A 134,984-nucleotide genomic window follows, 5' to 3' on the forward strand; every position below is an offset into this window, starting at 1 on the left:
TCTCAGCCCACCCTTTCCGTCAGAATTACTCTAATCGTGAAATGAATGCCGGCCTTCTCTTTTCACTCTCTCACCGTGAAGCGTGAGAAGCAGTGAGGTCTGCCGGAAAGGGCCTGGACCTGGGCGTCAGAAGGACCAGAATTCTAATCTTAGATCTGCCGATAGTTTGCTGTGTGACCTTGGGCAGGTCACTTAACTTCTCTGTGCCTCAGTTTCCTCAACCGTAAAACAGGGCTTAAACCTGCTTTCCACCCTACTTAGACTGAGAGCCTCACGTGGGACAGGGACTGTGTCCGACCTAATTAACTTGTACCCACCTTGGTGCTTAGAATAGTGTTTGATACATAGGAAGTGCTTAACAAATACCATGAATAAAAAAGTGTGGCTAACTTTTTTCCCACACTCTATCCCAGTTGTTAAAAGAAACTCTTCGACATCCCAGACGTCAAGGCGGTGGGCTAAAGACCCGGCGGTGGGTCGGGGGTGGAGTTCAGAGGAAGGAGGAAATGTCAGTGAGAAGTTTACAAGAGAAACAGTGTGGCTCAGTGGATAGAGCAAGGGCCTGGGAGTCAGAAAGCACCCGGATCCTAATCCTGGCTCTGTCGCTTGTCTGTTGCGGGACCGCGGGCAAGTCGCTTCACTCCTCTGGGCGTCAGTTACCTCATCTGTAAAATGGAGGTTAAGACCGTGAGCCCCACGTGGGACTCGGACTGCGTCCAACCTGATCGACTCGTATCTATCCCAGCACTCAGTACGACGTCCGGTACGCTGTAAGTGCGTAACAGATGTCACTAAAAAAAAAAAAAATTCAAGGGAGAGAGAGAAGAGGGGAAGGCCGGGTCGGTGTCTTGCATGCCAGTTTTTCCCTCCGGAAAAGCGGCCCACGTAGGCCGATTCCCACGGGTTCCTCGGAGTTGGGGTGATGCCTGCAGATGCCGGGAATTTGATACCCTGGACCCTTCCTCTCCTTCCTCCTCGGTCCCCCGCCCCGTCTCGCGCCTAAGCCCTCGGCCCCGTACGGGTCCTAGTGCTGAGCGCATCAGTCCGGGGCCCGACCGGCACCTTCATCTCCTCAGATGCCTTTCGATCGCCTGCAGAGACCATTAGGCGTTCAGGGCCTGGCAGGCTGACGGCGGGGATGGTCTGGCAGGGCCAGGGCCAGGGGTCCGCTCAGACAGGCCGGGCCCACTGCCGGGAGTCGCCTCTCGGCCCTGGGAACGGGCCTCGTTATCCCTCCTACTCATCCTCGTCGGCTCGGGCTCCCGCCTGATGGAAGGGAAATTGGTTCCTCTGGACAGGGGGCCGGGCACACGGCCGGGGAGGTGGGCGGGGGGGAGGGCAGCAGCCGCAGAAGGATGAGGAGGAAGAAGAGCAGGAGGAAGAGGAAGAGCAGGAGGAAGGGGAAGCAGCATGGTTTAGCGGATAGAGCACGGGCCTGGGAGTCAGAAGGTCACGGGTTCTAATCCCGGCTTCGCCGCTTGTCCGCTGTGTGACCTCGAGCGAGTCACCCCCCTTCTCTGGGCCTCAGTTCTCTCATCCGTAAAATGAGGGTTGAGACGGTGAGCCCCATGTGGGACAGGGACTCTCTCCAACCCTCTCTGCTTGTCTCCACCCCAGCGCTTAGTACAGTGCCCGGTACATAGTAAGCACTTCACAGATACCACAGTTATTATTATGAGGGGGACGGAGGGGTGGGGAGGGAGGAGGAGGAGGAGGAGGAGGAGGAGGAGGACCAGGAGGTGGAGAACCAGGCGGAGGAGCAGCCGGGGGTGGAGGATCAGGAGGAGGAGGAGGAAGAGCAGCAGCCAGGGGAGGAGGAGCAGGAGGGAGAGGAGGAGCAGCTGCAGGAGAAGGGGGATCAGGAGGAGGAGGAGCAGCAGAGGGAAGAGGATCAGGAAGGGGAGGAGGAGCAGCTGCAGGGGGAGGAGGAGCGGCAGAGAGAAGAGGATCAGGAGAAGGAGGAGGGCGAGGAGGAGCAGCAGAGGGAAGAGGATCAGGAAGGGGAGGAGGATCGGGAGGAGGAGGGAGAGGAAGAGAAGCTGCAGGAGGGGGATGAGGGAAGGAGCAGCAGTAGGAGAAGGAGGAGGAGCTGCGGGAGAAGGGGGATCAGGAGGAGGAGGAGAAGGAGGAGCGGCAGGGGGAGGAGGAGCGGGAGGAGGAGGAGCAGCCGCAGGAGAAGTAGGAACAGCGGGAGGAGGAGGAGGAGCAGCGGAGGGAAGAGGATCAGGAAGGGGAGGAGGGTCGGGAGGAGGAGGATGAGGGAAGGACCAGCAGTAAGAGGAGGAGGAGGGAAGGAGCAGCAGTAGGAGGAGCAGGAGGAGGAGCACCAGGAGGAGGAGGAGGGAAGGACCAGCAGTAAGAGGAGGAGGAGCAGGTGCAGGGGGAGGAGGAGGAGGAGGAGGAGGAGGAGGAGGAGGAGGAGGAGGGTTTGGGGTCGGGTCCGTGTCTGTGGGGGAGGAGCGTTCGGATGCGGCGCGTTGGTGTCCGGCTGGGCCGGGGGGGAGGCCGGGGCGTCCTCCTGGGGGTTTTGTCCCTCTGCCTGGCAGCCGGCCGCTGTCTGCACAGTAAGTGCCCACCGCCAGGGTGCCCGGGGGAGGTGCCCGGGGGAGCTGCCCGGGGGATGCCCCCCGCCGCCGGTTGGACCCGCCTCCTGGATGCCCGGACGCCGGATCCCCGCACCCCCGGATCCCCGCACCCCCGATCCCCAGCCCCCCAGATCCCCAACCCCCCAGATCCCCCGACTCCCCAGATCCCCAGCCCCCCAGATCCCCAGCCCCCCAGCTCCCCAGATCCCCAACTCCCCAGATCCCCAGCCCCCCAGATCCCCCGACTCCCCAGATCCCCAGCCCCCCAGATGCCCCAGCCCCCCAGATCCCCAACTCCCCAGCCCCCGACCCCCAGATCCCCAGCCCCCCCCCCCCACTCTCCAGCCCCTCAGATTCCCAGATCCCCAGCCCTCAACTCCCCAACTCCCCAGCTCCCCAGCCCCCACAGCTCCCCGACTCCCCAGCCCCCCAGATCCCCAACCCTCAACTCCCCGGCCCCCCAATTCCCCAGCTCCCCCAACCCCCACCTTCCCAGCTCCCCAGCTCCCCAATCCCCAGATCCAATGCCCCCCCCCCCCCACGGTACACCTTCCCTCCCCAGCTCAGACATCCCCCTAGACTGCAAACTCCTTGTGGGCAGGGAAGGTGTCCGTTTAGGGTTATACTGGATTCTCCCAAGTGCTTAGTACAGTGCCCTGCACGCAGTAAGCGCTCCATAAATTCGACCGAATGAATATTCACCCACCCCTCCTAGGTGCCCCCCCCCCGCCCCGCAGTTCTTTCCTCTCCCTCTCTGTCTCTCAATGATAATGATGATAATAATGGTATTCGTTAAGCGCTTACTATGTGCCGAGCACTGCGGATTAGGCCGGGCGGGGCACAGCCCCCCTCCCCCTTTAGTAAGAGAGGCTGGTCTTTCCTCTTTATCCTTCCCTCGATAAAAACGTTCTTTTCTCATTAACTCATTCATCGTCGCTCCTCTACAAAACTTTATCCCCTATTTGCTTCCCCGACTTGTAATTTCTCTCCGTGGCTTTCTCCACCGTTAGCCCGTGAACTCCTCCAGGTCAGAAATCCCGCCTACTAGACCGTAAGGCCCGTCGTGGGCGGGGTACGTGTCTGTTTATTGTTCTGTTGCACTCTCCCGAGCGCTCAGCACAGTGTTTGGCACACGGTAAGCGCTCAATAATAATAATGTTGGTATCTGTTAAGCGCTTACTGTGTGCAGAGCGCTGTTCTGAGCGCTGGGGTGGATACGGGGTCATCGGGTCGTCCCGCGTGAGGCTCGCAGTTAATCCCCGTTTTACAGATGAGGTAACTGAGGCGCAGAGAAGTTAAGTGTAATTATATTTGTTAAGCGCTTACCGTGTGCCAAGCGCTGTTCTGAGTGCGGGGGTAGATACGAGGTAATCAGGTTGTCCTACACGGGGCTCACGATCTTAATCCCCATTTTACAGATGAGGCGACCGAGGCCCGGAGGAGCGAAGCGGCTTGGCCGAGGTCACGCAGCAGACAGGTGGCGGAGCGGGGATTAGAACCCGCGTCCTCCGGCTCCCAAGCCCGTGCGGAGTGAATGAATGCTATACGCTACATAGTACATACTATATACTATAGTAGTCTCCCCCGTCCTTGGTTCCGGGTGCACGGCGGGGGCTCAGTAAGTGCCCCGATGGATCGACCGATCGATTGATTTGATAGGAGGCGATTCGCACGGGCACATCTCTCCCTTCCAGTTCCATAACGGTCTTCTTGTCCGTCAGTTTCTCTAATGCTTCTCCTGCCCCTGCGAGGATTTCATCTCCCCATCGGCCTTTCCTACGGCATCGCCTATACACTTGGCCGTTTGCCCCTCCTGCACTTTGTCGGCTACTCGGCCCAGCTCCGCGGCACTTTCGTACATACTCTACTTCTCCTAGCTGTGACTTCTTTTAATGGTTTTTTGTCATTCATCCAATCGTATTTATGGAGCGCTTACTGTGTGCAGGGCACTGTACTAAGCGCTTGGGAAGTACAGTTCGGCAACAACTAGAGACACTCCTTGCCCACACTGGGCTCGCGGTCTAGAAGGGGGAAGTTGGAGTTTTGATTAAAGTCATGAGTGAAGCTTTCAAGGTAAAGACTTTTCAAGGTTTTTTTGTTGTTGTTTTTAGTGCTATTTGTTAAGCCAAGCACTGTCCTAAGCGCCGGCGGGGGTGGGGGGGGGGAATACAAGGTAATCAGGTCATCATCCTACGTGGGCTCACAGTCTTAATCCCCATTTTACAGATGAGGGAACTGAGGCCCAGAGAAGTGAAGTGACTTGCCCAGAGTCACACAGCTGACAAGTGGCGGAAGCAGGATTAGAACCCACAACCTCTGACTCCCAAGCCCAAGCTCTTTCCACTGAGCCACACTTGCTTCTCCGCTGTTCTGCGTCCCCTTCTAGACTCGAAGCTCCTTAGGGACAGGGATCGTGTCTGTCACCCCTATTGTGCTGTATTCTCCCGAGGGCTTCGTACAGGGCTCTGCACAAAGTAAGCGCTCGATAAGAATGACGGTATCTGTTAATAATAAATAATAATGATGTTGGTATTTGTTAAGCGCTTACTATGTGCAGACCACTGTTCTAAGCGCTGGGGTGGATACAGGGTAATAATAATAATAATGTTGGTATTTGTTAAGCGCTTACTATGTGCCAAGCACTGTTCTAAGCGCTGGGGTAGACACAGGGGAATCAGGTTGTCCCACGTGGGGCTCACAGTCTTAATCCCCATTTTACAGATGAGGGAACTGAGGCACCGAGAAGTTAAGTGACCTGCCCAAAGTCACACAGCTGACAAGTGGCCGAGCCGGGATTCGAACCCATGACCTCTGACTCCAAAGCCCGTGCTCTTTCCACTGAGCCACGCTGCTTCTAATCAGGTCGTCCCATGTGGGGCTCACAGTTAATCCCCATTTTACAGATGAGGGAACTGAGGCCCAGAGAAGTGAAGTGACTCGCCCACAGTCCCACAGCTGACAAGCGGCAGAGCCGGGATTCGAACCCATGACCTCTGACTCCCAAGCCCGGGCTCTTTCCACTGTGCCACGCACCGTTCTAAGCGCTGAATAAATCCCACGGATCGACTGACGGGCTCCAGGGACCCTCTGGAGAAGCTCTGAAACAGGGCAGTGACCAAGTCTCCCGCTCTTCCGATAGTTAACGAGTGGATCGGGGAGGTTCCCTTAGTTATGGTATTTATTAATTGCTCGTTATGTGACGCCCCAAGCCGTAAACAATCGCCCGTTTCGGGGCACGAAGAGTTGTGGTTTCTCTTGGCCCGACTCCTCTTAGGAGGAACCTGGCACTTGGGAGGTGCAGTGACTCAGGACTGGGCAGGTGCCGGGGCTTTTCTGGGCCCAGGGATAATAATAATAATGTTGGTATTTGTTAAGCGCTCACTATGTGCCGAGCACCGTTGTAAGCGCTGGGGTAGACACGGGGGAATCGGGTCGTCCCACGTGGGGCTCACGGTCTTAATCCCCATTTTACAGATGAGGGAACTGAGGCACTGAGAAGTTAAGTGACTCGCCCAAAGTCACACAGCTTCGGGGCTTGAGGTTTCTCGGGGCTCCAGCCGTCCCCCTCGGACCGGGCATCGCTTACTCGTGAGCAAGTAAGCTTAGGACAAATACCTGGGAGTGGTTTGGCGCTATAGTGTCCAGCAACGGGAGGGATTAGATTCTGATCCGGAGGCAGGGTCGGAGCTGACCTTTGACCACTCCTGTCTCCCTTTTTCCCACTCTCCTTCTCTCCTCCATTCTCATTTTCTCCTCTCCTCAATCTTTCACTCCCTCTCCCTTTCTTCTCCTCCCCCGCTTCGATAATAATTTTGGTATTTGAGCCCTTACTAGGCGTCAAACGGTGTGCTAAACGTGGCTCGGTGGGAAAGAGCCCGGGCTTGGGAGTCAGAGGTCATGGGTTCGAATCCCGGCTCCGCCGCTTGTCAGCTGTGGGACCGTGGGCGAGTCACTTCACTTCTCTGGGCCTCAGTTACCTCATCCGTAAAACGGGGGTTAACCGTGAGCCTCACGTAGGACAATCTGTTCACGTATCTACCCCGGCGCGTAGAACAGTGCTCTGCACATAGCAAGCGCTTAACAAATATCAACGTTACTATTAAACGCCGGGTTAGATACGAGATAATCAGGTGGATCGATTCTCTAGACTGTGAGCTCGTTGTCGGCGGGGACTGTATCTGTTGTATCGCTGTAGCGTAGTCTCCCCGGTGCTTAATACCGTGTTCCGCGCACAGTAAGCACTCGATAGAGTCGATCGATTGAACGAGTGCTGAATTCCCATTTTACAGGTGGGGAAACTGAGGCACGGAGAAGTTAAGTGACTTGCCCAAAAGTCGGGATTTAGAACCCGGTCCTTCTGACTCCCAGGACCATTGGCTAACCACTAGACCACGATGCTTCTCTATATATTCAGACCCACCCTCAACTCTACATGTACAGTAGAATATATCTATATTTAACTATTAATGCTGCTATTTGCATGCACATACTTGCTATTACCTGCAATTCCTTGGTCTTCCTCCTGCTTGCACTATTTATGAATAATTTACAGTAACAATTTATTATTATTCATGAATATTATTATGACAGAATAATATTTTACAAATACCCCATATAATATGGTTTATAAATTATGAAATATGACTGATTTATAAATTATGAAATAATATGAATAACTTATGTCTGACTGTCTCCGTTAAATTGTATGCTCGTTGAGGGCAGGGACCGTGTCTTTCACTTCTGTTTTCCTCTCCCAAGCAGAGGTGCTCAATAAATTTTGTTTTCCTCTCCCAAGCAAAGGTGCTCAATCGAGAAGCAGCGTGGCTCAGTGGAAAGAGCACGGGCTTCGGAGTCAGAGGTCATGGGTTGGAATCCCGGCTCGGCCACTTGTCAGCTGCGTGACTTTGGGCAAGTCACTTAACTTCTCGGTGCCTCAGTCACCTCATCTGTAAAATGGGGATTAAGACTGTGAGCCCCACGTGGGACAACCTGATTCCCGTGTCTACCCCAGCGCTTAGAACAGTGCTCGGCACCTAGTGGGCGCTTAACAGACGTCAACGTTATCATAAATACTACTGACTTACGAGCATCCTTTAGGAAGCACACCGGCAATTAGTAACCTGTGAAGGATAGGATATTTTTTAAAGTTTTTTTCAGAGATGGCGGACAGTCAATGGAGAGCTTACTGTATGCAGAGCACTGTACTAAGCACTTGGGAGAGTAAAACAGACACATTCCCTGCCCAAAGTGATCTTGCAGTCTAGAGGGGGAGACAGACATTAACATAAATAAAATTACAGATGTGTATGTAAGTGCTTCGGGGCCGGGACGGGTGATGGATAGAGGGAGCGAGTCCACGTGATGCAGAAGGGAGAGGGAGGAAAGGGAAGGAGGGCTGAGGCAGGGAAGGCCTCTTGGAGGAGACGTGCCGTCGATAAGGCTCTGAAGCGGGGGAGAGTAATCGCCAGTCACGTACGAGGAGGGAAGGCGTTCCAGGCCAGAGGCAGGATGTGGGCGAGAGGTCGGCGGCGAGACAGATGAGATCGAGGTACAGTGGGAAGGTTGACATTACAGGAGTGACATTTGTGGGTTTGGGTTAGTAGGAGAGTAGCGAGGGTAGGCAGGAGGGGGCAACGTGATTGACTGCTTTAAAGCCAGTGGTGAGGAGTTTCTGTTTGCTGCAGAGGTGGATGGGCAACCCCTGGAGGTTCTCGAGGAGTAGGGAAACGCGGCCTTGACCTTTCGGTAGAAAAATGATCCAGCCAGTGAAGTATTAACTGGAGTGAGGAGAGATAGGAGGCAGGGAGGTCAGCAAGGGGGCCGATGCAGAAATCGAGGCGGGAGAGGACGGATGCTTGGATTAACGTGGTAGGAGTTTGGATAGAGAGGAAAGGACTGATTTTAACGGTTGCGCAGTTCACACCAACAGGATTTAGTGACGAATTGAACACGCGGGTTGAATGAGAGAGAGGATCGATGGGTTTCCGGGCTTGTGAGACGGGAAGGACGGTGGTGTCGTCTACAGTGATGGGCGAGTCAGGGGGAGGACGGTTAGGGTGGGAAGATAAGGAGTTCTGTTAAGGAGATAAGGATAAGATAAGGAGTTCAGGTATCGCATCAATGTAGACAAGTGGGTGCTTCCCTTTTAATTTTGAGTGAGCGCGTTGTTGGGCAGGGATCGATCGTCTCTGTTGCCGAATTGTACATTCCAAGCGCTTGGTACAGGGCTGCGTACCCAGTGAGCGCTCAATAAATACGATTGAATTGCAGGGCAGGGCCAAGCTCCCAGCGGGGCAGTGGGGAAGGAAATGAGACACAAACCCTCGCTACCCCAGAAAACCGGGAAATGTCGGGAGGTTCGAGGGAGATCTGAATAAAATCGTGGATGAGTGGTCTCTTAGGGATGAATCAAGTGGAAAGAGCCCGGGCTTGGGAGTCAGAGGTCATGGGTTCGAATCCCGGCTCTGCCACTTGTCAGCTGTGAGACTGTGGGCGAGTCACTTCACTTCTCTGTGCCTCAGTTACCTCATCTGTAAAATGGGGATTAACTGTAAGCCTCACGTGGGACAACCTGATGACCCTGTACCTACCCCAGCGCTTAGAACAGTGCTCTGCACATAGTAAGTGCTTAACAAATACCAACATTATGATTACTATATATAGAGCACTGTACTAAGCACGTGGGAGAGTACGATAATAATAATCCCGGTTGCTCCGCCACTTGTCTGCTGTGTGACCTTGGGCAAGTCGCTTAACTTCTCTGTGCCTCGACTGTAAAATGGGGATTAAGACAGTGAGTCCTGTGCGGGACAGGGACTGTGTTCAACCTGATTAGCTTGCATCTACCCTAGCACTTAATACAGTGTCTGGCATATAGTAAGCAATTAACCAAAACCAAAAAAAAAAAAACCAAAAACAGTTGTAGACACGTTCCCTGCCTGGAGGAAGTAAAGTCTGGGATGTTAGCTGACCCATAAATACTTCGATCAGTGACAAGACGACAACCAAGTCCTCTTTTGGAAACAGAATACTGGGTTAGATGGACCCGTGGTCTGACGCAGTAATGGTCTTTACGTTCTTATGATGTTCTCATCATTTTCAATCGCAAAAAACAGTGGACTGTGGCTGCCTCATTACCGTGTATCTAGCCCGGTCCCTTAATTAGTGCTTGAGCACAGAGTAACTGCTTAAAAAATACCGTTATTTCTAGAAAGACAGGGAGAGGTAGAGGCTTTGGTCTTACAAGAGCCCCACGTGGCTTGGGGACTGTGTCGGACTTTATTCTACCTACCCCAGCCCTTGGTACGGTGCTTGGCACATTGCAAGTGCTTAAATGCCACAATTTTTATGTTTTCTGTGGGCTCAGTGGAGATTTTCAGGAAGGTTGAGGGTTCAGTACTGCTGTCTACCTCACTGCTTCAGGTAAGAAAATCTGGTGAGGATTTCTTGCTCTTTACTACATCGATCGATCACATTTATTGAGCACTTACTGTGTGAACAGCCCTTTACTGGGCGAGTGCTAGGGAGAATACAATATTCTATCTGTGGAACACTGTACGGAGCGCTTTAGGAGAGTACAACAGAGTTAGCGGAAATACAGCAAACTCTTAAATACCATTAAAAAAAAAAGCTGGCCCTCAGGCAATTTTTTGAATGGCATGTCCCTCTCCATGTCCCCTACTGAAGAATAATGCAGCCAGTCAGTATGCCCTCCTCAACGCTGAAATGCTTCTTTTTTTTTTCTTTGAAATAGTATTTGTTAAGCGCTTACTATGTACCAGGCACTGTACTAAGAGCCGGGGAAGCTGCCAGCTAAGCAGGTTGGACGGAGTCCACGCCCCACATGGGGTTTACAGTCTTAATCCCCACTTTACAGATGAGGTAACTGAGGCTCAGAGAAATGAAGTGACTTGCCTGAGGTCGCACGACAGACGAGCGTCAGAGCCGGGATTAGAACCCAGGCCCTTCTGAATCCTGGGCCCACGCTCTACTCGCTAGGCCACGCTGCTTCCCGGCACCCCAACCCCTGCCCTCGCGCCGCCCCCCTCCAGCATCTGCCTCCCTTCCCCCACATCTTGTTCCCCCGCCTCCAGGTCGGGAAGTGTCACTATACATTCCACACTCCACCGTCAACGCCACGGTGGATGAGAACATCTTACTGTCCGTCGACTACTCCTGCCAGCGATCCCCCACCATCGAGTGGACGTACACCTCCAGCTGGGGGATGCAGAAGATCGTGACGTGGAGGCCGGGCGCTCCCCCGAACATTTCCAGAAGCTACCAGGACAGGGTGTGCACCTACGACAACGGCTCGATCCTACTCCTCAGCGTGGGGGTGCGAGATACCGGCTACTACGTGGTCACCGTCACCGAGGACTTTGGCGACACCCGGTTGGGCACCATCGTACTGAACGTGAACGGTAAGGCGGAACCTCGACTCCCTCGGGCGGGGGATTTTCCCCTCGGGAAAGTGTTGGGGGGGCCGGGGACGTGCGTCTGCCTCACCGTGCTGAAAGGATCCTCCCCACCTCCATCGCGTAGAGATCCTCTACGAAGATCTCCACTTCGTGGCCGTCTTCCTGGCGTTGCTCACCGCCATGTCCGCCGTTTTAATCAGCCTGATGTGGGTCTGTAATAAATGTGCGTATAAATTCCGGACGACGAGAAAACGCAGGCTAAAAGGTAACGTTCTCCGTTTAGCTCTCATCGCGTCATTGCTCGCTCAGGACCGCGCTGTGACTTTTCAGTTGCGCCCAGCTGCCATTTCGGAAGCCGACTTCTCACGTTTCGCAGTCCGTTAATAGTTTCTTTCCATTTGCAGAAAGCACCACTGAGGAGATTGAACTGCAAACCATTGAGTGTTAGCCTGAAAAACGGGCCACATTCATCCCTACCTCATGAAAAAGACAGATTTCAAATCAAAACCCCCCCAACCCGACCACGATTCTGTTTCCCAGACCTGGCCCACATCAAAGCCGAGACGTGACGCGGAGAAAGATGATTCCGTGGGCGTAAGTCGGTTTCAGCCCTGGCTGAGAGTGCACGAAGTGTGAGGAGTTCAAGGCAGACCCACTCAGCTGTATCTCTTGGGTAATGAGGGTGCAGAGACAAAACATATGTGGTATGAAAGGGGGAGTGCGAGGTTCAGAAATGACATCAGAAACGGCAAATGGAAGCGGGACAGTTGGGGAAACCAAATGGCGGCCGATTTAGGTGATGAGTGTGGTGTCTTTCCCCCCAGGTGCTTTGGAAAATGCAGCCCAGCTCCTCCTCACAAACCAAACAACGGCTGAAATCCCTCTGCTGTTGCGGTCGGTGTTGGCTCTGGGCTGAGAGCGGGGAAGGGAGGGTTATGTCGCTGCCAATCTGGGCACGGCAGGGAACTGGAAATTTTAGGGCTTCATCAACCGCCCCCTCCTTAAAAACAGGGGTAACCAATCCTCGCTCCCTGCTTCCGACCCATTTGCGAAGGTGGAAGCTGATCCCAGTTAGGGGATTTGGGGGTCCTTGAGAGAAAGGGCAACGAGGTGCCAAGTGGAAAGGAGCAGGGATCACTTGAAGACTCCGTGAGAAGTCGCCAAAGCAGAAGGGAGGGAGCTGGAGCGGAAGGTGGAAGGGCTGCCTACCCGCAGGCTTCCCAGAAGCCTCAGAAGACTGCAGTTAGCATCCAATCCTCCGCCCAGAAAGCTCGACAGTTGAGCCAAATCCATTTCCTGAAAATCTTTGGCCAAATTATGAGCCCCACCCATCAGCCTCCCACTTGGGCCAGGAACCGGGAGGTGGGGCCCGGATTAAGCACCGATCAATCTCACAGCGAACAAACAAACGGAAAGAAACACCTGGCGGGCAGCAGCTACGCTTCCTGTAAAGGCTTGGAAGTTAATTTTGAAAGAACTCCTCCGAAAGAGCTCTGGAACTTCACTGGATCGGAAAGCGCTGGTTTACTTAGCACTGGTCGGACAGAGATGCCACACCAACATTTCCATAGAGGTTTTGCCCCACAGGGGAATCTCGGCGAGGTTAAAAAAACACATCCCGTTGTCCGTTGTGTTTTACACCGTAGAAATGCGCCTGTTCTAAACGGTTAAATAAAACTCGCAAACGAAACAGGTGTTGATGAATCATATTCCTTAAGGCAGAGGGGCTGAGTTTCAAGGAAAAGGTTTCCAGTGAGAGTGGGGATGACATAAACAATGGAGATTGGTCTCATTTCCATTCGGGTCAGTCAGCAGTCTGTACGGAGCGTACACTGTGTGCAAAAGGTTGGAGGGGGTTGCACTGGAAGCAAAAGTTTGGCCTCTGCTTATGAGGTGTTCACACCTAATGGGGAAAACCGGATGTACGCAAACACGCCGGCAGCACTTGAGACCCTAAGATGGGCTTATGTATGTGAACACACCTTCCTCAAACATATAGACGAATAAAAAAGATCTGAGACAAACGAAAAGAATCCGAGACAGATATGTAAACAAGTGCTATCCACGGAAATTCACGTTGCTGGGGAATTACGGGGGGTGGGGTTCTGGTTCCTGTGGTAAGACTTCATTTAATAATAATAATTATGGTACTTGTTAAGCACTTACTATGTGCGAGGCACTATACTAAGCGCTGGTAAAATAACCGTGGTGTTTGTTAAGTGCTTACTATGTGCCAGGCACTGGACTGAGCACTGGGGTGGATACAAGCAAATGGGGTTGGACCCATTCTATGTCTTACATGAGGTTCAGTTTCCACCCTCATTTTACAGATGAGGTAACTGAGACCCAGGGAAGTGAAGTGACTTGCCCAAGGTCACACAGCAGGCAAGTGGGGGATCCGGGATTAGAACCTACGACCTTCCGACTCCCAGGCCGGTGCTGGCCGTGGCATCTCGGGAATTTGCAGACTGTGGGGTCCCGGTCCCTCTGAGCCAAGCGAAGCACACCGTGGGCAGGGAATGTGACTATTTTTATCTTGAACTCTCCCCAAGCGCTTAGTACACTGCTTCGCACGTAGTAAGCACTCAATAAATGTGATCGGACGAATGAATTTCACTTAGGCAAATTAAAAACGAAATCTAGATTTCCGACTTGCCATCCTCGGAGGACAACGGCCTCGTACGGTGCTGTGTGAGTGGGCTACCCTCTGGCCTGAGGCATCTCGGAGCGGGGATGGGGAAAAGCGGTGAGAGTGCAAAACGGAACCTGGGGGGACAGAGAAGAGAATGGACCCCAACCTGGAGTTCCTCCCATACCCCGTTGGCGTTTTATATCTGCCTCGATGAGGAGGAGGGATGTGAGCGGCATTACTGGCTAAGTCTTGGGGAGAGGAGGCGGGGGTTCCCTCGCCCCCGGCCCTGGGAAGCGGCACTCTTCGGCTCCACCCTCCCTTCGGACTCGGGGAACGACACGTCTCGGACACAAAGGGCACGGTCTGTAGCGCGGCCGCCGAGGAGCGGTTCGCTCCCGGAACGCAGAGGGCCGCAAAATGATTTCTCGAACTTGCCCGTCCGAAGGAAGCCAGTCCGTCGGATGGCGACGGGGCTCTCCTTAGCTCGCCGCCGACGGAAACCCTCTCCGGACCCCGGGACGGGTCCCGCGACCCGTCGGTGGATGAACGGCGAGTCCCGAAGCCCAGGGGAGTTAAAAGAGAAGCAAAGCCAAAGTCACTTTAGTAGCCTTTTTCCAGTTTAACTGAGACCTTCAAGGTACAGCAACTTGTGATTTTTCCAGTGAAAAAAACAAAACAACACAAACCGCAAAAGATACCTACATCTGTACAGAACTGTAAACCCGAACGTTTTCTTGGCATTTCGACAGCACCGGGCATTTAAGGTGCCTTCGTCCACATTACCTGAATATTTTATTTGTACTGCGCTGCCTCGTCTGAGGGTCGCCCCGCCTGGAAGTCGAGGCGGGCAGACGGAGGGATTTCCTCTGGGCGGGATGGTTACGAACAGGGGGTGAGGGCCGACATGAGCAGCTCCATTTTGTACACAAAGTTGCGCCCCTCCATCTTGTTCCACTGAACCTCCTTGAACGGGCCCCGCAGATGATTCCACTTCCCGTCTTGTAACACGTCGCTTTTGGGGAGGTCTTTGCACTGACACCGAGGAAACTGCACCATCACCTTGCTGCCGCTCTCTGGCCCGTTCCGCACTGTGGGGCGGAGAAAAAAAAATCAATAGATCAATGAGTGGCATTTACTGAGCGCTTACCGTGTGCAGAGCGCGTGGGAGAGTAAAACGATATAAACGAGTTGGTAGACACATTCTCTGCACACAATGAGCTTAATAGTAATAATCGTAGATACGGTTTTTGTTAAGCGCTGGGGTGGGTACGAGCAAATCGGGTTGGACAGTCCCTGTCCCACGTGGGGCTCACGGTCTCAATCCCTATTTTATGGATGAGGTCACTGAGGCGCAGAGAAGTGAAGTGACTTGCTCAAGGTCACACAGCAGACAAGGCACCATCAGTTCCCATAAAAGAGAAATCAATACCCACTTGATTTGCTTCTTAACCTGGGAGGTACCTTGCTACTGGGTAATTACCCACAGTGATGAGAAAAGTATCAGTGTTTTGTCAGTAAAAAATCTTAGAAAATGCAGCCGCGTTTTCAATCAATCAGTGGTATTTATTGAACGCTTCCTGTGTGCAGAACACTGTACTAAGCGCTTGGGAGAGTCCGATTCAGTTGGTAAACACGTTCCCTGCCCACAACAAGCTGAGTCACTGATGTGCAGTGGGGTTGGTTCCTGCTTTTCGGGATGATTTCTGACCAGTGGTGGAGCTGCAGTCTGAATCACAATAGTGACAGGATTTAAGAATTTAGGGTTTTGTTCAGAGCCCCAGAGCACACTTCTTGTGCGTCACAGGGGAGGCAAGGTGGTGTAATGGAAAGGGAGAGGGGCTGGGAGTTGGAGGATCTAGGTCTTTGTTCCAGTTCTGCCCCTTGCCTTGTTGCGTGACCTTGGGGATGTCACTTCTCTTCTCCACCTCTCCATTTCCTCATCGGTAAAATGGGTATAATAATCCTGGTCTTTCCCTACTTCCCGGGGGTGTTGTGAGGACTAAAATGGGTTTTGTGAAAGCATTCTTGGAATGAAAGCCTTACGTAAGAATCAAGACACTGGCAAGAGGAAGGAAAGAGACGTGCTCTCTAAAATCCATTTTTCATGTCGCTTAGAGCTGGGCGAAAGCAACTAGACATCTTAAGTAAATTAATCCAGGTTTGTAGATGTCTAGTTATCTAAGAGTAGTAATTTGATCTAGGGGAGTAGTAGGCAAATTTGTTCACCCACCTATTGAAAGAGAAAGGAGAGGAGCCTTTTAACACAATCTCGGGGGCGAGAGACTCGACATCTGCTCTTTTTACAAGGAATGGGGCGGTAATTGGGAACACGTCTACCAAATCTATTACACGCTCTCCCGAGAGCTTAGTACGGTGCTCCGCACACTAAACTCTCAATAGCTACGACCGGTTGACTGACCGATCAACGACACGCTCCGAACAAACAGCTTACGACGATATTTCATCGCTAATATTTGATTTTTCCGAGGCAGAAGTCGGGAATGCCTCGCAATGGAAGAGTGGGGACGGACCCCTACCCGCGGTTGGGATACGGAGGGAGCAAGTGGCGCGTTCCGAAGAAGCAGTGAACCGTTACCTGAAATAGCATAGTCCCCGCTGGGGGAGGCCACGGTTATGGCGGAGGCGTTGCCGATGCTCTCCACGGGCCCCAGCCCCACGTGGTTACTGAAGCTCAGCACCTGCCAGCCCATCACCTTCGCCAGCTGCTGAACGGCATGCACCTGGTGCTGAGACATCTGGGAAAACAAGACGGCTCCGCTGACCTTGGGTCCTGAAATCTGACTCTGTTCCCCGGGATGAAGGCGCCTGGGCTTTGGCTTCGATCAGGTACCCCGAAAATGCCTCTGTTTCGTTGCCCTCCCAGCTACGAGCCCAAAACAGCCTTTCACCGTGACCCTCCCGAAAGGCAGTCAGCTGAAAACCAAGGGAATAATCCTCTCTAGTGACACCCAAAACAAACCACATTTAACCTCTATCAGTCAGCAAACTGCAGCGTGGTCTACCGGGAAGACCCCGGGCCTGGGAGTCGCAGAAGCGAGGTTCTAATCCCGGCTCGCTTTGTGACCGCGGGCAAAGTCACTTAACTTCTTTGTGCCTCAGTCTCTTCTTCTCTTAAATGGGGATTCGAGGCCTGTCCTCCCTCCTATTTAGACTGCGAACCCCAGGTGGGACGGGGCGGTGTCCAACCTGATTGACCTGAATCTACCCCGGTATTTACAACGGTGCTTGACGCAGAATAAGTGCTTAACAAATACAATGACAGTAATGACAGCGCTGTGCATTCCTGACTCTGGGGTCCACCGCTACAGCAGGCACATGAGCAAAGGCCCCAAAGCTCAGGCAAGTAGCTCCGCTAGGAAGTCCTTCCCGATCCGGATCTGAGAACACGATTCTCCTCCTCCAACAGCCTGTAATGACGCTTCATGATATGGAAACGTCAAGCTCTGGGAACCAGGCCCTCGGTAACGTACAATAAAAGCAAAAGATATTATCTCTGCCCTTGAGAAGCCTGTGACCTAGGGGAGGAAAATTTCAAGTAAACCTGGAAGAATTTACAAGTCTTTCATGACGCTAGCAGCTGATATAAGGTTGCCTTCAAGCCACCCTATTCAGTCCTCTGCGGATTGAAGTTCTGAAGATGGCTCTTCATCGGGTAACTACTTTCGAGCCCACGAAGGAACACCTCACCCCGTCTGCCACCCATACTGGCCGGCTGCCGGACCATACTTGCGATAGAAATCGATCTCCAGGTAGGCGTGATCTGAAATTCGGGCTCTACAGCATTCTCAGAAGTGTACTCTAGAAGGAGGGTAAAACTTTCCCAACAACATAGAACTGGGAGTGGCTTGAAGTTGTGCTGTGTTGTGGCCTTGTCTGAGAAAGTGAACGTCGACAACTTCTGCTTTTTCCATTACCTTTCCTTCTTTTTTTTTATTAAATGGTTTTGTTAAGCGCTTACTACGTGACAGGCACTCTACTATCTTTTGGTAGATACAGGATAATCGGGTTAGACACAGTTCATGTCCCACATGGGGTTCACGGTCTTAATCCTCATTTTACAGATGAGGTAACTGAGGTACAGAAAAGCTAAGTGACTTTCCCAAGGTCATAGAGCAGGCAAGTGGCAGAGCAAGGATTAGAACCCAGGTCTCTCTGACTACCAGCCCCATGCTCTATCCACTCATCTAGGCTCCTTCTTTTAGACCATGACCATGGAGTGTTAAAACTAGAAGTCTTCCCCGGTAGCTCTCTGAGGCCAGTTTAGGTGAATCAGGATGGGACGGGATGGGGGGAGGTGGTGGTTCCCGAGTTCAGCCGTGAATTCTGACCTAAATGATGTCACAGGTTGCCTTGCAACACTGCCCTACCCAGACACTACTCGAAGAACAAATCTGGGAGGTGGAAGTGGGTGGAGGAAAACGGCGGATTTGCTTAGCGCTGCCCATCGGGTCGGAGCTAAAGCCACCTCTCCCCCTCCTGGACATTACCTGGGACAGGAGAAAATCCTGTAACTCCTGCTCCTGATGAGACAACATAATCACTCGTCCATCTCGGTGGACCACCCGGATCTGGTCAATTCCGATATTCAACTGCAGCTGGATGGACCTAGACAAAGATGAACAATATGGTCACTAGGAAACAAGCCTCCCAACAGCTACAATTCAGGACATTCGAACAATAACCAGAAATGCTTTTGTTTTTTCTCTTTTCGTCTGTCTGTCTCTCCCGATTAGACTGTGAGCCCGTCACTGGGCAGGGACTGTCTCTATCTGTTGCCAATCTGTTCACTCCAAGCGCTTAGTACAGTGGTCTGCACATAGTAAGTTCTCAATAAATACTATTGAATGAATGAATGAAATGCTTTATGTCCAACTGTTCTAGAAAGCCCCCAAAGGGCGATGTTATGCACCCCCTAACACACGGCCTTGCTTCATCCCCTTCCTAACATCGACAGTAACGGTGTTTAAATTGGTGAAGCATTTTACTCTCCCAAGCGCTTAGTACTGTAAGCAGCGTGGCTCAGTGGAAAGAACCCGGGCTTGGGAGTCAGAAGTCAAGGGTTCTAATCCTGGCTCTGCCGCTTGTCAGCTGTGTGACTCTGGGCAAGTCACTTCACTTCTCTGTGCCTCAGTTACCTCATTTGTAAAATGGGGATTAAGACTGTGAGCCCCACGTGGGACAACCTGCTTACCTTGTATCTCCCCCAGTGCTTGGCAAATGGTAAGGTCTAACAAACACTGTGCTTTGCGCACAGTAAGCGCTCAATAAATACAACTGAATGAATTTTTACATTTTCCTAAGTGCTTTTATGTCAGTGTTTCCATTTCATCCTCCCTGGGAGGTAGGGAGAGACAGCTGTTATTTTTAACCCACTCTTTAAGGCACGGAGAAGTGAAGTGACTTACTCAAAGTCACCCAATAAACCCATGGCAAAGCTGACACCCGAAGTCAGGTCTCCCGATTTCCAGCTCAACACCCTCCTTACAAGGGCCCTCTGCCTTCCCTCGTAAATGAACCCGTTGGCCCTTCCACATCGATCGATCTTCCACAGGGGCTTTTCTTTTCTCGTTGTCGGGTTGCTTTTAGTCCACACAAAGTAACATCCATTTCCACAGGGGAAAAACCAGGATTATCACCCAACCGCCTTAAACACCTAAAAGCGGCTGACATGCGATGTATGAACCGAAGCGTGTTCCATTACAACTCACTTGCATATCTGTTCATAGCCTTGAGAGGTTATTAACACTTTCACGCTGGATTCATATACGTCGTTTATGTTGGACCAATGTGCCTGTATTTGAGGATCTTCGATGTGACTGGCTAAACTGTCGATGGTTCGGGCAGTTCTTTAAAAAGAAAAGTTAAGTTTTAATGAAACCCACCAGCAACATAAGTCCTTAGGTATTTACAGATCAGGTAATTATTAATGAATGACTTTCACAGCTATAGGGTGATGCTTTGAAGATTGGGAAAATAAGGCAGAAAACTAAGAAAGTCTATGCATTAGGAAAAAGTAAACAAAAGCCCACAAACCTCTATGGCCACCAATTCCACGTGCTCCCCAGTCCCCCACGTGTTTGTGATGGACCCACCCCCCTCAAGCATCTTTTGGGCGTCCCCCTCAACCTGGGGCTGAAGGACCCGGGAAATGGTTTCAGTGGGAAACGGCGGCACAGTTTGAGCCACACCTGCTCCTCAGAAAGATGTGCTTTGCCTGTTTGATGATCTTCTCCAGGAGTCCCTCACTGGACTGTAAAGAGTTGATTTCGTTCTTGTCAAAAGCCTGAGGACCCGAGAGTCGCAATCTTTTGTGTCCAAAAGGGGCGCTGGCAGGGTGGGGCATCATGTTGGAACTCAGCGTCTGCTTGTGAAACTGCAACGAACAGAACCAGACCAGAAATCAAAACAACCATAGGGTCGTCCCCCCCCCGTCCTCCGCACGCCCTACCCATTAACAATGAACAAAAGACTAGCTGCCTGGGAGGGTATGAAATCCTCTGATCGCGTAAGTGTCGACACTTTCTGATACGCCTTCTAGGTTTACAACGTGCACTCGACCTCTTCAAACCCCAAGGAAAGCACAGAAGCCCATTTTCAGGCAGACTTAGGAAACCAGAGCTACTCTGGATCCCAGAAGGCCGATTTAAGGCCTTACGGAGCCTGGTCACACTTTGGTCCATCCAGCACTGGCCTCCGAAACACGTGGGGACACAAAACTATTTCTAGAGGCAGGATGAAAGGTTGAAATGTTCTGCAAAACTCCCAATTTGAACGTATTACGGTTTTATCCTGAATGAAAACCCTTCTGGGGGTCACGCAAAGTCGGATCAGCGACCTACTGTGGCACTACAAACAGACAGAAACAAACAAAATACTCCACTCAAGATCCAGCACCTCTCTGATGAGCAGATGCAAATTGTGCTCCAAGACATAAAGATGGTCCTCTGGGGTTTGCTTATCAGATGCGGATTTTTGGGATTTCTTGTCATTGGAGGAGTGGCACAAGGAAATGGACAGCTGCAAACCTGTTTAAAAAGAAAGAGGGTTAAAGGAGCCATGTTAACGAAAAGTAATATTGTTCCTTTCATTCGTCGTTCCCCTCCCAACCCCACAGCACTTATGTATATATCTGTAATTTATTTGTTTATATTAATATTTGTCTCGGCCTCTACACTGTAAGCTCCTTGTGGTCAGGGAATGTGTCTGTTGTACTGTATTCTCCCAAGAACTTAGTAAGCAGCGTGGCTCAGTGGAAAGAGCACGGGCTTTGGAGTCAGAGGTCGTGAGTTCGAATCCCAGCTCTGCCACTTGTCAGCTGTGTGACTGTGGGCAAGTCACTTTACTTCTCTGTGCCTCAGTTACCTCATCTGTAAAATGGGGATTAAGACTGTGAGCCCCACGTGGGACATCCTGATTCCCCTGTGTCTACCCCGTGCTTAGAACAGTGCTCGGCACATAGTAAGCGCTTAACAAATACCAACATTACAGGGCTCTGCACATAGTAAGTGCTCAATAAATACAACTGACTGACTGGCAATGAAAACCCAGTAGAGCGAAAATGACTTCTCTTCATCAACGTCTGCCATTCTAATTCACTTCTGAAGATAGTCACACAGCACATATCGTACAGAATGGAAACTCATTTGGTGCCGGCAGCACCCTCAATACTTTGTATATCAGAATGACTGCGCTAACAGAATTTCAAGTACCGCACATTCATTAAATAGCAATTTCAATTCAGGTTGCTCTCACGGGAAGAACTTTCTTTAGCTCAGAACAGAGGTACAAGGGTAGCAGCCCGATGGTCTCACGATTCACTCTCAGAATCAGAAAGGAAAAAAACCCAACTAAACTCCAAATTCCAAATAAGAGTTTACAGTATGGAGTCATTTACCGACAGTTTGAACACCAGGAGTTAATCTCAGATCAGACAACATTTTTGCAAACGCCCAGAACTGCACCAAATCACATCCGTATGGGTCTCATCGGCCTGAAATTAGTTTTCTTCCCTTTGAAAGATGTAGAAATCCCTATTACAGAGGCTTCATCTTCATGAATACTCTCAATTTAAAATAAACATTTCCCGATGCTTGTCTTCCTCACTAGACCACAAACTCCTTGAGGGCAGGGATCATGTCTACTGACTGTATTGGATCCTTCCAAGGGCTCAAGTACAGTGCTCTGCACAGAGGAAGGGAAGTACTCAATAAATACCACTGACTGAGTGCACCTCCCTCTCCTCTTCAGCTCCAATTCCACAAAATAGATGTTAAAATTGGACGGTGAACGAGATTCGTATCTTCCCGAACAGAAAAAGTACAAAACCTTTAGCCTAGACCCATCCAAAACACTTATTCTGGAACTCTGAAAACCTTTTCTTCCCCGTGAAGATTTTTTCTACGTCGTTTTCCTGGGTGGTGGGCAGTGATGCACGGTGGTGAACTAAGAATGAATGATCTCGGTCAAGGTAATCTGCTTTCGGTCAAGAACTTTACATTACGTGCCCCAGAAGGACAATGGCCATTGGCTTTCTAGGTGTCCCCAGAGCATTCGGTAAGCTGACGTACTGCCCCTGGGTCAACCTGAGAAAAAAAGTGGCCACAAATGACGCCGACCTAAATAATCATATTCACTGAGCGCTTTCGGTGTGTAGGGCACTGTATGTATTAAGTGCTTGGGAGAGCAAAATATAAGAGATTTGGTAATCATGCTCCCTTCCTACAAGGAGCTCAAGATCTAACTCCTGCGAGAAGAGTAGAGAAGCAGTGTGGTCTAGTGGATAGAGCATGGCTTGGGAATCAGAAGGACCTGAGCTGTTATCCTGGCTCCGCCCCTTGTCCGCTGAATGACCCTGGGCAAGTCACTTCACTTCTCTGTGCCTCAGTTAACTCATCTGTAAAATGGGGATTAGGAGTGTGAGCCCCATGTGGGACATGGAATGGGTCCAACCTTACTATCTCGTATCTATCCCAGTGTTTAGAACTTTGCCTGGCACATAGTAAGCATTTAACAAATACCATAAGAAAACAAACAAAAAAAACCTGTCTTCCAGGCACAAAATGCTACAGGGAACTGAGCATTTTTGGGTTTTTATACTGTGCCACGCATTTACCTCTATCCCCAAATCTGACAAGAGGGCACTTCTTTCCCCGCTCCAAGAAGAGCACATCAGGCCAAGACACTGAGAGGTGGAATCTGTAGTCTGGCACCTCTTACCTGGGAAGGGCTGAGAAATAATCTGGTTCTTCACGACAATGTGAGGGATCGGTGACTTGATTTGAACAGCCTCACGGGAGAGCTGGGCGAAGATTTCTTTACACAAGAGGACATTCTGGGCGGCCTCCAGTTTGGTCTGCCAGTATGGGGACCCTGAAAATGAAAGCAGGACCTGGCGGTCAAATGGACGGCCTAACGGTTCCACTCTTACTAATTACGATTTGGCTATACTGACCCCTTGCTCTTAAAAAAAAGAAAATCACTCCCCTTTTCAAAACAATAAAATCAAATCTCCCTTCATTCTTACTTAAAAACATTTAAATTTTCTCGCCCGCAAAATGGCCCCTAAATGGCTCCTCACACAAACCCATTCAAAGACCGGTAATCTTGGGAACGGAACAAAGCAGTACCTGATCTGGGTTTAGGTAGTGGTTGCCTGAAGAGGTTGACTGTCCCAAGATCACCGATGTCCGGAGCTTTTTTTTGAATAGAAACCTGAAGTGAAAATGAAAAATGGAAGTGAAGTGACTCAATAGATTTTGGAGATACGGTAGTAAATACAAATGAAGGGGGGAAAACGCTTTCTGGACAGACCTTGATATACGCCGATCCTTCTAAATCACTGGGAATCTGGACATCGAGGGGGCAGTAATCCTCCGGTATGACTTTGTCCAGATCAATGTCCGTGTTCTTTATTACTTCAAAGGTGCCGTGATGGGGAAAGAGAGACCCTGAAGAGGAATAACCACAAGATAAAGGATTCGAGAATTCCAATTTCGACCAGGAGTTCCTAAGTGAGCACCAGGCCCAAAGGGCTTGGTATGGAAGGGTAAACCCATTCAGGGGGGCTTTCTTTGCCCTCTAATTTGCAAAATGAATAACTTTCATTTATGACAGAAAACGAAGCTCTACTCCACCACGCAGCCCACCGCCGAGGGAGGTGGTCGCGGTGCCGGAGTGTAGGCTCAGGTTTCGACATATACTCCCAACCCCTCGGCTGACGCTTCCTGGGGGTTTAAAGACATGTGGAATGTGGGATCGTTCACATCCTCACCCCCCCATCAACATCTTTGTGACCACGATGGTGTGGGAACTGGAAAACGGCTCGGAAATAGACACCCCAGAACCCCGGCCTGTTTGCTCCCACTTCTTTGGCAAACTCGCCGTTCACAGGTCAAGGTCAGAGGACAAGTCAGCGGACAAGCAGCCTGCGTCCCACGGGCAGGTCTGGGACCAACCAGGGCTGCCAGGGACCCGCTGACGAGGAGGGAAAGGGACACTGAGCCAAGGGCCGCCCTGTCTGCGCTGCTCCTCCTCAGCCCGGGGTATGGCTTCGCGTCGGTTCCCGAGAGGCCTGGTGGGGAGAAGGGAAAGCCATCTCAAAATGGAGGATTAGGGCGATGGACAGGGGTGAGAAGGTAGATCAGCAGCCTCCCTCCCTTCCGAGTCAATGAAACCGGGAGCGGGGACAGCCAAACCTCTGAAGTTTGCAGAGACCGGTCCTCCGCATCTCAAAGGTTGCCAGCTCTAACACTTGTCTGTGGAGCCCCACAGAAGGTCACGTCAGACAAACTTGGTTTTGCAGCCTCTCAGCCGCCCCCAAATCAAACCGTCTCACCCACACCAACACGGAATAAGCGAGTCAAAACACACGAGGCCTCGCCAACTCGGAATTTTCAGAACCGAGCCTTCCCTTCCCCGTGGCGGGCAGTTAGCCGTACCTGCACTTCTGTAGCTCAGGTCCCCCAGGATTTTATCTCCGACCTTCCTCAGTTTCCAGTGTTGCCGCAACCTCAGAAGCTCAGAGTTGAAGTCTCGCTGCCACTTGTTTTCCTGGTTTTCGGCGACTGATTTGGTCAGCCTGTCTGCTCCTTTCAGGAGGATCTGGGCAGCACCAGCTAGCGACTTCTTCTTGGAAATCAACTGTAAAGTCTGAGGATTCTACCCAGAAGGAAGGAGAGAAAGGGTGTCAATGGCCAGGAACCCATTAGGACTTTACCAGGCCAACTCCCGAGGACTCGGCCTGCTTTTCTTTAAAGTCCCAGCCTTCTTTTAGTTCCCAGTCACTTCTCGCCTAGGATTATGCAGCCTCCACACTTCCCCCGACCTGTCGCAATCCAACAGCGGCGGAACAAAACTACTCTGGCCCAATCAGTCCCACTACACCAAGACCTGTGCTTTTAAAAGTTACACCCCATTAGAGTGGGAGGTCCTTGCAGACAGGCGACGGATCTCGTGTTTCTGTCGTTCTTTCCCAAGCGCTCAATTCGGGGAATGGCATCCAGTGGGCACTCAGTAAATAGCACCACTCCCATCTCTTCCAACAGGCCTTCGCCTATGAAGCCCTCTTTTCCCAACCACTTCTGCGTCACCTACTCACTTGGATCTGAACCCGATTAGACCGTAAGCCCGTCAAAGGGCAGGGACTGTCTCTATCGGTTACCGATTTGTACATCCCAAGCGCTCAGGACAGTGCTCTGCACATAGTAAGCGCTCAATAAATACTATTGAATGAATGAACCCAGTGGGCACTTGATAGTCACCCTTCCCTCATCACTTATGTACATATCTGTAAATTATTTACTTATATTAATGTCCGTCTTCTCCTCTAGACCGCGAGCTCGCTGCGAGCCGGGAATGTGTCTACCGACTCTCTTGTACTGGACTCTCCCAAGCGCCGAGCACAGTAAGCGTTCAAGAAATACCACTGATTGATCGATTTAGCTGAAGCGGCACTGACTGATGGATCGATTTAGCGGAAGCGGCAGCCGACACTACCGAATACCTGTTTAGGAGGAAGTGACTCTTGCAGGACGGGATCCAGAGTCATAAATTTTTTATCGCGGATAATGCTGAGGACGTCGTAGAGCACACACATCTCCGTCAGGGAACCTCTCAGGTTGTTCCGCACCGAATCCCACGGCCAGAGGGAAGGCTGAAACTTAACTAACCCTAGAACGCGACAGGGAGCAAAAAAATGATTTTTTTAAGTTGTGAACAGAGATTCTGATATTCTTCTCTCGTCCCAAACTTGTCATCCCTTTGCGGAGGTATCCGTGATTGTTCAACTTCAGCATCTGACGAAAGGAAGACATAGGCCATTCAAGTCACCAAGTTCATTCAAACCTGTACGCTAATTAATAATAATGATGACATTTGTTAAGCGCTTACTATGTGCAAAGCACTGTTCTAAGCAATGGAGAGGATACAAGATAATCAAGTTGTCCCACATGGGGCTCACAGATGAGGGTTAGGGTTAGTGAAGCAGCGTGGCCCAATGGAAAGAGCCCGGGCTTTGGCGTCAGTGGTCATGAGTTCAAATCCCAGCTCTGCCACTTTTCAGCTGTGTGACTGTGGGCAAGTCACTTAACTTCTCTGTGCCTCAGTTAGCTCATCTGTAAAAGACTGTGAGCACCACGTGGGACAACCTGATTCCCCGGTGTCTACCCCAGCGCTTAGAACAGTGCTCTGCACATAGTAAGCACTTAACAAATACCAACATTATTATTATTATTGTTAGTGGCTCAGTGTTAGGGTTACTGGCTCAGTGGAAAGAGCCCGGGCTTGGGAGTTGGAGGTCATGGGTTCAAATCCCGGTTCCACCGCTGGTCAGCTATGTGACTGTGGGCAAGTCACTTCACTGGGCCTCAGGGACCTCATCTGTAAAATGGGGATTAAGACTCTGAGCCTCACGTGGGACAACGTCAATCACCCTGTATCTACCCCAGCGCTTAGAACACTGCTCGACACATAGTAAGCGCTTAACAAATACCAACATTATTATTATCTCAGCTCTGCCACTGGCCAGCTGTGTGACTTTGGGCAAGTCACTTCACTTCTCTGGGCCTCAGGGACCTCAACTGTAAAATGGGATGAAGACTGTGAGCCTCGTGCGCGACAACCTGATGACCCTGTATCTCCCCCAGTGCTTAGAACAGTGCTCTGCACAAAGTAAGCGCTTATCAAATACCAACATTATTTTTATTATCCCGGCTCCGCTACCGGCCAGCTGTGTGACTTTGGGCAAGTCACTTCTCTGGGGCTCAGGGACCTCATCTGGAAAATGGGGATGGAGAGCGTGAGCCCCACGTGGGACCACCTGATCACCTTGTACCCCCCCAGCACGGCTCAGTGGAAAGAGCCTGGGCTTCGGAGTCCCAGGTCATGGGTTCGACTCCCGGCTCTGCCACCTGTCAGCTGTGTGGCTGTGGGCAAGTCACTTAACTGCCTCAGTTACCTCATCTGTAAAATGGGGATTAACTGTGAGCCTCACGTGGGACAACCTGATGACCCTGCATCTCCCCCAGGGCTTAGAACAGTGCTCGGCACGTAGGAGGCGCTTAACAAGTACCAACATTATTATTATCGTTAACAGTGCTCTGCACTTAGTAAGAGCGTAACAAATACCACCACCATGAACGGATAGGCTGAAGGCGTGAAGGGCGGGTGAGGGGCAGGCGGGGGCGGGCGGCCCCACCTTCGTCGTCGTCCTGGTCCGCGGCGTCGGGCCAGTCGTGGGCGTCCCGGTCGGGGCCGGCGGGGCCGGGGGCGGCGGGGGCCTCGTCCTCCTCGGAGCCGGAGCCCTGGCTGAAGTCGATGCGCTGCGCCAGGCGGGCCAGGTTCTGCGACATGGACAGCGGCTGCAGGTAGGTCTCGGTGCCGTCCAGGCCCACCTCCTGCACCTGCTTCTCGCAGGCCGACTCGATGCTGATCCGCACCGCCGGGACCCCCGCCATGGCGCCCGACCGGGACCGGAGCGGGACGGGACGGGAAGGATGAGAGGAGGCCCCAGGGGACCCTTTGGACCAGAGATGCTCTTTCCCAGAATGCTCCGGGGTGGGGGCTGGTCAGCGGCGAGTTCCCAGGATGCTCCGGGGCGGAGACCGGTCCTTGGCCCCTTCAGACGCGAATTCCCAGAATGCCCCGGGGCGGAGGGCGGTCAAGGGCTCCCCCAGACGCCAGTTCCCAGGATGCTCCGGGGCAGAGAGCGGTCAGGGGCTCCCCCAGACGCGAGTTCCCAGGATGCTCCGGGGCGGAGACTGGTCAGGGGGCTCCCCCGGGCGCGAGTTCCCAGAATGCTCCGGGGCGGAGGCCGGTCCTTGGCCCCTTCAGCTGCGAATTCCCAGGATGCTCCGGGGCGGAGACCGGTCAGGGGGCTCCCCCAGGAGCGAGGTCCCAGAATGCTCCGGGGCGGAGGCCGGTCCTGGGCCCCTTCAGCTGCGAATTCCCAGAATGCTCCGGGGCGGAGACCGGTCCTGGGCCCCTTCAACCGCGAGTTCCCAGGATGCTCCGGGGCAGAGATAGCTCAGGGGCTCCCCCCAGACGCGAGGTCCCAGAATGCTCCGGGGCGGAGGCCGGTCAAGGGCTCCCCCAGACGCCAGTTCCCAGAATGCTCCGGGTTGGAAACCGGTCAGAGGCTCCCCCAGACGCGAGGTCCCTGAATGCTCCGGGGCGGAGGCCGGTCAGGGGCTCCCCCAGACGCGAGTTCCCAGGATGCTCCGGGGCGGAGACTGGTCAGGGGGCTCCCCCGGGCGCGACCTCCCAGAATGCTCCGGGGCGGAGGCCGGTCAGGGGCGAGTTCCCAGGATGCTCCGGGGCGGAGGCCCAGGGGCAGCCCCTCCCACGGGGGGAGGGGCTTTCCCAGGGTACCCCGCGGCGGGGGGGGAGGGGGAGGGGGAGGGGGAGGGGCGGACCCTACGGCAAACCTCATAGGCCAAAATCCATGGAAAGACGAACGGCCCCTGTAATTTCCTAGGCCGGCACCATCCTAATTAATAATAATAATAATGTCGGTATTTGTTAAGCGCTTCCTATGTGCCGAGCACTGTTCTAAGCGCCGGGGTAGATACGGGGTCATCAGATTGTCCCACGTGAGGCTCACAGTCTTCATCCCCATTTAACAGATGAGGTCACTGAGGCCCAGAGAAGTGAAGGGACTCGCCCCCAGTCCCACAGTCTGACAAGTGGCAGCGCTGGGATTCGAACCCACGACCTTTGACTCCCGAGCCCGGGCTCTTATCCCTGAGCCAGGCTGCTCCTCTAAGAGCCGTGATGGTATTTGTTAAGCGCTTACTCGGTGCCAGGCAATGGGGTAGAGAGAAGCAGCATGGCCTAGAGGATCGACTACGGGCCTGGGAGTCGGCAGGTCCTGGGTTCTCATTCCACCCTGCCAGCTTCAGGGGTCAGGGGTTCGAATCCCCCCCTCTGCCCCTTGTCAGCTGGGTGACTGGGGGCAAGTCACTTCCCTTCTCTGGGCCTCAGTGACCTCATCTGGAAAATGGGGATGAAAACTGAGCCCCACGTGGGACCACCGGATGACCCCGGATCTCCCCCAGCGCTTAGAACAGTGCTCTGCACATAGTAAGTGCTTAACAAATACCGACATTATTCTTCAATCGTGTTTGTGGAATACGTCAGAATAGTGTCTGCTGTGTGACCTTGGACAAGTCACTTCTCTGGGCCTCAGTGACCTCATCTGGAAAATGGGGATGAAGACTGGGAGCCCCGTGTGGAATAGGGACCGTGTCCAACCCGATGACCTTGCATCTCCCCCAGCGCTTAGAACAGTGCCTGGCACATAGTAAGCACTTAACAAATACCATCATAATTATCATTCTTATACGAGGTAAACAGGTGGGACACAGTCCCCGTCCCAAATGGGGCTCACAGTCTTCATCCCCATTTTACAGATGAGGTCACTGAGGCCCAAGCAAGGGAAGTGACTTGGCCAAGGCCACGCAGCAGACAAGTGGCAGAGGCAGGAGTAGAACCCATGACCTTCTGACTCCCAGGCGGGTGCCCTCTCCACCAGGCCAAGAATGTTTTGGCAGAATGGCTCGGTGGATAAAAAATTCACATTCATAGAAGCTATCGGTTTGTTTTTCTGGTGTTTTTCAACAGGCTGTTTGGGAGGGAGGAACGGCTGGGCTGTAGTACCTTGAGAATAATCAACTTTTAATGGTTTTTAAGAAAATACGGCATCGTGTCCGATCAAAGGGGTCCATCGTGATAATATACTGCTCAATAGGGAATCGGGCTATTCCTACAAAGAATGGGTCCTCGTATTCTTCACAATCATCGACATGGAGAAACATTTGACTAGGCAGTCAGCACCTCACAGTCTGTAGAGAAGTCACCCTACTTCTAATACAGAACTCTCCACATTCAATTCCGACCGCTGACTCTAACGGCACCAACGATTAGGAGCTAAAAGTTTTCCCTCTTCCGATTTAATGACGTAGGATGTGATTCAGATCTTTCATTACGCCCTTTCCTCCGATGATGCCCTAGGGTTCGGCTGCTGGGTGTCTTGTTTCAGGGGCGACTGGGTTTTTGAGGAAGTCTGGCCCCCCGACTACTCTCGCTCAATCAGTCTCGCCCGACCAGGTGGGTCTCCTTCGGTCTGTCGATCCGATAGAGCAACTCGGCAGGTAGGAAGTAGCCAAGGTACTGTGCCGTGTCCGGGGTGGTGTCGTAGTGGTAGTGCCCGCCTTCGCCGTGGTGACTGAAGCAATGGGTGTGCTCCACCCGCAGATCAAAGCCCTAGGAAGACAAGGCAATCCCCACTTAGAAATCAGGAGGCTAACCGCTCTAAAGCTGCTCTTCTCTCAATTTGGAAATGCTGTAAAATAACAGATTTCTTCACGAGATATACAAGTCTGGGATTAGATGAGAAAACTCAGTGACGCCTGCTAACCAAGAAAGCCCTAATAGGACCGTGAACTAAAACAACAGATAACCTACTTCACGCATTTTCCCTCCCCCCCGGCCTTCTACTCCCGGCTCGTCGCTGCCACTGAGTTCACTCCAGAAATGCCACCGGCGTCCCCTGCCCTGGCTCAGCGGGAGCGGAAAACTCCCGGAAACCCCGGAGCTGGGACAGTGAAGTACCCAATTCCAGGCATAAGAATCAATCAATCGTATTTATCGAGTGATAACTGTGGCAAGAGCACTATTACTCAACACTTGGGAGAGTATAACGGAGTCCGTAGACACGAATCCTTCCCTCGATGAATTTACAGTCTTTGATTCCTGTGTGGGGCTGGGAGGACGAAGGAGGTGAATCCCAGGGCGTGTGTGCAACTGGGATGAGGGGGCCTCAGTCGGGGACTTGGAAAATCTGGTGTCTGCAAGGGACTCGGGGGGTGGAATGACCCGGAGGCCCGTGTGTGGACGGAGGAAGAAAGGAAGTCTCCGGGTATGAGTTTGAGACAACAAAGAGCCTGAGCCCACGACATAGACACCCTGGTGGGGCCTAGAGGAAGGGGAAGACAAGCCCCGGGATGAATCACGCATGTGATTGAGGCCACTGAAGCCCCGCAAGCCTGGGGCCTGGAAGACCTGTACCCTGTCAGGACTCAAGAGCAAGTCACTTAACTTCTCTGTGCCTCAGTTGCCTCATCTGTCAGATGGCGATCAAAACCGTGAGCCCCACGTGGCACAACCTGATCACCTTGTATCACCCAGCGCTTAGAACAGTGCTTTGCACATAGCAAGCGCTTAACGAATACCACAATTTATTTTTATTCAAGAGAAGGAAGGCCACACAATCGAGGCCGAGGGGCAGTCGAGATGGGAAAACCCCAGAAAATGCCAGGGGCTGGGAAGTCCTTAGGGCACCGTGACTGTGTTGGGAAGATCGAGTCCTGGCACACCCAGAGAGTACACAATGTGGATAATGAAAAGTTTTAACTCTGGGCTCAAAATAGTATGGAGAGTGGCAGTGCACCCTTCTTCAAGCCTTTCATCACGCTCTTCTGACGGTCTTTTATAAAGCACTACCCATTTTGAAGTGGATATGTCTTCTGGGAATTAGATTCACTATCAGATCACTTACCTTGTCACTTAATAGTTGCCCAACAAGAGCCCAGGAGAATGTGTCTCTGGGACTTCAAGCTGCGAGGCCCAGAGCCCATGTTAAGTCTTGTGGGCACTGAGCCCCTCATCTTCCTTCTCAGTTATTTTAAAATGACCCCTACCGTTATCAAAAATCTACACCTAAGTTTAAAATAGGAGAATCGCTAGGTCTCAAAAACAGATAAACTCACCGGGTCACGAGAAACAAATACTGTTTGACAAATCAATGGAGCTTTCACTTCGAAAAACTTCAGCCAGTTATTCACGTCTTCATCACTGTTCAGGGGACAGGAAGAAAATTCTGGAGGCTACAATGAAAAGTTACAGAATAAACAAGCTAACATTCAAAAAAAATTCTCGAATTCACAGTTCTTTTGAGCTCGAGTTCGTCTTTCTAATAGGTAGAGCTTTAGGAAAAAAGGAAGCTATTTGGGGGCACAGTCAAGTGGTTTTCACTGTTAAAAAGATCTTTAAATTCAAAAATATTCTTAGATTGTGAGCCCCCAGAGGGACAGGAAACATCTAATTCCCAACTGGACATTCTTTCCTAGGGCTTAGTACAGTGCTCTGCACACAGTAACTGCTTAATAAACACTACTAGTATTAATATACTCGTCTGCATGTTCTCAAGGGTTTCAGACTAAACTAAAACCCAAAATGCTTGGGGGCATTTCCCTTACCCCATCTAGGAACGGTTACACCCCAAGAGGTTCAGGAATTCAAAAAAAAACCCCACTGGGTCTGTGATCTTACAGCTCCCTTCCCCTTGAGTCTCTTCCAACGACCACTGCCAAAAGATACTTCCCCTGTGTCTCAGTGGAAACATCTCTTGGGACATTGAGTTGCTTGTTTTTGCCGTTCGGATGCCTTTAGACATAAAAGTTCTAAAACCATAACTTATTCCAATAGAGCATTTGTTCATGAAGGTACGGAGACGAGTATTCCAAGCTAACAAGAATGGATGTGAGGACAACTGGCCTTTTCCTAACATGGCAAAAGCTTCCCGGCTGTTCCCACAATAACAGGACTCATCAGAGAGAAAAGGTTCTGGAAAGTGTCAGAGTAGTCCTTTAAATCCAGACTGTGACTAAGGAAACTACAGCGGAAGAGACTCCTCCAACAGAAAAGATTTCCAAAATAGGATCAAAATAGCAAACACGAGAGCCCGTACCAATTTTCTCCGCCCTCATCATCATCAGTGGTATTTACTGAGCACTTACGCTATGCAGAGCACTGTACTAAGCACTTGGGAGAGTACAACAGAGTTGGCCGGCATCTTCCCCGCCCACAAGGAGCCTATATGTTTATGCCCTTATTTATTTTGACCATTTTATTTCTAAAGATGTTGATGTGTGGGCAGGGAAGATGGGACATCTTTATTTCATTCTTAAGTGCTTGAGTGCAGGGCCCCACACCCTGTGGGCACTCAATAAATTCTACCACTTCTTCCACTTACCATGATGTGAACCTTTGCCTTCCCCTTCTGAATCACAAAAGTGCCTCCCATCCCGACAGGTTTATCGCCATAATGTTTTCCAAGAGTTTCTCTCATACAAGTCACAAAGTTATGCTTTCCGGTTCTTCCTCTGGCCTTCACTTCAATGACCTGTAGAAAGCAAACCCTCGCTGAAGAGTGACCGAAGAAAATGACCACTGTGCAGTTTAATTAATCGATCAATCGTATTCACTGAGTGCTTACTATGTGCATGGCACTGTACTGAGCGCTTGGGAGAGTACAATGCAGCGAGATAACAGAGTTGGTGGACACGTTCCCTGCCCACAACGAGCTTGCAAGTCTAGAGGACTGCGGTTTAAGGGAGGGCTGTTCGATACTATGTGACTGCTGTCCCAAAAGGCCTATTCCTTGGCAGTTGGAAAGAGGGATTTCTTCCTTCCACCCTCCCTCTCCATCTGTATCCTAAGGACACGGTAGAGGGCCCGAGAGCTAAAAACATGGGAGTTTTAAGAACGCTGTTTGGAGATCAAACTGAGATCCTCTGGGACACAGAAAATTAGAGTAGGAAAATGAACACTTCCTTTTTTGCAGCGTTAATTGGGAATTGTTTGTGTAAATACTTAGCCACATGATAAAAAAAGTTTGTAAAATATCCACCCTATACATCAGACCAAAGGCACCGGAAACCTCCATTTCTGAACAGAATTGCCACATGAAACATCTAAGTATTTTTAAAAGATGTGTGAATATACGGTTGCCTGCCCCCTGTACTGAAGTCCCAGAGCATCAACGTCAATACACATCATTTCTAATATATCATTTTAAGATGCGTACATAAGCGCCGTAGGGTTGAGGGTGGGCCAGATATCGAACGCCCAAAGGTTCACAGATCGGAGCACAGAGGCGACGCAGAAGGGAGAGCGCGCGCTGGGGAAAGGAAGGTACTTACCTTGCCAGGCTGACCTTGACTGGCATACAGATTCGCCAGCAACCCAAAGTCACAATCCTCATATTTCTCACTGTACTTCTCCAGGAGACACCCCCCGTCTGCTGGGTTAATCTGAGCGATGTAGCTCCCATTCACCGCCCGCCTTTCTTCACTCTCAGCTTGGATAATCGGCATAAACTGGGAAGCAACGTACACGACATCATTACTCATTTCAAAGACTTCATACACAGTCACGGACAATGCTTTAAGGAGCATGTTTGTCAGATTAACCGAAAAGACTGAAGAAATGTAACAGACTATTATTTTGGGGCACCAAAGAAGGATAATTTTGCCCGAAAACTTCCTAATTTTGAATACCGACAGCTTTTTCAAGTCCTTCAAATCCAAGGTCACAGCCTACCCACCAGTCAGGGAACGGCTGGGGGAAAACAAGGAAATCTTGAGCATCATCCCATGCCCATAATCCTAAAATCATGCCTCACTGGAAATTTTAAGATTTACGAAATTAAAATAGGAACATTTCTATTGGCACTTCCAGGGCTGAGGAAATGACACTCTTTAAAAGCGCCCGATTTAAAAGAATAAGTACTGATTTAAAAGTGCCTCAGTTTTAATCTAAATTCTGCAACAGCAACCTTTTACTTTCACACAGGATTCTTTTTAAAACAAAAAAAGTCGATCCACCCACGAATGGGCTTTCCAAGGAAACTTGGTGCACTGCTAATTAGAGGTTTTATCGGTCAACTAATCCTCTGAAAGATGAAAACAGACTAGTAGCTGTAAATCAAGCCAAGAAAAATCATTCCAAGGTAGAACGGGGCCAGCCAGGGCAGGCCGGATCACTTCATATGGTATCTCTGTGACCCAGTCTAGTCCTTACGGAGTCGGGCCTCTGACGCTCTTGACACCTGGAGTTCTTCAGACTAGCAGCCACCCCATCCTGCATAACAGGAAAGCATTTTAATGCTTTGGCACAGCCGTTTGAGGGCTGCTCCGGGCAGCGGGGCGAAAGGAAAGCGCCGACTGGAATGATATCATGAGCTCCCTCCCCACTATGGCATGCCCCTGTGCTTCAATGATCTCCTCTCCTCCCTGGTGCACTTTCAACCTTCCCTTGCCCAGCCAAGCATCGGCATTATTCAGGAGAGCCGGGAAGGGGAGATAAGGAGATAGGGGTCCTGGGCTCCCACCACTTAAAGTCCATGCCTCCTTATTTTTCACAGCCGTTGGACAGTTCCACACTGAGGAAAGTCACCCTCAACCTGCCCCAGAGTCCCAGGTCTGGATCCCATGGACGGCATACAACGGGATGGCAATGGACCATCGTCCGTAGTTCCAAGACAACTGTCAGGCTGCTGGGTGCTGCTGACCTCTGCATTTACTCCAAGCGTTCTAAACGGGGCGGCGCCGGCTCCGAGAATGAACGCTCCGGGCAGCTCCATCTCCCTGGCCACGACATTCATGTCGTAAATCTACGTGAAAGACAAGTGTCCGTTAGTTTTGTATTTCCACCTGTTCCGCTTTCCATTCCCCATTTCCCCAGTCGGTCAATAGTATTCGCCGAGTGCCTTTCTCTGGACAGAGAGCTGAACTAGGGGACTGAGTAAGTAGACCCGATCCCCTTTCTCGAGGAGCTTAGATATCCTAGGCATGTTGGTCTCCTTTCAATAATAAAAGTGGAACCACAATGCATCCATGCAGCGTGTTCACTCCATTATCAGCGTGATCGCTGATCATTAAGGACATTCTCTCTTTCAAACAAGAAAACAAACCATGGAGCGGGTTCACTCCATTATCAGCGTGATCGCTGATCATTAAGGACATTCTTCTCTCTTTCAAACAAAAAAACAAATCTCCGATTAGAAAGGCAAAACAAAAAACACTACCTTTTCTCGGTTCACAAGAGGTATGAGATAAGGCACACCCCCAACATCTGCAATTCTGGGCTTCCCGCAGATTCCTGCAAAGACAAAACCTGTTTTAGAAGCTAAATTATTTAAACCAGGTCTCTTGGGCAACATTAATAATAATAATGATGGTATGTGTTAAGCGCTTACTATGTGCCAAGTACCGTTAGAAGCCCTGAGGTACATACAAGGTAATCAGGTCGTCCCACGTGTGTCTCACAGTCTTAATCCACATTTTACAGTTGAGGTGACTGAGGCACAGAAAAGTGAAGTGACTTGTCCAGCTGACAAGTGGCGGAGCTGGGATTAGAACCCATGACCTCTGACTCCCAAGACTGTGCTCTTTCCACTGAGCCAGGCTGCTTCTCGTCAAACGATCAGTAGTTGATTTTACAAGGGGTGGGTTTGATAAAAGGGGTGAAGGCAAGGAAAGGAAGTTGGGCTTGGAAAGGAGCCCTCACCCTATTCCCAGACACTGCCAACTAGGCCAGAAAACAAGCACTCAAGAACTGCTTCATATGGACAGAGAAGCCACAACTTGAACATGGGTGAACGAGAGGCTCTCTCAGGATGGAGAAGTGGTGGGGAGGAGGGAAGGGGGGCGCTTCGGTTTGAAACAAGGTGCAAATCTGAAAGTGCATGAAACAAACCCAATGGTACATTGAAAATTTTTTCAGTGTGCTAACAAGGTGCTTTACAGTGCTAACGTGGACTAACAAACTGACTTGTGAGTCAGCTAGTGATAAGAAGGTATAAGAAAGGTACTTTTTTTTTGCAGTTAGACACAGAAAGCGAAAGAATTGATAGGTCGGGGCTGTGCCTATACATAGGAAGGTTTAGGCCACTAAAACTACTGTTTCAGGTACAGTGACAACCCTTTAAATGAGGATTAAGGAACAGCCCAGGTGATATCAATTTAGAACAGTGCTCTGCACATCGTAAGTGCTTAGCAAATACCAACATTATTATTATTATTATTATATCAAGGCACTCAGAATCTAGGTTTGACAAGTAAGGCAACAGAAGTCAGAGAATTTACCATGATTTAGTTTAACATTTGCACTTTTCCATACAGTGGTAAAGATCACTTCAACAGATATACCCTGGTGGCAGAATGAAAATACGGTCTAATATGAAGTGGCGGTAAGATTAAGAATCAAATACACAGAGCAAAGGCCGTGTGATCACTAATAGAAGTACTTCAGAAGTAATTTACAGTTGGAACAGTGAGCAGGCAGAGGACAAACACGTTATTTGGTTTGTCCTCGATATGGTTCTAAGGTTTCTGAAGCACTGAACGGACCCAATCCGTGGAAAAAAGTGTTGGGTTTAGGGAAGCTTTGGAGGGTGGGAGCCCTACCAAACCAGTGGATAATTCTGGATTAAGCCCCACGTGTTTGGTTTACCTAAGTGACCATACTCAAAAGTGGAGTTCACCGCTCCAACCGTACATTACAATCTGGAAGAGGATTGAGATTCACTTGAACACCTCCCCTAATTCTGTTGAATTGTACTCTCCTCGGCACTCAGCAGTGCTCTGCACATAGTAAGCGCTCAATAAATACCACTGATTGATTGCACCCGAGGAGACCCAGACATCAACTATCGTACTACCTTTAGCAGGAAAGGTGAACGGATCCTTCGTCAGATCAGGACAGTCAACCACTGAGACTTGGACATCAGCAAAATTAGCTTTTAATCCATTCTGCAGAACTAATTTTAAAAATGAGAGGCAAAACATTTCATTTTACGCAGTAGAAAAATCAGCAAGCTTGTCAAACCCTATATTAATAAGGCACAACACCCCGGATTAGACAGAAAAAATGTAGATGCCACTGATAATCTGCAAAGATGATTTAAAATAACAGTCACTCCTAGTTGGAAATGTGTTTGTTAAATTAGTTCTGCAGGACTAATTTAAAAAATGAGAGGCTAAACATTTCATTTTAAGCAGTAGAAAAATCGGCAAGCTTGTCAAACCCTATATTAATAAGGTACAACACCCCAAACTAAACAGAAAAGATGTAGATGCCACTGATAATCTGCAAAGATGATTTAAAAATAATAGTCATTCCTAGTTGGAAATGTGTTTATCACCTTTTGTTTTTATTTCTTAAGCACTTGCTGTGTGCCAGGCACTGTTCTAAGTGTCGCTATCAACGGGTTGGACACAGTCCACGTCCCACATGGAGCTCACAGTCTTAATCCTCATGTAACTGAGGTAACTGAGGCACAGAGAAGTGAAGTGATTTGCCCATGGTCACACAGCAAAGTGGAAGAGCTGGGATTAGAACTCAGGTCCTTCTGATGCCCAGGCTCGTGCTCTACCCAAAAAGGCCACACCATCATACTCTACAATAAAGCAGGAGAAAAACAAATGCCTATACTCAGTAGAAGTGGAAATCAGAGACACTACTAATCACCAGTAGCGTGGCTCAGTGGAACGAGCCCGGGCTTGGGAGTCCGAGGTCACGGGTTCGAATCCCGGCTCTGCCACTTGTCAGCTGTGTGACTATGGGCAAGTCACTTAACTTCTCTGTGCCTCAGTTACCTCATCTGTAAAATGGGGGGTGAAGACTGTGAGCCTCACGTGGGACAACCTGATTATCCTGTGTCTACCCCAGCGCTTAGAACAGTGCTCTGCACATAGTAAGCACTTAACAAATACCAACATTATTATTATTATTATTACCAGTCTAAATCCTGATTCCCAAGGAAGTTGGGAATCACAAACCTCATATGTCTTTAGCTGCTGAGGCACCCATTGGACACGCTTAATCAAGAAGGGCCCTCTGGGGAAAGATATTTCTTTAGGCTAGGTCCGTGTAATGAAGAATATCAGAGGGTTTTACAGATCAGTTGGGGGTGAACTGCAAACCATTCAGGATTTTTAACATTCTGTTCTACTTTGATGAGAAGATACTGAACTCTACAGAACTTGATCCTGTGAATGCTGACCAAGGTAATAATTTTTAAGGAGGATGTTTTTTATTTCTGAAAATTTTGGTAGTGTTATATCAGAGATGACGGACACACATATTACTAATTTTATTTTCATGTAGGCCGCATTGGGCAGGGATGACATTTAGAATAATTATAATTGGCTATGATACATACTTGTGGAAGGTAAAAAGATGACAATTTCTCTACCTGTCCTTCAAATAAATTCTAGATACACTATCCCATGCGAAGAGTGAGATTTTGTAGAACTAAAGATGAGGCACAGTTCTATAATTAATCAGCTAATTAACTGATCAGTGATCCCTAAACAGCTAATTAATTAACCAGTGCCTAATAGTTAATATTGATGAAGATTATTTAGTTATAAAATAAGGGGCTATTTCAGTCTGACAGTCAACCACTACGCTTGTCTATTGTAAGTAAAGTAAAAGTAAAATTTATGAGATTCCCAGTTCCATCCATTCTTCCCAATACCATCCTACCCTATTAGCACACTCCCCAAGAACCAAGTACAGGCAGTAACGGCTATCCGACCTTCAAATTTTAATTTTACACCAAGGTAAGTACCATTTGTAAGCCCTATAACTGAAAAGAAAAGTTTTCCTGAGAGCTGATTCCACTTATTAGCGGTGGAATGTAGGTAGCTTATTTTGAAGACCGAGAAATGATTCTTTCCACATATTTCAGACCACATGCTGGTCTTTAGCTTAAAGGTGACAATAATTACTTCATCTAAGTTTTTAAACTCTCATAAACAAAATGTTCCTAGGCTTCTCTGTAACACTCTGAGGCCGCGGCAGATGACTTTACTTACCTCCCACAAGTTCCTCGAGACTTGGGACGTGAAAAGCAAATCTTTCAACATTGGCCATTTTCTTTTTTTTTTTTGCGGAGGAGACGAAACCGAGGGAACGGTGCAGAGGGTTTCCAGAGATCACAGTGCACACCAGGGATGAGCAGCTGCTGGTCTGTCAATGAACATTTGAGTTTACTGATTAAAAGAGGGCAAAAGGGCTTACAGAACTCTGCAGCTCTCAGGCATGTGACCGCAGCTTTTCTGTCACTTCTAAACAACCTGTCCTCTGAGTACTGATCCATGCTTCAACGGCATTCAAGGAAAAAACAAATTTCTTTCGTTCATACCCTTGAGTGGAATACAACTCTTTCTAAAAGCTGTTTCAAGGAGTGGTTCCTGAAATTCATTTAGGTCCTGTCATGAAGCAAGAATTCCATAAGCGATGTTCGAAGTGGGTAGTTAACCAACATTATGGACAGAAAAGACTGTTTTTGGAGCATGGTCCAATATTTCTGTAAGGTACTATTATTTTAGTACTGAAAGAAGAATTGAAAGTTAAAGTTAAAACACAAAATTAAAGTCAATACTTTTACCAAAAAAAATCAGACTACTGAATCTAAGGTCTAAGAGAAATGGAGTACTCTACTAATGATTAACTTCTTGATATTCTGCTTTTGTTTTCAATCTCTAGATAGTAAATATAAAAACCCTTCTGGGAGCCTTTAATCTGTTTAAATTAAAATAAATTCTAATTATTAACTTCTTGAAATTCTACATTTGTTTTCAATCTATAGATAATAAGTATAAAGAAGCCCCTTCTGGGAGCCTTTAATCTGTACTAAGTTAAAATACATTCTAAGAGATAAAGCAAATCTCAATTCCTCCTTGAAAAAGCAAGGGTATGAAATAGCCATACCAGAAAATACAAATTATTTAATTCATTTAAGCTTGTCTTGAAATCTAGTATGCAACTGGCAAGCAGCAATCGGGAATGGGGGTTTGAGAAGCAGTGAGGCCTAGTGGAGAGAGCATGGGCCTGCGAATCTGAAGGTCTTGGGTTCTAATCCCAGCTCCACCACGTTGTCTGCTGTGTGACCTTGGACTGGGTGGGTATATTTCAGTATCTTGGTGATCCTGGGAAATAGAGTGTCAAGGATCTGATACTTTCCCCACTGGAATCGGATTGGATCTGGATTATAGAACAAAAATTATAGTGTCTGATTCACCCGTACAGTCTGTCCCCATCTGGGAGAAACAAAAAATGCTTGGGGAAACAACGTGATAATTGCCCTTTTTGAAGACTATCATCAACAGAATTGATCAAACGCCTAATTTGTGCTGAGCACAGTACTAGGCATTGGGGAAATTCAGATTTAAGACTTGACCCTAACTTTTCCTTCCTAACCCACAATCCATTAATATTTCCTCCTTCAGTTTCTGGATATTTTCTTCAGTAAATTTTATATTCTTAGGACCCAATGTGTAACCCTTTACATTAGATTTGAATCAGCAATATGCTCATCGTGAAAGCCACAGAAATACTCTCATTAGAAACATTTTATTTTTGCAGCTACCTGGCTGTTGAAACTTTCCTAGGCTGAAATATCCCTTGTCCAGAGGCCTGTTACACAAATGATACCTTGTCCTATAGACTGTTTGAATATTCGCTCACTGTATATAAGGATTAAATATTTCTGTAACTATTGACTGAGCCCACCACCTTTGATGGTAACTATCCATCATTTATCATCAATATATTCATTCATTCGTATTTATTGAGCACTTACTGGGTGCAGAGCACTGTACTAAGCACTTGGAATGGACAATTCGGCCACAGATAGAGACGATCCCGGCCCAACAACGAGTTCACAGTCTAAAAGGGGGAGACACAGCAAAACAAGTAGTCAGGCATCAATACCATCAAAATAAATGGAATCATAGATATATACACATAAATAATAAAAGAGTAATAAATAATATATACAAATAGACACAAGTGCTGTGGGGAGGGGAAGGGGGTAGAGCAGAGGGAGGGAGTAGGTGGCATGGGGAGGGGAGGATATATCTGTGTTTCTACATTATTTTCATTTACTTCCCACAACACCCCTGTAAAATAGGATTTAAGGATTAGAAGCAGCGTGGCTCAGTGGAAAGAGCCCGAGCTTTGGAGTCAGAGGTCATGGGTTCAAATCCTAACTCCGCCACTTGTCAGCTGTGGGGCTGTGGGCAAGTCACTTCACTTCTCTGGGCCTCAGTTCCCTCACCTGTAAAATGGGGATTAACTGTGAGCCTCACGTGGCCCAACCTGACCCTGTATCTCCCCCAGCGCTTAGAACAGTGCTCTGCACATAGTAAGCGCTTAACAAATACCAACATTATTATTATCCCCAATTTACAGCTGGGGAAACTGAGGCATGGGGAGGTAAAGTGGCTTGCTCAAGGCCACAAAGGGAATGGATGGGAGGGAACTAGAACTCAGGACCTTCGACATCCAGGACCCCAGCTCTGGCATCCAAGTGCTTAGTACAGTGCTCTGCACATAGTAGGCGCTCAATAAATACTATTGAATGAATGAACGATGCCACACTGCCTGTTCTAACGCTACTTTGACCTTTCACTTTTCTGATTTCTGAAAATCACTATCAAGGCCTGCCACCTAGTTATCTTTAGAAACTCCTAAATAATAATAATAACAATGATGGCACTTAAGCAGCAGACAGGTGGTGGGGTTTAGAACCCAGGACCTTGTGACTGCCAGGCCAGGGCTCTAACCACTGGGCCATGCTGCTTCCCCTGGGGGATGGGGGAAGGCTCTGCTACCCCTGAGCATGCTGCTAAGTCCCTCAGTCCTGTCCAGTGCACTTACTGAGGCGCAGGAGGGATCAATGGCGCCGGCTGGGCCACTGTCCGTCCCGCCCCTCAGCCTGCCCCGCCTCCATCGCCCCCCCCAATATGGCTTCCTGTCCCCCAAACGGCCCGTCCTTTCCTCCTCCTCCTTCCCCCAGGTTCGCCAGCTCTCGCGAGAGGACATCGCTTCTCTTGGCTCGAAACGGGGCCAGATCTCGCGAGAGGATAGCACCAGTTAGGCGGAACGGCCGGCCAATTCTCGCGAGAGGATATCCCCGCTATTAGGGCCGACGGCCGGTCCACTCCCCCTTTTCTGCCGGCGGCCGGTAAGCCATCCGTGGTCCCCGGGCAATCCGCCCACATCCGCGCCCCGCGAGCCGCCATCGGGCCGGGCGCCGTCCTGGCCGCCCCCGGGGGGCCCGCGGGCCATCAGTGGGTGAGCGATGGGGGGGGGCTCGGACTTCTGGGATCGGGGGGCGTCGTGGGAAAAGCATCTTCGGGAGATGCCCGAGGATGCAGGGGTCTAATAATAATAGTAATAATGTTGGTATTTGTTAAGCGCTTACTATGTGCAGAGCACTGATCTAAGCGCTGGGGTAGACGCAAGGGAATCAGATTGTCCCACGTGGGGCTCACAGTCTTAATCCCCATTTTACAGATGAGGTAACTGAGGCACAGAGAAGTTAAGTGACTTGCCCACAGTCACGCAGCTGACAAGTGGCGGAGCTGACAAGTGGCGGAGCCGGGATTTGAACCCCTGACCTCTGACTCCAAAGCCCGTGCTTTTTCCATTGAGCCACGTTGCTTCTCTAGAGGTCATGGGTTCGAATCCCCGCTCGCCCACTTGGTAGTTGGGTGACTGTGGGCGAGTCATTTCTCCGGGCCTCAGTGATCTCTGTAAAATGGGGATTAAAACCGTGAGCCCCACCTGATTCCCTTGTTTCTCTCCCAGCGCTTAGAACAGTGCACTCTGCACGTAGTAAGCGCTTAACAAATACCAACATTATTATTCTCTGGGCCTCAGTGACCTCATCTGTAAAATGGGGATTAAAACGGTGAGCCCCGCGTGGGACAACGCGATTGCCTTGTATCTCTCCCGGCGCTTAGAACAGTGCTCTGCACATAGTAAGCGCCTAACAAATACCAACGTTATTATTCTCTGGTCCTCAGTGACCTCATCTGTAAAATGGGGATTAAAACGGTGAGCCCCACGTGGGACAACCCGATGATCCGGTATCTAGGCCAGCGCTTAGAACAGTGCTTTGCACATAGTAAGCGCTTAACAAATATCTGGGACGAAGTATCCCGGAGCCCCATACGGGACAGCGACTAATACAGAGTCTGTTAGGTGTTAACCATGTGCTAGGCTCTGGGGAGATACCAGACCATCAGCTCAGACAGATCTGGGGGCCTCAAGTTAAAGAACAAGATTGCCAGACACTGTATTAAGCGCTAGGGTAGGTACGAGCCAATCGGGTTGGGCGTGGGCCCAGTCTAAATCCCCATTGTGCGGAGGAGGTAACTGAGGCCCAGAGAAGTGAAGTGACTTGCCCAAGATCTCATAGCCGACGAGTGGCAGATTCGGGATTAGAATTTAGGTCTGCTGACTCCCAGGCCTGTGATCTTTCCACTAGACCATGCTGCTTCTCATTTGATGCTTTTAATAATGAGTAGTATTTCTTAAGTGCTTACTAGAGAAGCAGCGTGGCTCACTGGAAAGAGCACGGGCTTTGGAGTCAGAGGTCATGGGTTCGAACCCCAGCTCTGCCACTTGCCAGCCGTGTGACTTTGGGCAAGTCACTTAACTTCTCGGTGCCTCAGTTCCCTCATCTGTAAAATGGGGATTAAGACTGTGAGCCCCACGTGGGACAACCTGATTCCCCTGTGTCTACCCCAGCGCTTAGAACAGTGCTCGGCCCATAGTAAGCGCTTAACAAATACCAACATTATTATTATTATTGTTACTATGTGCCAAGCACTGTTCTAAGCGCTGGGGCAGACACAGGACGTAGTTCCTGTCCCGCATGAGGGTCATGCTCTTAATCCTCATTTTACAGACGAGGTAACTGAGGCACAGAGAAGTGGAGTGACTTAGCTAAGGTCACACAACAGACAAGTGGCGGAGCGGGGATTAGAACCCATGACTTGTGCCTCCCGAGCCTTGCCGCCAGCCTATGCTGCTTCCCGTAAGCAGCATATCACCCTTGCGCTTAGCACAGTATCTGGCTCGTGAGAACTGACTAAGAATACTGTAGCCCTTTTGCAGAGAATAATGAAGGTTTTGTAAGAAGTGTGTGGGGGCCTTTACTGGCTCATGGTGTGCAAGGAATATGCCTTTAAATTGTACTTTCCCAAACGCTAAGCACAGTGCTCTGCACATAATAAACAATAAATACGATTGATTATAGGCCACCACTTATGTCTGGCAGTTCTCAGGCTGCAGAATATTGGTGAAGAACCCCAGTCGCGTTAGAAGGGTAGTCTTCCATTAGATGCGGACTGCAACATTTTGACTGTTTTTCAGGTTTTAAGCATCAAGAACAACTCATGGAGTGAGGAATATGGAGAACGAATCGACCCCAGGGAAAGCACCTAGGCGAAATGAAGATGGAGGATTTGTTCCCTCGCGTAATTCATTATCGCGAGGGATTTCCTCTAAGAGTGTCTCCGGCCAAGTCATGCCAGTTGTTTCAACCATCTCCTTGGAAGAGAGCAATGGAAGGTAAGCCTGCTTTCTCCGCTTCGAGAAAGTTTTTCACGTCTTAGAGAGAAAGCTTCAAGCGTTAACCTCAACGTGATTAGGTTGAAGGCTTGGAAGAAGACCGATGTAAAGGAGTTGATTTCCTGTAGACACTGTAGATGATGCTACCTCATGGTAACAACTCACCCCGAGGAAAGATCCATAATTCTGAAGATTAGGGGTCCCGTTTGCAGATGGTTTCTGATTGAAGGCGAATTATGTCTCTGTAGATTGATTTGCCAGTGTTTTGAATTTTCAGTTAATCGTTTAAGTTATCACAATGCCGGGTGGCATTTATGTACCCTGTTCCTTCCCCGATCTAAATTCATTTAGGTGTCCGTCTCCCCTTGTAGGCTATCTCGAAGCTCCTTGAGGGCGGAGATTGTGTCTTACTCTTGTACTCTCCCAAATACATAGATATGGTGATCTGCCGTCATTCAAATGGTGTATTCTGAAATACGTAAGCAAAAGCTCAGTTCGGTCCCGTTCCAAAACTCCTGAAGGATCGTAACAGTTGAGCCCAGAGACCCGGGAACCCTCTACTCCATTATTATAACTTACCCCAAGGGGACGAGCGAAGGACCTATTAGGCAAACCTCCGTTCCAAACTCATTTTGAAGGTACAGTGAGCTCTCCCTCTGAGTGATTACAGAAGGGAAATGGCAGATATCTTGGTATGACTGAAAGGTTTCAATTTCCCAGATGTCTTTTGATGCTGACCTTGAGTTCCAGAAGTCAGGTGTTACTAAAAGTTTGACTTCTTCTATGAGGTCTCTAATGGATTTCTGAACGAGTGTCTACCTCTAGGTATTTTCATCTTTTTGCACTTTGGAAGGGCCCCGATTCTAAGCAGATCTCAATCCCGCAGGTCGTGGAACTCCGGGTGCTTCCCGCAGTTTTGCCTTTAGAACGCTTTATATCTTGCCCCGCAAATGATTAGGTCTTCGAAAGGGGAAATGTAGGCGGCACAAAGCTTTGACATTTTAATAATAGTAATGAACGGGCTTGTCGGCAATCCTTCGTCTATTTCAGTAACTGCTCTGACTCGGGGAGCAGCTTGTTTAGAACGCAGAGTGCTGCTGCCTTACCCAAGCGACGGCTTCGAAGTCAAAGCTCGAGAAACTCGATTAAGTCCGTGGCAGAGAAACCCGTGGCAGACTCTTCAAGTGATTCCTCTTCCGAAATGAGGCTCCCGTATGTTTTGAGAGCCGACTTTAAATGCCGCCAAAAAAGGAAATACAGAAAGAAAAAATATAAGCCAACAGGAAACCCAAGAGGAAGACCAAAAGGAACCAGGGGGATCCTCAATATCCACACTACACAAGAACAGAAGAGGCTCTTTGGAGACAAAGGCTTTCAATTTCCATTAATACAGAGAGAGCTCCGAAAGAAACAGTTACCCTGGAAAATGATCTTAACTTACGAAGTGAGTGTTGCTTGGAGAAAGGTTTCAATTAGTTTTTTCTTTGATGCCTAAAAAGATCAAGAAAATGGTGCCTCATTAAGTCAAGTTTTCCTCTCTATAAATAGAATCCACCTTAAATGAGAGGTACATGGGCTACGTGATATGACTATCCATCAGTCAATCTTATTGAGTGCTTACTGCTTGTAGGGCACTGCATTATTATATTCATACTTTTTGGGCATTTACTGAGCACTAAAATGACGACTTGGGAGAGTACAGTACAAGAATAGACTCATTCGTGGCCCAAAGTGAGCCACAGGTATGCACATGAGTGCTGTGGGGCTGGGAGGAGTGGAGGAAAAAAAGGGAACAAGTCCAGGTGAGGCAGGAGGGAGTGGGAGAAGAGGAAAAGGGGCCTAGGGAAGGCCTCTTGGAGAGGTGTCTTCAATAAGACTTTGAAGGGGGGGCGGGTGGAATTGTCTGTCGGATTTGAGGAGGGACGAGGGGTCTGCAGCCAGATGGATACTATTGAGGCGACCCTAAGCACTTGGGAGAGTACAGCACAACAGTGTGTTTGGACTCGCTGGGCTTGTTCTGCATCATTTGTTTTTACTTTTACAGCAAGCTGTTGCACGGGGATTTTTCAACTACATTGAAAGGCTCAAGTTTGAGAAAAGTCTCAAAGAGGCCTTGAGCCAACTAGATACCGGGGAAGATGTGGATAATGAAGAACTTCATATGCGCGGCTATAGATATGTGGATGACGAAGGAGCGATTTCTCCTATAGAGGAGTTGAAGTAAGTTGAGATTTGGCAATATTGGATTTTGTTGCTTCCAGACAGCTTTAGAGGCAAATTTTGATCTAGAATCTTCGGGATCTAACACTTCTCCAGTCAAACCAGCACAAATCAGAACCTTTTACTGCTCTAAATTGGGGTCGCAAAGTGCCGGGAGCCAGCTTTTGTACCCTAGACCAAATATAGAAAGATCCCCGACATTACTTTCTTCAGATCAATAATGGGCCTTAGGGCGGACGACTGTCACGTTTCCCCAATGACCAGTTTTTTAAAGATGAATCAATATGGTATGTTAATTACCGACGTTCAAAAACTCAGATTATCGCAAGATCACTCCCGTGCTGTGCCGCCCTTACCTCAGTCAGCCTAGTGAAGAATTGTGCTCCGAGGGAATCCAGCTTGACAGGTGAATTCTGGAAGAATGACATGGGAAACGGCCAGCCCCTACTCTCGTGAAATTATGATCCTTTTAGCTGCTACATTGCTGCTGGCTGCAGTGCCATTAATGAGATGTCCGTATTGAGCGTGCTTGGTATACAGTGCTCTGCTCACAAGTGCTCAATAAATAGCTGATTGAAAAACTTGCAGGTGCAGGAGTACCTCACAGCTCATTCGTTGCCACTACAGGAAAGATTCCACCTTCAAAGAGGGCCGGTGGTTTATCTGAAGGACTAGAAGTAGCGTATGGCTAACATCAAATGCATATTGTTTTAGGGAGTTGTTTGCCCAGTCTGTTTTGGGGGGAGTGAGGTCCACCGCCCCAAATAGTTGATTTGGTTGCAGACTTCTTTTCTTACGACTGAAAGTAATGGTGAGGCACTGAATGATCGTTTCTGTCCAGATGTGTGATGCATTCTTGCTGTAGAGATATTGGACTGCTTTGCAGTTTGCAGTGGGTGCAGCAGCTGAGGGGTATTTTAAGTCTGAAATTGATGGTATTTGTTTGAGAAGTGGAATTACCGTGGCATCAGTGACTGATTGTTGACTTGTATTTCAGTGCGGAGGATGGCGGTGACTCTGATGATCCAGATCGATGGGATGCCAGGATAGTGGTGAGTAATAGTCATGATGGTATTTAAGCACTTACTTTGTGCCAAGCACTTTTCTGATTACTGGGGTAGATACAAGGTTATTAGGTTGTCCCACGTGAGGTTTGCAGTCAATCCCCATTTTACAGATGAGGCAACTAAGGCACAGAGAAGTTGAGTGAATTGCCCATAGTCACACCTGACAAGTGGTGGAGTCGGGATTAGAAACCACGACCTCTGACTCCCAAGTCGATGCTCTTTCCACTCGGCCACACGGCTTCCAAGTCCCCACTGCAGCTCTTGCCATCCAATCCAGGGGTGACGGCTTTTATAGAAAAGCCCCCCAACTCCTCCTACAGTCCATTAATCTCTCCCATAGCCCCCCACCCCCGAGCTAGAGCAGCAAATGACACAGGGAACCAAGCTACTGTTGATTTCCCACTGTTCTGCTTACCACAGTTTTGTGTTGCGCCCCAGGCAGGGGCTTTAAATCCTGGGAGCAGGTGAAAGTAGCAGAAGCAGGTGTTCTTTCAACTACTGGCTGATGTAGACCACTGTCAGTCAAGTAGTTATGTCCAGGATGACTGTAAAACTGGTTTCCAGAGAGTGAGATGAAAGGAGCCTTAGGGCCAGTTCTGGGTGGTTGGCCTCAAAGAGTAGCTTCTTGATTAAGCACCTCTTCAGATTAACACAATATGTTTATATGGATTTGCGTTTTCTGGGAAGCGGGTAGGACCGTGATACCGATCGGAAACAGCCAAATGATATATGAGCCTCAAAATTCTGAACGCTCAAGTTCAGTTGCTCAGTGTTGCTTTATGTCTCTGTTGGTTTAGGAGAATAGTTGTTTCATATTAAGTACTAAATTCCCAAAGAAGGAAAAGGGGAAGAAGGTGGAAGTGGAGTGGCACGGGCCAGCTGCCCCAGAGGAGGAGAAAACCGTGCCCGGAGACAGAAGGTCCAAGGGAGGCGAGACGAGGGCGAAACCCACCCAGGAGCCGAATGCACGGGAAACACCGCGTGTGCTGAGCGGCGAGGAAGTAGCCCCGAGCCAGAAGAAAAAGGAGGACCAGCCCGGAATCCCAAGAGTAGAACCACAAGAGTTCCTTGAAGAGCAAGGAACAGTGCTTCCCATGAAAGATCCTAAATCAGATATTCCTATCGACGAAGAGGAAGTGCTCACTGAAAAACTATCTGAGAAGGAAACACAGATTATGCCAAACGAGCGTAAGCCCACAGATCAACCCGGGGTTCAGGCAACTCCGCTGATGGAGGTGGAAATTGCCCCAAGGAAAAAGAAAAGGCGAAACAAGGAGGAGACCAGAAGTATTTGCGTAGGACAGGATGAGCCAATGGAAGGAGAAAACGCGATCATTCTAAGGAGGGCTGAAACTAAGACGGTACCTAATGAAGAGGCGGACGCTTTGACCAGAAGCTCAGCGTCTCAGAAGGGAGCAGTGATCTCAAGGAAGAAAAGGCTCAAAAGCAAACTTGTGGATCAGTCAAATGTAGATGTGGATGGAGAACAGGAGGTGCTAACAGGGGAAACAGACTCCAGGAGGAAGAAAAAGGATTGTGGTTCTGGAGCTGTGTCCCCAGAACAGATGGAAGAAGGTGAAACATTGATTGCCTTTTCTGGAGAGGAGGCATCTTTATTGAAAAGCCAACCTGAAACAATCCCTCTTTGTAGAAGGAAGAGGTCCCTTGGTGAACCTGGAGAACTGCACAGGAATGGAGCTGCAGAACAGAGTGTGCTAAGCGAGGAGCATGGAGAAGTAATACCCAAGAAGAAGAGAAAGAAGAAAAAAAATTGGGAAGTGGGAGGTGCATATCCAGAACAGATGGGAGATAGAGAAACACTGATGGCTCCCGAAAGGATGGAATCGAAGTTCATGCTTGCTGGAGAGGAGGGATTTTCGGTCATAAACCAAAATCCCGAGGAGATCCCGCTCATTAGACGGAAGAGGCCCCATTCTGAACACAGAGAATTCATGCACTATGAAGCGATTTCAGAGGTGAGTGGAACTGCAGAACAGTGTGTGCTGAATGAAGAGGACGTAGTACAAGTAGCACCCAAGAAGAAGAAAAAGAAGAAAAAAAATCAGGAAGTGGGAGATGAAGAAATAGTGATAGTTCCCCAAAGGATGGAATCGAAGTTCACGCTTACTGGAGAGGAGGAATTTTTGGTCATAAACCAACAGCCCGAGGAGACCCCTCTCATTAGAAGGAAGGGGCTCCATTCTGAACATGGAGAACCGAAGCAGTATGAGGCCATCTCAGAGGTGAATGGAGGTGCAGAACAGAGTGTGCTGAACGAGGGGGACGTAGCACCCAAGAAGAAAAAGAAGAAAAAAAATCGGGAAGTGGGAGATGTTTATCCAGAACAGATGGGAGATGGAGAAATAATGACAGTTCCCAAAAGGGCGGAATCCAAAATGGTGCCAAATGGAGAGGAGAGATTTGTGGGGTTAAACCAGCAGCCTGAGGAGACCCCTCTTTTCGGAAGGAAGAAGTCCCTTTGTGAACCCGGAGAAGTGCAGGTGAACGGAGCTGCGGAACAGAGTGGGCCAAGTGTGGAGGAAGCACCCAGGAAGAAGAGAAAAAAGAAAAAAAATCAGGAAGTAGGAGACGTGTATACAGAACAGATGGAAGAGGGGGAAACCCTGAGAGCTTCCCAAAAGATAGAATCCCAAATGGTGCCAAATGGAAAGGAGAGATTTGTGTTGTTAAACCAGCAGCCTGAGGAGAGCCCTCTTTTTGGAAGGAAGAAGTCCCTTTGTGAACCCGAAGAAGTGCAGGTGAACGGAGCTGCGGAACAGAGTGGGCCAAGTGTGGAGGAAGCACCCAGGAAGAAGAGAAAAAAGAAAAAAAATCAGGATGTGAGAGATGTGTATACAGAACAGACGGAAGAGGGGGAAACCCTGAGAGCTTCCCAAAAGATAGAATCCAAAATGGTGCCAAATGGAGACGAGAGATTGGTGGTGTTAAACCAACAGCCCGAGGAGACCCCACTTTTTGGAAGGAAGAAGTCCCTTTGTGAACCCAGAGAAGTGCAGGAGAATGGAGCTGCAGAACAGAGTGGGCCAAGTGAGGAGCAACCCAGGAAGAAGAGAAAGAAGAAGAATCGGGAAGTGGGAGGTGTGTATACAGAACAGATGGGAGAGGCAGAAACCCCCATAGTTCCCAAGAGGAGGAAATCCAAGACTGTGCCAACTGAAGAGGAGGGATCACTGTTCATAGACCAACAGTCTGAAGAGGCCCATCTCTTACCTGGGGAACTCATGCAGAATAAAGCACTGACCGAGGCGAATGGAGCTGCAGAACAGCGTGTGCCGAGACAGCAGGAAGCAGTAGCCAAGAAGAAGAAAAAGAGGCGGAAAACACAGGTAGACCAACCTGCAAATTGCTGAGGGAAAGTTTGATTACTCTCCAGGGACCTAAATCCAAGAACACATATGGCTAGAACAGCATGGGCAAACTGAGGAGGAAGGGGAATCAAAAGGATGTTGGAAGGCCACTGATGCAGAGCAGTTTCCACAGATTGAAGAAGCTGAACCTTACCAAGAGAGGGCCAGACTTAGAGATGAGATGTGACTAAAAATGGAGAGCCCTCCAGAAGGGCACGTGCAAAGAGAAGAGACAGGTCTAAAGAAATTGTAAATTCATAAGAAAGCATGCAGAAAACACAAGGGCGGAGAATCAGAAATTTAAAATCTGACAACCGAAAGGAAGAAACCCTCTAGAGAAAGGAAGCAGCAACATCTAGAAAAGCCAAAAGTACAGGAAACAACCTCTTCAAAGAAATGAAGACGAAGAAAATGCATTAATTCAGTAAGCACTCTAAGTATGATAACTTGAGGATGACAGGTTGATTTGTTCCTTAAAGTGAATGAACGTCTGTCTATCAAAGGCCCTGATGTGATGAAAGGGACAAATTGGTCCTGCACATGGTTGCATATGAGTTGATTATTCCTCCCACATCCCCTTGCTAAACTCCACACCCGGCCGCATTTTCGTAACCCCCAAATCCTATTCTCTAGCTGCCCAAGTGATATGGAGATACTCTTTATCTTTAATGCCATCCTTACGTAGCGTAGACAGGGAACAAGTCACATCTGCCTGAATGACTAGCACTTCTCTTGTTCTTGTTCAATCTGGGGACGAGGACTTAGAAAAAGTGCTCAGAACAAACCCTCTTTTGCAACCCACAGTTCATGGCACAGTATGAGCTGTGGTACATATAAGGAGGGACACCTTTAGCAGAGCTTATGACAGTGACATGAACTAAAAGGCTAAAAATGGAAAGCCTTGTTGGGGCGGGGAATGGGGTCTCACTATAAGGGATTCTGCTTAGGGTAGGCCATTAGATTTTCTTGCCGATTTCCTCAGTGTTATTTGAAATATTTGGGCTCTATTGTGAGCAGCGTACTAAACGCCTGAGAGACTACATTGGCATCTTTATCCGGACAGGCTAGCCTAATAAAAGGCAGGAGTAATAGTGGGATCCCATTGTATATCTAATTATGATAGCATGTCATGTTACAAATGCTATAAACTTAATAGTCAAGGCTCAGTGCTATAAAACTGTTAACCTGGGTTTTTCTTTCCCCGTAACAGGTATTTGCCTGTTAAGGAATCAGAAACCGGATGATGTGAGAACCGAGGTTTGCTAAGGTAAGAAGTTCTGTATTGTACTCAAGCGCTTAGAACAGTGCTTTGCACATAGTAAGCACTCCATTGATAGCCGTTCCCCTACCTTTGTGGGATGCAACTAGCATTTGATCACATTTAAAACTCGAACAAAGAAACTTGACCTCCGTATTGTAGAAGTTTGTTCTTGCCTAACTTACCTGCACGATGACAATGCATTGGATTTTGGTTTCTGCGTCTCAGTTCCGAATCACTTGTTTTCAGCATCTGAAATGGTTCTCGAAAAGGCTTTTGAGGTCTATCCCGATGGGACCTCTCATAGGTCCACGTCGTTGGAAACGCCTCAGAGAAAAAAGTTGTGGTCTCGCTTTACCTACCGAACTGTGTGTTGGATCGGTGGGGGAAAAGCCACAAGACAGTTCTGTAAGTGTAGGATGACCACCGTGGTAACGGATTCAGCGTTAACCGTAGACGAATGATTCTGTTGACAGAACTGCCGGCCGTTGAAGCTTGAAAGACCAGCACTGCAGGTAAGAGCGAGCGGTGGACTTTGGCTAGCTTGGCCGCATTGCCATTCAAGTGATGACATTATTGTTCAACTGCTAAGTGATGTAGATATGAACAAAAAGGAATTCTGAGGGGTTATGGGAATGCAGCCCATCACTTGGGGACATTCAGCGGTGTCATCCGGGGCTGATAAATGACCTAACAGTTTAATCTCCTTTTTTTGGTTTTAGCTGGCTTTAGATGGATTGAATGAGATTTGAGTTCATTGCTAGTCGCAGAGGGTAAGTTGCCAGTTTGGGAATCTACCGGAGGACTTTTGGAAAATAGGAATTGATTAGATTGCTGGGGGGGGGGGGGAGGACTCTGCACTGTTCATTACCAAACTTGCTTGTCTTGCCTATTATATTTGATTTTATTGCTCACACTGTGTATGAGGTGCCTTTAATCTAAATGAAATTTTTAAGCGCTTACTATATTGCCGGGCATTATTCTAAGCACGGGGATAGACGCATAGTCAGTGTCCTACACGGGGCTGACAGATAAGGTTGGACATAGTCTGTGACCCACATGAGGCTCAGTCTTAATTGGCTGTATCCATCCCAATGCTTAGAACAGTGCTCGGCACATAGTAAGCGCTTAACAAATACCAACATTATTATTATTATGAGGGCCCCTTGCTTCTGAATTAAGATGTTAATTAAGGTGTTTCTAAGCACATCTCGTTGAATTTTGTTAGTTGCTCTTTAACAAAATTTGTAGATGAGTGCTAAAAGTAAGCCCTCTCTTGCAACCCACAGCTGATTCATTACATAAGTTGTGTTACTAACTAAGAGGGACAACTAAGGAATATATCCGTAGCCATATTTACATAAGTAAAATACATGTGATTTGTGTGTGCATGTCTGATGTAAATGACCACATAAAGAGGATCAATAAGTCTGTCATTCTTGTGTTCTGAATGATGCCTCTACTGTGAAGGAATACACTTAAAACTAAAGGAGATAAAAACTCCAGATAAATTTGTCAGCTGGCTAGTCTGAAGGCTTCAAGGGTGCCAGGTATGGACATTTCGAACAAAGGCCTCCTGAGGTTGTGGAGAGAAGCAAGGTGGGTTCTCCCCACTAGGTAATGGGGCTTTACCCCCTCACTCAAGGGCCTCCCTCCTAACTGTCCTTAGTATCTACATCCTTGATGGACTGTTTACAAGTTAGATTGTAATTTGCAGGTGATAGTCACTGTAGAAATTCTTTTGAAAAGTGCTAACTAATCCACCTTTCCTCCACCTTCAGGTCATTTGATTCTAATCAAGCTCAAGTTTGAAGACCAAAACAATCTGTTACGTGGGACAGGTAAGCTGTCCCCACAAAACCTGTTCTATAATAACCTAGGTTTTGTTGGTTGCATCTAGTGGAGATCTATGACTGGAGAGAGTGATTTAATAGACTTTAGTAACGGCAAGGTTGACTCCCAGCTTTTGAGAGTCCTGCTGTTTCAGCTGGAGGAATGGAGGAATATCGTTGTCAAGGCAAGTAAGAATTTAAGACACTAGATAATTGCTTTTTGAAAGAGTCCAAGTCCAGTAACTTCTGGACTGTGTGAAGAAACAGTCTTCTTCCTTCTGTTTACTTGGGAAGAATAGATTGAAATTCCTGCCCATAAGGAACTTAGCATAAAAATACTTGCAATTACAGCCAGGGAAATTGAACAGGGGTCGTCTTGAAGGTTCCCAATTCTCAAGTGGCCACACTCCAATTAGCTGCACTGTATGGTATCTACACCCAGCAGTCTTTTTCCTGGTGGGGTGTTCAAAAGCCAGTGCTAAAGGAATGCAATATCTGGCATCGTTGGTTTCCTTGCCGTTCGTGCTTGTTAAACCTGGTATTTGTATTGCTACAGGCCCATGTAAATGCCTAAAACGTGATGAGTTATACTACGATCTGGAGAGCTGACGTTCCCTCTTTTTTTAACTAGGTATTTCAGTTCAGTGTTCGAGTACACCGGTAATCTACTACTTGTAAGTATATTCGAGTTTATAAAGGTTGCTAAGCTTTTCATCTGAAACTTTATCAGTTGGATGGTCTGAAGTGCCACCTTCAAGCAACTTGCTTAAGGGAAAACAAGCTATTGCCATATAATTAAGTGGTTACTGTGAGCACTCCACTAAGGGGGTACTGTAGTTTACTTGTCCAACGTGAGCCCATTTGTGGGTTTTACATAGCCACTGTAGAGCTCAGTGAACAGATGGCTCTGCCTGCCCCATTCCAAATATTCATGGACACAGTTCATGTTTGTGTCACATGGAACAATGTGGCTACAGTGAAAGCACAGGTTTTGCTTCCATCACAGTAAAAATAAGTTACTCTGGTGACAATGAGACCTGTAACAGGAATATTTGCCCAGTTATTTAGATTGGCAGTGTCAGAAACAGGGGTGACTTCTAACTTTGCTTGTAGGGTTATATACTGGAATCCCTTGGAGATGGCAGAGAGATCGGAAGAAAGTAAACAATGGTAAGGAACCTCAGTAGCTCATTTGGGGGGCGGGAGGGGGAAATTACTGCCTAAGCGGGAATTTAACCATCTGGCGTCAGTTCGGGGGTTACTTACATGGCATTTTGAAGTGATCCGGACAGCCGGATCCTGAAACTCCCCTTGCTCAACCTGGGACCGAGTGGCGAGTTCAAAGCCTAAAGTACAGGGAGGGTTGGCTGGGCTGTTGTAGCTGGCCATTAATGACATGGCGTGCTGTGGAATGAAGCTTAAAGTGGCAGGCGGTATGGCGGTCTGTACCCGCTCCAGTAATAAAGCTGCCTGAGGTTTGGGGCGTACCCCTAAGCTACTTGAAAAGTAGCCATAAGCTAAGTCTCCATAGTCTCTCCTCTCAGACTGGAGCTGTTCCACTGTTGCCAAGAAACATTAAGCCTTCGGGCTTATAGGGAAACATAAGGAAATGTTATGATGATTGGCCAAATGTTCAACTGCTCTGAAGAGAGTGAATGAAAACAGCCTTTCTGAACATCCAAGCTTGTGGAGCACCTAGGCCAAAGCAGAACTCTGCCAAGTTGCCCATTCACAATTCACCAAATGTTACTTGCAAATGTAAGAGCTTAGCGGTGGGAGAGGCAGGAGACCTGGGGCAAGTCACTTGATTAGTAGCTCTCAGTTGCCTCATCTCAAATCTTTTTTCCTTCACAGATATTTACATCAGCTCAAAGCATCTGAACCTGGCTGGAAATGGAGTACTGTGGCAGGTAAAACCCTTGAAAGTTTCTTATGCAACTGGGCTTGTGTCCAGTATTTGTCTGGTCATTACCAAGGCTATTAGAAGCACAGTTTCTGATTTGCTGTGGACATGACCGTAGAATAACTCTCTCGGTTTTAAATGGCTATATTATTAGCACAAACCTGGAGAGACATGCACCTTTTAAGCTTTCCTTTTGGAACTTCGGGCAAGCTTTCACTCATTAATTGAATCTATTCTGATTTAGGCTTGTGGACAAGTCATGCTCCCCTGTGTGACGAACATGGTGCTAGAGTTTCAAGGTTAGTTAAAATTCACTTAGGAAGAGGTCATTTCAAAGAGGGTTCGTATGGCTGTAAAACCAGCAGCCCTTAACGCGATGACCTAATAGGAACTCTCTACAGGTTACCACTCTCACTAAGTAGTGCACTGTGGTTTCCTCCTGAGACACAGTGTCCTGTCCCATGCTGCAGTTACTAATTTCTTTGTTCTTTTTCAGGTCACCAGGGCTGGTGCGTTTGTAGAGAGCATCCCAAACTCTTCGATTAATTAATAAAATTTATTGTGTTGGTTAAAATTTTAGTATGAGTTTTTGGCGCGTAGTTTCTCGAGAGTTCTCTGTAAACAGAAAGACAATCAGTCAGCATAGAAGATTCTCCCCTTGCCTTTCTCCTCCAAAGCTAAATGCTGCCCATTCTCATTCCTTACCCTGTGAAATTCTTTGGCTCGGTCCCTGGTTTTAGAAGTCACTTCCTTTCTTGCCTTCTCATCCCTCTGGTGCCTGTAAAAGGATGATTACAAACGCTACTGTAATCAAGACAGGCCGGGTCCTTCCTCCTTCCTCCTTCGGTCACCCAACCTACCTTAGAGGATGGTGGTGTAGGAGTGCTTCGGGGGCCGTCTTCTCTGGGGAACATACTTTAACTTCACTCACTTTCTGTAATGCTGGACCTGGAGGTAAAACGTCAAAATGGAAAATTATTTTGGTGGTGGGGTGAATGGCAAGTGGTCCCGCTAACCTCATACTGGCTTCATAAAAACACACCTGAGAGCCTCCTCTGGGAAGGAAGGGTTTCAGGTGTTCTCGCTGGGCTTCCTGGGGTCCAAATTGAAATTCAGAGAGAATCAGAAAGTGTTTTCACTTCAAAAACGGAAGATCTAAGATTCTAAGAGCTGAGAATGTCCCTTTCCGCCCTCCACCCCCCAAGAACCCTCCCAGTCTGTCACCCCCACAATAGGGAATCATGAATTACCCGCAGGCTGGTTATAGGCTGAGGTTCCCTCTTGAGGTGATGAGGATGAATCTACTTGTGGGTCCAGGGGTAAAAGTTTTCTTCCCTGGGACAAGAAAGAGTGGTTAAGAAAGAGGCCTGGACAATATAACAGGAAAACTTGCAACTGGCTTTTACCATCCGTATTCACCTGAGAACTGGTCTCCAGTTTGTCCTCCTGCTTTTCGGGCTCCAAGTCCACATCAGCAATACTGACATCAGTAGAGCTGATTACAGTCAGTTCGGGTTCTTCCATAATGCCAAGCCCGGATTCCGTCTCCTGAATAATAATAGTGTTGGTATTTGTTAAGCGCTTACTATGTGCAGAGCACTGTTCTAAGCGCTGAAGTCAACCTCAATGTCAAAATAACAAATACCGTTCTTTCCCCACAACTACTTTCACTGGCTACCCACCAGTTAGAGCACCACCCCACAATACATGCAGGACGGAGAAGGGTAGCCAGAAGTCTCAAAGCCAGTAGCTAATCCATCACCCCTCCCCGTTAACGGCCTTTTTGTTCTGACCTTACCGCCTGTTTTCTGCGAAAGAATCGCAATCTCACCCTTAAGACATTTCAAAACGGTCAGAGGCGAGCAGACTTCACTCACCCACACAGGTACTGGGCTCTTGAGAGACCACGAAGCTGGGCCCGGTGGAAGAGGTGGGAGCTGAGGCAGCGGAGTGGGTAGCAAACTCTCTTGGCGGACACTGAAGAGGATAGCCCTGGCCGGACTTTCCAAACTCGTTTCAACCTGTCGAGGCTCGGCTCGGAGGGTCTGATCCAGGTTTCCCGTCTCCGGGGTTTCCTCCGGAGTGCCCGGCCAATCTTGAACACCTCCACCCGCCGCCTCTGACTCGCTGCCAGCCGGGGCCTTCGGGCTGTTTTCCATTTCCCCAGTCTTCCTGCCCGGCAATTCCGTAAAACTCACAAAGCCCTTCATCAAATCGTCACTCAGAGCCAACTCACTCAGTGGGCTGTGGAGTGCAGTTAGCCGATCAAACCCACTTGGCTTTTCAGATGAACTGAGGTTCAGGTGCTGCAGTTTTTCCACGGAGACCTGGAGGTCAAAATTTCCTTCACTCCTGGATAACTCTTCGTACTGCTCTACGAGGCAGGATTCTTGGTTATGGGGCTCCACTTCTGAAGATACTTTCGAGGCTATGCTTTCTGCTTTGGACCCGATGCCACTCTGGTTCTCCTCGCTTGAAGTACATTCCGGCAAAAGTGGGTGAAAAGAGTCCTTGGCACCTATTGAATGTTTTTAAAAAACCCACATAATACACATAATCAACCAAAGACCTGCATTCAAACAAAACCATACCAGTTCACAGCAGGGCAACATAGATGTACTCAGAGTAACATAGTAATGCAAGAAATCTTACTCATTTCACAAATGTAAGGGGTGTGCAAATAAACCGTCATTCCGATTTAGGGTGGCTGGAGCCAGGACAGGCATCCCCACTAATAATGATAATGGTATTTGTTAAGCGCTTACGATGTGCCAGGCACTGTTCTAAACGCTGGGTTAGATATAATCAGGTTGGACACGGTACCTGTCCCACATGGGGCTCACAACATTAATCCCCATTTTACATGAGGAAACTGAAGCCCAGGGAAGATAAGTGACTTGCCCAGGGTCACCCAGCGGACAGGTGGCTGGGCTAGGATCACAAGCCAGGTCCTTCGGACTCCCAGGCCCGTGGTCCGTCCACCAGGGCCTGCTTTCCTACATTATATTACAGACACAGACTCGGCTCCTCTGCAGTTAATTCTGATCCACAGAAGGCAAAGCAAACACTTTGCGATGGACCTTTCTAAGCAGTTTCAAAGTGACGGGGGAAACGAGTCATACTAAAGTGAAAAATCAATCAATCAATGGTATTTATCGGGTGTTTCTATGTTCACAGCACTTGGGGAGTACGATTCGATGGAAGCAGCAGACATGTTCCCTGCCATAACATTCTTCCAAGAGCGCTGTATCGTGTACCCGGGTTAGATATAATAATACTGTACTGTATATAATACTGTATATAATAATACTGTACCACCCTGTACCTCAGGGTGGTATTTGGCTCCACCAGGACTAAGGTGTAGATTAGATTCCGAATGAATTATATCTGCGATTATACCTACCCGTGATATTTTCTGTGGACAATCTCTCGGGCAGGGAGGCGGCGGACGGAGTTGGAATGTCTCTCTGCTGCTTAGAGTGCTGAGATGGATGATGTATTTTTAGAAAAGCATTTAGTCTTGGTCCTCTTAACTCTGAACTGGACGGTGGAGTTTCACATACTCTAACTGTAGCTACGCTTCCAGGTGCACCATCTGAACTCTGGGGGAAGAAAAGGAAACCACTATTACTGATGAAAAAGCAGGGTATCCAAACCTGACGATCACTGCCCTCCTTTACATTACCCACCCACCGATCAATTCTTTTATCAGAAATGAATGGTACATTGTTCATTCTCTTTTATAAGCACAATCTTCTTTAATATAGCCCTGTTTGCAAGCCCTCCTGAACAAGCTTCTTATTCGATTTGAGTTCGGCTTAAAAATTCTTTACCCGGCAAGCCTACTTATACGCCTGAGTTGTTACTGCTCATTTGAAAAACCGGCAGCAGCAGGGTTGTTGTTCTATTTATAGTCAGTTGGCAAATGGATTCGCTACTTAAGAATTGCAATTCTACCCAAACCTTTTAAATACCTTGCTTAGTTCTTTGGTGTCTTGGGAGATGCCAGAATGAGACAGAGATGGGACACTGAAGTCAGATTTTGGTTCCAGAGGCTGAAAGAGCTGATGATGCAAGCTTGGGAAATTTTGCTCCAAGTCCAAAAGGTCAAGTCCACCAGCTATATCTTTAAAGACAACCCCAGCATACACTCAGTGAAAATGAATCAGTGGCATTTACTGAACGTTTATTGTGCAAAAAAGACAGGGAGTACAAGAGAGTTGGTAGGGATGTTCGCTGCTCACAACAAGCTTAGAGTCTAGACGGTGAGATGCAATCTATTAGAATCCTTTAGAGAAATCTCTCATTCAAGTACCAATTCCTAGTGAATACACTTAGGATGACTCTCAACTTCTTTTGCAACAGCTGAAAAGCAACCATCCCAAGCTGGCCATATTCTCAACAACCAGAACCTGTGCCAATATAATGATTTTATTCTGGGCATGGGCCCGGGAATCTAAAGTACCTGGGTTCTAATCCCCACTCAGCCACTTTTCTGCTCTGTGTCCATGGGCAAGTCACTTAACTTCTCTGGGCCTCAGTTACCTCAACTGTAAATGGGGATTAATGCTGTGAGGCCCATGTTGGAACAGGGACTGTGTCCAGTCTGATTAGCTCTGTGTTCCCTGCTAACAACAAGCCTACAGTCTAGAAGGTGAGACAGTCATTAATAATGTTGGCATTTGTTAAGCGCTTACTATGTGCACTGTTCTAAGTGCTGGGGTAGATACAGGGTAATCAGGTTGTCCCACGTGAGGCTCACAGTTAATCCCCATTTTCCAAATGAGGTAACTGAGAAGTTAAGTGACTTGCTCACAGTCACACAGCTGACAAGTGGCAGAGCCGGGAGTCGAACCCATGACATCTGACTTCGAAGCCCAGGCTCTTTCCACTGAGCCACACTGCTTCCCCAAAGTCATTAAGATAAGTTATGGGTATATACCTAATTGCTGTGGGGATGCCTCCTAGTTAATAAAGAGATCACTGGAGAATCCTCTCCTCTCCCTGGTGAGAGTGAAAAAAAACAATGAGAGAGAGAGAGAGTGTGAGTGTGTGTGTGTGTGTGTGTGTGTAAAGGGCGAGAGGGTGGGACAGGGAAATGGCAAAATGTGGCTTTATCAATTTACTGTTATGTCACCTCCGGTTCACAGAGCAATCCATCGTATTTGAGTGCTTACTGTGCGCAGAACACTGAATTAAGCACTTGGGAAAGTGATCACAGCCCTAATCTAATCCCCACAGTCACCGCTGTAGAAAAAATACTCATCATCAATACTCCGGATATTAACAGGAAAGAGACAATTACACTATAGGTTTCGGCTGGGAAACAGCAGCACATTTGAATGTAAAGGACAATTTTATCAATCAATGGTATTTACTGAACTCCGACCAAGTGCTTGTTAGAGTACAATGGAGTTGGTCGACATGATTTCTGCCTTCGAGGAGTTTACAATCTCATGAAGGAGACAGACATTAATATAAATTATAGATAGGGGAAGGAGGAAAGAATAAGTGTTGTGGGGGTGGGGTAACAAAGTACTCAAGGGAACAGAGTACGTAGGCAACGCAGAAGGGAATTTGAATAGGATGGGGAAATGAAAAGTTAATCGGGCAAGGCTTCTTCGAGGAGACAGGATTTTACTGCCTCTGAAGATGGGGAGAGTGGGTCTGTTGGTTATAGAGTCGGAGGGAGTTTCAGGCCAGAGGGGAGATGTGAGCAAGGGATGAGATCGAGGTACAGCGAATTGCTGTTAGAAGAGTGAAGCGTGCAGGCTGAGTTGTACTGGGAGTTGAGTGAGGCTGGGTAGCAGGGGCAGAGTTTACTGAGTGCTTTAAGGCAGAGCAATTTCTTTAAGGAAAATGATCCAGGCAGCAGAATGAAGGATTGGTTAGTTTGGGGAGAGGCCCGAGGCAGGGAGGTCAGTGTCTGGGGACTCTTTGAATGTCCTTACCAGCAGTCACAGGGCTGAAATCAACCTCTTCTTCATGAGACAAAAAGCTTCCGGTGGAAACCGACGTGGAAGATAACCGATCGGACGATCGTTCGCGAGCCTCGGCCTGGAGGGTGAATAGTCGATTTGCCCAGGCTCGGGAAAGGATTACCTGAGAAAAGGGGGACACTTGACGCAGGGCTCCACAGAATAGCAAACCCCAAGCAATGCTTTTTCATTATGATTCTGAGCTCAGATCAAGTGTAGAAACCTTCACGGTGAAAGGTCAGCTGAGAGCAAGTGTTCATCATTGCTCAGACCTACACACACACACACACACACACACAAAACAACACAAAACACACCCCCCACCACCCCTTCCAGACATTCTGAGACTCATTCCCTCATGCTCTCTCTCACACTCACTTCCTAGTGTATCTCATTGCTTCCCAGAACTATAGTGATCATGCACCATGTAGACCAGATGGCCTCTGATGCTCAGATTTGGCTATTTTTCATCACTGATCCACCTTAATGACAGGGGATCTCAGAGGACCAGTAGACCAACGTTCTAAAACCTCCGGCTACTGGGAGATCAAGTCAGGTAAATAACAAAAAAAAAATGAATGTTTTGCTTAAACACAGAAAGAAAAAGACTGGAGCTTCCAAACCAGAGGTTCATTTATCTGTGAGTTACAGCGGATTTACAAGCGGTACTCACGCTATCGTCCGCACTAAGTGCTCTCTTCCCAACATCAGTTGCACAGCTTGGCGGTTCCTGACTCTCGACAACGTAATCCTTGACCTGAACTGAACACAGGCATTAAAACTCAAGTTAAAACCCAAACAGAAAACAAGTATAAGATCATTCAAGCCCTTGGCACTAGATGGCAACCGTAAGCCATTTCCTATTTCTCAAAAAGCCCACTGGTTTTACATCTCTCTGCTTTATCTTGAGCAAAAGCTTATCGGCTTCATCCTCTTGTTTTTAAAGCGGCATTTTCACACAGAAATAGGAAGAAGTAGAATTTTCACAATTGCCAACCTGCCCCGTCCCGAGCGAACCCTCCGTCGAGGGTCCATCTGCCACAGTTGAGGTTGAACAAAGGAAATAAATAAATGACCTATAGAGACACACGATCCTAAAGGTGGGTAAGAGCTGGGATGCTACTATTAGTGCGGTGAACAGAAGCTGCCTCATGAAAGAAATTCCTACTTAATCCCTTGACCTGGGAGACTGGTCTGGGGATTAGCTGGCAAACACCCCCAGAGGGCAGAGAGAGGATCTTATGTGCCGATACCGTAACGGGCCTAACGGCACGGGCTGGTGAGCACTTGATATTCCCTGGCTTCACGCGAAAAGGCAACGCCAAGTGAATCAAGGCAAAGCAGACCCCTTATTCGGTGAACAAAAAGAGGATTCACTCCCCACTCCAACAGGCTGGGCCAAACCCAGCTCGCACCCTAAACGGCAACCCAACAGTCATTAACATTCACATCTCTGCCGAGTCCACCCGAGGCCGGCCCTGGCTGTAGGATTCAGTCTTGCCAGGGTTTGGTGGGGGGCGGGGAAACGGACACGAGCCAAGGTCTGGGTCTGGATTTGGATGGATGAACAGAGCCGCACCTCCCGTCGTTTGCTCTGCTCCTCTTAGGGCTGTTGGGGTGGTAGAGAATACCGCTTTTGTGGCTCCAAGGAGTCTCAGAGCCACCTGTGCCCGAGTGCCACAGGGTCAAACCGGGGAGTTTCTGAACCGCATTCTAGCACTGCTCGTATTCAGAAGGCTGGCTTCCCCTCCTCCCTATCTGTTCCTCTTCCCGGCGCGGTGGCCCCTCCACCACGACAAGTCAGGATTCCAGCCAGGCAATCCCGGCAGTGTGCTGGAAGCCCCAAGGAAAATGCCGTGAGGGAAAAGGTTGGCATTCTTGCCTCAAAATAAACCTTTCCGGGTTATCTGTAAATTCCTATTATCCATCTGGCCGACCGTATGCTGGATCAAGTCTAATGAGTCAACCTGTGTTTGCCTTCAGTGGGTTACCTTGAGAGACTCATTTCTCCTCCAGACAGTATCCCACGAATTACTCAGGTGGCTAAAACCCCTCTGCTCTGAGAACTGGTTTACATATTTACAGAGACCGCACTCTCAAGCAGGCTGGGGAAACGGCAAGCATCCCGACTGGCTGAGACCCACGTCCAAGCTGTGTTTAATCAGCACGGCTCCCAGCCGGGGACTTGTTAGCCACATCAGGTGCCACTGCAGCAAAAACCCTTACGGCGGAAAAAGTTATTTTTATCATTTTTGAAGCGTTACCACCTCTAGGGTGTTTCGGCACTTGAGAAGACTCGTAGCTCTTTCCCCCTGCTAACCCCGCCCTGGGGAGGAGGGAGAAGAGAAGGCCGAGAAAGGTCTGTGGACAGCACTATTTCTGACTTTTTAATCGGGTCAGAGTCGGGCTTTTCAGGCACATCTCTGCTCTCCCGTGAAGAATATATTAGGGATTCTAGCAGAGTCTGAAGGAAGTCTTTATGCTCCTCACTGTTAAAATTAGTAACATGCAGGGGCTGGTGTTACACAAAGACATTCATTACCGGCTAGCATTCTCAAAGCCTTAGTTTTTGCAAGCCTCTGCTATGCAGGTAGACTAGATGAGGCTCTGGCTTCATCGGGGATATTAAGCTTCAAAAGACCCCTACATCCTTGACCTGACCAGTTTCTGGATCGTGCCAGAAAACCCTCCAGGGCATTTATCCTCTTCCTGCCAACCTTACGATTGTGCGGAGCGAACATTTCCACAGGATATCAGATTTGGAGTCTTCGGCTTGAAAGGAGAAGTTTAAGGGCAGGGAAGCGAAGACTTCGTGCTACTAAAGAAACCCACACTGCCCGCACCTACACTCAGGTACTTCGCCTTACAAACAATGAAAATCATTATACGATCCAACCTTGGAAATTCTAGTTTCCCCATGAAATATTTTAATTTGGTTTCGACAGCAGAGTACACTGCTCTATGAGGGAAACGATATCGATGGATCTGAGAAGGTGGTCATTCAAGTGAACCCTTGATAGAGACAAGTCAGAGAAAAAAAAAGCATGCTGCCTTGCACTAATAATGGACTTTTGCTCCTGAATGAGTACAGCTCCCAAAAGACCCCCACGCCTTCACATTTAACAAGTGCACAGTCGATGGTGACAATTTAAAATGAAGGGAAATAATCGTGCCCCTTCTCTATAAAAACCCTAGTGCCTTCCCCCAAACAATTTATTCTCACCTGATTCAGCATAACCAGCACCGAGCATCTGCCTCAGACACTGCATGAATGGACTGGACTGGCTACTTCCTGGTGGGCTCCCCTGTCCACTCTGCTCTCGGCTCGGTGACCTCCTGGTGGCGTTTCTCTCATCGGGAGTAGTTTCTGTGGGTTTGCTAGACTCGGAGGCACCTAAAATCGATTCAAAAGATGCTTCTTCGACAGAATCTCTCTCTCCTGAAAGAAGAAAAGTGTTCATATTCCTTTAAACTTGCAGGTCAATCAATCGCATTTATTGAGCGCTTACCGTGTACTAAGCGATTGGGAGAGTGCGATATAACAGGGTTGGTAGACATGTTCCGTGCCCGCTTCCCACTTGTCCTAATAATCCTCATCTGTAAAATGGGGGATTAAATCCTAATCCCGCCTGTTTAGACTGTGAATTCCACGTGAATCCAACCTGATTAACTTGTATCTACATCAGTGCTTGGCTCGCATGTGTTTAACAGGTGTTATTATTATTACCAGTAATAATCCACAGTCACCTACATCTTGTGTTGTGTCACTGCCGGTGGAGAGCTTTAGACATTTGCAAGGTAGGAATCCAGCAAAACTATCTGGAGAACTCCCTGACCATTAATAATGGAACAGTCAACCCAATTCTGCGCATCCCTGCTGCAATCCCAAACACGATTCAATCACAGAAGTCAAGTACGAGACAAAAGAAAGACCAAACAAGGAATGGATTTCCAAAGTGCAGGGAGGATGCCTCTAACTTTATCTTACTTGGGATTGCCCAGCTGCTTCTTTAAGCAGACACGGTAAGCGTCACCACTGGAATTAGCTTTAGTTCAAGGAATAGTGGATGCCCTGTATTTTCATAAGTCACCATTGAGATTAGTGAGTCGAGAGACCGCAGTCAAAACGAAGGGAGGGAGGTTAGAGGAACCGGTGTTAGCCGCACGGCTGTGGATCCGGGACAGCGATCGTCGACGGCGGGGAAGCGTTAGTTGTGAGCACAATAATGTGCAAGCAACATGGTGAGAAAGCCCCAATCAACCAACGGTTTTTACTGAGTGCTTCTGTGTGCAGAGCACTTTACTAAGCGCTTGGGAGGATACAATAGTTGGTAGACACATTTCCTGCCCACAGAGAGTTTACAGTCTACATTCGGAACATAAATCCCGATGCCAAGCGGCGAGAGTCACTTGTGCAGATGCACCCAAGCTCACAAACCTATAGAGGAGGGGCAGAGAGGGGACTAAAAAGAACCTGGTTAACCATCTCCCATTCTCCCTCCGTGTTCTGCTGCTTGCTAAAATGTTGAGCGGACAGGACCAGGGGAAGAGATGCCCGTGGTCGAGACAGGGCTACACGCCAGCAGCCAAAACCTCCTTGGGCTAACAGCTGAACAGGTTTCTCTCAGGCTTAGTGAAAGCACAATATCTTTGCTAATGGAACCGCACCCTGAAGCCTTAAGGCACAAGAATACATTACAAAAATCAATATGCTTCCATAAAACAACAGACTATTTCAAGATGAGATGACTTAGAAAACTTTACCTATGTCCAGAGCATGTAAATGGTCATGAGCTACTCCTCTAGAAAGGCTAAAAACTGCCATTCACAGTTCGCAGAAAGGACGGCCCACGGCACTATGACCTGGTGCTACCACTTTGAAAAGGTATTTGGAGGGAGGAAAAAAAAGGGTGCAAAATATACAGAACTAGGGAAACTCTGAAAGGAAAGTTTAACTCATTTGCTTCCGACAAAGTCTAAAAAGGAAACAGAGGAGGGAGTGAGGAGAAAGGCTCCCAGAGGAATTTTAACTCGGGACTTCCTAGATTCCAATCTTGGTCCCTATCTAAATCTCCCCTGCCACTACTCTAGGTTGGGGTAGGGACGGTGCCATCGTGTAACGGAAACACCCCGGCCCAACCCCACCTTAGAATTTCAAAATAAGATCATCCTTCGATGCAGAAGAGCAGCTACGGAAATGAGGTGGGGAGAGGCGGAAATGAGAAAGAAGGTTACACACGCGGGTGGAAGAAGAGTACAATCTGGGAAAAAAACAAAACACCACTATTCAATTCCTAAATCGCATTTGAGTAGATGGTCTCTACCTGCTGCAGAAACCCTACCGCTCCTTGGTGATTCCACTTCTTGGATGGCACTCAGTTCGTGTTGCTGTAAATCCAGGCCGAGTTTAACTTTGGCCAAAGGTGGTTTTGAAAGGCCTTCCAGCCTCTGCCCAGGATCCTTGGAAGCTCACCTGCCAAGCCAAAGATAAATGTTATGGCCAACTACACTCTACAACAACTGCTATAAAGCTGCCAACAACTAATATGAATTAAGGAGGGCAGGAGGCAACTATAATTGAAAATAATCAGCGGTCTAATTATAATAAAATGTGACTAACGGCCTCACCGGTTTGCTCAGCTGGATTGACGTTTTCCGAAAGCAATTTATTCTCATTGTTCTTGCTTTTATCTGCACGATTAACCTCTTCTTGATAATTATGCTCTACATCTTTGAAGAAAGATGACAGGCTGTACAGCTGTGCCTTCTGTGTTTCTCCCCTATTCCCCTGTGCTGATCTCCTTGCCTCGAAAACAAAAATCATTTGAAGATTCACATACATTTTCCACAACAGTGGATTTCAATTTTTACCATCTCCCATAAACCTACACCTGTCAGCTACATTCCCAGAGCAGAAGAGGAAGGCTACCGTGGCTTCCAATTTGGGGACGGAGGAAACTTGTTTCCAAAGACAGCAGTAAAGGCTTTTAGAGCCTGTGTACCCGCTAGCCAACCCAGCCTCCTCTACCCCAAAGTGGCCAAGATTGAAGCCGGGGGTAAGGGGTGGACGGAAAAAATTGATTTCTGCAATTCATTCATTTATTCAATAGTATTTATTGAGCGCTATGTGCAGAGCACTGTACTAAGCGCTTGGAATTCCAATAAAGTTGGGAGTGTGATACAGTAACCACGAAGCACAATGCCACTTTGGTAGGAATGCCAGTGGATTTAAGAGAACCTGTTGGTCCAAGAGTTTATGTTTTGGGAAAGTGGATCGAGTCTCACGTTATAAATAAGTCGAGCCTCGAGCCAGGCATGGAGATCTGGGGCCCAAAGACTGCACAGAGAAATCGATCCCCAGAGTGCCGGTGGCTTGTACGTGCCACTGCCGGTGACCCGGATTGCAATCGGGGAGGGCGCTGAGTGGGATAGGCGGGCACCGCCAGCCATTGCAGAGGCATTTAGGAATGGGTCACTTCTGTGGCCAACGTAATTTCAGCACAGTGCCTGCGTGGTACCGTGGAGCCATGACCTGGCGGGCAGTTGGCAAGGTGGCCACAATGGTCGTCCCCGTAAGCCAGCCATTCCTGCTGGACAAATCCACGTCCCGGATGCCCTAAGTGGTTCTTGAACTTCCAAGACACTGGACGCTGGTGACCCAGCCCCAGCAGACTCTCCCCTACTCCTGGCTGCTTCACAGCCCCATCATTGTGGTTGGACTTTGAGGGAAATCAGGAAAATGCCGATAAGCTTACTTAATTCTCAGAGGGTTTTTTTTCCCCTTCTTATTTTTGGACAAATAAGCTCTGGACAGGGAGATTCCGGCTTCCGCCGGGCAGCCTAAGAAGTCGTGAACTGCGGCGACTAGCTCCGGTATGCGCTCGAGAAGGAACAGAAGCAGACAAAGGCTGCTGCCGCCGCATAAGCACACATCGGGCCTAAACTCTAAATACTGCGGCCGAGCCAATTACTGAAACCAATTTTCAGTCTCGACGCAGAAAATGGCTGGCTTAATTCTACAAAGGGTTTACCTATATTAAAGCACCCCTTCCAATCAAGCAGAACTCATCAGAGAGGGCCGACGTTGCTATTATATGGGGAGGTGAATGCTCTTTTAGCAAAATTTCGATCTATCGCCCGTCTAATACCCAGTCAATTTTGGAAATGGAGAAACATCATTAACTCCTACCAATTTGGTTTCACCTGATAGAAATGCCACTTACAGAGAGACCTAGTCCTGATCCATCTAGCCGCTGCAGAAAACTCCTGCTCCTAGCCGAGGGAAATTATGCCGGCTGATTTCACCACATAGCCTGGATGGCATTTTCCTATTTGCTAAGTGATCTCTTCTACCGTTCTTTGCCAACCCTTGTGGTGTAGATGAATGCTGGAACCCCACCCTACTGGAAGGAAAACTAAAGGCAAACACGGTCTTACGCTCGCTTGATTAGGTATCAACCAGGGGTCAGGAGGAGGGACGAAATCCCGTTAGATTTAGACCGTGACGAAGGCCTCCTAACCCAGATTATTACTATTAATAGTAACAATAAGAAGAATGGTATTTATTGAGTGCTTACTACAAGCCAGGCTCCGTATACACAGTACAGCTTACAGCCGGGGGTGGATACAAACAAATCAGGTTTGGACACAATCCCTCCCGTGTGGGGTCCCAAGCCTCCCTTCCCTTTTTAACAGATGAGGTCACGGAGGCCCAGAGAAGTAAAGTGACTCGCCCAAGGCCACAGAGCAGACAAGTGACGGAGCCGGGACGAGAACCCACGACCTTCTGACTACCAGGCCCGGGCTCTATCCACTAAGCCACGCCGCTTCTCTTGCCTTGCAGGCCCATCCGGGAGCGAGTCCACGCACCTGCTTGTCATTAAGCAAATCCTTTAACGCTTCCTGATGCTTCTGCATCTGTTCCTCCAATTCAACCTGCCTGCGCACAAGCATTTCTTCCTGGGCTCGCTGGCTACACTGAAGAGCTTCCCTCTGTACTCTCAGCTGTTCTTGGAGCGCCTTCAGATGCTCTCGCTGAACTAAGATGCGCTCCGAAGAAGCCACAAGTCGCTCTCGAAATCTTAGGATGCTGAATGACCAGATGGAGGGGGAGCTCCCGGGGGGATGCCACGGGACCTGGGATTTTTCCGATTCAGACCGGGATTCGGCACACGACGGTTGAACAGAGTGAACGCTGAGCTCCCGGGAGCAGGAAGGAATGGGGGCTGCTGGCCTGCTGGAACCCCGCCCTGTTCATCCTGCTCTACGAGCGTCTGCTGGGCGTTCAGAGGGTCCAGGGAAGCTGCCCTGGGGATCTGAGGTATTTTCCCCGCTGACGAATGATGAACGCCAAACAGATGCTGACTGAGTGCGATCGAGTCTCCTGGAAGGTGAGCCGCGTCCCCGGATAGTGCTCCTTTATCCGACGATCTGGCTTGTGAAAGCCCGAAGGGCCCTTCGGTTTCCAGGCTAAAACTCCCCTCTCGGGATCCGTGTTTCGGAGGGGACCGTAACGGGAATGTCTTGCAAACGTTTGCTTGGCCGGCACTGGAGGTGACCGAGAAGCTAAGACATCCGGAGTGCCCGACATGCCTTGGGCTGCCTCTTCCCTTGCCGGGAAGGAATTCCGTGGGGGCAACTGGAAACGGCCGTGCTCTAACTGGAAATGTCTACAGCTGTACCAGGTAGATGGGGCCCTTCCTGGATCTTTGCTCTGATCACTCTCTTGCGCTGAGCTTTCCGAAACAGGGGCCGCTTTGGAAGACGAGCTTAGCGGCTGAGCACATTCTTGAGAGCCAGCTTTCCCCAGTTTTGGGGGAGGAGCCGGTCCCTGAAGCCCTACTGTCTCTTGCCCAGAAGATTCAGATGGAAGTATTAAACCCCCTTGACCTCGATTCCAAGAGAACAGAATCCGCATCCAGTGCTGTGGTCGACATGGATGGGTAGCGTTGTTTTAAACAGGGCCTGATACTCCTCTAAGCGTTTCCTCGCTACTTCCCAAAGGACTGGTGTATGTAATCTGTCGGGGGAAAAAAATACGCTGTTAGGTAAGTGAAATTCACTCCAAAACCAACGTCACGTCCCCCCACCTCCCTGATAAAAAAGTAACAGGACTAAAGCGGTGTAGTTGGGGGAAGCTTCTGTAAGAGAAATGACTGGGACTTTCCCGTCTGGAAAAACAAGGGTGAGAGGAGACGTGATTAGTTTACAAAACTTCTGGTGAACGACACCTCTCTGTTCTCCCGGTCCCAAACCCCAAAACAATGGGGAAAACCCAATCTAATGAAGCTGGATGGTGTTCAAAACCCGAAAAACACTTTCATCAAATGGGCTGGAAATCTAAAAAAGCTCTGTGAGCCCCAAGAATTGTACTCGGCACCCAATGGCACTTCTGTGTCTTATAATCTATCAAAATTACCACAGCACTGAATTAGATGCTTGGGCGAGAACAATGAAATCAGTTACTCCAATCCCTGCCCCTCAAGAAATTTTCAATCTAATGGAGAAACAGATACTACAAAGCGATACTGTTAGGAGGAAGCAACGAAGTGTAATAATAATAATAATAATGATGATGATATTTGTTAAGCGCTTACAAATTGGCAAGCACTGTTCGTAAGTGCTTGGGAGGGAGAGCAGAGAGGTGAAGGTACCCCACGTGCTTACAAGGTGCTCAAGAGGCAGTAGAAGAAAAAGAGAGGGTGTGGAGATTACCATATTTACTTGCCAAACTGCCTCCAGTACATCTTTGTCTCTTACTTACTAATTTGAGGAGAATAAAATATTATTTTTTGGTACCACATACTCGTAAGCAATAATAGCGGTGTGTGCCAGAGGAGAAGGGCAAGAAAACAGCAATACAGCAGACAAAGGCTCATGCTGGGGGATGGAGAGTTTCTTCACTGAAAAGGGCAGGTGTGCTTGGGAGAGGAAGAGGAGAATGGAAGGGGGTAAAATCCAGTGAATTTCTATTGTAACCAGCAAAAGTGCAAAGAAAGAACAGACACAGTTTGTTCTTCCTTCTCCTCTTCCTCTTTTTTTTTTAACCTCTTCCCCCCCCCTTTTACTAAGGCATCATTCTTAGATGGTTCACATCATAGTCCGACCCGTGTGTGAATGTAACAAAAATCAAACCACAGAAAGGGAGAATTATACCAGGCTAAGATTCCTGGAGATCAGAAGCTTGAAACAAATTGTGAAGCCAAGTCTTACACTGAACGTAGAAAACAGACTTCAGGAACAGAGAAGTTTAGAAGGCAGACACGCACGGATTCAAATTTCCATTAATTAATACCTATTTTGCTGTATAAGATGCTGCTGATAGTTATAAATCATCTGTTTATGACGATCCTCTCTGGAGATTTTGATGTCTGCTGCTTACGACGACTTCAGGGCTAAAGAACACATTGTTGGAAAGGCAAATTAAAAAACAAGCTACACCATCGATGACTTTGAAACGGTGTGAAACTACAATTGCGGCTTCCAAACGGCTTCATTTTTTTTAAAAAAAAGGATAAACCTCTCCTGCGGCATTAACTATATTCAAATTAAAGTCTAGGGAGATTAAGGAATTGCCCCTTCCAGAAGAAATAAAACCCCATTTAAGATAAGCTCACCGCTTGGCCTAATCTCAATAAATGTAAATGCACTTCGCCTCTTGAAGCAAGCTCAAATGGCAAGAACTCCTTCCAGAATAGCTTATAGACTACTTTCTTAATCATTGCTATAAACTCACAAGGGAGATGTTCGGTGAGCTCCCCGGGATAGGTGACGGTGACGTTCTTTAATCCTCTCCCGAGCAAGCAGCAACTGCTAATCCCCGATAACCTTGACGGCACTGCCGCGCACGGGAGGCAGAAGTCCCGGGGCAACTTTTGGTGTCAAAGAGTCCCAGCAGCCCGTGGGGGGCAACCGCACCTAACTGGGGTCCCCAATTCTGGGGTTTAATAAGGTAGAGACCACACACACCTCCATCAGACACTTCAGAATCAAATTCAGAGTTCATTTCCCCGGATTCTAAAATAGCACATTAAATCAATTATTGTGTCATTTTTAAATGTTATTTGTTAAGTGCTTAATAATACCAGTAATAGTCATTGCGGTATTTATCACACACTTACTAGGTGCCAGGCACTGTATTAAGCACTGGGGTAGATACGAGATCATCAGATTGGACACAGTCCCTGTCCCACAGGGGATTTATGGTTTTAATCTCCATTTTACAGAAAATGAAGCGACTTCCCCAGGGTCACTCAGCAGACAAGTGGCAGAGCCGGGATTAGAACCCAGGTCCCCCTGATTCCCAGGCCTGTGCTCTACCCACTAGGCCATGCTGCTTGTCTATGTTTCCTTTGCTGTATGAAACAGTAATACCCTGAAAGCAATTTAACTTCATTCAATATCGTGTATTTAGACAGCTCATTAACTTTCCTGCGGTGGACCTTAATGGGGTCGACATTCACGTCTGTTACCTCCGACGTCTGAGTTGCCGCTTCTTGCCTTTTTTTCTTATCTTCCTCCAGCTGAGTCACCATTCGGGCCATCAGGAAGTCATTCTCCAAGCGTAACCTCTGTCTTTCAATTTGTTCAAGCAAATCCAGCTGCTTTTGTTTTTGCTGTTCTATTTCCTCTACCTATGAAGCAAACACACCAGAAATTGTGTCATCCAAGAGAAGCAGCGTGGTCTAGTAGATAGAGCATGGGGTTGGGAGTCAAGAGGACCTGGGTTCTAATTCCGACTGCCACCTGTCCAAATATGTGTCATTGATTACTTTTTTGCTCATCTTCCCGCAAAACACTTCCATAACACAATTAGTTGATGGGAGGCGTACGAAAGACTACTTCCTGCCCCAATATGATCTACAACAGATGAAGCCTCAATTCAGTAAATTTGACAGAGCACATACTTGTCATATGAACAGTCCTCTGCACATAGTAAGCGCTCATTAAATGCCACCGACTGACTGACAACGACAAGTTCGACATTCACTCGTACAGCTCGCAACCCAAGGATTTAGAAATCGATTAAATACTCCTAAGAAATTAGCCCTTTCAAGCAGATTCTAGAGCTAAAGCTCCACAATCACAATATTAACTGCTTATTATGTTCTAAACCCTTGGGGAAAGACAATAAGAAACCCACGTCCTTAAATTCATAACACACGGATTAAATGTTAGATCGGACACAGGCCCCGTCCCATTTGGGGCTCGTGCGTTAAGAGCAAGGGATTGCTGATATCTTCTTCCCATTTTATAGGTGAGGAAACTAAGGCTCAGGAAGTTAAGTGACTTGCCCAAAGTCAAAGAATTTATGGAGATACACCTAACCTCAGCACATTTACTCAATCATTTTGAATACTTGTATTTCTATATCCACCGCCCTTCAGAGGGTAAGTTTCTTGGGGACAGGGAATTTAACTGGCTTATTTTGAACTCCTGTAACCAGTGATGCTCAAATGTATTTAAGCAGTCCAATGCTACGCTATACATTCAAATATTTTTCAACTTTACTGGTCCCTGGTGAACACTCCTTACATCAATGAAATTTTAGATACAAATTCACAGAGATCCAAAATATTTCATCTACAAGAAATGTTAGAGAAGAAAATAACTTCAAAAACCTGTTTTTCCCTTCTGGCTATCTTGCAGATTCTGACAGCTTGTTCTTGAGGATGAAGCAGAATGGAACTCTCAACTCCAGGAATCTGATCGGCTGTTTCAGATGATTCTAAAAAAGGAGTTCCCCCAAAAAACAAAAATGTATTTTCTGACACTCAGAATTCTCATCCTTCCACCCCCTTCTATAATTACCCCCCCACCTTTTTTTAAAACCAAAAACTGGTTTGAGAATTAAAGTACCCTATAGAACCATTCATTACCCTATTTATTTTGTTAATGAGATGTACATCACCTTGATTCTATTTATTTCCTATTGTTTTAATGAGATGTTCACCCCCTTGATTTCTATTTACTGCTATTGTTTTGTCTGCCTGTCTCCCCCGATTAGACTGTAAACCCATCAAAGGGCAGGGCTGTCTCTATCTGTTACCGATTTGTACATTCCAAGCGCTTATTACAGTGCTCTGCACATAGTAAGCGCTCAATAAATACTATTGAATGAATGAAACAATGGTATTGGCAAAGGCTCGTTTAAATATGGGCATCTTAAAAAATACGACTCAAATCAAATCTCCTCCAGGAAGCCCTGACCAACCTCTCACCTCCCCACCTTACTTTCCCTCCTTCCTGTGTCACCTATGCGTTCGGGCTCATATTCACTAGACACTTATGTACTTACCGCCCTCACCCCCCCTCCTGTAGCATAGCCCCGCAAACACTTATGTAATAATAATAGTAATTGTGGTATTTGCTAAACGCTTACTATGTGCCAAGCCCTGCATCAAGCGCTGGGGTCAAGACAAGCAAATTGGGTTGCAGACAGTCCCTGTCTGTTCCACGTGGAGCTCCCAGACTCAATCCCCATTTACAGATGAGGAAACTGAGGCACAGAGAAGTGAAGTGACTTGCTTATTATGTACATATATATGTACGTGACCTATACTCGGTTGCCTCCCCTACCTGGAATTCATTTTAATGCCTGTCTCCCCCTCTAGATTATAAGATTCTTTGGGACAGGGATTGGGTTGATTTATTCCATTATACTCTCCCAAGCACTTAGGACAACGCTCTACACACAGTAAGGTATTGACACAAACTTTTGATTGATTGCTTGGAGAGTGTTTAGCATCTGACCCAAAAGCAGAGGAGAGAACATGAGAGTTGGAGCTCATTTCAATTAGTCCCATGGCACAGTGAATGCTTTAGAGGTGACTTTGGCAGACAGCCAGTGAAGAAGTGAACTGACAAAATGAACCACGGGGAAACAGGAAAGACTGGAGAAGCCCAACTGAAAGGGAATGACCAAGAGAAGCAACATGGCCTAGTGGAAAGAATACAGGCCTGGGAGTCAGAGGGCCTGGGTTCTAATTCCTGCTTTGCCAATAAGAATAATAATAATAATGTTGGTATTTGTTAAGCGCTTACTATGTGCCGAGCACTGTTCTAAGCGCTGGGGTAGCCACAGGGGAATCAGGTTGTCCCACGTGGGGCTCACAGTCTTAATCCCCATTTTACAGATGAGGTAACTGAGGCACCGAGAAGTTAAGTGACTTGCCCAAAGTCACACAGCTGACAAGTGGCCGAGCCGGGATTCGAACCCATGACCTCTGACTCCAAAGCCCGTGCTCTTTCTACTGAGCCACACTGCTTCTCAAGTGCCAACTGCTTGTCACGTGACCTTGGGCAAGTCGCTTTACTTCTCTGTGCCCCAGTTCTCCCGTTCTCTCTTCTGCTTAGACGCCGAGCCCCATGCAGAACAGGGACTGTGTCCAACCTAATTATCTACCCCAGGGCTTAGAACAGTGTGTGACACATATTAAGCGCTTAATACCATAAAAAAAAGGTAAGAAACACAAGCCCTCAGAACACGCCTTCATTACCTCAAAGTTTTCATCATCAAAAATTACAAAAGGGGAATTATTACTATTATATTTGTCAAGTGATTACTATGTGCCAAACACTTCTTGGAGCACTGGGGAAGATACAAGTTAATCAGGTTGGACACAGTCCCTGTCCCACATGGGACTCACAGCTTAAGCAGGAAATAAGGAACTTCCTAAGACTAAGGTAGTGGATCAATTAGAACTCTATGTATGGAGCTCCAATCTTGTTCTAACATTACATAGTAACTCTTCAAAGGCCCGATAATTACCCGATTCTACACATATATATTAAAAAAAAAGGTTTGAGTGACACACAGATTTAGGGAGGGGGCGAAAAAAACAACTTAACACAAAGTATTCTCATTTTCCCCAAAACTTAAATCAGAAATGCATGAGGGTGTCTTTAGCTTGCCTTTCAGGCAACAATAATATGCTAATTTCAAGCAACAGCGAGCCCCACTGTCCAATCTCTGGATAGGAAAATGGGCTGTAGTAAAGTACGCGGGTGGATGGGCACATAAGGATGGGGAAGGCAGAAGTGTACCGACCCCCTCCATTCGGTCTCCCTGCACTGAGTGTTGTCCCGCCTTCTGCATAAGCACAGACCCTAAAGCCAAGCTTGGGGAGACGCCACTCGTGGGGGGGGCGGATTGACCGGCAGTTCCACACTCTTATCGGTTCTGCCGGGTGCTCGGTGACCGCTGCTCGTTCTCCCCTCATGCGAGTTCGTTCACATCGCGTGACAGAGGAGACCCCGGGGTCCCTCAAACTAAGTCTCGAAAAGTTTTGAGGAGATTTTAGGAACTCTCTTCCGTAGTAGAAAGGATGTGCTGTGGCTCTCCGAGGACAAGAAATAGAGTGGATTGGGAAAGGCCAACATCATCGAATTAGGTTTACGGGCTCTGGGGAGGATGGGAATTATGATATTAAACGTAAACCACATCACCTTTCAGATCTCCAAAATAGGAATTCTAGTTGGCTAAAAGGGATTTCGAAGGTTTAGATAAAGGAGCGCTACCTGGTTCGTATCCAACTTCTGGTTTGCCGAGCTCACTCTCTTCTCTGCCCGCCGGTCTCATTTCACTGCTAAGAGTTCCTGACTCGATGGTTAAGGTGTCACTTTCTGAAACTGTCTTAGCTGTCCACTGGTCTTTTTGACTTCGGATCTTGTTCAGTAATTTTTTTAACACCACCTTAGAGCGGGCTGGCTGGGTCTCCTTTGCTGTCGGAAGAGAAATATAGGTACTTTTAATAAACATGATTCAATAGAGCCAACCTTCCTTCAAAACATTCACTGAAATAATTACATTCTACCTTGATTTCAGCAACCTTTCCTTTAAGCTCTCTGTTTAGAAGAACAACAAGAACATTTCCCACTAAGCACACTTAGTTCTTCCTCATACCTAGTTTCACTACACTTTTCGGGGGGAACATTGGGAGGGAAACAGGGAATGCTTTAGCATGGGAATCTGGATAGAAACTCAGGAACCTGTGAACATAAGAAAGGGCAGGAGCGTTGTGAAGCAACTTTTCCATATAGCGCGGTTCGTTGAGAACATAACCCCTAAGCTGCAGGACAACCGAGTGTGTGTCTTTCAACAAACCAAAGCATTTCTGCAGGGCAGTGATGCCAATTTTTATTCTCAAATCGGTTTTCAAATGTTCTTTACATTATAAAAGGCTTGTCTAGGCTATTCCACGAATTCACCGTAGTGATGAAAATGCTGAAACAACCCCGACGAGAGGGTCAAACGCTTGAACGTTCTGCTAATCCTCACACTTTTCCAGAGCCTCGTCAGGATACCGAGCAACTTCTCACTGGCAGTATTGCTAAATCAGTCTATTCTAATTTCATACTTGTCTCCTTCTGTTCTGGCCTCAACTGATCTTTGAAATTCTTTCAAGACCCACGATTGATAATGGAGCCAAGCTTAAGAGTTTCTTACTCTTCGCCTTCCCTGGAATGTGTTGTTTCCTCCTCGGACGTCGGTTCCTGGGTCCACGGGCTCACTCATCTGGTCCGGCTCCAATGACAGATCCAGTTCTTCATCTTGGTTTTGTTCCAAAAAGGCTGGCAAAGGCTCGGGCTCGAGGTGCAAAATCAGGTCTCCTTTCACCTCTCAATAGAGAAACACAGTCACATGTTTCCATTTCAAATGGAAGAAAACCCACTTTTTTTATTTTATTTTTTTTTACAAGTCACCAGAGACACAAAAACCTGGCAAATCTGAAAAGGAGAGCCTCTCTCAAACTGAAACTTCACCTCAAAGCCAAAGGAAGCTCTTTGATTCTTTCAACACAGGAGCCCACTTCTAACCAGGCAAAGGGCTCGAAACGCGTGCATTGATGACAGTTCAATTAAAATCTTTCAAATGAATCTTACTCCTGTCTGCGTTGTACATGTCTTCAAAGGCAAATTCCAGCTCTCTCTGCCAGTCCTCTTTCAATTCAACCCGCCTGTGGGGAGGTTCAAACAGTTGGGGGGGCATCTGGGCCACGATCTGTCTTCTGCGGGCCAGGTCCTGTTGCTGCAGCTGTTCCAGTTCTTTCATTAGCTTCTCCCTGTCCTGCAAGCACAAGGTGAAGCCGTAAGCGGCTCGGTCGCTTCGGGGCTGTGGAAATTCCCTCCTGCCAACGCAACTGGGGCCACCGCCTCCCTGGCTTGGCCAGCAGTGACCCCGGAGGGAGGGGTGGCTGTCGAGGCCAGTGGCCCAGAAGGAGGGGCAGGCTCCCTTTCGAGTCTGATGACCGGCAGGCGCAACCGCATTGGCCATCGGAACTTCTATTCTCGGACGCGGAGCAGCGGGAAACGGGGACGGAATCTACCGCTTGCCCCCGGCTTTGGCCACCCATCTTTAGGGAATCAGAGGTTTCTAGTCTTCCCTGCGGCTACTGCTTCTTTCCTCCCCAGTAGCCGATCTGACACATCCCAGACCGTCTAATCTCGGGCGCCGCACGGGGTATTCCTCTAGATGGCTAACTTGAATTTTATTTAGCTGCTGGCTTCGACTCTAACTCAAAGGATTCCTTTCACTAAAAATGCATTTATGAACTCTACTGTTTCGGAATCCAACCTCAGTGATTTTGATGGACGCCAAAACAGTAAGACCGTGTCAGCTGACACTATCCGATTTCATTTATTAGCAGGCTCACCTGTACATAAAGCCAACACTAAAATTCTCCAGATTAAAAAGAAAATAAACTTACTTTAAGCAGTTATGACTTTTTTTATTTTAAGAACCTACAGTTGCCATCCCTTTTGGGCAATAAAATGTTTTTTAGCTGAAGAGGAATTTTTTTTTCCCCAAGAAACTGAGGGTGAGTTGATGGAAAGAAGAAGGATAGAACTGAATAGCGTAGGCATTCTTCTAAGCAAAAGAGCATCACTGCCACAATCTCCTACTCTTGCACGGGGCTCCCACCTCTCAATCAGTGGTATTTATGGAGCACTCTGTGTGAAAGAGCACTGTACTAAGCAGTGTAATCCTGCACACTGTACTAGAGGCTTGGGAAAGTACAATAGAGTTGGTAGACATGAGCCACACTGCCTATTAACCAGCATTTACCAAGAACTTCCTGATGTCACGGTACTTTCAGAGGGGGTTGGGTACAGAGTTAATCCTGGCCCTCAAGGTGCTCTACACAGTGAATGCCACATTCAAAAGAGCACACCACCACAAACTGGAGTGACAGAAGACGATGCACACAGCATAGTGTACATTTACATCTTAAAAACAAGCTCTCCATGTTTTGCACATTTGTAGACATTACACAGATACCGTTAGAGCCCCTTTCCTGGCACCAACACCACCAGTACACGTCAGCCTTTGGATCCGAAACGCCCCCGATCTCTGCTTTAGGGTTCTGGGGATAAGCGATGAATTAGGAGTCCATGGAGCCACATACTGACAAGTCAAAAAAGGTTCCCTCTTCCTTTAAAACCATCACCCCAACTGAGCCTTCGGCAGATACTGCTGACGCCCTCTCATCCGTGCGCGCTTGCCGATTAACGGCCCCTTCGTATCGTCCCTCCAAATCCTGGGAATGTTCAGATTGCTAAGGAGGCAGTTAGGTCGGTCTCTCTCCCCCCCTCCCTCTCCTCTTCTCTCCTGCCGAGTCACGAAACAAGATTGGCAGCAGACTCCATTCCGAGGTTTCTCATTCAGCTACTTCCAGTTAAATGAATTTATTTTTGAGTTTTGGCCTCTGGTTTCCAAGGGGAAGACAAATCCCCTTGGCATTTCAATACTGCTTTTAACGAGATATGGAAAACCCAATTTATATACCCTTCCCGGATTGCTTTCATTTGCACCAGGTTACAATACAAGGGTTTTTCATCGTGAGAGAAAGCACTAAAAACGACGACATAGTAGTACAGGAAGCCCAAGAACCAGAAAGCAATCACCATTATCCTAATCCAAAGAGATTGCCGGTAGCAACATTGTCATTGGTGGGGTGATGAAATGACCATGCCTGGAAAAAAGGATCTGAGGGTGAACAAATGCTTCACTTCAATTAAGACTCTAGCTTTTTATCTGAGGCGACACATTAAACTCTAAAATTATCTATTTATTCATGCATGGGACCTCATTAGTTTATTTGGCTATTACCATTTTAAAATAATTGTGTATGTGGCGGGGGAGGGGGAATCACCTCAGTTCATTTTAGTTCAAATATCTACACACTATTTTAAGAAGTGGCTAAACAACGACAACAATAATAATTTAAAAACTTGGTACCACCTCCTGGGAGTAAAGCTGTGAGCATTGATAACGCTCTAAAATTCCTTCGCCCATGGGCTTATAAAACCTCGATTCTTTTCTGGGGAGGTAAGAGGCCTGTTCACACTAGTTTTCTTTTCACCTTGAGGACAACACTGAAATAACTTGGCCATTCAGCTTTTACAGCTGGAGTTCAGAATTTGTTTCATTAGGCTAGACATCCTGAAAAATACTTATTTGAGCTGGGGGAAAATACGATTTAGTCACCCCAGGAGTATGAAAGAGGCATTCACTGTGATCTAACACACATTCCACTTTTAATCATTTTTTCCCATGACTCCCAAGCGCCCTGGAGACAAAAAGCCATAGTATCTAACACAGAAATGTAGCAGAGACAATCCCAAGGCTAATGACTTATCTCGAGGTAAAAGACTCACTTGGGTGACTGAAAACGGAGAAGCCACATTATGACTACTAAGCAAGTCTTTCATTTATTCATTCATTCAATAGTATTTATTGAGCGCTTACTATGTGCAGAGCACTGTACTAAGCGCTTGGGATGAACAAGTCGGCAACAGATAGAGACAGTCCCTGCCGTTTGACGGGCTTACGGTCTAATCGGGGGAGACGGACAAGACAAGAACGATGGCACTAAACAGCGTCAAGGGGAAGGAAACATCTCGTAAAAACCGATGGCAACTAAATAGAATCAGGCGATGTACAATTCATTAACAAAATAAATAGGGTAATGAAAATATATTACAGTTGAGCGGACGAGTACAGTGCTGTGGGGATGGGAAGGGAGAGGTGGAGGAGCAGAGGGAAAAGGGGAAAATGAGGCTTTAAGCTGTGCAGAGGTAAAGGGGGGATGGCAGAGGGAGTAGAGGGGGAAGAGGAGCTCAGTCTGGAAGGCCTCTTTGGAGGAGGTGATTTTTAAGTAAGGTTTTGAAGAGGGAAAGAGAATCGGTTTTGGCGGAGGTGAGGAGGGAGGGGCGTTTCCGGACCGCGGGAGGATGTGACCCAGGGGTCGACGCGGGGATAGGCGAGACCGAGGGACGGCGAGGAGGTGGGCGGCGGAGGAGCGGAGCGTGCGGGGTGGGCGGTAGAAAAGAGAGAAGGGAGGAGAGGTAGGAAGGGGCAAGGTGATGGAGAGCCTCGAAGCCTAGAGTGAGGAGTTTTTGTTTGGAGCGGAGGTCGATAGGCAACCACTGGAGTTAAGAAGGGGAGTGACATGCCCAGATCGTTTCTGCAGGAAGATGAGCCGGGCAGCGGAGTGAAGGATAGACCGGAGCGGGGCGAGAGAGGAGGAAGGGAGGTCAGAGAGAAGGCTGACACAGTAGTCTAAGTCTTTGGCACGCCTTCGGTGCCTGACAAGTTTTATTTTCGATATCCTCATTGATGACTGATGTGATTTGGAGAATTATGCTTTTGCCTGCAAAATCATGTGGCTAATTAACCAGATATCTTATAACTGGCATTTTCTGACAGCCACAGTAGCATACGGTGGTGTCTTCCCCACAGGAGGACTCCACTCAAACCTTAAAGAATTGTACTTTTGATCGTTAAATCACAACCAAGTGAACGTGGACTTCGGTTTTCTACCCAACTCCCACACAGCCACAGTAAACACACAAGGACCTTATCCGCCCGCCAGCTTAAATTTCTCATTTCTAGCACATTCATCATTAATGAAACACACTGGCAGTGAGACATGTTTCTCAAAATATGAGGCTGTCCATAAAAAGGGAGAAAAACAATTAGCGGCTCCTAGAGTTAATGCAGTCAGAAGGGAAGGGGGAAATAGCTTTATTCTAGTACCATACTTCATTTTCCCTTTATTCAGCCCATTCACAATCCATTTTGTAATTCGAGAACTTCCATTAACTTTGTTCACGTTTACCATTAATTTTATCCAGTTCGTTTTCCATTTCACAGTTCACATTCATCATTATGAAGGAGAGTTCGGCTTTTGCTTACTTGAGCCAAATGGACCGCTTTCAATGCGTGAATTCCCCGGAGACGGGCCTTTTCAATTCTCTGCTTCTGCTCTTGTGCTCCTTCTTTTTGTAGTTCTTCCAATCGTATAGCTTCCTCCCCGGCAGCTAAGCGAGCATCTGGCTAGCAATCAAATTAAAAGTTTACCACTTCACAAAAACCCAAGCGAAAAGACTATTAGAGTAACTTCTAAATCTCATGTTAGTCTTTCGAAAACTGGAAGACGGGGGGATTGGCGGCCAGAGTAAAAGGTTCAGTTATTCTGAGAGCTTTCAAAATGCCTAGTGGCTGAGTCTTCCGCTGCAAAACTGTAAATGCAGCCATCCTCCAAAATACACGTGGAGGCCATAATCCTGTCTGGAAAGCGGTAAGATTGGTTTAGCACCAAGGGTAGTGAAAACCATAATCAATGCCAAATTGGTCAGACAAGCCCTATCTAACCTAGCATCCCAACGCTAACAGCAGTTCATTCATTCAATAGTATTTATTGAGTGCTTACAATGTGCAGAGCACTGTACTAAGTGCTTGGAATTCCAAGAAGTTGGGAGGAAGTGTGATACAGTAACCACGAAGCACAATGCCACTTCGGTAGGCATGCCAGTGGAGTTAAGAGAAAACCACGGTTACTAACTATATATCCAGTTCTCATTCATTTATTCAATTGTATTTACGGAGCACTTTGTGCAAAGCAACGTACTAAGCACCTGGGAGAGTACAATATAACAATAAAAAGACACATTCCGGGCCAACGGTGGGCTTGCGTAACTCGGGAGTTGCAATCTAGCAAAACCCTGCATTAGGAAAAACTTGTGTTTCAGAACTCACTGCGTCCCCCGCCAAATCCCACCGGCACAAATGAAACACTGTATCCAAACAGCCTTGTCTCGCTGGACACAGGGTTAATTACTTAACAGCATTAGGCTCAAAAGGCGTGCTGAAAATGGTCGTTAGAGTGCAAACCCCTTGTGGACTGTGAGACTTCCAAGGGCTGGTACAGTGCACACAATGAATGCTGCTGCTATTATTCCTGGAAAAACTAAGTACACCATAGTAGCCCAAAGGATACGGAGAAAAAATGAGCGTGAATATTCAAGCTGTAGTTGGCAAGCGACACCTGAATGACAGCACTGGATTTCAATACGTTCGGCTATTTGTCTCACATTTTATTGGGCTCCGATATCCCTTCCTGAGCAATAGTGTCACTTGGCCATATAAGGAAAGGTAGCTAAGTCCCTACACTTGTACAAGATAAGTACATTAAAGTAAAACAGATTGAACTTTTCACATGAAATATATCAAGAAACATGGTTATACTCTCTACCTAGGTACATACACACTAAATACACCTAGTCAATCACCTGTTCAACACCCATTTCTCTATCCACGCAAGGTTCGAGAAGATGATGATGAGTAACTGAAAAGCTATTTGTGTTGTAGGTCTTGGCTGTAGGCACTCTCTTCAATTCAATATTCTGAAAAACAAAATTTTTCATTAGTACCCAAATGGCTACCATGTATCCTAAGCAATTTAAAATTACTTCATGTCTATAAAAAGATTTAAAGGCGCTCACTTAAAAACTGCATTTTTATAATGTATCAAAAATCACTTACTCCCCAGAATAGAACATTTCCCAGGGCCTTAATTGGGACTAACAAACTAATGGTAGTTCCTCCCACTTGCTTTCATTAATTTCACAGATTGGCCTGTCATTCCTTAATTAAAAAGGGGATTCATTTTTTAAAATCAGCCATATGTAAAAACATCTCACATTATGAGTTGTCTCAGCAAACTACAGAAATCTCGCTATATTTATTGGAACAGTGAAGAGCACACTCTATCATCACCAGGCCGCTTTCATTGAGGTAATTATAACACTGCAAAACAACATCTAAAATGATCAGTTTACTCGTTCTCAGAGCTTAAGGATCTGTTCAAAAAGTTTGTGTTCTACAAGCTTCCAAATCAGTAAAAAGAATATCTGCTAACAGCATCCAACTACTGCGGAGGAAAAAAATCGTGCTCACTCCCCTCATCTTGACTCTTCTCATCATTTTTATTCAGATGGAAAAATGATATTCTGACTGGTTTATAAAAGGATTTTTACACCACTAAAGCCAAAAACATCAAAAGAGAGGGGTATGAAAACACGACACTCCTCAAGGCCAAATCACCAATGAATCATTTTGATCACGACGGGGTTTGCTGCACAAAGCCATGGACAAAAATGGAAAAACAGCTTCCAAAGCACATGATCTCTAAAACAGTAGATGGGATTTTGTTTAAGGATCACCACGTCGAACCACCGCACATTAAGGAAACGTCACCAAACTATCACCATGCGTAATATTTTAATGCTTTCCAACTGTGCTGTTTTGCTTCACCTCTCCTTATTTTTAGGCTATAATAATCACTACTACTAAAAATAGTGTTATTTGTTAAGTACCTACACTGTGTCCAGGAGTGGAGAAGATATGAGCCTCCAGGGAGCAGAAGTCATGTCTAATTCCCATTTGTACATTATTTCACAGTGCTACGTACAGTAAGTGCTTAATAAATACAATCACTACTTCCCTTCTGGTATCTCTTTGTATTTGCAGGCAAAAGCAGCATTTCCAACTCAACATGACACAACGGTGAGAAGGAAAAGACAGACCAACATCCAGTTTTCATGAACAAGGCAGGGAGAAGATGGAACAACTTAAATAGGGATGAAAATTCAGGCACAGGGTAAAAAACAGATCCGTAAATGGGCCCAATGCCAAAGGAGAAAGAGAATCAGTTGATTTAGTCTCTTCAACGTTTCCACAGAGTGCAAGCTTCCTGGCAATACTAGTTAAATCCCCGAAGAAACGAGTCAGCAGAAAAATGGTATATTTCTATTTCCAACATGAGGTCTCCTGTTTCCACAACAGCGATGCTGACAAATTCAGATTCTTTGAAGTTCAATTTAAACTTCATAAATGAGTTAAGATTTTACTTTCCTCCAAATGCTCCCCAAGGAAAGGAAAATTATTTTAGATGATCAACATTATAATGTTAGTTACAAGAATCTCTGACCATATATTAAACTAATTGTTAAAAACGAATTAAAATGAACATTTAAAAGACCAATTATAGGCTAGAAAACACTCAATTCCCACCGCTGAACTTAATCAGGAAGATTACCTGCTGCGAACCTTATTTTGCATCATTTTAGGAATATATAATTAGGATGGCATCATTTCTTTGAAATACTTGATATTTTACATTAAGATTCCCAAAATGAATACATTCCAATTAAATCAACCACCTCGCCCAAATGTTAGAAAGCAGTTGCAAAAACTTCCCAATTAGGAGCTGGTTAGGGCTGGCAGAGATGTGAAAACTAACTCACAAGAATGTAAGTTTCCTCTCAATAATAGGACCGTACTAAACAAATAGCGACCTCATTTTCATTTGGTACTATGACTTCCACAAAAGCCAAAGGTCAATGTTCTCATCATTAGGGATTTACAAACGAGCCTCAGAGTCCTCAAGGGTGACCCTCAATCTGCCTGACTCGAAGAAGGCTTCATTAACGTGCACAAATTCTATGCTGGCGCTATGGAAATAAGGAAATTAAGAGTCCTGGGCTCTTGTCAAAGGCTCCCCTGAATTGCTCTGTGACCGTTTAGGTCGTCAGCAGATCAGCCGCCCCACTGAGGCAATATTTTGACGATCGATACCACACATTACAAAAATTCACCATCAACTTCCTAGGCCTTATCATTACCTTCAAGAACAAGTTCACAGTCCCCTTCTAACTCAGGGAAATTGCAAGGAATGCTTAGGACATCTTATCCTAAGCCCTCAGTAGCCCTCAGCGTTGGCTGGGAAGAAAGCAGGTCCAAAAAGGACCCACCCCTTTGTCTCTCCGCACCGGTTGCCGGCCTGAGCCCGTTGTCTCTCTCTGACGATTCCTTCTTCGTTTCTAGAGAGTGGAAGAGGGGACCAGGTTCTTCCTGTATCCCTCTTCCTGCTCATTTTAGTTTCTGAAGGCTGAAAACTATCCAACTCACCTCAAAAGGATAAGGGGAAGGAGGTGGTAAACTTGCTATTTTTGCAGCTCTCTCTTTCTCCACACGCAACGCTTTCTGACGTGCTCTTACGTGCCTGGAGCGAGGACAGGAGAGACATTATAAAATGAACTGTGCGTCTGGTAATACAGTACCCTGCAAAAAAAGCAAAGGTAAAAAAGGTCCAAAAATATGAGCTGAAAAAGTGCTAAGAGATTCTCTTACTCTGTCAACATCACTGCACCTACATCACTCAAAAGAGATGGCAGACTCTCCTACGCTCAGCTTCCTCTATAACCTATCACTTACACTTTCAAACAAACTCCTCATCATCAGAACAAGCTTAAATATCCTCACAGGTCACTGAAAGTACCCTAAGAGGTATCCCAGACAAAAAAGATAGAGTGACACTGAGAATCAGCATGGCCTGGCGGATAGAGCACGGGCCTGGGAGTCGGAAGGACGTGGGTTCTAATTTTGCCTCTGCCCCTTGTCTGCTCTGTGATATTGGGCAAGTCACTCAACTTCTCTGCGCCTTAGCTAACACCTGTAAAATGAGGGTTAAAACTGTGAACCCATGTGGGACCTGGAGTGTCTCCAACCTGACTGGCTTGTATGTACCCCAGTGCTTAGTACAGTGCTCCGCGCACAGTAACCGTTCAATAAATACGAATGAATGAATGCCTGGCACATAGTAATCACTGACATACCATCATATCAAAGAAACAAAACCCCCCAAAACGGGTACAGTTTCATGCCCGTTGCAGCAGCTCAAATATGTAATATTTTTTACCTTATTCCCACTTTAGGTTTTTACACGAGCCCAGTCAGACAACAGTTTTTGAAACGTACCATAATTACTAGCAAAGCAGATTGGATTCCAACCATAACTAGAGGAGAAAAACTTCATGCATCACACCTACTCAGCAAGCTTTCTTGGAAGAAAAATAGGTGCACTTACCAACATTTATCCTAAGCAACTTGCTTAGGTTGTAATAATAAAAAATATCCATCCCTTTTGTAGTCATACATTCTTTAATTTCCCAGATAAACCAACGCCTTACCACGTTCGCTCTTTCAGGAGTTTATCTTTTCGCTTTTTCTGTTCTTTCAAAGCTTCTTTATGTCTCTCCTCTGCTCTCTGCTGCCTTTCTGCTGCTTGCTTTGCCACAGCACCAAAATCAGGCTCCTGAAGATTCAAAGTTACTTCGTGACTCTCTAATTATGACCAAATTTTTAACCAGACACAATCAATGCAACAGTGCCTTGCTTTTTATCCAAGACAAAATAACCTTAACTTTGGTCATCACTTCTCTGCCTAACAAGATTGGATCAAGACCCAAATATCAATTTATAAAATTCTAAATGGCAATATTAAAACGCTCTCCTTTTCTCTCCAATCGAACCATAAGAAGTAATTTTAATGGTGGTGGGGTGTTTGATGAATGTGCTTATTTCTTCTACCAATCGGTAGTATTTGTTGAGCACCTAACGTAGCGCTGTATGGAGCATCTGGGAGAGTACAAGGGAGGAAAGGCTTTCACTGGGGCCTTAAAACTCATTTAAGAGACACACTGGAGTTGCCTGAAAGGTGCAACTAAATTTGAAGATTTTCATTGCAAGAATAAATCCTTTTTGGGTCCCAATCTACCCAGAGGATGCTCGATGTTTAGTGCTAAAACTGAAACAGCATTTGTTGGCACACAGAGTCTGAAGTCGCATACCGCGAGACCCACCCCAGGAAACCAGATATCTGCTCAGTACAGAGCATTTTTGGGTTCTGGCCCCCAGGCACGCTTTAACCTCCTCCACCTTTCTTGCCACCCTAGACGTGCCTAGGGGCAGGTGGATGAACAGAACGCAGAGCCGCTGATACCTCTGAAAAATCCTACGGAACACACTTAGGGCACCTGCCATTTTTCGGCCCCGTGGTGCCGTTCAAAGCACTGGAGCGGTGTGGCCCGATGGAAACAGCATGGTTCTGTGTGGGAAGTCCTAGTCCTTCCTTCCCCCACTTTCCTGCTGTCTGCCCTGGGGCAAATCTTTCTAGGTCTCAGTTTCTCCATCTCTAAAATGGGAAGATGATGCCTGTTCTCCCTCCTTTCCTTAGATTACGAGCCCAGTGTGGAACGGGAATTTCACCCAATCTGATTATTTGATATCTGCCAAGGTTCAGCACATCGCAGGAACTTAATAAAGCCTATGGGTATTAAAAGAACATACTAGGGTAAACTCTTTATGTGCGAGGGCCTTGTCTAGTGCTTCTACTGTACTTTCCCAAGCGCTTGACACAGTGGGAGTTCAATAATTGCTATTACTACTGCACTGCAGGACAGTGATTTTCCAAGAGTCGTTGTTAGAATTATGCTTTACGCTCTAACGGAACCCAACGGATCCATGCCTAGAGCCTAGCTGTCCCCAACATAGCCGAGGTGCTTCTTCTTGACGACCCGCTTTCCCCGTGATCCAATCCAACAGACTCACTGGGCTCTATTCAGTCTCTACGAATAGGTTACAGCCTCTTCGACCGTCCGCACCAAAACGGCATCGAGGTCACATTGGAGAACTCCCGTTGAGCTCATTATGCAGCACCTGCAACTTCGATGTCATTCTATTATTTGATAAGAACAAAATCTCGGGGCTTGCTTACATTTTCCTTCGCATGGCGGTGTCCCTCTCCCACGGCTTTCAAACTTGCGAGATACAGTTTTTCCAAATCTTTAATCTTTTGATTTTTTGCTTCATGCCACTCTGCCTTCAGTTCCGCCGCCAACTGATTCAAGTGCTGATTTCTCCTCTGCTTTACTTCTTGTCTTATCTGAAAGGCGATGCACCTTTCCTGTTCTCTGACCTAAAGAGAAAAAGGATGCATCGGGCTGGGTGACTGGCTGACCTCAACATTTTTTGAGAAACCATTTTGAAACATCATCGCCTTCACCCAAATTGCATTTTCTCCATTCATGCCTATTCTTTTGGCTATTCACTGCAACCGTACACCTTGCTCAAAGCAGAACGCTTCCAGAAGTTAGAAAAAAATCCCTGGAAGCGATTGCTAGGGCTCTTCAAATGGCAAGTACCAATGATCTTTCATAAGTGGAGCATAAAAAAACGCTAGTGTCATTCTCCTTAATCAAGAGAGAGTACGCTGGCAGATCACGTTAAACAAATTCCCTGAGACCGTGAATGAAGAAGTGATTGCAGGGCGCCGCCGACATCGTCACACGGAGCCAGCGTGGCCTAGTGGAAAAAGCATGGGCCTGGGAGGCAGAGAACTTGAGTTCTAATTAAGAACTTTATAAAAACCACAGTTAATATGTCTTATTCTATAGGATGCCACGTTAAGGCCCCTAATTCTTCCTCAATAATCTGTTCCAGTATCAAACAGTAAATTGCTTTTAGGTGTATTTTACATCTATCTGCTGCAACTGAAGCCCATTTTTTGTTGTGTTTTCCACAGAACCAGACAACACTCCTCCAACTGGCAACTCCAGAAGCAGAGCACCACAGCTTCCAAGGCTCATGAGAAGAGGTGTGAACATGGCTCTTCCCCGACAACTCCTCTCGCCCCCGACTCAGAAGCCCCTTCCCCACCCCCTCCCTCGCCTCTATGGGATCCGAGTAAAAGCCAGGCTCCATGAGCGGTAAATAGGCTGATGATATTCGCTAATGGTGGAAGTCCTTGGCTAGAAATCATCAGTTGTCCATTTCTGACTGCTTAATTTATTCAGAACTTTCTGAGCACACTAGAACTGTGGGCCCTTAATCGGGCTGCTTTCAAAAGCCTAGTTTAATAATAATAATAATAATAATAATGTTGGTATTTGTTAAGCGCTTACTATGTGCCGAGCACTATTCTAAGCGCTGGGGTAGATATAAGGGAATCAGGTTGTCCCACGTGGGGCTCACAGTCTTCATCCCCATTTTACAGATGAGGTAACTGAGGCACCGAGAAGTTAAGTGACTTGCCCACGATCACACACTTTCTACAAATAGTGCTTTAAAGAAGGGCCCTTTTTCGATTTCTGGAAGATCGAATTCTTCCTAAGTGATTAAGAAGGGGCCTTACCTGCAACAATCTTAGTTTTTTCCGTCTTTCATAATCTTCCTTCAGGAGCGAGGCTTCTTCATTGGGGCTAAGCCTCAATCTCCCAACTTTGGCCACTTTTCTTTTCATTTCTGCATTTACTGACCAGACAAATTCTGCGCCAAAAGAGAGCGTTTTGTTCATAAAAGCCAATACCAAGCAACAAAAGATTTTATCGTGTAGCCGACGATCACAGGCGGCCATGAAATAATACCCTTCGTTTTGAGCTCTTTCATTCATTCAATCGTATTTACTGAGCGCTTACTGTGTGCAGAGCACTGTACTGAGCACTTGGAAAGTACAGTCTGGCAACAGATAGAGACAATCCTTACCCAACAACGGGGGCAGACGGACAACAAAACAAGTAGACAGGCATCACTATCATCAGAATAGATAAACAGAACCATAGATAAATGCACATCATTAATAAAATAGGGTAATAAATAATATCTGCAAATAGGCACAAGTGGTGTGGGGAGGGGAAGGGGGTAGAGCAGAGGGAGGGAGTAGGGGCAATAGGGAGGGCTCAGTCTGGGAAGGCCTCCTGGAGGAGGTGAGCTTTCAGTAGGGCTCTGAAGAGGGGAAGAGAGTTAGTTGGGCGAGAGTTATGCGTTTCAACAGTATTTCAAGCCAGTTAAAGAAAAGGAGGAGTCCAAACTGACTTTAAAAAATAAAAACTGTAGGAAAAGGGGCAAAATCTTGGGGAAACTGAGGCATAGCGGAAAGAACAAAAGGCTGGGAGTCGGGAGGCTAGGATTCTAATTCAATAGGATTCAATACGATTGAACACTCTCCCAAGCGCTCAGTCCAGTGCTCTGCACGCAGTAAATGCTCAGTCAATACGACTGAACGAGGGAACGCTCTGCACACAGTAAGCGCTCAAACAATACGATTGAACACTGTCCCAAACGCTCAGTCCAGTGCTCTGCACACAGTGGGCGCTCAATCAATACGACTGAACACTCTCCCAAGCGCTCAGTCCAGCGCTCTGCACACAGTAAGCGCTCAATCAATACGATTGAACAGACTCTCCCAAGCGCTCAGTCTAGCGCTCTGCACACAGTAAGCGCTCAATCAATACGACTGAACGAGTGAATGCTCTGCACACAGTAAGCACTCAATCAATACGATTGAACACTCTCCCAAGCGCTCAGTCCAGCGCTCTGCACACAGTAAGCACTCACTGATTGAACACTCTCCTAAGCGCTCAGTCCAGCTCTCTGCACCTAGTAAGCACTCACTGATCCAACACTGTCCCAAGCGCTCTGCACACAGTAAGCGCTCAAGGACTGCACACTCTCCTAAGCGCTCAGTCTAGCTCTCTGCACCTAGTAAGCGCTCACTGATCCAACACTGCCCCAAGCGCTCTGCACACAGTAAGCGCTCAAGGACTGCACACTTTCCTAAGCGCTCAGTCCAGCTCTCTGCACACAGTAAGCGCTCAAGGACTGCACACTCTCCTAAGCGCTCAGTCCAGCTCTCTGCACCTAGTAAGCGCTCACTGATCCAACACTGTCCCAAGCGGTCTGCACACAGTAAGCGCTCAAGGACTGCACACTCTCCTAAGCGCTCAGTCCAGCTCTCTGCACACAGTAAGCGCTCAAGGACTGCACACTCTCCTAAGCGCTCAGTCCAGCTCTCTGCACCTAGTAAGCGCTCACTGATCCAACACTGTCCCAAGCGCTCTGCACACAGTAAGCGCTCAAGGATTGCACACTCTCCTAAGCGCTCAGTCCAGCTCTTTGCACACAGTAAGCGCTCACTGAACACTGCCCCAAGCGCTCTGCACACAGTAAGCGCTCAAGGACTGCACACTCTCCTAAGCGCTCAGTCTAGCTCTCTGCACCTAGTAAGCGCTCACTGATCCAACACTGCCCCAAGCGCTCTGCACACAGTAAGCGCTCAAGGACTGCACACTCTCCTAAGCGCTCAGTCCAGCTCTCTGCACACAGTAAGCGCTCAAGGACTGCACACTCTCCTAAGCGCTCAGTCCAGCTCTCTGCACCTAGTAAGCGCTCACTGATCCAACACTGTCCCAAGCGCTCTGCACACAGTAAGCGCTCAAGGACTGCACACTCTCCTAAGCGCTCAGTCCAGCTCTCTGCACCTAGTAAGCGCTCACTGATCCAACACTGTCCCAAGCGCTCTGCACACAGTAAGCGCTCAAGGACTGCACACTCTCCTAGGCGCTCAGTCCAGCTCTCTGCACCTAGTAAGCGCTCACTGATCCAACACTGTCCCAAGCGCTCTGCACACAGTAAGCGCTCAAGGACTGCACACTCTCCTAGGCGCTCAGTCCAGCTCTCTGCACACAGTAAGCGCTCAAGGATTGCACACTCTCCTAAGCGCTCAGTCCAGCTCTTTGCACACAGTAAGCGCTCACTGAACACTGCCCCAAGCGCTCTGCACACAGTAAGCGCTCAAGGACTGCACACCCTCCTAGGCGCTCAGTCCAGCTCTCTGCACCTAATAAGCGCTCACTGATCCAACACTGTCCCAAGCGCTCTGCACACAGTAAGCGCTCAAGGACTGCACACTCTCCTAGGCGCTCAGTCCAGCTCTCTGCACATAATAAGCGCTCACTGATCCAACACTGACCCAAGCGCTCTGCACACAGTAAGCGCTCAAGGACTGCACACTCTCCTAGGCGCTCAGTCCAGCTCTCTGCACATAATAAGCGCTCACTGATCCAACACTGACCCAAGCGCTCTGCACACAGTAAGCGCTCAAGGACTGCACACTCTCCTAAGCGCTCAGTCTAGCTCTCTGCACCTAGTAAGCGCTCACTGATCCAACACTGCCCCAAGCGCTCTGCACACAGTAAGCGCTCAAGGACTGCACACTCTCCTAAGCGCTCAGTCCAGCTCTCTGCACACAGTAAGCGCTCAAGGACTGCACACTCTCCTAAGCGCTCAGTCCAGCTCTCTGCACCTAGTAAGCGCTCACTGATCCAACACTGTCCCAAGCGGTCTGCACACAGTAAGCGCTCAAGGACTGCACACTCTCCTAAGCGCTCAGTCCAGCTCTCTGCACACAGTAAGCGCTCAAGGACTGCACACTCTCCTAAGCGCTCAGTCCAGCTCTCTGCACCTAGTAAGCGCTCACTGATCCAACACTGTCCCAAGCGCTCTGCACACAGTAAGCGCTCAAGGATTGCACACTCTCCTAAGCGCTCAGTCCAGCTCTTTGCACACAGTAAGCGCTCACTGAACACTGCCCCAAGCGCTCTGCACACAGTAAGCGCTCAAGGACTGCACACTCTCCTAAGCGCTCAGTCTAGCTCTCTGCACCTAGTAAGCGCTCACTGATCCAACACTGCCCCAAGCGCTCTGCACACAGTAAGCGCTCAAGGACTGCACACTCTCCTAAGCGCTCAGTCCAGCTCTCTGCACACAGTAAGCGCTCAAGGACTGCACACTCTCCTAAGCGCTCAGTCCAGCTCTCTGCACCTAGTAAGCGCTCACTGATCCAACACTGTCCCAAGCGCTCTGCACACAGTAAGCGCTCAAGGACTGCACACTCTCCTAAGCGCTCAGTCCAGCTCTCTGCACCTAGTAAGCGCTCACTGATCCAACACTGTCCCAAGCGCTCTGCACACAGTAAGCGCTCAAGGACTGCACACTCTCCTAGGCGCTCAGTCCAGCTCTCTGCACCTAGTAAGCGCTCACTGATCCAACACTGTCCCAAGCGCTCTGCACACAGTAAGCGCTCAAGGACTGCACACTCTCCTAGGCGCTCAGTCCAGCTCTCTGCACACAGTAAGCGCTCAAGGATTGCACACTCTCCTAAGCGCTCAGTCCAGCTCTTTGCACACAGTAAGCGCTCACTGAACACTGCCCCAAGCGCTCTGCACACAGTAAGCGCTCAAGGACTGCACACCCTCCTAGGCGCTCAGTCCAGCTCTCTGCACCTAATAAGCGCTCACTGATCCAACACTGTCCCAAGCGCTCTGCACACAGTAAGCGCTCAAGGACTGCACACTCTCCTAGGCGCTCAGTCCAGCTCTCTGCACATAATAAGCGCTCACTGATCCAACACTGACCCAAGCGCTCTGCACACAGTAAGCGCTCAAGGACTGCACACTCTCCTAGGCGCTCAGTCCAGCTCTCTGCACATAATAAGCGCTCACTGATCCAACACTGACCCAAGCGCTCTGCACACAGTAAGCGCTCAAGGACTGCACACTCTCCTAAGCGCTCAGTCTAGCTCTCTGCACCTAGTAAGCGCTCACTGATCCAACACTGCCCCAAGCGCTCTGCACACAGTAAGCGCTCAAGGACTGCACACTCTCCTAAGCGCTCAGTCCAGCTCTCTGCACACAGTAAGCGCTCAAGGACTGCACACTCTCCTAAGCGCTCAGTCCAGCTCTCTGCACCTAGTAAGCGCTCACTGATCCAACACTGTCCCAAGCGGTCTGCACACAGTAAGCGCTCAAGGACTGCACACTCTCCTAAGCGCTCAGTCCAGCTCTCTGCACACAGTAAGCGCTCAAGGACTGCACACTCTCCTAAGCGCTCAGTCCAGCTCTCTGCACCTAGTAAGCGCTCACTGATCCAACACTGTCCCAAGCGCTCTGCACACAGTAAGCGCTCAAGGACTGCACACTCTCCTAGGCGCTCAGTCCAGCTCTCTGCACATAATAAGCGCTCACTGATCCAACACTGACCCAAGCGCTCTGCACACAGTAAGCGCTCAAGGACTGCACACTCTCCTAGGCGCTCAGTCCAGCTCTCTGCACATAATAAGCGCTCACTGATCCAACACTGACCCAAGCGCTCTGCACACAGTAAGCGCTCAAGGACTGCACACTCTCCTAGGCGCTCAGTCCAGCTCTCTGCACATAATAAGCGCTCACTGATCCAACACTGACCCAAGCGCTCTGCACACAGTAAGCGCTCAAGGACTGCACACTCTCCTAGGCGCTCAGTCCAGCTCTCTGCACATAATAAGCGCTCACTGATCCAACACTGACCCAAGCGCTCTGCACACAGTAAGCGCTCAAGGACTGCACACTCTCCTAAGCGCTCAGTCCAGCTCTCTGCACCTAGTAAGCGCTCACTGATCCAACACTGTCCCAAGCGCTCTGCACACAGTAAGCGCTCAAGGACTGCACACTCTCCTAGGCGCTCAGTCCAGCTCTCTGCACATAATAAGCGCTCACTGATCCAACACTGACCCAAGCGCTCTGCACACAGTAAGCGCTCAAGGACTGCACACTCTCCTAGGCGCTCAGTCCAGCTCTCTGCACATAATAAGCGCTCACTGATCCAACACTGACCCAAGCGCTCTGCACACAGTAAGCGCTCAAGGACTGCACACTCTCCTAGGCGCTCAGTCCAGCTCTCTGCACATAATAAGCGCTCACTGATCCAACACTGACCCAAGCGCTCTGCACACAGTAAGCGCTCAAGGACTGCACACTCTCCTAGGCGCTCAGTCCAGCTCTCTGCACCTAGTAAGCGCTCACTGATCCAACACTGTCCCAAGCGCTCTGCACACAGTAAGCGCTCAAGGACTGCACACTCTCCCAAGCGCTCAGCCCAGCTCTCTGCACACAGTAAGCACTCACTGATGGAGGACACCTGTCCCAAGCGCTCAGTCGAGCTCTGTGCACGTAGTGAGCGCTCAATCAATCCCGTAAATTGAGCGAAGGGCTGAAGCAGGACCTGCTGCGTGGAGGCCCGTTTCCCGACAAGCACCGCGGCGGGCAGGGGAGCCGCTTCCGGTCTCTCCCTCAGGCCGCTCCCCGCTCTCCCCCCCGCCCTATCGCGACAGAGCCGACACCGCCGACACCCCCCCGAGCCCGGGGAGGAAGGGGGGAAACTCGGGGGTCCGCTCCGGCCGGGGAGCCCCCCGTCCCGCGCCCTCACCGCCAAGGCGCCTCGGCGGAAACCAGGCCTCGTGTCGTCACTTCCGGCGTCCCAACCGCCCGCCCGCCCCGGACGCGCATGCGCCGGCCCCCCTCCTGGCGCGCCACGGGAGGGTCACGTGGGAGGCCTGGGCCTGCCCTGTCCCTTTCCTCCTCCTAATAAATAAAATTGGTGCTGTCTGTGTGTGTTCATACAGTCTCATTTACGGAGTGATCATTCATTCATCCATTCAGTAGTATTTATTGAGCGCTTACTATGTGCAGAGCACTGGACTAAGCGCTTGAAATGGACAAATTGGTAACAGAGAGGGGCAGGGACTGTCCCTGCCCTTTTACAGTCTAATCGAGGGAGACAAAAACAATGGCAATAAATAGAATCAAGGGGATGAACAGGATGTGCAGAGCGCTGTGCTGATAATAAGAAGAATAATGTTGGCAGTTGTTAAGCGCTGACTATGTGCAGAGCACTGTTCTAAGCGCTGGGGGAGATACGGGTTCATCAGGTTGTCCCACATGAGGCTCACAGTCTTCATCCCCATTTTAATAATAATAATGTTGGTATTTGTTAAGCGCTGACTATGTGCAGAGCACTGTTCTAAGCGCTGGGGGAGATCCGGGGTCATCAGGTTGTCCCCCGTGAGGCTCACAGTCTTCAACCCCATTTTACGGTTGAGGGAATTGAGGCCCAGAGAAGTGAAGTGACTTGCCCACAGTCACACAGTTGACAAGTGGCAGAGCCTGGATTTGAACTCATGACCTCTGACTCCCAAGCCTGGGCTCTTTCCACTGAGCCACACTGCTTCTCTACCAGGGTAGATCCAGGGTCATCAGGTTGTCCCACATGGGGCTCCAAGTCTAATTGTTAATAATAATAATAATAATAATGTTGGTATTTGTTAAGCACTTACTCTGTGCAGAGCACTGTTCTAAGCGCTGGGGGGAGATACAGGGTCATCAGGTTGTCCCACGAGAGGCTCACGGTCTTCATCCCCATTTTACAGATGATGTCACTGAGGCCCAGAGAACTGAAGTGACTTGCCCACAGTCACACAGTTGACCAGTTGCAGAGCCAGAATTCGAACTCATGACCTCTGACTCCCAAGCGCGTGCTCTTTCCACTGAGCCACACTGCTAATAATGTTGGTATTTGTTAAGCGCTTACTATGCGCCAAGCACTGTTCTAAGCGCTGGGGAGGACACAGGGTGATCAGGTTGTCCCACACGGGGCTCCCAGTCTTCATCGCCATTTTACAGAGGGGGTAACTGAGGCGCAGAGAAGTGAAGTGACTTGCCCACAGTCACACAGCTGACAAGTGGCAGAGCCGGGATACTGTGCTGAGCACTGTGCTAAGCGCTTGGAATGCACAATAATAATAATGTGGGTTTTTGTTAAGCGCTTACTCTGTGCACAGCACCATTCTAAGCACCAGGGTTGATACAGGGTCATCAGGTTGTCCCACATGGGGCTCCCAGTCTAATCCTTATTAATAATAATAATAATAATAATAACAATGTTGGTATTTGTTAAGTGCTTATTATGTGCAAAGCACTGTTCTAAGTGCTGGGTTAGATACAGGGTCATCAGGTGGTCCCATAGGAGGCTCACAGTTAATTCCCATTTTACAGATGAGGTAACTGAGGCCCAGAGAAGTGAAGTGACTTGCCCACAGTCACACAGCTGACAAGTGGCGGAGCTGGGAGTCGAACCCATGACCTCTGACTCCGAAGCCCAGGCTCTTTCCACTGAGCCACGCTGCTTCCCCTAATTAAGTTCAATTAAATACTGTTAATTGATCACTATAATAGTCCTTCCTACTTAGAGAAGAAAACATTGACAAATCCTCCTGTGGGCTTTCTGCTATTCTTGGGTCCCGCAAGGAATTCTCTGTTGACATTTGTTTTTCCTCCCTAAGGGTGACCTTATCCTGCATTCGCCTACACATTTTTGACCCGTTCTCGAGCTCCCCAAACCCAACAGGAATTATGGATAGGCACAAACACATATGATTTTTATTTATAATAATAATATTGGTATTTGTTAAGCGCTTACTACGTGCCGAGCACTGTTTTAAGCGCTGGGGTAGATACAGGGGAATGAGGTTGTCCCACGTGAGGCTCACAGTCTTCACCCCCATTTTACAGATGAGGGAACTGAGGCACAGAGAAGTGAAATGACTTATTCTACTACATGTCAAACACTGTTCTACTCAAGGGAGTAGAAACAACTGAATCAGGTTGGACAGAGTCCCCATCCCCCTGGGGCTCACGGTCTATTTGAGATGGCGAGCAGGCGTCGGATCCCCATTTTGACAGATGAGGAAGCAGACACAGAGAAGTTAAATTCATTCAATAGTATTTATTGAGCGCTTACTATGTGCAGAGCATTGTACTAAGCGCTTGGAATGTACAAATCGGTAACCTAAAGTCACACAGCGGGCAGCTGCCGCAGCCGGGATTAGAAGACAGGTCCTCCGACTCCCAAACCTGCTCTTTTCACTAGGCCACAGTGCTCCTCTTTCCACGGGCCACTATCATGGTATTTATCGAGGGTTTACTCTGTAAAAGAGCTTTGTAAGGTGTTGGGGATACTTAAAGAACACCCCTGATCCTGTGTGGGGTGGAATGGTGGAACGCCCGTTCAAGCCCGATAAAATTAAACATGGCAGCAGCCGGGATTCCTATGGCACACCAGGGAGTCAGGCTACATAAGTCACCCTAATTAATCATGACCACTTTGAAATCTATTCCCATCTTCCGGGGAGCCAGTAATTTCACCCAATTTAGTGTCCTCTACAGATTTAACGAGCACACTTTGTATTAGGGCCGATAATGACGTCCTATTCCGTATCTGGGCATTGGGAAGGTTCCGTCTTTGCTCCCTGAATACAAGGCAGATGCGAGTAAACGACCAATCTCTCTTCTTCCGTAATCAGGGAAGAAGTAAGAACCTGGAGTAAAATCAAACAGCGATATCTGGCATTCCATGGGCCAGATACGTAAACCTCCGGCTGCTCCGGGCAAAGAAGATTCCTCAGCTTCTTTCCTGCACCTTTATCATCAGCGTTAGTAAAAGCAAGACATGATCCTTGCTTTAGTAGAGCTTACAATTTCATAGTTAATATGAGTTAATATATAATAATAACACCTCACATAGCTGCATGTGAGGTGTATATGACCCGGGAATCAGATCACAATGACCCCAAGCACGTTTTCTCAAATTACATCCAATTCTACAAGGAGGTGATCAGATTTCCCCTCCTTGTTCCAGGATCCTTGTCTTCTCTCAGGTCCTTTAAACACGGATGCCTCTTTGGGGAGGCAGTGTGGTCTGGTGGAAAGAGCACTAAACTGGGAGGCGGGAGATTCGGGATTTAAATAATAATAACTCTAGCTGTGGTATTCGTTAAGCTCTTCCTACGTGCCAAGCGCTGTGCCAAGCACTGAGGTAGTTTCAAGATAATGGGGCTGGATACCGTCCGTGACGTTCACAGCTTAGTATGCGTTTGGCCACTTGCCGGCTGTGTGAGAACTTGAGCGAGTCACAACCTCTCTAAGTGTCCTCACTGGTGAAGCGGAGATAAAATAAATTGTGAGCCCTTTGTGGGACAAGGCACGGTACTGATCTGATAACTTTGTATCTAGTCCAGCACTTAACATCTAGCAAACCCCTAAGAAATGCCAGAATTAAACCTTTCAAGCTGCAGGTCTAGACGACAGGAGCCGAGGCCAAGGGAAACTACAGCTTTAAATGCAAGCACAAGACATACAGATTTCATATCAGCCAGAAGATATACCATTTAAAAAGCCAGATAAATTCTTTCCTTAATTCCAAGATTCAGCTTTGTCCAAAGTGCATCACACATTTTCTATAAAGAAAGTCCTCCCCCCCCCCCATTTTTGCTGATTTTTAAAATTTTTGTGGTGGCACCTCCCCACTGATTTACATTCTGAACCCAATGGTGAGGGATAATGATTAATTCCGTGTCTTTTTTCATTTATGGTATATCGTTAGAATTAATGGGGGGGAATAATAATTAGCAATAAAGAAAAGTTGTCAACTTGGACCATAACAATACCCCCTTTCCTAACCTGCTTTTAAGTGAAATAACCTCCTTATAAGCCAAAAGTACATTCTTATAATTGCACTGAGGAGAGCCACAATTTTTCTTCCATTTTCTGATAATAGTTTAGCTGTCTCCGGGTTCGCTATAACCTTTTATCTGCATGCAATAAAAGGTACTGAAGTTGAAAGTGGAAAAAGGTTTCCATAATTCTCACTTATAAAGAAAAAGGAGAAAAGGACTAAATGTGGGAACAGTATTAATAGACTTTAAGAGCCTCCATCTGTCCATCTGCTGCCAACTACCATCAGTCTAGCGCTTTCCGGGTGTGAATAAATACTATAAGAGAGTTTAACAAGAGCCGCTGCGTCTAGATGTGATAATTTATTGCCGTTAAAGAAATTGAGATCAAGAATGGTCAGCAGGAGAGGAAAGATGGGCCAGGAAAAGCTTTTAAAAACTATAAATACTGTTCGAAAAAAGAGGAGGCTTGGGTAAAATCAGAAAAGGGAGCCTGCAAAGTGAGAAATTAATTGGCTCTGTTCCATCTCTTAATTCTTTTCAGTATATTCCGGGTGTAAGAATTTTTATTATTACTGACATTTGTTCAGCCTCAGATGAGCCGAACATGATCTGGAAATAGATTACTATCTTCAAAAGCACTTTTCATCCAAATTGGACAAACATTAAAGGAAAAGATAGGAAGAAAGAGGAAGGAGAGAGAAGAAGGAGGAAGGGGAGGGGAAGGGAAAAACCGTATCCCAGGAGCACCACCTCCGGTTATACCCCCCACTCCTGACTGTATCTATCAATCAATCCATCAGTGTTATTTACTGAGGGCTTACTCTGTGCAGAGCACTGTACTAAAATGTACTAAGTGCTTGGAAAGATACTTTGCATCGGAGTTGGTCCTGTCGACAAGGAGCTTATAGCTAGGGGTTAGTAGAGTTGTACTATTAGCAATTGTTTGATTCTATTAGCATCTAATCAGATATTAGATTCTATCTACCATCAGTGGTTGTCCCTGACATCAATGGTTGGAAATGGATATCCTTGAGTTCCGCTGCTTCCCCTAGCTATAATTTATTTCAATATCTGTCTCCCCCACTAGACTGTCAGCTCCTTGACTGCAGGTAAGTGGTGGAGTCAGAATTAGAACTCAGGTTCTCTCCCCAGGCCTGTGCTTTTTCTGCTAGGCCACTCTGCTCCTCTGCTTCACTATTGTTCCTATCTCTGTTTCTGTGGCACTTCACCCCATCTTAGAAATGTTCTTTGTTCCAAATCTCCCACATATTCTTTCTCTCCCCTTTACAAGCCTACTAAATCCCCTCTCCTCCACAAGAATTTTCCCAATTAAGCAAAAATGAGGAGTCAACTATAATTCCTCTATCAATTTTCAGTGAGCAGCTCACCATTTTGGAACTTGAAATCTCTAATAGCCAAGCTGGTGCCTAGATTCCCAAATCTCTCATAATATTTCTTTTTGTCTCGCATCACATCCTTTTTCCAGGCAATCTGCATTCCTGGGAAGAAAGGAGGAGAGCTGGAACTCTTCCAATCTCCCACTGACCTTCCTGGTCTTGGTCAGCCCAAGCCCAGCTGAAATGATCCAGAAAGGCTCTGGACCAGACCAGGCCAGACCAGGTCAACACATGCCCAGACCCTGAGACAGTTTTTTTGCTTGTTTTTTATGGCGTTTGTTAAGCGCTTATTATGTGACAAACACTGTTCTGGTTTGTAGGGGTAGGATTACTTACTGAGCGCTTACTGTGTGCAGAACAGGGTATTAAGTGCTGAAAAAGAATACACAGGTGGGAATTACACAATCCCTAGTCCTTAAGGGGTTCACAATCCACCAGGATTTGGGATGCCCCCCAGGTTTGGAGATGATGGGAGGGGGGGCCGGGGGAGGGGGTGTTTGCCGGTATATTATGGAACATTCTCCTAGATTCTCCTAGGGTATCAGGCAATGGAAAATAAAATCTCTATGTCCTGTTATTTTCCAGTAAGCTATAAAATTGGAAGTGGACAAGAATGCTAGTTACCTTTTTAAACTTTTATTTTGATTTCATGTATAATTTAGGTCACTAGATGGCTGTAACTGCCGCTAATAAATTGCGTACTTTCGGTGTACAGTAAAAATCATCCAAGCGCAGCAGAATCTGAGTGTTCATTTCTGTACACCTTAGGGAAATGCAAAGTTAAAAGAATAATGACCAAGTGGCTTTAACTATTAGAGGTGCAATATTTCCCTTGGTGTTCGTTAGTTCAATCTTTATTTGGCTATTATGAAGCGCTTTATTAATATTTTTATTTCTTTAGCCTGCTATTCTCCAAAGAGAGACCTTCAAACCAGAAAGGCTTAAGCAAACAACACATAATAGCAGGAGGAGAAGGTGAAGGAGGGTTAGTGGAAGGATCTGGAGGCAAAGGAGGGATTTTAGAATCAGTCAATCAGTGGTATTTACTGAGCACTTACTGTGTTCAGAGCACCGTATTAAGCACTTGGGAAAAATGCAATGGTTGGTAAATACATTCAGCCCACAAGAGCTAAGGGAAAGGAGGGAGAAAAGAAGAGAAAAGTATTATATTTAAATATTCAAACAGAGTAGATTTATGATTCCCAGTCTACTGAGTTCCAAACTGGGCTGCTCAAAATTACTGTCTGTTACTCGAGGTAACCACAGAAACGTTTTTCAAACTTTACCTTGAAAACATTTAGCCAAAAACACAAGGGAGAATCTCTAGGAAAGAGTTGGCTGTGACCTAGGTTTCGACGGTTTGATATCCCGGGAAAATGGACTTCCAAGGGAGCGTCCAAACTCTATTTGGGAAGTCCTGGATTTACAACATTCAGTTATGATGACTGACACAGCAAACACACTGGTTTTGACTTTACAACAGTTGCCTGGTTTAAGGGAAGCAGCACGGCATAGTGGATAGAGCACCGGCCTGGGAGTCAGAAGGTCTCGGGTTCTAATCCTGACTCCACCCTTTGCTGTGTGGCCTTGGGCAAGTCATTCAGTTCTCTGTTCCTCAGTTACCTCATCTGTATAATGGGGAATAAGACCGTGAGCCCTATGCGGACAGGGACTGTGTCCAACCCGATTTGCATGTATCCACTCCACTGCCTATTATAGTGTCTGGCACATAGTAAGCACTTAAAAACCACTATCATTATTATTATTATTACGGCACTACCTCGGGAGCGGCAGTGGGGGGAGGGAGTAGGAGGACAGGGAACCATAAAGAAATGGAGAAGCGCTTTAAAAATCTGGTGGTGGGGGCGGAGGGAAGAGAGGGAGAAACGTATGGAGGCTAGGAAGGAGGCAGTGGGAAAGGCCAGAGGAGATTACCTGATCATCAGGTAAAGATAAATTCAACTTCCAGTGTCGGCTACTCTGTCGGGAAACCTTTCTGCCTTAATATACATGTATTAAGATAGCTCTATTGCTGATCTAGAATTGTTCGAGTACACGTCTGGATAATTCAGATAAGATATCCGACCTCGGTTGAGAACCCACTGCCCATTTATAACACCGTATCTAGGAAATCTTTCTGCTTACAATGTTCGATTTAAGTCACAGTTGCTCAGGACAAATTTGGTCGTAAATCTGAGGACTGCCGGTGGTCTGGTGGTTAGATGATCAGACCGAATCAAGCCCAAGGAATCTCTTTCTGCCTGTCACTGACTGAACTATATTGTCATTGTTCATTCATTCATTCAGGCTTATTTATTGAGCACTTACTGTGTGCAGAGCAATGTACTAAGCGCTTGGAAAGTAGAATTCGGCAATAAATAGAGAAAACAACAGGCTCACGGTCTAGAGGGGGAGACAGACATAAACTGTTGTATTGTTTATTGTTGTATTGTACTTTCCCCAGCGCTTAGTATAATGCTCTGCACACAGTAGGAGCTCAATAAATACGACTGAATGAATAAATGAATTATATGCCTTGATCACATATCCTTATGTACAGATGTACAGCACTTAAGAACATATCCTAACATTCTGCCATTTCCCCTATCTGTAGCTTATTTTATTGCCTGTCTCCCCCTCTAGACTGTAAGCTCCTTGTGGGCAGAGAACAAGTCTACCAACTCCACTGTACTGTATTCTCCCAAGTAAGCTCTCAATAAATACCATCGATTGATTGATTTCTTTATGCCTTGGTTTCCTGATCTTCCAAGAGGGGTTTCCAATACAATCTTCACCCAAGACCGCAAAAGTGATGTCTTTAAGTAATCCTGAAAATGCCTTAGCAACTGCTCCCGCTCCCGAGAAGGGTAATAATTCATGCTAGGCAAGCAGTCAAGGATGTTAATGTCATTCATTTTATTAACAGGCCTGTCCTACTGGGGAAAAGAAGAGACAGGAGCTCTTAAGTAAATTAAGGGAATAATAATAATCTTGTGTCTATCGACACGGGTTTTCTTTCCAAATGACTCCGTGTCCTTTTTGCCTTATACATCTTCATTTCGGTCCTATGAAGCTGCGTATCTAAGGGAAGGGACACCAACACTTTCTCTAATCTATGACAATTCAGAAATGAGTGTCTTTTTTCTACTGCCTTATCAATTCCCTCATTTCTGGAAGTCATTTATTTCCTTCCATCTGGGAGTTTAAATGGTTTGTCTAGGTGGGGGACCGCTGCTCTCTCAACCATCTCTTTCCTTGCTCAACTATTTTTTCTTTTTAAATGGTATTTGTGAAGCGCTTACCATGTGTCAAACACTGTCCTAAGCGCTGGGGTAGATAGGAGTTTGTCAGGTTGGACACAGTCCCTGTCCCACGTGGGACTCACAGACTAAGTTGGAGGGAGGAGGATGTAATCCCCAATTCACAGATGAGGTAACTAAGGCACAGAGAAATTAAGTGCTTGTCCAAGGTCCTACGGTAAGCAGTTGGCAGAGCTGGGATTAGAATCCACGTCCTCTGACTTCCAGGCCCGGGCTCTTTCCACAGGTAACACTGCTTCTCTCTTTCCCGCCTGCCTTGTGGCTTATTTATTTGCTGCCTTTGGCCTTGATGTAATTCCAGGGCCACCAGCAAGATGCTTCTGAAGTATTTCCGAGTTACTCTCCGGGCCCTCAGTTCGGAGGTTAAGAACCCTCTCCCTAATCCACTCTTTTTCAGGTTCGATCCCAGGGTTATTTCTCATCAAAAAAGACCTCGATCTTTAGGTCCTTGCATTTTACGGGGCACTGTACTCAGTAGGAGCTAATAAATAAATAAATAAATGGTGGTATTTGTTAAGCGCTTACTATGTGCAAAGCACTGTTCTAAGCGTTGGGGATACAGGGTGATCAGGTTGTCGCACGTGGGGCTCACAGTTTTAATCCCCATTTTACAGATGAGGTAACTGAGGCACAGAGAAGTGAAGTGACTTGCCCAAAGTCACACAGCTGGCAAGCGGCGGATCCGGGATTAGAACCCACGACCTCTGAATCAATACCACTAGTGTACTGGTGGTGGGCATAGAAATAGTAACCTGACCCTGCCTTCTGGCTTTTCTGAGCCATGCCCCGGGCCAGACTCGCTTCCACCTTCTGTAGCTCTATTAGTAGATTAATAATAAATCACTATGGTATCTGTTAAGTGCTTACTATCTGCCAAGCACTGTTCTAAGCACTGGGATAGTAAAATGGGGATTAAGATTGTGAGCCCCACGTGGGACAACCTGATTCCCCTATGTCTACCCCAGCACTTAGAACAGTGCTCGGCACACAGTAAGCGCTTAACAAATACCAAATATATATATACAAGGTCATCAGGTTGGCCACAGTCCCTGCCCACACGGGGCTCACGGTCTTAATCCCCATTTTACAGATGCAGGAACTGAGGCCCAGAGGAGTGAAGCGTCTTGCCCGAGGTCACCCAGCAGACAAGTGGCAGAGCCGGGATTAGAAGCCATGTCCTCTGACTCCCAAGCCTGGGCTCTTGCCACTAGGCCATGCTGCTTCTGAGGTAATAATGTTGGTATTTGTTAAGCGCTTACTATGTGCAGAGCACTGTTCTAAGCGCTGGGGTAGACACAGGGGAATCAGGTTGCCCCACATGGGGCTCACAGTCTTCATCCCCATTTTACAGATGAGGTAACTGAGGCACAGAGAAGTGAAGTGACATGCCCACAGTCACACAGCTGACAAGTGTGGCTCACTGGAAAGAGCACGGGCTTTGGAGTCGGAGGTCATGGGTTCGAACCCCGGCTCTGCCACTTGCCAGCTGTGTGACTTTGGGCAAGTCACTTAACTTCTCGGTGCCTCAGTTCCCTCATCTGTAAAATGGGGATTAAGACTGTGAGCCCCACATGGGACAACCTGATTCCTCTGTGTCTACCCCAGCGCTTAGAACAGTGCTCGGCACATAGTAAGCGCTTAACAAATACAAATACCAAATACCAAGTGGCAGAGCCGGGATTCGAACCCATGACCTCTGACTCCAAAGCCCGTGCTCTCTCCACTGAGCCTTGAGGTGTTCTTCAGGGGAGGCTGAGTGGGTGATAAACATCGTCCGCCCCTTCTAGTTCCATCCTGTGGCTTGGCCTTGGGAACCTTTGCCTGTTGGCTCCTGGGATGAAGCATGGCTTCCTCCAGGGAAGCAGTGTGGCCTAGTGGATAGAGCCTGGGCCTGGGAGTCAGAAGGACCCAGGTTCTAAGCCAGGTTCCACCACATCAACTAATCCATCATATTTATTGAGCACTTAGTATATGCAGAACACTGTACTAAGCGCTCGGTACAGCAAGAATCCAACAGAATTGGCCACTTTTCTGCTGTGCGACTCTGGGCAAGTCACTTCACTTCTCTGGGCCTCAGCTACCTCATTGGTAAAATGGGGATTAAGACCGTGAACCCCATGTAGGACGTGGACTGTGTCCAACTGATTGACTTGTATCTATCTCAGCGCTTAGAACAATGTCTGGCACATAGTAAGGACTTAACGAATATTCATTCAATGGTATTTGTTGAGCGTTTACTGTGTGCAAAGCAAATACCGTAGAAAAATAAAATTAAATTAAACCTACTCAACAAAGACTGAGAAAATTGAGGGCAGAGAGAAGGAAAAAGACATTAGACTGATGAAATATAGAATTGGCTTCTGACCACTTGGGGTCACAAAAGGTTCATTATAATGGTCAGAGTTGCGGGATCCCTTGGCATTCTTGGTAAACTGCCCGGGAAGCGTTGCCAGTCTGCTTAGCGCAGTGTGACCAGTTGATTTAGGAGGAGACTATTCCCCACTTCGCTTAGCCAACAGAGAATGTCTGAAGCCTCGTAAAAAGGATAGAACTTTTAATAATGGCGGTGCTTATTAAGCATTCACTCTATACCAACCTGGGGTAGATACAACATAATCAGATCGGGCACTGTCCCTGTCTCAAACAAGGGAACAGTCAGAGAGGGAGACCAAGTATTTAATCTCAATTCTATGGGTGAGGCCTCTAATATACAACATAATCAGATCAGGCACTGTCCCTGTCTCAAATAAGGGAACAATCAGAGAGGGAGACCAAATATGCCACTTGTCAGCTGTGTGACTGTGGGCGAGTCACTTAACTTCTCTGTGCCTCAGTTCCCTCATCTGTAAAATGGGGATTAAGACTGTGAGCCTCACGTGGAACAACCCGATGACCCTGTATCTACCCCAGTGCTTAGAACAGTGCTCTGCACATAGTAAGCGTTTAACAAATACCAACATTATTATTATTATTATTGTTATTTAATCTCCATTCTATGGATGAGACCTCTAATATTTCATAAAACTATATGCCAGTTGGTCCCCAGCTATCTTGATTATTCTTGATCCCAATTAAGTGTTTTAAAAACAACCCTGGGTTTGGCCTCCTGTGACACACCCATTAATATGCCTGCCACATTCACAGGAAGCATCCTATAGTTTCTAGAGTGTATGTCTGAAATCCACTCCAGTGAGAAATGTTAAGTCAACTGTGTTCAGTCGGATGCACCGAACTCCTTTTGAACTTGTGATCTCAGCCCTCAAATGGAATGGTGTCATCTGATGTTGGCATTTACACTTCATGGTGTGTTGGGCCAAGTTTTTTTTTAATCACCCATCTAGGAGTTAGGAAACATACCCGACCTCGGAGAGCTGTTCCTCCCCCACATCTATTATTTAATAAAAAGGTTTTCTTCGCCTCTTGGTATTACAGCATGAAAAAGAATGATTTAGGTTATGAGTCCCTGTGCTGAGACCCTGCTTATGTTCTTTCTAGCTACCATCATCAAATACTGTTTATTAAGATTTCTCATGTGAATGGCACTATGCCGTTCGGTGTTTAGCTCACAGTTGGTACTCAAACATTTTTTATCTTTCATCTCCCTAATTAGCCATCATCAGCACACACAAAAAAAGGACAAATTATTCCCAACCCATGAACGTGAGTTGCTCTCCAACTTCTCTTTCCCAGTACTTTTCCTTGTTCATTATTCTGCTTTCCTCTTTTTGGTTGACGTTCCTCCAATTAGACACGTACACTTATTTTTTTATTTCAGAAATAATGCCATTCACTCAACAGTACCTTACAATGTTTTTCAACTGCCCACCGTGTGCAGCGTTCCGTTCAGATAATTACTCAACAGTGAAAGAGCAAGTCATGACCCCTGCCCTTTCTGAGCTTGCATTCTAATGGGAGAGGTCAGGACCACTTGAAACACCGGGAAAAATGGGACATTTAGTAATTAATAATAATCACGGTATTTGTTTAATCACTTCACTTCTCTGGGCCTCAGTTGTCTCACTTGTAAAATGAGGATTAAGACTTTGAGCCCCATGTGGGACAGGGACTGTGTCCAACCGAATTTGCTTGTAATCACCCCAGTGCTTAGTACACTGCCTAGCACATAGTAATCTGTCTAAAAATTCCATTATTATTACAATTATTGTTGTTATTGTTACAGCCGGGGGGGGGGGGGGCGCTTGGATTATCCTGGCCTTAGCTGGTCCTAGGGGAGGCAGGATGACTAAAATATATGTCTATAAATTCATCAGTTGGACTTTCCTCAGTGCTTAGTACAGTGTTCTGCACAGAGAAACAGCGTGGCCTAGCAGAAAAAGCACAGGATGGGGAAGCAGGGAGATCTCAGTTTTACCCTGGCTCCACCTTTTGACCGCCACTGTTACCTAGATGGTTATTTAGCTTCTCTGTGCCTCAGTTTCCTCCTCTGTAAAATGGGGCTTAAATGCTTCTTCTTCTTCCCAATTAGACTTTGAGCTTCATATGGGACGGGAGCTGTGTCGGATCTTACCGTTAATCAGGTTGGCCAGAGTCCCATTCTACCTCTGCGCCTGCAAGTAATAAATGCCCAACAAATACCCACACTTAGTATTATTAGATATAGGTGCTCAATAAATACCCCTGATTGATTGAGAGCTTTCCAGGCAGGGTTCTGGAATGTGCAGTGATCCAGAAACAGGAGAGTGGAAAAGCACGGTAATCTGTATGGAGAAGAGACAAAAATGGGGGAGAAGTGAGAGAAAGATGGCAGCAACAGGTCAGTGATCTGAATGCAAGGATGGTGGGGAAGGAAAGAAGATAATGAAGACTGTCATAATAGTTTGAAACTAACTGATAGGGGAAGCATTCAAAGTTGCGTTTTCAAGTCAGTCCCCTGGCAGGCCATGAAATGGCATCTTTTCTGCCCGTGAGCAATTGAAAAGACACAGTCTGGGTACTTTTCCGTAATTAAAAAATATACATATTTTTCCTTAGAGGTGTTCATAACCACCACTCTGGAGCTAGCGAACCATAATCAAGTTTTGTAGTAAACATTTTTTGGATTCTCCAGAAACACCAACTGAAGAGTTTTTTTCATACAGAATGGTTTATCAGCCGGACTGAGTCAATGGTCTTTGTTTATTTCTTTGTTTATCTTCAGCGAAGGCCTCAGACCAGTTGGGAAAAACTCTTTACAATTCAAACAGATTTCAGGGTCCAGAAAGGCAGACTGGGTCGAAAGTTACCCTGCCTCAGTAGTTGCTTGTTGATACTGAACACGAATTTAGGAAAGCCTGATGTGAGCTCAAAGCAGTTTAAGCAATGTTGTTCCAGGGAAGAGCTTGCTTCAAGATGAGTGGTCACACCACTGCAGTAATCCCATCCCGAAGCTATTTTTCTGCCATTTCTCATCTCCTTTTCATTCCCCCGCTCAAGCCTACCCATCCCTCCACCTGGGATTTCCCTTTACCGTGATGCTTTCCCAGCAGCCGTTTCTGAGCTTGGCAGCATTTCTTTTTGCTCCCCAAGCAGACATTCTTCAAACAACTCTTTAAAAAGTCCTCCTTTTCCATAAAAGGAGGAACTTTGTCACGATGAATCCTCTACTGGACTCTCCTAAGTGCTCAGTACCGTGCCCTACACATAATAAGTGCTTAACAAATACCATTTAAAAAAACCCATTTTTTTAAATCCCCATTTTACAGATGAAGTAACTGAGGCTCAGAGAAATAAAGCATCTTACCCAAGGTAACACAGTGGATAAGTGGCGGAGCTGGGATTAGAACCCAGGTCCTTCTGACTCGCAGGCCCGTGCTCTATCGACTAGGCCATGCCGCTTTGCCCCCCTACTTAAACTGGGAGCCCCATGTTGGACAGAGACTATTTCTGACTTGATTATCTTGTATCTTGTACTTAGGAAATAATCTTGTACTTAACAAATACCACGATGATGATTATTATTATTATGTTTGGTTTGTTTCTACAGGAACTCAAATATTCATTCTGTTGAAATATGTGATAATTTTGATAGTCTCCCTATGCTTTTTAGGATGCTGAAGACTCCCGGCAAATAATGAATGCCGTTCATTATTGTGTGTTTGTGTGGGTGGGTCTGTGTGCACGCGGGCTACAGCCCCGGTGGGGAATGTTCAGCACATACATTTGTAACCGGTTTCCAGAAGCGACTGGTCCCGAGCCAGAAACCCAGCTTAGGTTGGGTAAAATAGGCCAGAGCCCATCAGAGGTTCTCCTCCTAAAGACCTAACATCAAATACAGAGGAAGAAGGGAAAGGCAAATTTTCCCCTTTGGACTGCTCCTCTTCCTCCCTTCTGGATTAAATGTGCACTTTCCAAGATCCCTTTCATGTCAGCCAGTGGGATTTGCAGGGAGGTGAACTCCCCATTGGCTTTAAAGCACTCAATTACCTTGCCTCCTCGTACCTCACCTCGCACTCTCCTACTCCAACCAGGTCTGAACACTTCACTCTTCTAATGCGAACTTCTTCACTGTACCTCGATCTCGTCTATCTCGCTGCTGACCCCCCGTCCGCGTCCTGCTTCTGGCCTGGAAGGCCCTCCCTCCTCGAATCCGACAGTGACTCTCCCTCGCTTCCAAGCGTGGCTCAGTGGAACGAGCCCGGGCTTGGGAGTCAGAGGTCACGGGCTTGAATGCCGGCTCTGCCCCTTGTCAGCTGTGTGACCGTGGGCAAGTCACTTCACCTCTCTGTGCCTCAGTTCCCTCATCTGTAAAATGGGGATCAAGACTGTGAGGCTCATGTGGGATAGCCTGTTTACCCTGTATCTACCCCAGCGCTTAGAACAGTGCTCTGCACATAGTAAGCGCTTAACAAATACCAACATTATTATTATAATTATTGAAGGCACATCTCCTCCAAGAGGCCTTCCCTGACTAAACCCTCCTTCCTCTTTTCCCACTCCCTTCTGCATCACCCTGACTTGCTCCCTTTATTCAACCCTTCTCCCAGCTCCACAGCACTTAAGTACTTATCTGAAATTTTATTGATTTACATTAATGTCCGTCTCCCCCTCTAGACTGTAAGCTCGTGTGGGCAGGGAATGTGTCTGCTTATTGTTATGGTGTACTCTCCCAAGTGCTTAGTACAGTGTTCCACACACAGTAAGTGCTCAATAAATATGATTGAATGAATAAATGAACATCAGACAGGATCATTTCCCCACCTGCTGGGCCCAAGGGAGATGCTAACTCCAGCCCAGAGAATTCAGGGAAGGTAAGCAGGTCATAAACAGCAGTCAACTAGCCTGCATGAGTTCTACTCCCCACAGAGAGCTCAGAGAGGGCTTCCAGCATAGGAAAATTGGCCTTCTCAGAGGTCCAGCCCCCTGGAGGGAGTCTACAGCTGGTGTGGACACCCTCTGAGGCCGGCTCTGAAAGGCAGAGAAATAGCAGCAACGCGAAAGCCGGACGGTGCTGTGTACGCACCAGAAACGGGGAGTCACAGACTGGAAGCTAGACTGGAAGCTCGCTGTGGGCAGGGAATGTGTCTGTTTATTGTTTTACTCTATTCTGCCAACCACTTAGTACAGTGCTCTGCACACAGTGAGTGCTCAATAAATATCACTGAATAAATGAATGAAGTGGGGGACGGCGGAAGGAAGGAAAACAGGAGAAAAATGGGAGGAAAAAGGGAGGCAGAAAGGAACAAAAATCAGTGAGATGACAAAAAGGAAAGGGGAGAGAGAAGAGCCATTTTTATCGCTGACACTACCTAGAAAAGGTATGCAAATGCCTTCTTCTAGTCTTCCAAAACTCATTCATTCTACATTTATGTCAAAGGCAAGTCCTATCTCTAACTGGTATCTTGCTGACCACTGTCCCTGTCTAATAATGCTTTGTGGCTCATTGATTTTTGGTTGCAAAGCTCTGAAAGGAGTGACCGACACCCTGTTTATCCTGCATGAAGTGAATTAGGTAATTTCATAAAGCTATTTCACACCAGTCAAGCTGGAGACTCAGAACAAATAGATAAATTGTCCTCGTTGCTTTATCTACTAAGCCATCCATTTAAACCTGAGATAATAAAAATGTTAATAAACATCAATATTTGCCCCACAGTTTCTGATTGCCCTTAACAAGCAATTCTACAGTGATCTCTGAATGATTTCCCTTAATAGATGACTTCCCTGTTGTCAGCTCTGATCTCTTCTCGAAGTGATTATCCTAACTCACCAAGTCGAATGCTTCAGTTAAATGCCTTTTGGCTGGGTTCCACAACTGAGCTCAAGAACACTCCATAAAGGATTTTTCCATGGGGGCCTTTATGCTCTACATGTATTTTTGCCTTTTATTTTTTCCTGGTTTGGTCTGTAGACTTGTTTGCTCTATCCATTTTCCACTGACTCTGATGGAGATCAATCAATCAGTCAATCGATGGTATTTATTGAGCACTTACTCCCACTTCCTTCTGCAACGCCCTGATTTGCTCCCTTTGCTCTCACGCCCCGCCCTCCCCCCCCCCCCCAGCACTCATGTCCATTTCTGTCATTTTATTCATTTGCACTGATGTCTGTCTGCCCCCATCTAGACTGTAAGCTCGTGGGCAGGGAATGTCACTGTTTACTGTTGTACTGTACTCTCCCAAGTGCTTAGTACAGTGCTCTGCACACAGTAAGTGCTCGATAAATACGACTGACTGAATGAATTCAAATAAATTACAGATAGGGGAAATAGTAGAGTATAAGGATATGAGCCTAAGCGGTGTGGGGTTGGGGTGAGTGGCAAAGTGCTTAAGAGGTATACAGCCAAGTGCATACGTGAAGAGAGGAACGAAGAGATGGGAAAAAAAGACTTAGTCGGGAAGGCTTCTTGGAGAAAATGTGATTTTAGGAGGGTTTTGAAAGTGGGGAGAATGGTGAACTGTTGGATAGGAAGGGGAGGAAGTTCCGGGACAGAGGGAAAACGTGGGTAAGGGATGAACAATGGGCTAGAGACGAGATTGAGATGTAGAGTACACTATGCAAAGTATATGATTTTAGTATATGCAAAGTATATGATTTTTAGTAAAGGGTCAGAGAGCTAAGGTTCAAAGGACAGAGTTAATTGAGTCCCATAAAGTTCACGGTAAGGTGTTTCTCTTTGATGTGGAGCTTTTTAGAGAAACAGTTTGACAATTGCCTTCCTTAATATTCATTCTCATAGTTAAGGATGAATGCTAATATCCCTAATTTTCCCCTCAAATAACACCTCTTTGACCTATTGTCCATGAATCATTAAATTTTTTTCAATAATAATAATTGTGGAACTTGATAAGTGCTTACTATGTGTCAAGCACTTTGCTAAGCACTGGGGCAGATCCAATACAATCAGAGCAGACATGTTCCCTGTCCCAGTTGGGCCTCGCAGTTTTAGGAAGAGGAGGCACAGGAATTTAATTCTTATTTTACAGATGTGGAAACCGAGGCCCAAAAAGGTTCAGTAACTTGCCCCAAGTCACATAGCAGACAAGAGACAGATCTGGGTTTAGAATCTTCTCATATTCCTTATTTTTCCCCTCCTTTATTTCTAACTTTCCCTCTCATGACCTTTTATGGACACCTCATTCAGAAACTTATCCAAGCCCTTCTAAAACCAATATTTTCTTAATTTCCTCTGGCAGTGGATTTCTTCTTATAGTTTGTTTTCTAGATTCAGGCTTCAAAGGACAGTAAGATTTGATGACACAATGTCAGCACTTGGTCTGTCCATTCCCTCCAGGATTTTACTCATTTCCATCTTGTCTGATTTCAGCCTGTGCTTCCCTGAAGAACCTTCTATTAATAATAATCAATCAGTCAATCAGTGGTATTTATTGAGCACTTCTATGTGCACAGCACTGTACTCAGCACTTGGGAGTGTACATTTCAACAGAATTAGCAGAAACGTTTCCTGCCCATAATAAGTTTACAGTCTAATTCTAATTCTTCTAAGAGCGCTATATCATCGTAATTTTGGTATTTGTTAAGCACTTTTTGTGCCAAGCAGACTGGATCTGGGTTCTAATCCTTGGGCATGTCACTTAATTTCTCTGTGCCTCAGTTTCTCCAACTGTAAAATAGGGATTAAATCTTACTCTCTTTTATTTAGATTGTGAGCCCAATGTGGGACAGGGACTATGTCCAACCTGATTAACTTGTATCTACCCCAGCACTTAGAACAATGCTAGATACACAGTAAGCTCTTAACGGGCACCATAAAAAAACACCGTATTAAACATCAGGGTAGGTATAAGATAAGCAGGTCAAACACAGACACAGTCACAATGCTCGCACTCTAAGGGGGAGGGAGAATAGGTATTTAATCCCCAATATACAGATCAGGAAACTGAGGCCTAAAGAAGTTAAGTGACTTGTCCAAAGTCTCACAAGAGGCAAATGGTAGAAGCAGGGTTAGAACCCAGGAGCCCTGACTCCCGGGCCCAGACTCTTCACCCCAGGCCCCATTGCTTTCCACACATCTTTTCAGCCCTTCCTCTTCCTGAAACTTGTCCACCCTGACCCAGTTTATTCAACAAGAGGCAGGTAATGATCTCCCTAGGACAGTCCTCAAAAACAGATCCAGATGAAGGAATTACAGTAATTAGAACTGGCACAAATGCTTTTGAATAAAAAATTGGCATATGTTTGGCATAGAATTTACGTGAACTGGGCCTGTGCAAATCACCGTCAGGCAATTTTCAAGTTAAAATTTGCCCCTAAGGATATTATTTCTTAATTTTTCTTTTCTGTTATTTCTCACCACCCATTAGTGTAGAGGACATTGTCATGAAGTGCTTACACGTAAGCATTTCTGGGGCTCACTTTCCCCTGAGTTGGTTTTGTTTTCAAGGAACTGCTTAGCCACCTGCAACCAAACTCGCTACAACAGAAGCACGGAACACTACCTAATGTCAGACAGAAAGGATGGAGGGCTGATTTCATTCATTCATTCATTCAATAGTATTTATTGAGCGTTTATTATGTGCAGAGCCCTGTACTAAGCGTTTGGAATGACAATTCGACAACAGATAGAGACAACCCCGCCCAGTGACGGGTTCACAGTCTAAACGGGGGAGACAGACAGCAAAGATGTGGAATGGTCGAAGAGAAGCGGTGTGGCCTGAAAGTTAGAAGGACCTGGGTTCTAACCCCACCTCCTCCTCGTGTCTGCTGTGTGACCTCGGGCGAGCCACTTTACTTCTCTGGGCCTCATTTACCTCATCTGGAAAATGGGGATTAAGATTGTGGGACAGGGACTGTATCCAACCGAATTTGCTTGTATCTCCCCCAGCGCTTAATACGGTGCCAGGACACATAGTAAGCTCTTAACAAAATACCACAGTTATTATTATTATTATTAGCAGAATTAGCAGACACGTTCCCTGCTCATAGCAAGTTTACAGACTAGAGGGATTAATAATATGTGTCTAATATCAGATACGGACTGTATCCAACTTGATTAACTTGTAACTACCCCAGGGTTTAGAACAGTCCCTGGCACACATTAAGCACTTAATAAATACCCTTAAAAAGATGGCTAATAGGTCCCCACCATGGGTTGCCAATTGCCCCAAGCCAGACCTACTTAAAACTGGAGGCTTCCACCCGGCATCTCCTCTCCCATGCAGCCCCAGTATTCGGTGTTAAAATAAACCCAAATTCCAAAAGCCATCACCTCGAGCTTCCCAGCTTTCAGATGCTAGCTCTGCCATAAAATTGAAAGGTCTGAGAGTGTTGGTGCGTGCACTGAACTCTTCTCTGCATAGTAATTTATATCGTAATTAGAATCTGTAATTAAAAATCACTAATGTTTCATGACAGCCCTGGAATTGGATCTCTAGGAACAAAAGGACTGGGCCGATGTGCTTGCAGAGAACCCAAAGGACAGTGTAGGTATCAGTGCTTGGTATCAGTATGACCCTTTCTTGTGGCCAATAACTACTAAATCCTTCTTATTGTTATACAAACTAATGAGGAAGGGAATGGGTTTTTTTTTTTAAAAAAAGATAAGCTGAAAAATGTGGCTCGCTTCTAGTGGCAATAATTTACCTGCTGCTTTTTTTTCAAGTAAGATTTTATCCCTCTCTCTCCAGGCCCAGTCATAAAGTACTGAGGAAAGCCAGAATTTGGGCTGTTTTTTCTTGCTGCTTTTTTTGTCCTCTGCGCACACAAGAAAATGGGAAGCAGCGTGGCTCAGTAGAAAGAGCCTGGGCTTCGGAGTCAGAGGTCATGGGTTCGACTCCCAGCTCTGCCACTTGTCAGGTGTGTGACTGTGGGCAAGTCACTTCACTTCTCTGTGCCTCAGTTACCTCATCTGTAAAATGGGGATTAACTGTGAGCCTCACGTGAGACAACCTGATTACCCTATATCTACCCCAGCGCTTAGAACAGTGCTCTGCACACAGTAAGCGCTTAATAAATACCAACATTATTATTGGGTCTTGACTCAGTTATCAACGTTATCAACAGATCAGTGGTATTTATTCATTCAGTAGTATTTATTGAGCGCTTACCATGTGCAGAGCACTGGACTAAGAGCTTAGGACAGTACACTAAAAAGAATTAGCACTCATATTCCTAGCACATCCTGAGCTTATTCACTAACAATCCATTTGACCCAGGAAATCTGCACACGGAAACTCTGATATCAGGTTAAGCCAAGTTTGAGGGCCCGCATTTTGCCCTAACTGCCTTAAATAATAATAATAATAATAATGGTATTTGTTAAGCTCTTACTATGTGGGAAGCACTGTTCTAAGTGCTGGGGGATGGGGGGAATGCAAGGTGATCAGGTTGTCCCACGGGGCTCACAGTCTTAACCCCCATTTGACAGATGAGGTAACTGAGGCACAGAGAAGTGAAGTGACTTGCCCAAAGTCACACAGATGACAAGTGGCAGAACCGGAATCGGAACCCATGACCTCTGACTCCCAAGGTGGGCTCTTTCCACTGAGCCAGCTGGCTAGCTGATCCTAGAGGGGCTGGGAACAAGTCTTTTTTCTCAAATGTACACAATGACAGTGTTGCCTAGTGGAAAGAGCCCTAGGACTGGGTGTCAAGAGATTTGGGTTCTAGCCCCAGCCCTTCCACTGGCCGGCTGGATGACCTGGGGTGAATTGCTTACCTCTTCTGGGCCTCAGTTTCCTCATCTGTAAAATGGGGATAAAATGGATTCTACACCCCGAGGGGGATGGAGACCGTGTCCAATTCGATATCCCTGTACCTACCCCAATGCTTAGCACATACACACAAAAAAAGACTTCAAAGGTTAGGTTGAAGTAGAAGGTATGTATTCATACTAATGTCTGTCTCCCCTTCTAGATTGGAAGCTTGTTACGGGCAGGAATGTGTCAGCTAATTCTGTTATACTTTCACAAGTAGCAGGGTGTAGTGGATAGAGCACAGGCCTGGGAGTCAGAAGATCATGAGTTCGAATCCTGCTCTGTCACTTGTCTGCTGTGTGACCCTGGGCAAATCACTTCACTTCTCTGTCCCTCGGTTATCTCATCCGTAAAATGGGGATTGAGACTGTGAGCCCCACGTGGAACAGGGACGGTGTCCGACCTATTTGCCTGTATCCACCCCCCTGCTTCGTACAGTGCCTGGCAGACAGTAAGTGTTTAACAAACACCGCAGTTATTATTAGTCGTATTATTAAGTGCTTAGTACAGTGCTCCGCAAATAAACACTCAATAAATATGACGGATTGATTGATTTACTCATGGTGTCCCTGATTTACATCTCTTTTCTAACTCTTAATTCCATCAGTGTGAGTCTCCTGCTCCTCATTTGCTCCCTAAGTGCCGGGTACAGTGTCCACAGTAGAAGCTCATTTCCTCTCTTCTGCTCGCACTTCCCTCCGTGTACAGCGCTTGCTCTTCAATCACATGCAGCATACCACTGCTCTCCTCATCTTCAAAGCCCTACTAAAACCACACCTCCTCCAGGAAGCCTTCCCTGACTAATCTCTCATCTCCCCACCCTATTTCGGCCACCAACGACACTTCGGCACTTTCCCATCACCTCTCCCCTTAGTATTCACATACAGTTCTTTAAACTCGGTTGCTTCCTTTCCCTGTAATTTATTTTACTGTCTGTCTCCCCCACTGGACTGTAAGCTCCCTGAGGGCAGGCCTCATGTTTAGTAACTCTACTGTATCCTCCCAAGGAGTTGGTGCAGCGCTCCGCGCAGAGTCAGTACTCAATAAAAAAGACACTGATCGACTGATGCGATTGAAATTGATATAGATATTGGGAGGAGGAAGAGGAAAAAGGAGGAGGAGGAGGAAAAAGAGTGACTCGGCTCCAGAATCATCAGGCTTACCAGCCCAGGGGCAACCCCACCAGCGTTCTCTTGGCAACTAACATTAATAATGTTGATATTTGTTAAGCGCTTACTATGTGCAGAACACTGTTCTAAGCGCTGGGGTAGACACAGGGGAATCAAGTTGTCCCACGTGGGGCTCACAGTCTTAATCCCCATTTTACAGATGAAGTAACTGAGGTAACTGAGGCACAGAGAAGTTAAGTGACTTGCCCACAGTCACACAGCTGACAAGTGGCAGAGCTGGGATTCGAACCCATGACCTCTGACTCCAAAGCCCATGCTCTTTCCACTGAGCCATGCTGCTTCTCTTATTACATTAGGCCCAGGCCAGGTGATTTCAAGACTATAAAAGCAATTTTCCATTGGAAAATTCCCTTTTAAAAAAAGAGGCGAGCCTCTTCAAGACACTCGCGGTCTAATAGGCTACTCTCCTTATAGAAGGAAGCAATTATGGAGCAGCCTACAACAAATACTTTCCCAGCATCTCCGACCCATCAATAAAGATCTTTTATGTGCTCTCTGTCCTTCTGGCCATCCCCCTCGGGTTCACGAGTGCCTGTTCTTACCAGATTCGGTACCTGTGGAGTCGCTAGAAAGGAAACCCTAGAAGGAATTTAAGGTTCATTCTCACCTCTGTCTGAAAAGATTTCTTTTCTGCATCTCAGGTCCTGTGAAAATAAATTAAGTAGAAAATTACTTTTTGACGAACTGGAGTGCAGCTGTGCCTATCGTTCTACGTTGGAAAAGCAACTCAGACCTTCGGCTCCACAAAGACTGTCAGTGGGAAAAGAACAGGAGCTAAGGGCCCCTTTCGTGGGTCGGTGAGTAGCTTTGTTCTGCGGCTGAAATCCTGCAGCCTGATCACCTCTGTAGGGGAATTAACAGACTGCCCTACTAGCTTCAAGCTGCTTTATTTGGACAGAAGGGGACTGAAATCTCAAAGAACCGAAAGGTCAGGATGACATTAATGAGTCCAGTGGCTATCTGGGCTTCAGGCAAAGCCCAGTCCCTCCCTCTGTGATCCTGACCCCTGCAATAAGGCCTCTTCCGCTGCTAAGATTCAACAGTGAAGCTGGATTGAACAGGAAGGAGAGCGCTGGTTAGTTTGTAGACTGACTTCAGGCAAGATTCCTCATTTCTATCCTTCTGTACCTCAGGTTTTTCTCCTCTGAAGCGTCTGTGTTCATGACACGATTTGGATGAAATATGATATGGGGGCCTCAGTGACTATCATTCACATTATTACCACCAGAACAATTAATATTCTTGTCATTACAATGATTTTTCTCCTAAAATTTCACACTACATAGAACAGGACATTCTGGAAAATTTCTGCTGTTGACAGTTGAATCTCCTCTTAAGGACAAAGGCTCATTTCCTGGTCGCCAAGAACGCACTCCCTGTGAACCAGTCGATCGTATTTATTGAGCGCTCACTGTGTGCAGAGCACTGTACTAAGCACTTGGGAGAGTACAATACAACAGAATTAGCAGACATGTTCCCGGCCCATATCGAGCTGAAACCCTAGAGAAGACATATTTCCTCAGGAAAACAAGTTATATCAAATTGATGACAAGTCCTTGTCACACTAACAAATGTATCAGAATCATAGTTTAAGGCCCAGGAACGGCACTTTGCCTTGGAACCCTTCATTCTATTCAAACTGAAAAGCGGAGATTTAGAAAACTCTAGATTCAAAGTTCATCATTTCTTCCAGGAGAATCGTGCAGCTTTGTTCTAAGGTTGCTAAACTAATCTTTTCTAGAGAAAAAAGCCAGATGGGAATTATTTTTCAAAAACCTTTTTAGAAAGACTCGGCCCCTGTTTCAGGATGGGATGGGGGGAAGAAGATGGAGATCTAGCTAGGGAGAGGTGATTTTTTGGAAGAGTTTAAGGAGAGGGATGAGGTTGGTGCTCCTGACAGGGAAGGTCATTCCAGATAAGGGGAAGGACTTGAGGGATCTATCTGACAGGTGTGTATGGCCCTTCCCCCAGAATTTAGCACAGTGTCTGGTACAGAGCAAGGGCTTAACAAATACCTCTATTGATATTATTAATGGGAAGAAAAGGGAGTGTGGCAAACTTTATAAACTCCTCCTCTAGCATATAAGCTCCGAATCTACCAAGTCCATTGCACTGTACCCTCCCAAACACTTAGTACAGTGCTCTGCACACAGTAAACAGGCTGGATTGATTAACACCGTTAAGAGGTTGACATGAAGTTGAGGTCTAACGGGAACAGAGAACATAAGCGAGAGGAAGCCAGCTGAGGAAGAGTGTCGGAGTTGAATACGTAAGCATGAGGTTGCATCTTTCATTCATTTGTGCCTGAAGATTACGACTACTTTCTTGATTGCTAGAAAGAGCTCACACACTGGATATGGCTCTCACCACCTGAAGCTCAGCCTTTTCCACATCCCCAGAGGATGCCTCATCAGTAAGATTTTTCCCCCCTTTCCACGAATATTCAAGTCTATTCTTCATTCCTCCCATCCGCAATGTGTTTTCTGCCATTACTAGGCCTTTGGCGCAAACAATGTGGTCTGATTGCTCTTGCCTCCTGTACAGCTTCCGAGTGTAAGTACAAAATGGGAAACGCGGGAAGTTTTACAGCTCATCATTTCAGATGAGCAAGTAGTTTTGGGGTGGCATCAGAAACAATGCGACGGTAATTAGAAACCCACGTCTTTACTGGGAATGAAGCAGAGCTCGCTGTGACCAGGGTTTGATCGGCACAACTCGAAGGCAAGTTGCTTTAAGTGCTTACTAAACATAACCTAGTTCCACAAAGGTGATGGAAAGGACCAGTTTGGATAGGAAAGATTCACGAAAAAATGATGCCCTTTTGTAATATTTCATTTCCTTAATCGCTCCAGGAAAGTATTTCTTTTTCAAATCAAAGGGTGAAAAAAATGAGAATGTTTTGTTAGGATTTCTGGATATGTGACAGATAACCAAATAAACAGTAAAGTGTGACTGAAATGTGTAGTACTGTTCATAGCCAGTATTATATGGTTCAAAGGCTATAAATGTCTAAAAAAGGACTCTATTGCTGGACGCTTCTCTCTTTAAAGACAAAATAAGGAGTTGTCAGAAATAGCATCTTCAAGCACCATTGGTTGGGATAATAGTTTTTAGATGCTGGATCTTTATCAATAGTCAATCATAACTAACCCTTTTTCTAACCATGTGTAAAGAAATTCTGTGGCATACCGATCCATATAATTTATATTCTGTCACTTTTCCAGCTAGAATATATTTGTATTTACAGACCTTTCAATCTCAAAATCTTCCCAAATGTTATCTGAAAGTCTCCCCTACTATAGAGCTTTGCACACAATAAACACTCAATAAATGCAACTGAATAAAAGAATGAATACCCGAAAGGGGAAAAAACAAGCAGATTTTACTGTTTTCCCTTGGAGTCTGCGGTAAAGTGCAGCGTAGGACTTAGTGACTTTTTTATGGTATTTGGTAGTTGCTCACTATGTGGCAGGCACTGTATTAAGGCTGGGGTAGATACAAGCTAATCAGGTGGGACACAGGAGTATACATAGAGTGAGTAGACACATTCCTGTCTTCCAAGAGTTGATCATTTACATTGCTTTTTTACAATTGAACACCAAAAATCACCACTATCAAGGACACCTACAAGCATCTGACTCCCAGGCCCATGGTCTATACACTAGGCCATGCTGCTTCTCACGAAGAGATTGCCAGGATTAAAGAATTGGTTGCACAAGTCTTCTTATTGGGAGTCGGGTGGAGTTAGCACATTCTCCCTTTTGGCCAAGGTAATTTTGGTACAGAGGAGCGGGCATCCTTCAAAGCAGGTGACAACATTCCAATGAGGAATTTTGCAGAATGCCGAGCACAGTCATTAATAACACAACATTCTCAATATTCGGGCATATTTCTTTTTTATAACAAACATCTTGTTTGATAATGACAGGGCTGCAGAATGAATCTCCTGCAACACTGCATTTCATGAAACCCAATCTATAACATAAAATGCACAGAGACCGGCTTTTGCTCTGCTCCCCCCTAAATTGCTCCCTCCATCCTTCCGACTCAGGTATTTGAACATCACTCTCTTGGTAATAAGAACGAGAAATGCAAGCCCCTTACAATACATTCATCACGCCGTTTGAACTACAAGAGAAGTTGGTAAAGTACAGCTTGCCGGAGAGAATAATTAACTGTGGAAATGGTAAGATGCTTTTATGTGCCGACAGAGAGCATAAGTACTGTACTAATTTTTTTCATTTTGAATGCTGGAACAAAAAGGGGTTGGGAAGGGAACAAGTGGGCGGGCTTGGGATTGGCCGGTAGGCTTCAAAGAACTAACGGCTTAGAAAGATATGGTCTGGTGTCCTACGTCCAACTCTTTGAACTTTTTTTAACGGTATTTGTTAAGCGCTTACTATGTGCCAGTCACTGTACCAAGCACTAGGGTAGATAGAAGCCGAAAAGGTTGGACAGAGACCATGTCCCACATGGGGATCGCTGTCTTAATTCCCAGTTTACAGATGAGGTAACTGAGGCCCAGAGAAGTGAAGTGACTTGCCAAAGGTCACACAGCAGGCAAGTGGAGAAGTCAGGATTAGGACCCATGTCCTCCTGACGCCCAGGCCCGGGCTCTTTTCACTAGGCCTCACTGCACGCTGCTTATATTCTGTTGCTTCCACCTACTTATAATTCATTTTAGAGTCTAGCTTCCCCACTAGATTGCAAGCTCCTTGAAGGCAGGAATCACGTCCACTATTTCTATTGTACTTTCCCAAGTGCTTAGGGGAGGTGCTCGAGAAATTTGACTGATTAAACCAGTGAGAAAGGGTTGGTTCATTTCAGTCCAGCTCAAATATTGACAGAATTAAGATAAGAGAGACTGGGAGTCCAGGCCTGGTTTTAGAGGCTCCTCACTCTAGGCTTCGAGGCTCTCCATCACCTTGCCCCTTCCTACCTCTCCTCCCTTCTCTCTTTCTACCGCCCACCCCGCACGCTCCGCTCCTCTGCCGCCCACCTCCTCGCCGTCCCTCGGTCTCGCCTATCCCGCCGTCGACCCCTGGGTCACGTCCTCCCGCGGTCCTGGAACGCCCTCCCTCCTCACCTCCGCCAAACTGATTCTCTTTCCCTCTTCAAAACCTTACTTAAAAATCACCTTCTCCAAGAGGCCTTCCCAGACTGAGCTCCTCTTCCCCCTCTACTCCCTCTGCCATCCCCCCTTTACCTCTCCGCAGCTAAAGCCTCATTTTCCCCTTTTCCCTCTGCTCCTCCACCTCTCCCTTCCCATCCCCACAGCACTGTACTCGTCCGCTCAACTGTATATATTTTTGTTACCCTATTTATTTTGTTAATGAATTGTACATCGCCTTGATTCTATTTAGTTGCCATCGGTTTTTACGAGATGTTCTTCCCCTTGACGCTGTTTAGTGCCATTGTTCTTGTCTGTCCGTCTCCCCCGATTAGACTGTAAGCCCGTCAAACGGCAGGGACTGTCTCTATCTGTTGCCGACTTGTTCATCCCAAGCGCTTAGTACAGTGCTCTGCACATAGTAAGCGCTCAATAAATACTATTGAATGAATGAATGAATGGTTGGTGTGGCTAGGAGAACTCTGAGACCAATCCATTCATCAGTCAATGGTATTTATTCAGCATTTACTCTGTGCAGAGCACTTTAATAAGAGTACAGTACCACAGAATCAGGAGACATGTTCCCTCCCCAAAGTGAGTCCAGAGGAATTTCAGGAATCTGGGCTCGCTTTTCCAACTTGCCCCACCAATGAGGAAAGTACTCTGTGGATCATTACTCATTCAATCGTTCAATCAGTCATATTTTTTGAATGCTTACTGTGTGCAGAGCACCGTACTAAGCGGTAGGGAGAGTACAATATAACATTATTACAGATTGATTCCCTGCCCACAACGAGTTGAAAGTCTGGTTGGGGAAGGGAGGTAACTGGACTTTTCCACATCACACTATCATCTGGGCCTTCACACCACCAAGGTCATTACGATCATTATCGATATTCAGTGAAGGCCCGCTGCCTGTAGACCAAAACACATTCCCAAGCCTTGCCCTATTGGTTCAATTCTCCACCCAGGCATCGCCAACAGGGAGAGATGTCTAAAAGATAGAATCACCCTTGTCAAAATGATATAATTCCAGAGATCAATTCACACAAAGCTGCAGAGATGTAAGATTAGCCTCTGGAAATCGATGGCAGGCTAGTAATTTTTAATAACCGTAGGGGAGTCATGGCAGTGTTTGATGGCCAGAGCAACGAGGCTGTCCTAAGCTACTTGTGTAGATAAAACAAGCCTCAGGATCTGAGTACCGCAGTGCATATTATCAGTGCTCGGAAGAGAGAGACTCTGTGGGGAGGCTCCATGTTGCTTTCCCATGATGATGGCGACGATGGTATTTTTTAAGCGCTTGCTGTGTGTGTAGCACTGTTCTAAGCCCTGGGGTACATAGAAGTTAATCAGGTAGGACAGGCTTGTCCCAATATGGGCTCACAGCCAAAGAAGGAGAGAGAATAGGTATTGAATCCCCATTTTATAGTTGAGGAGACTGAGGGACAGAGAAGCCCAAGGTCATACAGTAGACACCTGTTGAAAGTGGGATTAGAACTCTGGTACCCTGATGCCCAGGCCCGTGCTCTTTCCACTAGGCCACACTGCTCCTCTAAACCTGTTTACTCCTGTTTACTCCTGTTTGAGTCTTTGGAAACCAGATGCAACCATTAGCCTCCAGCAACTGCAGCAGCGCAAGTCATCACGAAAACAGAAAACAAAGGTCAGGAAAGGAGAGGCAGAGTCTATTCAATTTCCACTCATTGATTTCCTCCAAGGCCAGACTGATGATTGCTTTAAGACCCCAGGCATCTACGGCTGATAAGCTCAGAGCGCTTTCCAAACTCTGAAGTCTCCAATCAATCAATCAATCAATCAGCATTATTTATTGTCAGTGGGGTGCGGAACACCATACTAAGTGCTTGGGAGAGTTCAATTGGTCTTGGTGATAAAGAAAGCCTCAGCTTGCAAACACTTACCCGACCCTCATTTTTTCTCACCAGACAATTGTCACGGCAAAGATGAATTTAAGGGCAATGAAGGTTCTAAAGCCAGGAGAAAGACAACGTGGCCTGATCCAAACAGCATAAGGAAGCAGAGAGAAGCAGCGTGGCTCAGTGGCAAGAGCGCCAGCTTGGGAGTCGAAGGATGTGGGTTCTAATCTGGACTCCACCTCTTGCCTGTTGTGTGACCTTGGGCGAGACACTTACCTTCTCTGGGTCTTGGTTACCTTACTCAGAAAATAGGGATTAAGACCGTGAGCCCCACGTGGGACGACCTGATTACCTCATATCTATCCCAGTGCTTAGAACAGTGCTTGGCACATAGCAAGGGCTTAACAAATACCATAATTATTATAAGGAGAAGTAAATGGTCATGTCTTCTCAGGGAAAACTAATGACTAGTTGAAAGAATTTCGTGGAATCCAGCTAAGGTCTCAACAGCACAAACAATATTTCTACTCTGGTGAATCCACTAAGGATAGGAAGATTTATTTTCTAGTACAGTGCTCTATGTCTCAGTTCTGCAGGGAAGCATTCCTTTTGTTCCTTGGAGAAGGGATTTTTTGTTGTTGTTGTGAGGTGATATTCTTGGGGGCACCCCCAGATTGGCCAGAGTCCACTTCTCTATCTCCTTCCTTCTCCCTCTCCCCCTCCTGACTTGGCCTGAGGACACTAGACTGTAAGCTTGTTGTGGGCAGGGAACATATCTGTTATATTGTACTCTCCCAAGAGCTTTTGTACGTAGTAAGTGCTCAGTAAATATGATTGACCGACTGACATATTCCTTTGGCTTTGCTGACTTGTGAGTAGTACTCGCTCAGGATCTTGAGTATCTAAGGAAGTTGCCTATGTATTTTTAAAAATCCATGCGAACACAGAGGCCGGCATCTGGTTTAACTTTCTCCTTTTCCTCTTCTGCTGGTTTAAAATGAATATATGTGTCAGAGTTTTGAGTGTTTGGGAAGTCTGTAGCCACCGTGAACTCTTCTCTGGCCTCCTCCCCCTATAATCCTGATAGGAGTAATAATATTTATTAAGTGCCTACTCTTTGCAGGGAACTGCACTAAACGCTGGGAGAGAACACATAGGTGGAAATACACAGCACTACAGTCCTTTGGCTGGGTATCGTGGCCTGAAGTAACTTAAAGAATTCAAGATGCGACCATCATATAGGGCAAAAGCATCTATAGGAAGCTTAGCCATTCTTTCTCCTAAATTTTCTTATATGGGAATGTATATCTTCCGTCACCAGAAAACTCCCCATTTCACTTCCTGTACTTTATAGATTTGGTCTGTCATTGATGAAGATCAAATGGTGAATTTTGATTAAAATTATTTTTTGCTCCCACACTTATTACTTGTCAACTTTTGCTTATTTACCGACCCATTAATACATTTTCGTAAACCACGCTTCCATTTTTATTTACTGGTATGGTGTAAGATTTATATCCGAGAAAATGAGGTAACTCAAATCTCCCATGACAATAACTTCTCATTCTAGCAAAGACATTTTTAGCCAGGAATAATCAACAAGAGGAAGGCCAAAGTCAAAACGAGAAACTCTGAGCAACAGGAGATTGTGAAGAATTCAAGAGGACTAAATTAAGCAGTGGAGGACAGGATCTATATAAGCTGTTAATTATGTGGAGGGCTGACAGAATATCACCTAAGAAAGTGTCGTGTCTGATCAATTTTCTGTGAGTAAATCCACTGAGCGTTTTCAGTCTTATGATTTTTATTCTTGCTATTCTTATTTTATTCTTCTTATTGATTTTTATCAGAGAAAATCACGGCTTAGGAGGAAGAAAGAAATAAATACAAGCATCTAAGGGAGTACTGCACCCTGGGTCGATGTAGAGAAGAAGCATAGGAGATCAACAAACGTTTTTTAAAGGGTTGGAAAATGGGCTTTTGCATGAGAGATACAAGGAATTCTGATTCAGTCTGAAGAAGAAAAAACTGTGGGGCCTAATCAATTCTTGCCCCAATATCTGAAGGTCTAACTATCGAGAGTGATGGTAGCAACGAGTGTCACTGGTAGCCAGTGAAAAACCAGACGGATTGGATTGGAATGACAGAAGTGCCGAACAGCTTCTCGGGGGAGATGATTCTGCCTAACGTATTGAAGAATTAAGGACGGGACAGTGAAACTACCTGGAAGGAGGTGAATGAGGGCCAAAGCGGGACTGGATATTTTTGTGAGTGAATAGAGTGGCCTCCCAGTCTCCCTCCACCCCTTGAGACCTTTTTTTAGGGTTACTCTACTCTTTTTTTTTTGGTGGGTGAGGGGGGAATGCTCGCTAAAGGCAAGAAAGTCCTGATTGGAACAGAATTCTTTGGATCAGAACTTAAGGGGCCAATCCATTGGAGGTAAAGCACCGACCTGCCCTCTTGATTAATGCAAATGGCAAGGATCCAGGACTTTGTCACAGCAATTAGACTCAAATTATGATGGTTAATTATCAGCCATGATCCCCCTTATTTTAAAGGGCATAGGATTTCCCGAAGCAAAAGGGTTCTAATGACAAAGGAAACGCTCCTGCATTCTAGTTTGTCATTTTTGCCGCACACAACCCCACGCCCTTGAACTTAATACACTCCTTGAGATTTGGGAGATTGTATAATACAGCACTGTGGTCTACTGATTAGAGCATGGGCTCGGGAATCAGAAGGACGTGAGTTCTAATTCCGTCTCCGCAACCTGTCTGCCGTGTGACCTTAGGCCGGTCACTTCTCTGTGTCTCAGTTCTCATCTGTAAAAGGGGGATGAAGGCTGTGAGCCCCATGTGGGACACAGACAGTGACCAACCTGATTACCCTGTATCTACCTTAGGGCTTAGAACAGTGCCTGGCACATGATAAGCGCTTAACAAATACCATAAGAAAAAACCTACAGTTTCAAAGCATTTAACAACACATAGTAACTAACTCTTTTTAGCTTTCAAAGTGTCCCTTTTAGTATAGAACTGTAATTCTTATTCAGGTAGCTTAATTTACTTATTTTTGGCTACAGAGGCAGTCAAGTTGGGGAGATGATGAGATTACTAATTAATAATTCTTTCTACTTCTAGCAGTAGTGTTATCTAGGTTAAACAATATTCTGAAGGCTACTTGTAATTCAGAATATATAATTCCCTGCCTAGGAAGGTTACATTACAAATGGATTAGGACTCGGGTAAATCCTGACACCGAATGCTAGGTTCAAACCCGCAGCCCATACTTCACAGGTCGCTGATATATATTCATCAAAGGGAATGGCAGAGGGCAAAACTTTGCGGTCAGGTCTGGGTGGGTGATTTTGGCACTTGCATTCTATACTGTGACATCAGAGGGATTTTCAGCTCTGTCGGAGGAAGAGGAAAAAAAGTCCAAATCTATAGTGTAATTCCCAAAGAAGAATTTTGCCTGCAGACATTTAATTTCATGCCCGTTTTCAATCTTAGAAGTATAATTCCGTGGGAAATTTTGCCTTTGTGTATTCTTGTCCTGATATAATTTAATCTTCATGTGTTATTTCACCTTAGTCTTTCTACTGTATTAATCATAGACCCTGAATTTAAAAATGGTGAGCTTGTAGAGGCTAAAAAAGCAGCTGCTTTATCCAACTTTCCCAGCAGATTATTCATTCCTCAGTGAAAAATGAGAAAGCCAAAGAAAGCCATCGGAAATAAAGTGAAGCAAGGATTGTAGATAGTATCCCGTGCCAGTTTGCAACAGTGGGGACCAGGAAGATTTTGGCCAGGGGTACCCTCAATCCTCATTTTAATAATGTTGGTATTTGTTAAGCACTTACTACGTGCAGAGCACTGTTCTAAGTGCTGGGGTAGATACAGGGGAATCAGGTTGTAAAGGTTTCCACCTTCTCCCTGTCAAACGTTTGACCAGAGGTGCAAAGTGGATGAAAAGCAATGCGGCCTAATGGTAAGAGCCTGGGCCTGAGAGTCAGAGTTCTGGGTTCTATTCCCGACTCTGCCATGTACTTGCTGTGTACCCCTGGGCAAGTCACTTAACTTCTCTGTGCCTCAGTTCCCTCATCTGCAAAACGGGGATTCAATACCCGATCTTCCTCTTACTTAGACTGGGAGCCAAGTGAGACCTGACTATCTTGTATCGATACCAGCGATTAATTCGGTGCTTGATACACGGTAAGTGCTTAAATACTACAATTGTTTAAGGTATTTTTTAAGTGCTTACTACGTAGCAGGTACTGTACTAAGTGCTGGGGTAGATACAAGCTAATCTGGTGGGCCACAGTCCCGGTCCCACGACTTAATCCCCATTTTACAATCGAGGGAATTGAGGTACAGAGAAGTCAAGTGACTTAACCACGGTCACATGGCAGAGAAGTGGTGGATCCGGGAATAGAACCCAGGTCCTTCTGACTCTTAGGCCCCTGCTCTATCCACTAGGCCATGCTGCTACACAACTCTTATTCTCATACCTGGACAATAATCCTAAGGGGTCAGAAAGGATGCATTACTGTCTTTAAGTGTGCAAATACACTAGAGATTCTGTCTTGAAGACACACTCACGGATGCAGTCTCGACATCAGCAGTGCCATTTTTAAACCAAAAGATGTCTCTACTAGCTCCCGGCTGTGGTGGTGTCAAGCAGTGAAAGAGCCAACGTGCTCCGAGCTCGGGGTAGGACAAGAAGCTCCGGTTCTGGTTAATGGTCCCTGACTGATGAAAGGTGGCTCCAGGAACTCTCTTCCCACTAGGTTCTGAGAATGAAGCAGGAGCCACATGGGACCACAGTAGCCACGGCTCCCTGCTCTAAGTCAGCTCTAGGAAGGAAGGAAGCAGTGAAGGAGTCTGTGCCCTCCTTGGCCCAGGTTCAGAAAACAGAACAGCAACAAACTAGGTTAACCTTTCCTGGCCTCTAGCTGTCTGTGCCTGGGAGGTGCCAACTTGAAACTGGCAGTTCCGGGCTCTGAAGTCATTTCCCCAGCGGGAAAGCAGAAGGACGAGATTACTTCTCCACATCACACAACCATGGCTCTGCCTCAGGAATAACCTAGACAAACTCACTACTCCCTCTGAGTAGCCCAATCTCTACCATCCTTGACTTCTCTCCTGAAACTTTTCAGTTCTGATGGTGAGTTTGGGGACACAGGTACGTAGTTGCTAAAAATAAGATTGAGTCCAGCAATTCATCTCACAGTAACCACTAATGATACCAACTTTCAATCAAACTATTATTGCGCTTATTATTTTTTTAAATCCACAGTAACAATCTGTTCCTCAATCGACACCTCCATCTTTGGAAAATGAGAGGAGAATTCGGTGTCCTAAAACTAGTGATCCACCTCAAGGGCTTTAAAACTTCCAATGAACTTGTTGGTAGGCTGCTGATTTTGTTTACATTTTCATTTAACTCTTAGGAATACGGAATTCATTACAAATATTAAGGTCGGAGGAAGAGAAAACAAGAAATTCAGCAGCAGCAGGAGAGTACTGATCAAGTATCTTGTAGAGGCAGAGGTCTCCTTTACTTGGCTCTTGGGAGACATAAAATTAATTAATTCAATCTTATTTATTGAGAGCTTCCTGGGTGCTGGGTGCACTGTGCTAAGCGTTTGGGAGAATACAATACAACAACAAAAAACAGACACATTCCCTTGCCCACGATGAACTCACATGAAAGTTGCAGTTCTTGCCCTTGAAGACCTTATATTCTAGCGGGGGAGGCAAGTGGTTACAATAACCAAATATATACTGTACATAAAAGATAAATAAGGACATAAATAAAACATGCAGTTCTTGCCCTTGAAGAATTTACAGTCTAAGGGGGCGGGGAGCAAATGGATATGCTAAAAAGGAACCGATGATAAAAACACATGAGCAATAAAATAATCAAAGAAATCATGAAAAAATAAAGAGCAATAAATATGAGTGCTAAATGGGATCATGGAGTGGCATAAAACAGGAAGATGGGGGATTTGTCAGTAATGCTTCTTAGAGGAGATGATTTTTTAGAAGGGCTTTGGAGAAGGGGCAAGATGTAGCTTGGTAGAGCTGACGGAGGAAAAGGTAAGTTGAAAAATTCAGGGATTTATTAGGAAAAATGAGGGCCTGGGAGGCAGGGAAAACATCTCTGGGATTTTCTCCAAACTACACCAATTTCCCCAAACAAATACCTGGGTGATAAAATACTCAGTGACACTGCAGATGAGAACTGAATTGTTCCTTCCAACAATTTTCTCTCTGTAACGCGTTCATTCTTTCTTGAGGAATCTTGAAAATTAGTCTCTTCCCAATAAACGTTCTTACTATTTATCCCCAAGCATCTAGTACAGCACCCTGCACTATGTAGGTGCTCAATAAATAGTTGATGGTGGGGGAAAAAAACAAAACATGTATCTGCTTTCAAAAAACAACTAGGCTGTGATTTTTTGGAGGTTAGGAGAGTACCGAATATTTTGAAATGAAGCAAATAAGAATGGATGCCCAAGTTGAAACAATTCACACTGGATGAAATTTTCTCATCTTCAAGCAGGCTCTTCTCTACGGAAAACATTATGAGGGAAAACAACTACGTATTTTCACTTACTTTTTGCATCTGCCTTATATTTCATCCATGAAAGGCA

General features: G+C 47.0%; 6 protein-coding genes and 10 non-coding genes across 21 annotated transcripts; 11 read left to right on the forward strand and 5 right to left on the reverse strand.

Moving 5' to 3' along the window:
* Positions 1-2,432: 2,432 nt before the first annotated feature.
* On the forward strand, positions 2,433-12,692 carry VSTM5 (V-set and transmembrane domain containing 5). 2 transcript variants are annotated; one of them, XR_003753836.1, is made up of 5 exons: positions 2,433-2,564; positions 10,679-11,005; positions 11,127-11,267; positions 11,407-11,596; positions 11,827-12,692. XR_003753836.1 is itself a non-coding variant. In XM_029047788.1 (4 exons), exons 1-4 carry the CDS (start codon positions 2,468-2,470, stop codon positions 11,448-11,450), a joined length of 609 nt encoding a protein of 202 aa, XP_028903621.1. In that variant the 5' UTR covers positions 2,433-2,467; the 3' UTR covers positions 11,451-12,692. The 2 variants fall into 2 exon arrangements, 1 of the variants encoding a protein (XP_028903621.1); XM_029047788.1 differs by having other exon boundaries at positions 11,407-12,692.
* A 1,537-nt stretch (positions 12,693-14,229) lies between these two features.
* On the reverse strand, positions 14,230-28,442 carry MED17 (mediator complex subunit 17). Its single transcript, XM_001512546.6, has 12 exons — positions 27,349-28,442; positions 25,657-25,823; positions 24,593-24,812; positions 23,466-23,602; positions 23,282-23,366; positions 22,872-23,024; positions 20,550-20,680; positions 19,844-20,028; positions 19,364-19,501; positions 18,143-18,260; positions 16,231-16,390; positions 14,230-14,722 (listed from the first exon to the last, which is right to left on the reverse strand). The coding sequence occupies exons 1-12, from the start codon at positions 27,605-27,607 to the stop codon at positions 14,514-14,516; spliced, it is 1,962 nt and encodes a 653-aa protein (XP_001512596.1). The 5' UTR covers positions 27,608-28,442; the 3' UTR covers positions 14,230-14,513.
* A 1,362-nt stretch (positions 28,443-29,804) lies between these two features.
* Positions 29,805-41,623, reverse strand: C20H11orf54 (chromosome 20 C11orf54 homolog). Its single transcript, XM_001513065.4, has 9 exons — positions 41,584-41,623; positions 39,815-39,968; positions 37,654-37,752; positions 36,019-36,092; positions 35,503-35,604; positions 34,133-34,309; positions 33,184-33,333; positions 31,919-32,035; positions 29,805-30,413 (listed from the first exon to the last, which is right to left on the reverse strand). Exons 2-9 carry the CDS (start codon positions 39,870-39,872, stop codon positions 30,240-30,242), a joined length of 951 nt encoding a protein of 316 aa, XP_001513115.1. The 5' UTR covers positions 39,873-39,968; positions 41,584-41,623; the 3' UTR covers positions 29,805-30,239.
* Positions 41,624-42,871: 1,248 nt separating this feature from the next.
* Positions 42,872-57,592, forward strand: TAF1D (TATA-box binding protein associated factor, RNA polymerase I subunit D). Of its 3 annotated transcripts, none has more exons than XM_007668121.4 (15): positions 42,872-42,969; positions 45,168-45,365; positions 46,416-46,809; positions 47,410-47,585; positions 48,583-48,637; positions 49,450-52,444; positions 53,231-53,287; positions 53,755-53,793; positions 54,001-54,051; positions 55,060-55,119; positions 55,742-55,784; positions 56,224-56,280; positions 56,965-57,020; positions 57,258-57,312; positions 57,510-57,592. In XM_007668121.4, the coding sequence occupies exons 2-6, from the start codon at positions 45,205-45,207 to the stop codon at positions 52,021-52,023; spliced, it is 3,360 nt and encodes a 1,119-aa protein (XP_007666311.2). In that variant the 5' UTR covers positions 42,872-42,969; positions 45,168-45,204; the 3' UTR covers positions 52,024-52,444; positions 53,231-53,287; positions 53,755-53,793; positions 54,001-54,051; positions 55,060-55,119; positions 55,742-55,784; positions 56,224-56,280; positions 56,965-57,020; positions 57,258-57,312; positions 57,510-57,592. The 3 variants fall into 3 exon arrangements, with proteins under 3 accessions (XP_007666311.2, XP_007666312.2, XP_007666313.2); XM_007668122.4 differs by lacking the exon at positions 42,872-42,969 and adding an exon at positions 42,976-43,079; XM_007668123.4 differs by lacking the exon at positions 42,872-42,969 and adding an exon at positions 42,976-43,079 and having other exon boundaries at positions 49,450-51,999.
* LOC114805946 lies at positions 52,743-52,868 on the forward strand. Its single transcript, XR_003754078.1, has one exon. It is a non-coding gene; the product is annotated as a small nucleolar RNA SNORA40 (small nucleolar RNA).
* LOC114805942 lies at positions 53,554-53,684 on the forward strand. Its single transcript, XR_003754074.1, has one exon. It is a non-coding gene; the product is annotated as a small nucleolar RNA SNORA18 (small nucleolar RNA).
* On the forward strand, positions 53,837-53,906 carry LOC114805952. The gene has a single exon (XR_003754083.1). It is a non-coding gene; the product is annotated as a small nucleolar RNA SNORD5 (small nucleolar RNA).
* LOC114805947 lies at positions 54,482-54,610 on the forward strand. Its single transcript, XR_003754079.1, has one exon. It is a non-coding gene; the product is annotated as a small nucleolar RNA SNORA40 (small nucleolar RNA).
* Positions 55,528-55,668, forward strand: LOC114805955. The gene has a single exon (XR_003754086.1). It is a non-coding gene; the product is annotated as a small nucleolar RNA SNORA8 (small nucleolar RNA).
* On the forward strand, positions 56,023-56,158 carry LOC114805957. The gene has a single exon (XR_003754088.1). It is a non-coding gene; the product is annotated as a small nucleolar RNA SNORA1 (small nucleolar RNA).
* On the forward strand, positions 56,718-56,790 carry LOC114805954. The gene has a single exon (XR_003754085.1). It is a non-coding gene; the product is annotated as a small nucleolar RNA Z40 (small nucleolar RNA).
* Positions 57,073-57,188, forward strand: LOC114805941. Its single transcript, XR_003754073.1, has one exon. It is a non-coding gene; the product is annotated as a small nucleolar RNA SNORA32 (small nucleolar RNA).
* LOC114805956 lies at positions 57,337-57,465 on the forward strand. The gene has a single exon (XR_003754087.1). It is a non-coding gene; the product is annotated as a small nucleolar RNA SNORA25 (small nucleolar RNA).
* On the reverse strand, positions 57,551-73,378 carry LOC100082330 (centrosomal protein of 295 kDa). 3 transcript variants are annotated; one of them, XM_029048326.1, is made up of 16 exons: positions 73,286-73,378; positions 70,861-72,010; positions 68,620-68,797; positions 68,316-68,464; positions 66,215-66,430; positions 63,665-63,753; positions 62,965-63,070; positions 60,988-61,139; positions 60,417-60,615; positions 58,891-59,531; positions 58,433-58,561; positions 58,264-58,348; positions 58,056-58,106; positions 57,874-57,961; positions 57,719-57,791; positions 57,551-57,628 (listed from the first exon to the last, which is right to left on the reverse strand). In XM_029048326.1, the coding sequence occupies exons 5-16, from the start codon at positions 66,258-66,260 to the stop codon at positions 57,590-57,592; spliced, it is 1,698 nt and encodes a 565-aa protein (XP_028904159.1). In that variant the 5' UTR covers positions 66,261-66,430; positions 68,316-68,464; positions 68,620-68,797; positions 70,861-72,010; positions 73,286-73,378; the 3' UTR covers positions 57,551-57,589. The 3 variants fall into 3 exon arrangements, with proteins under 3 accessions (XP_028904159.1, XP_028904158.1, XP_028904160.1); XM_029048325.1 differs by having other exon boundaries at positions 62,965-63,115; XM_029048327.1 differs by lacking the exon at positions 58,056-58,106 and having other exon boundaries at positions 62,965-63,115.
* LOC114805945 lies at positions 63,391-63,470 on the reverse strand. The gene has a single exon (XR_003754077.1). It is a non-coding gene; the product is annotated as a small nucleolar RNA U2-19 (small nucleolar RNA).
* Positions 73,379-78,650: 5,272 nt separating the features above from the next.
* On the reverse strand, positions 78,651-98,101 carry LOC114805884 (centrosomal protein of 295 kDa-like). Its single transcript, XM_039914891.1, has 10 exons — positions 97,897-98,101; positions 92,310-92,443; positions 90,894-91,094; positions 89,308-89,432; positions 88,247-88,340; positions 85,567-85,680; positions 84,191-84,331; positions 79,876-80,059; positions 79,439-79,611; positions 78,651-78,714 (listed from the first exon to the last, which is right to left on the reverse strand). Exons 2-10 carry the CDS (start codon positions 92,415-92,417, stop codon positions 78,676-78,678), a joined length of 1,179 nt encoding a protein of 392 aa, XP_039770825.1. The 5' UTR covers positions 92,418-92,443; positions 97,897-98,101; the 3' UTR covers positions 78,651-78,675.
* Positions 98,102-134,984: the final 36,883 nt, after the last annotated feature.

Source organism: Ornithorhynchus anatinus, chromosome 20, assembly GCF_004115215.2.
Source record: "Ornithorhynchus anatinus isolate Pmale09 chromosome 20, mOrnAna1.pri.v4, whole genome shotgun sequence".
NCBI lineage: Eukaryota > Metazoa > Chordata > Mammalia > Monotremata > Ornithorhynchidae > Ornithorhynchus > Ornithorhynchus anatinus.

Coding starts and splice junctions, on each gene's coding strand:
- VSTM5 (XM_029047788.1), top strand. CDS start 2,468: ATGCGGCGCGTTGGTGTCCGGCTGGGCCGGGGGGGAGGCCGGGGCGTC. Junction 2,565..10,678: donor AGCCGGCCGCTGTCTGCACA/GTAAGTGCCCAC, acceptor CCCCGCCTCCAG/GTCGGGAAGTGTCACTATAC. Junction 11,006..11,126: donor CATCGTACTGAACGTGAACG/GTAAGGCGGAAC, acceptor TCCATCGCGTAG/AGATCCTCTACGAAGATCTC.
- TAF1D (XM_007668121.4), top strand. CDS start 45,205: ATGGAGAACGAATCGACCCCAGGGAAAGCACCTAGGCGAAATGAAGAT. Junction 45,366..46,415: donor TTGGAAGAGAGCAATGGAAG/GTAAGCCTGCTT, acceptor CGTCTATTTCAG/TAACTGCTCTGACTCGGGGA. Junction 46,810..47,409: donor AAATGATCTTAACTTACGAA/GTGAGTGTTGCT, acceptor TTACTTTTACAG/CAAGCTGTTGCACGGGGATT.
- LOC114805884 (XM_039914891.1), bottom strand. CDS start 92,417: ATGAAAAGAAAAGTGGCCAAAGTTGGGAGATTGAGGCTTAGCCCCAAT. Junction 88,341..89,307: donor CTCCTGAAAGAGCGAACGTG/GTAAGGCGTTGG, acceptor TCCTCGCTCCAG/GCACGTAAGAGCACGTCAGA. Junction 84,332..85,566: donor GAGAAATGGGTGTTGAACAG/GTGATTGACTAG, acceptor TTTGATTGCTAG/CCAGATGCTCGCTTAGCTGC.
- C20H11orf54 (XM_001513065.4), bottom strand. CDS start 39,872: ATGGCCAATGTTGAAAGATTTGCTTTTCACGTCCCAAGTCTCGAGGAA. Junction 34,310..35,502: donor CGCTTGGAGTAAATGCAGAG/GTCAGCAGCACC, acceptor GTTGCTTCCCAG/TTTATGCCGATTATCCAAGC. Junction 30,414..31,918: donor TATTTGTTTCTCGTGACCCG/GTGAGTTTATCT, acceptor TTGTCTTCCTAG/GGCTTTGATCTGCGGGTGGA.
- LOC100082330 (XM_029048325.1), bottom strand. CDS start 66,260: ATGCAGTGTCTGAGGCAGATGCTCGGTGCTGGTTATGCTGAATCAG. Junction 63,116..63,664: donor CACTTAGTGCGGACGATAGC/GTGAGTACCGCT, acceptor CCCTTTTCTCAG/GTAATCCTTTCCCGAGCCTG. Junction 59,532..60,416: donor GTCCACAGAAAATATCACGG/GTAGGTATAATC, acceptor AACATTCAATAG/GTGCCAAGGACTCTTTTCAC.
- MED17 (XM_001512546.6), bottom strand. CDS start 27,607: ATGGCGGGGGTCCCGGCGGTGCGGATCAGCATCGAGTCGGCCTGCGAG. Junction 25,824..27,348: donor GGACCAGGACGACGACGAAG/GTGGGGCCGCCC, acceptor GTCGCGTTCTAG/GGTTAGTTAAGTTTCAGCCT. Junction 23,367..23,465: donor AAGGATCGGCGTATATCAAG/GTCTGTCCAGAA, acceptor TTTTCACTTCAG/GTTTCTATTCAAAAAAAAGC.